This window comes from Equus asinus, chromosome 18, assembly GCF_041296235.1.
Source record: "Equus asinus isolate D_3611 breed Donkey chromosome 18, EquAss-T2T_v2, whole genome shotgun sequence".
Classification (NCBI taxonomy): domain Eukaryota; kingdom Metazoa; phylum Chordata; class Mammalia; order Perissodactyla; family Equidae; genus Equus; species Equus asinus.
This window is the reverse complement of record NC_091807.1, coordinates 37,488,881-37,609,385: the sequence shown is the minus strand read 5'-3', so window position 1 is coordinate 37,609,385 and position 120,505 is coordinate 37,488,881. Positions and strand designations below refer to the sequence as shown.

General features: G+C 48.9%; 2 protein-coding genes across 4 annotated transcripts; one reads left to right on the top strand and one right to left on the bottom strand.

The window, feature by feature from the left end:
• The first annotated feature begins 43,978 nt into the window (after window positions 1-43,978).
• Window positions 43,979-77,316, top strand: TMPRSS2 (transmembrane serine protease 2). The gene is made up of 14 exons (XM_070488923.1): window positions 43,979-44,187; window positions 51,578-51,648; window positions 53,952-54,174; window positions 57,006-57,092; window positions 57,890-58,009; window positions 63,549-63,675; window positions 64,742-64,852; window positions 67,375-67,418; window positions 68,399-68,564; window positions 69,888-70,063; window positions 71,213-71,308; window positions 73,534-73,676; window positions 74,179-74,331; window positions 75,749-77,316. The coding sequence occupies exons 2-14, from the start codon at window positions 51,634-51,636 to the stop codon at window positions 75,758-75,760; spliced, it is 1,473 nt and encodes a 490-aa protein (XP_070345024.1). The 5' UTR covers window positions 43,979-44,187; window positions 51,578-51,633; the 3' UTR covers window positions 75,761-77,316.
• A 4,858-nt stretch (window positions 77,317-82,174) lies between these two features.
• On the bottom strand, window positions 82,175-117,848 carry MX1 (MX dynamin like GTPase 1). Of its 3 annotated transcripts, none has more exons than XM_070488922.1 (15): window positions 116,355-117,848; window positions 111,002-111,080; window positions 110,133-110,258; window positions 104,595-104,787; window positions 103,580-103,717; window positions 100,976-101,130; window positions 100,174-100,312; window positions 98,301-98,499; window positions 95,979-96,057; window positions 94,167-94,289; window positions 93,596-93,737; window positions 89,820-89,978; window positions 87,635-87,711; window positions 86,003-86,245; window positions 82,175-82,910 (listed from the first exon to the last, which is right to left on the bottom strand). In XM_070488922.1, the coding sequence occupies exons 3-15, from the start codon at window positions 110,235-110,237 to the stop codon at window positions 82,680-82,682; spliced, it is 1,983 nt and encodes a 660-aa protein (XP_070345023.1). In that variant the 5' UTR covers window positions 110,238-110,258; window positions 111,002-111,080; window positions 116,355-117,848; the 3' UTR covers window positions 82,175-82,679. The 3 variants fall into 3 exon arrangements, with proteins under 3 accessions (XP_070345023.1, XP_044607092.2, XP_014694763.3); XM_044751157.2 differs by having other exon boundaries at window positions 116,916-116,940; XM_014839277.3 differs by lacking the exon at window positions 116,355-117,848 and adding an exon at window positions 113,753-114,028.
• Window positions 117,849-120,505: the final 2,657 nt, after the last annotated feature.

Here is a 120,505-nt window from a genome sequence, read left to right as displayed (position 1 = left end):
TTATCAAAAGCAATTCAGCTTTTTGTTCACGAGAGGGAAGCCACACCCCTGCTCTTTTTTCTGAGAGCAAGCTGGCTCTAAGCTCTGCCACACATGGGTGCCATCAGTGTCTTTTCTTATTCAGCAGTTGACCTCCTGGTGGCACTGCCTGTGTCTAAGCCTGGACATCAATAGGCTGGCAGCTTTTGTGCCTTCTATGAGTTTCCTCATTCTATTTCTGGTCCATAACATTGATTTTGCTTTAGAATGGCTATGTACATAAAATATTTTGTGTATGTATATTAGGCTGCTTTGGGGTACAAGAAGCAGAAAAGCCAATTCAGAGTGACTTTAATATAAGGAAAATTACTGTGTTATGCAACTACAAGTCCAGCACTTTGTCAATTGCTCTATGATGTGCTGGAAAGTTTCCATTCATCCTTCCAGTTGCCTCCCAGCCCTCTCTGTGCTACCCTAGTAGGCTGCCTGGATGGACTCCCAGTTGAATTTGGCCAGTAGGGAGCATGAACAGGAGATCCTAGCAGGAAAGCAGAGTGCGGTTGAGTGTTTATTCTCTCAGTTCTCTTTTCTTAGGGACCTTCAATTTGGCTGCAGCCTCCATGGTTAGGCCCAACTCTTCTCAGAAGGCCATTCCCACACAACTCTCTCCACCATCGGGTTCCAGAAGTCTCCTCCCCTCTTTCAGAACTCAAGTGGTGGAGGGCAGGATGGAGCTGCCACTGACCAAGTGGGCAATGCACTTATCTCTTCTGTACCTTTTAAAATAGTCACTTTATAAAACTCTCCCAAATCATCCCAATTTCAAAGTGCCATCTACTAGGACCTTGCCTGATTAAAAAAAAAGGTCACCAAAGATCACAGTATTTTTGTGCCTCCAATCTGTCACCCGCAGTGCTGAAAAACAAAATTTGAAGATCTGATTGGCTTTGTTAAGTGATTCATGAGTTGGGCAGCATCTGATCTGCCAACTGGAAGGTGGCTCCAAGGGCTTGTACAAATGGAAGGTTTTTGTAGGAAGGAAGGTGGGGCAAGGAAGTCACTAGCAAAAGAAAAGAAAGGGTTATTTTGGAACTGACACAGGTTTTATCACACAGATTACCTCACTGGTACAATTCAGGAAATTTCAGGTGTTTAAAGGTCACATTCCTGGGAGGGACTGAAACTGTGATTAAATCTTGGTTTGCTGTCTGGGGGCCATTTGGGGCCTGTTATTTCTTTTTTCTAACAACTTCCACTTTGGATCAAAACTCTCAGCCCAACGGAGAGATGTGATAAAAAAATTAAGGCACTAATGCCACTCTTAGCCACCTCTCCCGTTCTCATGGCTTCTTCTGATCCTGTGTGATATTCACCAGCCATGAGGTTTTTGCTTCATCCCGGTGATACTCAAAAGGTCACGGTTTCAGGTTCACGGTCTTTGAGTCGGTCATTGTCTTTGCTTCTTTTCTGATGTTCCAGTCTCAGGGAGATCATTTGCTTTGTGGTTAGTGGCTACAAACACGGATTTAAAGCTTTTGAGAGAACGCAATGCACCAGAGGGATTATTATGATTATAATAAGTGGGATATTTTCCAATGTTTGGAGTGCACTTCGCAGTCATGGTCCCCAAGACCCAAAGTGACCAAAATCAAATAAGTCAAAGAAAGACCCCATTGAAGGGGTCATCTTTTTAAGCCAAATGTCTTGCTCGGTGAACTTAAGTTATTGAGTTTCAACTTCCCCAGAAGTGTTATTCCAGGTGCAGCAGGTGGTGTTGGCCACAACACAGACACCTCCTTGCTCAGATAAAAGATAATCAAGGGCTCTGCTATTGCCGAGAACAACCTTGGCCAGAGAGTCTAAGGATGTTTGTTGGGGAGCCATTGCTTCAACAGCAGATTCTCAATATCCTCAGGGGCTAAGGAGAGTCTCTGATTATAGCCTCATTTGTACTTATTCCTGACCAGGGAAGTAGGGACCTGCAAGGAAGCGAACCCTCAATCATGATGAGCCTCCTGGGAGGTCTTTTCTAGAAGAGTTAAAGGCACACTTAGATAACCTAAGAGGTGTTGCCCAGCTTTGCCCCAGCCATGTAGGTATTCATAGGCCCAAGGAGAATGATAGCCATCACTGACCAAGATAAATCCTCTCTGGGCACAAACCACTTCCACTAAGGTAAGACTGTCAATGGATTCATTCATAGCGATGGTTACATTTGTCCCTTCAAGCTGGGGCATTTCTCCTAGTCCAAAATCATCGTAAATGCTTTGCAAAGGTGGGTGCTGCTGGCGATATCTCTTAGTGAGTGGGGGCAAATCTGGTCTGGATAATTATGGATAGATAGGAATCTTTGATGACAATTCCGGCAATCTGAAAGGTCATCCCCCATAGCAACGGCCTGGGAGATACAAATGAGGGCACTATGTTTCCAGGTCAAGGCCAGAGTAAGGAAAACAAAGAAGAAAAGGGTCTCATGTTCACTAAAGTAGGAAATTGTGATGTGGCGTCTTGGGCAGAAGCAGTCTGTATCGATGTCACCTACTTCTCTTCCTCGTCGGTTTGATTCATAAGTTTCCAGCGTTTGTACAGGACCAGGTGTCAGATGGAGCCCTCTTTAGCTGTGAGACGTTCTCCAAGGCTCAGTGCCTTCTAGTATTGCAGGATGTCAGTGGTCAGGAGCACTTGGTAAGGTCCCTTCCTATGGGGCTCAAGGGCTGTGTTCTTCTGATGATGCTTCCAGAATACCCAGTCACCAGGCTTTAGACTGGGATCAACAGGATCCTCTGAATTAAGATTCGAGAAAGCTTCTTTAACCTGTTGATGCCAGGCTCAAGCATAAGACATTAAAGACTTCCAGTAGCTGGTCATATCAGCGTGAGACAACAAGGGACCAGCAGGAGGTTGTGTACCCATAGCCATTGGTCTGCGGCCTTGAGGCAGGGGAAGACTTTCATCCATCCAGAAAACATACATTCAATAGCAAGATGATATTGATAACCCACATGAAGTGGCAGTTGAGTGAAGTCCAGCTGTGAGTGTTCAGAGTCCTGAGGGAGGAGATCTGAGGACTCTGGGGATAAAGATAGTTTTTCTTAAATGCTCTATGGTGGGAGAAGAAATGCAAAAACTAAGAAATGGGGTTCGCCAGGGAGCTGGGAAGACCCAAGCAACCGTCGTGGATTTGCAATAACCCTGACTATTCATTTAACTTACAGCCATTGTTTACCCATCTTAATTTCCCTGCTTCAGGAGAAGACTGTTGCCATGTTATAAGGACATCAGGATGGCAAAGTCTGGCAATGACAGGTCATTTTTTGCAGAAGCAGAATGGACTTCAGCCACAAGTGCCACAATCTTTATAGGTTCTTTGCTGCTGCTTTTGTATGAAAGTCAGCCAGGGCATTTTCCTGATATTCTGATTCAGTCCTTTTAGTGGGAACTTCACTTTCGATGACAGGGACCCACTTCAGTTTTATGAGCTTCCTTTCCATGAAGCATTTTTGCAAAAGCATCAGAGTAACTATAAATGACAATAGACTTAAAAAATGGTTCCTTATAATGCAGTCGACAAAGAAATTAGGTTATTTCTGTGACATACAACATTTTAAGATAATTAGAATTAATGATAATGTTATACCAGGACATATGAGAGTTTTAGGAATTTCACACAATTTCTAGAACATTTATATACCTATGCAAAAGAAACATAAAGAAGGCTTAGTATTACTCCTTATCTGACAATGCTTCCCATGTAATTTGACGTATCAAATAGCCTAACTAGTTTAATAAATCTTTTGGAAAGTTTCAGGGGCCCTCTTAAAAAATCCCAAAGTTTCTTTCAGATCAAAAAGATTTCATTTAGAATCTGATTTTGAAAAGTTTGTCAAAGATATCAAAAAAAGGTTTTAAACACTTGCCTGAATAAGAACATAGATCATTAGGCAACTTAATACTCAATTATCTATTAGTAAAACTTAGGTTCTTTTTTTTTCCTGAGGAAGATTTGCCTTGAGCTAACATCCACTGTCAATCTTCCTCTTTTTTTTGTAGGTGAGCCACCACCACAGCATGGCCACTGACAGGCAAGTGGTATAGATCTGCGCCCAGGAATCGAACCCAGGCTGCCGAAGCAGAGCGTGCCAAACTTAACCACTAAGCCACTGGGGCTGGCCCAAAACTTAGTTCTTTTAATATTAAGAAGACTCATTTTTTCCTGAGTAATCAAAGACCTGATACAGCACAGAAAATTATTGTGATAAAACAGAAACTCTTTGCTTTCCTTTCATAATCTCTTATCAGTAACAGACCTAATAGTGCAGGAAAACTTTGCCCTTTCTTCTTACAGAGGAAAATTAAGTTTTAGGGTTGATTGCAGGGAGAGAATAATCTAGATATTCAATAAGTTTCCATTATTTAACTTAATCTTAGCAAAACTTTAAGGTTTCAGGTTACTCAAAAGATTTGAAAAACTATCTGAAAAGTTCACCTAAAAAATTTTTGTGTCCTATTTCATTTATTTAATTTAGTTGCTCTTAAAAATTATGTTTAGATTACTTAGGAAAAAAAATTTTTTTTTGAGGAAGTTTAGCCCTGAGCTAACTACTGCCAGTCCTCCTCTTTTTGCTGAGGAAGACTGGCCCTGAGCTAACATCCATGCCCACCTTCCTCTACTTTATATGTGGGACGCCTACCACAGCATGGCTTTTGCCAAGCAGTGCCATGTCGGCACCCAGGATCTGAACCGGTGAACGCTGGGCCGCTGAGAAGTGGAACATCTACACACAACTGCTGCACCACCCGGCCAGCCCCTACTTAGGCAAATTTTATACCAAGTTATATTTCTTGCTGGCAAATTCTGCAACAGAGATAACATGAATTTAACAAGGAAACCCAGGTAAAATAAAAGTTGTTTATTTGCGGGGCTGGCCCAGTGGCTGAGTGGTTAAGTTTGTGCTCTCTGCTTCGGCGGACTGAGGTTTGTAGGTTCAGATCCCAGGTGCGGACCTAACCCCACTTGTCAAGCCACATTGCAGCAGCATCCCACATAAAATATAGGAAGATTGGCATGGATGTTAGCTCAGCGACAATTTTCCTCAAGCAAGACGAGGAAGATTGGCAACTGATGTTAGCTCAGGGCCAGTCTTCCTCACATACACACACGAAAGTTGTTTATTTGCATTGTATTCAATGTTGATAACTTTAAAGACACACCTAGTTTAATTCAGTCAAGGAAATTGAACTAGTTTTTATTTACCAAAGATTATCCAAGATCGTGTGAACTTGAAAAATGTTTGGGTTAATATCTATATTCAGAGGGGGCTGGCCCTGTGGCCGAGTGGTTAAGTTCGCGTGCTCTGCTGTGGTGGCCCAGGGTTTCGCTGGTTCAGATCCTGGGTGAGGACATGGCACCGCTCATCAGGCCATGCTGAGGCAGCATCCCACATGCCACAACTAGAAGGACCCACAACTAAAATATACAACTGTGTACTGGGGGGATTTGGGGAGAAAAAGCAGAAAGAAAAAAAAAAAGAAAAAAGAAGATTAGCAACAGTTGTTAGCTCAGGTGCCAATCTTTAAAAAAAAAAAAGGAAAAAATCTATATTCAGAGAATTTAGAATGCTCAATCCTTGCAAGCATTTGACCTTTCACCCAATTAAATAGAGCTCTTCTACAAACTAATTTTGGCAATATCACCTGAGGGGTAGACACTACACTTGTACAACATATGTATGAAGATACAGACAGACACAGAGACCTTATAGTTACTAATATTTGTGCAAAAGATTTGTAAGATTTCTCATTAGCCCAATTTCCAAATTCCTCCTTTCTCTCTCTTTTTTTAACCCTTCTGATGAGAAACATTTGCATTTCAAAGAACGGCTCTTAGGTCTAGAGAAGGTGGGGGAAGAAAATCTACATCACAAAGGCACAGAGAAGGTCTCCAAGATTTCTCCAAGATGGAGTTTGGGGCACATACTTGTAGGACAGCTCTGTTCCTACTGTCATGATTGTTTACAATGTTTACAAGCATTTTGAGATGAATGGTCCAGGCTTGGGGAATTGGCAAAAAGGGCGGGTGAACTTTAAACTGTGACCACACCTAGAGACACACCTTTGGCCCTGTAAAGACTGTATTTGTAAAAGAAAGACAGCTGTTTTTAATTTCTTAAAGAATGAGGGTGACATGCCCATCCTACTGCATCTTCTCCAATTTGCTTCTTTGCCTCTGGGTGCACAGTTTTATTTTAGCTTAGGGGAGAAATCCTGAAAAAAATTCCTATCAGGCTCTGAATAGCATCAGCTTCCACCTTGGCCAAATTTCTGATCATAAAGTTATTAAATACTTTCAAATACCTTGTCAGGTTTCAGCTGGGACAAACAATAAATATTTCTGGCAATTCAGACAAAGAATTACTAGAATGAGTACTCAAATAAAGGAGGATAGAGGAGACAGTAGGAGTTATGTCAGTGTTACATAGATCTTATAGTCTTATGTTTTAGGTACCTTTCATATCTTTAACTTTTCGTTAGCCTTTTGCACTGAATCTTTCAATGAAGCTATTTTGGAATTCCAAAATCTGTTAGAGGCTTCTGCATAGCCCTTGCTTTTAAGCATACTTTTTATTTATTTTTTTATTATTATTTTTTTTGTATGAGGAAGATTGGCCCTGAGTTAGCATCTGTTGCCAATTTTCCTCTTTTTTCCTCCCCAAAGCCCCAGAACATAGCTGTATATCCTAGTTGTAGGTCATTCTAGTTCTTCTGTGTGGGATGCCACCTCAGCATGGCCTGATGAGTGGTGTGTAGGTCTGTACGCAGGATCTGAACCAACAAACCCAGGCCACTGAAGCAGAGTGTGCGAACTTCACCACCATGCCACAAGGCCGGCCCCTAAGTGCACTTTTTAAACGATCTGACCTATTTGGAACATTCCTCTCAATGGCCATTCTAAGTCTAGGCTGTCTTTAGTCAAATTTGGCATTTTTGCAGATATCTACAACTCCCAGGACCACAGTTTTTAGATATAAAATAAACAGTTGTACCTAAAGGTGGCATGCTCAATTCTTTGAAACTTGAGGATCAATTTCTTTGACCTGAGGCCTTTGGGGTTTTCAGAGCCAAACTGACACCTAAGAGGGACTTGCTGTGAGGTGGGGAGGTGGCACGTGCTTTACAGGATTTAAATGTTCCACCTGTGCCCGCCAATTTGGCAGCTTATTTTTTTCTTCCAAGATTCCCATTACCAATTAGCCTTTATTTAATATTCACCTGAGACCTCCCAGTGGACTCAGTCCAGCTTAAATTGGAGCCAGTCCAATGCCAGACCCAGTCAGTGTCTTAAATCAAACCCAGTGTGATCCTGGGCTCAGTCCAGTTTTCCAGTTGAACCCAGTCCAACTCCAGCTGGTACCCACCAACAATTCCCATGGAACTTTGGGGTGGGGAAAGGGTTGAACCAGCAAACTCCAAGGAATGGGGACTTTGGATTGGTTCCAAGCAAAATGGACAACTGCAGCTGCCACCAACCGTTCTTGGTGTGGAATCTGGGGCTGATTCCAAAGAAATGGGGAATTGCAGACTAAATTGTCAGCAGTTCCCAATGTAGAATCCAGGGATAGAGCTAAGGGCTGGGTTTCCCACCTGGGAAATTGTGATCTGAAAGGCCAAGAAGGGCTTGGCTCTGGGCAGAGCCATCTGCCAGCTCAATTGGCTTTGGGCAGAATCCTCTGCCAGCCCAGTTAGGCTCCATGTAGAAAGAATCATCTACCAGCTCAGCTGGGCTCTGGGTGGGATCCTATCCACACTCAAGCTGGCCCGTCCTACAAAGGAACGCCAATTAGATCGGGAGCTCTGAGGCACAGTGGATGGAGCTCGAATGAGAGAAACTTACCAGTAGCCCTTGGAAATGGCAAGAGAGACAGTGAACTCAAAATGGGGTTCGTGGACGCCATGTCTGTGTTTCTTGTCCCTGAATGCCATCTGAAGTTTGCTTCAGTCCCACTACTGGCAGCAAATCTGTTAACAAAATTCAACCAAGTAAATTTGGAGATCTAATTGGCTTTGTCAAGTGATTCATGAATCGGGGAGCATCCCATCTAGGAGCCAGAAGGGCACTCTGAGGAGCTGTACGAAACAGAAGGTTCTTACAGGAAAGAGCATGGGGCAAGGAAGTCATTAGCAAAAGAAAAGAAAGGATTTGGGGTCAGGACATCTTCTTTTTTGGGGGGAAGGGAACTGGCGTGGGTTTTATCAGGCAGATGACCTCGCTAGTGCAATTCAGGAAATTTCAGATGGACTGTTTAAAGATCATATTCCTGGGAGGGGCTGAAATTATAATTAAGCGGGTTTTTTTGCTATCCTGGGGCCCAATTTGGGCCTTTTTTTTTTTTTTTTTTTAACAACAGTATGAGCTTCTTCCTAATGGTTGTTGCTTGTCAGATGGCTGCCAGCAGTAACTGTGGATACATGTGAACAGTCAGTGAGAGAGAAAGAGATCTTCCTTATAGAGATCAAGGAATCTTTTCCAGAAGCCACCAGCCAACCTCCCTTGATATTTCCTTGGCCATAATCAGTCCCGCGTCCATTCCTGAGCCAGTTCCTGTCCGCCAGGAAAATGCCATGTGTTGATTGGCTGAGACCTCGGCGTTCTGACCAATCACTATCAAGGAAGCTGGGATTCCTGTTATGGACATAGATTTTCCAGCTCTGAGATGCATCCTCCAATGGCAAGGCTGCTGGTACGTGATGGAGCACAGATGGAATAGGCGACAAGGAGATAGCCACCGTTTCTGCTAAGTTTGGAGAGGACAGAGGATGACGTGGTGAATCTGAGGGTGTATGTCCATGACAACTGTCTATACCACGCTGTCTGGCAGTCTACAGAACTTTGCAGTTCCGAAGATGCATGTTATTTGAAACCAATGGCTCCTAAAACCCCAAAATCCAAGATGCAAAAAGCCCCCAGTTTCCTCTGCTGAAACAGAATGAATATCACAGAGTGTTGCCTTGAAGACTGAATGAGATCTGGTGTCCCATGAGGACATTCACGCCAGGTGGGGAGGCAGGTGGCCAAATCGAGGCAGAGCTCTGGGACTGGCTCCTCTCATCCTGCCCGGTCTGTGACTCAGTCTGACCTTGGCAGTGTCCCGAGGACCATTGTCAGACGCCTGGGGGATTGCTCAGGGTGGATCGAATGGAAACTGTGTCGAGTGTCAGGTACCACACCCTCTCTCCCTTTCTGTGGAACTAGACCTTGAGACAGTTTTTAGTTTCAAGATGCATCATTCAGGTAATTTTCTTCATGAGAAGAGAAATGAGAATGAGGGGGAGGAGAATATGTGACCCCAAAAGGTGCCACTTTCACATGTGGATTATTTTGGGCTGAAGGCAACCAAGACCCAGCAGATTCAAGAAAAACTTTTACCTCTTCCGTAACTACCTAAAAAAATTTAGATAGGGGAGCCTGGATTAGAAAGAGCTACGACCAGAGATAAATTTTAATCTCAAAGACTTATCTGTATGACAGGACAAACATCTAATTGCCAAGTGTCTCTTCCTACCGTCCTGTGGAGCACCCTCTTCCCCTTTGAAGCCCCGGGCCCCTATCCCATTTCTTAGCTCAGGACAGCATGCAAACCCCAACTGCCCAAACTGCCTTTGGGTCTCATATTCTTATGGGGCTCCCGTACATGCATAATTAAATTTGTTTTTCTCCTGTTACTCTGTCTTATGTCAATTTAACTCTTAGGCCAGCCAAAGAACCTAGAAGAGTAGAGGAAAACTCTGTGGTCTCCCATAAGAAGTTACATAAACCATTTCAGCTCATTCCGCGTAACTATAAAAGGGTGATTACGTATGGAGCATATGAAACTTATAAGTTTCTCACCACTTTTCGTTGTCTCTTCCTTCCCTTCTCCTGTCATGAGGAAAATGTAAAGCTTACTCACTCTCCTGGGTGAATCTTGACCTAGAGAATAGAATTGTTGAAAAGAAAACCGAGGATGACAATGGTGTTTGTATGAAAGTATGTGGGTGAGTGCGTATACATGTGTTCATGTGTATGCGCTACATGTTTGAGCACATACACACGTGTGAGGTTATATACGTGCATATGTGTATACATGTGGTTGTGCAAGTGTGAGAGATGAGCGTGCACATGCATGTGGAAGAGCATATGTGCATGTGTGTGTGTGTATAACTATGCTCTCCACTGGCTTTTGTCTCCTGGGCTCCTAGAAGTCAAAAGGAGAATAGAATTTAGGGGTCACCTAACTCACAATCCTTTTAGACCCCAGTGAATTTAATTAGAGCAAAAGATTCAGAGTCTACCAATGTCTGCCCATTTTTCTTCTGCAGGAAAAAAAGAACTTGGTGATAACAACAAAAAAGGAGAGAAATAAACATTCAACTTGCCCTAGAAATGTCTATGAATCATTTATTTATGCCTCCATTGGAAAAGAATATCAACTTATATACATGACTTAGCATTAGAAACAGTGCTCTGTAAAGTTTCAAATACTCCAATCATTTTCATATACTGTCCGAGAGAATTTTGTGAATACTTTCGTCTGCGTGGATTCGTAGGCAGCACACAGTCATTGCCCCAGCAAGCACCCCTGGGTGTGAGGCCCCCACTCAGGCCTGTTCAGCAGGAAGTGTTTGGATAACACATATGAACTCCAACAGGACCGTGTGTAGTAATGAGAAAATTCTAGACCAAAACTCCTATTGATGCATTGCTGTTTAAATAACCTAAAGTAGAGGAGGAGGACAATGCCTTTCCCTTCTAGGTCCTTCTGGCTGGTCTCAGAATTAAATTGACACGAGACAGAATAACAGGAGAAAGTCAAACGAAGTTTAATAACATGTATACATGGGAGAAACCTGGGAAAGCTGAGTAACTCGCCAGAATGGTCAAATCCTGCCACCTTAAGTACAATTTTCAGCTAAAGACAAAGGAGGTTGTTGGGGGTGGTGGTCTGGGACTTGAAAGAGGAGGACGGCAATTCACGTGGAGATGGAAGCAAATGTTTGGTTGACAGAGCTTTGATAAGAATGGGCTTAGCAAGGACACTCCCAGTTAGCATCCCCAGAGTTATCTCTCCTGGGGACAGGCCTCCTATCTTAAATTCTTTTAGGCGCTTATGGGGAAGGTCAACATTTCTTTCAGAGTCTTTCTTTTGTCCTTAACCAAAGAGACATATTTTGAGGTGGCCAGTTCTGATCCCCCACACAAACAACCCAAAACAAACTAAACTGGTCATAAGAAAACTAACAAAACGGTCACTTACAAGCAGGAAGCATGCTCTTGGCAACTGAAAACCACGCCTGACTCAAAACTACACAAATGATGCCACGAGATCAAAATCTTCAGTAATCACAAACATTTTCCCTCCAAAAAACCATCCCCCAGAAAAGCTTAGGTTGCCTTCTGTTTAAGTTCTTACAAAGTTTCTCATATCATAAGGCACTGGTACTTGCTTTTTAAATTAGTGTTTTTATTGTGAAATATAACACTGGCTGCTTTTTAAAGGAAAAGCAAGCTTCTTTCTTCTGGAAGCACAATAACCTGAAATGACCTCGACCAGTGCTTGCTTGGGATGCTTAGAGGCACCCGGTTGAATCACCAACAGAAGATAAAGAAGAAAGGATATTTCACTTGGATAGAACTATTCCAAGAGATATGACCTCACCTTCAGAGGACTGGGGTGTTAAAAATAACTGTTTAAAAAACTGCTTAAAAGCAATAGGGTGTCTATCTTATGTAAATTCACCTACAAAAGGAATGAAAAAGAAACAATGTTGTTCTCTAATGTTAAGTAAATAGATACTTACAGTTTGGGATAAACTTTCTAGTGACAGCAACTTGCTGGAATCAGCTTGCAGTAGCTCAAAGAAATTAGACAAAACCGGAGACCACATAATGTACTCTGGAAAACTCTTAGCTCGAAGGTGGCAGCTGGTATGAGAAGAAAACTTGATGATAAATACACATGTAAAGAGTTTGAATAAAATGACTTCATGGAATGGGAGCGTGGAAAATCAGCAATATGGCAATTTGGAATTTATATGTATGACATCTGATTCTTTAATGTGTGTAATGAAATTGAGAAATTTTATATTTTAAGTAAATGTTTGGCTATTTAATCTGAGTCGTTAAATCTTTTATGCCTTTTCTTATCTGAAAATGGCCAGCGTCCCCTATCTTCAGGGCCGTGAGGCAGCCTCATCGATTTAGGCAAAGTAGAAGACACTGGGCTCCAGCATCCAGTGATGAGGATCAAGCCTGCCCCAGGGAGAGAAGCCCAAAGTGTCCTGGCCTACATACCGACCTATATCATCCTCCGGGAAGCATAGGGCGTCCTGACCTGATCCGACCTGATTCGTATCCAAAGTTATAGCACCACCCGATAACCAGCTCCCACCTGCACTGATACCATTTTAATGACTTTCTTTTTTTTGAGGAAGATTAGCCCTGAGCTAACATCTGCCACTAATCCTCCTCATTTTTGCTGAGGAAGACTGATCCTGAGCTAACATCCGTGCCCATCTTCCTCTACCAGCATGGCTTGATGAGCAGTGTGTGGGTCTGCACCTCGGATCCAAACCAGTGAACCCCAGGCTGCCGAAGCAGAACATGTGAACTTGACCGCTACACCACCTGGCTGGCCCCTCTAACAACTTTTTAACATAATCTTTCCTTTGTCTTTTAAAGAAATAACTCACACACCTGTGCCTTATAAATTTAGCCCTACCCTCAACCCATTGCAGCTCTTCACTGCCCGTGGGTCCCGTCCCCATGGTATTCTCTGAATAAAGGAGCACTACTGCCAGAACTTAAGAGTCCAGGAAATCTTTCTTTTGACTTCTCGGCTCCCCAAGCCCGCATCATCCGGGGCTGTTTTTGCAATTTTAGTAAATGAGCAACACACTAATTTTACCTAGTGAGTGCAAACCATTAGCAACATTTAATAACTAATTTCATAGGCTACAAGTAAATAGCCCGCTGTTTTACACACACACAAATGTCAACGTAGTTATGCTTCTTTTCCAGGTAAGAGCCAAAAAAAAAAAAACCCAGCTAAGTCTTTCTGCCCACCTCAGCTCCCGACAAGGGACAAACTTTGAGAATTTTTCCTAGAGATGGGCCAACACGTGGGGAGCAGAGAGGGGACAGAAGCGTCTGTGGGGACAGATGGAGCCAAAGCAGAGGAACGGGGTCTGAGAAGCTGACAGAGGAGACTTGCAGACTCGGGGCTGGAGTCCACTTAATAACAAAAACCCACATCCCCTTTTTCTCTGGCCGCCAATCTATATGGCGACCAAAAAGTAAACCCAAACCCTTTGCTCCTGAGGCAGCAGTTCCTTAAGCAGAGTCCCTCAACCCCAAGTTCCCTGGGAATCAGCTGGGAGCTTAAAATCCACCCGGAGCCTGGGTCCCTCCCCCAGGGATTCCAATGTGAGTACCCAGGTGGCCCAGATGTGGCCTGAGCATCCCGGTTTTCTGGAGCCTCTGTGGCCAGGGCTGAGCGTGCCCTGTTAGGGTTCGGGAGGCGCTTCAGTTCAGAGATGGGGAGGCCAGTGTGCGTGCTAAGTCGATTGGTCCAGAGGAGTCGCCCCAGCCTCCAGGCCAAGGGCTGCAGCCCAGAGCACCTGACCTCTTCCATCCTCCAAGCCCCTCTCCTTGATTGACAGGCTGCCCCCGCCCCTGATGGGACCCGCTCACTTAACTGGTGCAGTATGGAATCCAGCCTATTTTGAATATTGACACTTTATATAAAAATTTTATCTTCTTTAAAATGTATCCAGTTGAGTCCAAATAATCTAGCGATTTGACACCAGCCGCTGGCCATTTAAAAAGCACAAGAACCAACTCTTCTTTCGGTTGGGAATTTTACGTGGATTCTTTTCTCCCCGAACTTGCATTTCCATCCCACCGCCCCTACCATTTCATCCGAATGTAATATATTAAATATTGACAAGGTTGAATCTTGCCTGAAGGTTAAGAAACACCCTTAGCCTTTTGTGTTCCTATAAATAGTTTACTGCAAGGAACGGCCGTCCCATCAGACTTAGTAAGACTCACAGATGTCCCCTTGTTTACCTAGGAGACCCTGCAAAGTCCCCTTCTTTGCCTCATAAATGATTTGCTGAACTGCTGATCCCCACTGAGCCATCGGAACAAAATCCTTGTTAACCAGAGAATAAAGGTTCTCTCCTTCCACTGGGTCCCTGACCTTTGGCCTGAGCCAGCAGACAGCCCCTCATGGGAAGAAACTGGCCTCTCGGACCAACCTTGGATCCTGTCGTCTCTCCTCCATCTCCCTGCCCCACACCCGGCTCTTGCTAGTTTTGTTTACTCCTCTCTAGGAAAGAGAAGCCCTTTTGCCTGGCTCTTGAGATCCTTGAAACGTGTGGCCAGAGCCTCTTCCTATGGCGACAGGTCCCTTTCCCTCCCTTGCAACATCCTTTCGAATAAAGTCTCTGCTTACTAAGTCTGGATTTGTTTTTTGTTTGTTTGCTTTTTTAGTCTGGATTTGTTTTTGATTTGACAGTATGTATTTATGGTTTTGGGGGTTAACCAATCATACTCCCCTAGAAGAAAATGTGATTTCAAAATTCCCTGAGACATACGGCCCCAAGTGTGGAAAACAGCCCCTGAACTGGAGTCACCCTCACAAGCATTAGCGCACAGTGGATGGCACAGGGTAAGTACACAGAGTAAATTTTGATGCGATTGCAACGTCCGTATTTAACAACTCTTTATTGGAAATGCATCTGTTAATGAGATGGACTGAGACGAGAATGGAAACCACACACACACAATTCAAATTTACATCATATCCCAACCTGGCCTTCCCACTCCAAGACAGTCAGAAGCTCGGTGGAGCTGGGTGCTGCCCGACCGTGGTGAGCGTGGACTCAGATTGTCACGGGAATCCAGGCGAGCGGCTGCTCCAATTTCCCCACTTTGTGTAGGTTTCTACGGATGAGTGAGACAGTTGGGCATCAATTTGATTCCTCTTCTTTGATCTATAAATGTATAAGTGCTGAGACAACTCGCTTGCCTAAATAAGTAAGTGGGAATAAAGGGGCTTTGTCAAGCCGCGTCCCCCGTCTTTGAAGTCCTTCCAAGTGATTTGCCAGAATCTCATCATATGAGCCAGGCACCTGGGTCCACACTCCTGCGTCACAGTTCTCAGTTGTCTGACCTAGGGCAGCTATTAAACCCCTCTGTCTCAGTTTTCCCATCTGTCAAGCGGGCACAGTAGTATTCATCTCACAGGGTGGGGAGGATGCCTGAGTTAATGTCCCTAACTGTCTCCAGCAGGGTTTGGCACACACTGGGTCAACTGACAGCTCATTCGGGTCCTTCCTCAGTCCTGTTTGGAGCCAAGACCTAGGAAGTGCACACCTCAGGCAAATTTGGAAGATGAAGATCTAAATATTGGCTACCTTAACACTATCTTTGCTGCGTAGCCCTGGCCAGCCTCCACGGCCCCCGGGGGCTCACCAGAGGCAGCTCGAAGCCCCATTCAGGAGCCTATCTCCCCAAACCTTTCTCAGGAATTCTTCCAACCCTGCAGGGAGAGCCTGTTCGGAGCCGTCTTTCTTCTCTGAATGCAGAAATAGAGCATCTGCATTGAAACACAGTTCTTTCCCCTGAGCTTTCCCCTCCCTTACACAGCCCCAGACTTCTGAACTGGGATAGACGGTTGCCAGCTCGCTTCACTTCGTCTGTCTTGGCAAAGGTCTGGGAGGGTGTTTCTTGACCGGTGTTGTCCAAAGCTCAAGTGTTTGAATCAGGGAGACCTTCAGAGACCTCGGTTCAAATCCTGGCCCAGCCACTTATGAAAGTGCAAGGCAGCACAACTGACCCCGCATCTCAGAGCATCTTTTCTCTCCTCTGTAAAATAGAGATTCGGCCTACCACACAGGCTATAAGGATTCCTTAGCTAAGAGCAGACCCTAGGGTGGAACAGACACCCAAATGGGTCTCAGATTGGGGCCTGGACCACTGAATAAGTGTGCACAGGTGCCCTGATAAGTACACTGGCACTCTCAGGGCCTGGGCCTCTTCCTGCCCATCGCTCGCCGGGCCTTCTGGTACCCTAGATATGGACACAGGTGTCCGTGTCCCCCACCCCACTCCCTAAGAGCCTCGCCCCAGCCCCATGCCCCCTACAGACTCCTGGACAGCAGCCTCCCTGGGGCTTTTCTCATAGAGCCGTGTCTGGAGAACGGAAGTGGCCTTAAGTCTGGAGGGTGGGGGCCCGGCGCAGGTCCATCCAGTGGTCCCAACTCTCAAAGCTGCTGGCCTCCCAGGCCAGGTCCCAGGAATGAAGACTGAATAATCCCTCTTTCCCTCACTGTTGTCACAACACTTCCAGCCTGGATCAGTCTCCCACCCAGGTGTGGGGCTGGCTGTTCCTCTCTTTCTGATCGATTCCATCAGTCTCTCTGTGGTTCCCTGAGCTGTTCCATGTTAGCGTAATTACTGTTCTTTGAGCGATGGTCTTTCTTGAACATGCTCACTTTGCTACAGATTTCCTTTAAAACATAAAGAAAACCAACATTTCTATTCTCCTCCTCCAGGAGACATGGACACTCTTATACCACACCTCTAAGGATCGCTATCATCACCCACAGTTCTGGTTTCACTACTTTTAAACACACAAAAAAAGATGTGTGTGCTTCTTTCTTTTTTTTTTTTTCTGTTGCTACTGTAACAAATTACTGCAAACTTGGTGGGATAAATAATGCAAATATATTATCTTTCAGTTCTGGGGATCCGAAGCCTGACACGGATCTCACTGAGCTAAAACCAAGGTATCAGCAGGGCTGTGTTCCTCTCTGCAGATTTCAGGGACGAATCTGTTTTCTTGCCGTTTCCAGTTTCTAGAGGCTGCCCACATTCCTTGGCTTGCAGCCTCATCCTACATCTTCAAAGGCAGCCACGTTGCCTCTCTGGTCTTTGCTCAATAGTCACACTTGTCTCTTACCCTGACCCTGGAAAGGTTATTTCAAATTAAGTTGGGCCCACCTGGACAATCCAGGATCATCTCCCATCTTGAGGTCCTTACGTTAATCGCACCAGCAAAGCCCCTTTTGTCAAGTAAGGTCATATAGTCGTAGGTGCTGGGGATCAGGACATGGGCATCTTTGGAGGGGACGTTATTCTGCCTGCCACACTTTCTGTCAATAGAAAATTTAATTTCCTGTCATTTTGTCAATTTCTGTGCTCTCTGTTATTTCTTGAATCACCTGCCGTCCCTGCATTTCAATTTGCTGCATACTCAAGGTCGTCTGTTCACATTCTTTTCATGAGAGATGGTGAGTGGAAAGCTCCATCAATCTTTCCTTGTCTGAAATATCTTTATTTTCACTCTTATTCTCAATCATACTATTGTTGAGGATAAGACGCTAGTGTGATGGTTGTTTGTTTGATGCTTTGAAGAGCGTCCTCCATATGGAGTCTGTTATTGGTGATGAAATGTTCACTATCTGCTCATTTTTGTCTGTTTGCCAGTAATCTGCCTGTTCTCTCTGATAGTCTTTAGGATTTCCCACCACCCCTAAAGTTCTGAAGCGTCATCGTAGCACCTCGCTTCAGACTTTATTTTTATCCGCGTGCTCAGCACTCAGAGGCCACTTGGGTGTCACAGGCAGGGCAGGAGTCCCCACCGGTGGGCTCTGGTCAGTCAGTGACCTCCATTCTGGACAGGTCATCCCAGCTTGCCTAGAATATCAAATTTCTAGTTAGAAGGTAAGTGACTTTTTTGTCAGCTTTATTGAAATATAACTCACCATACAGATCGTCCATTTAAAGTGTACCATTCCACGGTGTTCGCTATATTCACAGATATGTGCAACCATCACCACAATCAATGTTGGAAGATTTTCGTCACCTCAGAAAGAAACCCTGTCCCGTTCAGCTGTCGCTCAGATATCCCGCCGGCTCCCCCCAGCCACACAACTCAAGGCAACCAGGAATCTGTGATTTGCCTATTGTGGACATTTGATACAAACAGAATCATGCAATATGCAGCCTTGTGACTGGCTTCTTTCACGTGGCATGACTTCTCAAGGTTCACCCACGTTGTAGCCGGCATCAGTGCTTCACTCCTTTTCACAGTGGAATAAGATCCCAGGCAAAACCCTAGGAGAGGCTTCGAGGAGAAACGGAGACCAGAGCTGAACTTACCAGGAAATGGAAAAGCTTCAGCTTCAGTCTTTCTGCCTGAGCCCCTTTTAAGGCCGTGGAGGTCATTTCGGATGCATACGTTTGTCTTTTTCTCAAGGAGGACCCCCACATTGTTTGAGCTTCAGGCCCCACAGAACGTGGATCTTCCCACATCCCCAATACGGAGAATGGAAAAGCCAGAGTATGGAGACACTGGTATCAGGTTGAGGGATAACCTGTGCAGGCTTGGTGGTTAAAATATTTATAATATTTAAGAGACTTTGGATTATTTGAGAATACAACAAATTGGACTTATGATTCCAATTTAATGTTTTTGAGAAATTGGTTTAGATCTTTGATATGAAGTTGAAAGACAGAATTTGACTACGGTTTTTAAAAGAGTATTAAAATATTTCAGCTGGCTTACAAATCACCGGATCGTTATGTTTAGGTTGTTAAAATTGGAGGTTCTCCGAGAAGTTTTGTTTGTGAGACAACTAAAGGACTTGAAACAGAAATATTTTTAAATAAGAAATGCATTTCAAAATGTTTAAGGACTTTTAATAAGCAGAGTTTTTGAAGCTCCCACCCCCAAATGATTATCAGAATTCCCCAGATTTATAAGTAGAATAAGATAAAATGAACATAAAAGTCTAAGGAAAAAGCAGGGTTTAACATGTAACTGTGATAAATCAAATATTAAATTAAAAAAAAATGGTAGCTGCAAATAGTCTTTTCCACACACAAAAGAAGTCCTCCAGGACCCCACGAGATCCAAAGAGAAAAATAGAAGTTATCGTGTTGAGTGGACTTACACACCTATTTTAAAGTCCATGTTAGGGGCTGGCCCAGTGGCGCAGCAGTTAAGTTCGCACATTCCGCTTTGGTGCCCCGGGGTTCGCCTGTTCGGATCCCTGGTGCGGACATGGCACTGCTTGGCCAGCCATGCTGTGGCAGGTGTCCCACATATAAAGTAGAGGAAGATGGGCACAGATGTTAGCTCAGGGCCAGTCTTCCTCAGCAAAAAGAGGAGGGTTGGCAGCAGATGTTAGCTCAGGGTTAAGCTTCCTCAAAAAAAAAAAGAAAAAGAAAAAAGAAAGTCCATGTCAGATTTTCTGTAAAATTAACTTGCCCAGAGAGAATGCACATTCTAAAGATCAATTTCCTTGTGTGTCTCCTAGCATTGAGTTTAAAAACGGAGTTTTGGTGCCCAGGCTCTCTGAGGTGAGCTCACCTGTCCTGGAGCTGTGGATTTCCGTGGCTGCCTCCTCCCTGACCCCTGCTCCCCATCCAGAGCCAGGTCTAACTTTGACATTCGAGGCCCCTGTCCTGCCCTCCTTGGGAAATCCTCAGCCCAGGTGCTTGGTTTCTCCGATTTCTGCGGAAGCTCCCTTGTGCCTTGACTCCAGGGACCAGTTTCCGGAGAGCATCCCAGGGGGCAGGTCTGTACAGACTTATTCCAGTCTGTGCTTCAGGCCCGGAGTCTGATTCCAGCTCCTCATCTCTCCAATGCCCCCGGGTCTCTGTGACCCCAGGAGCCCACCCCAGGCCCCCAGTGGCCTCAGGGCAGGAGTTCTTCTCATTCAGGCTGTGGCCACGATGGCCAGTCGCTGAGCACTTTGTCCACTGTCTGCCCCACTGAAGGTGTTGATCGTTTTTTCAGCCCGGGTCGTTTTGTTTTCTCTTTCCATATGCTGTGGGTTATCCCTGTGTGTTTTGAAACAATGAAAAACTTTCAAGGTACCAGACACTGTAGCAGCATCTGTTTTCTTCCTATATTTCTACAACATTTAAACTATTTGCAAACATGTAACTGCTCATTTATTATCAGAAAAAATATCCAAAACACAAACTGGGGAGGAGGGACACGGGCAGCTGTCATCTGACTTGACCCTTAGCAGCACTGGACACAATGACCATAACTGGTCACGCCCTCTGTGACGCAGTTTCTCCCCGGTTTTCACGGCCCCACCTGTGTAGTCTGCTCAGGCTGCTGTAACAAGGAATTGCAGCCCGGGCAGCTTGAACAACAGCGGTTCATTTGCTCACAGCTGTGGAGGCTGCAATCAGACCTTTCTCCTGCAGCCTCTCTCCTTGGCTTGCAGACGGCTGCCTTCTCCCCATGTCCATTCATGGTCGTCCCTCTGTGCACGTGCTCCCCTTGTGTCTCTCTGGATGTCAGCTTCTCCTTATAAAGAGGCCGTCAGATAGGATTAGGGCTCACCCTGACGGCCTCCTTTACCTGAGTCATCTCTTTAAAGGCCCTGGCTCCAAATGCAGTCACATTCTGTGCTACGGGGAGGGGGGGGGTGGGGGGGGTGGGGGGGGTTAGGACTTCAACAAATGGATTTGGGGGGACATGATCCAGCCCATGACACCACCCTGGTTTTCCTCCCGCCCATCCCAGCGTTCTCTGCTGTCCCCCAGGGCTCCATTGGGAGCTCCCTTCTCAGGCCTCACCCCTTGGTGATCCCATCCAACCACAGGCTTTAGATGCGTCCCTCTCCACTTCTATGTACGAGGAACTCCCCCATTTCCACCCCCTGTGCAGACTTCTCTCCCCAGCCCCACACTCAGGTACTCCCATCCCTCTCTGATGTCTTGCCCATTTGGGTGTCAAGTACGCATCGCAGATTTAACTTGTCTAAACCTGATCTGATCATCTCCCCATAGACTCGCCCCTTCTCCTCTAGGCTGATGACAACCCCATCCTTCCAACTGGTCAGGCCCAAACCCCTGGAGTTGTAAACACCTGACTCCTGTTCCTTCTCACTAATAATTAGAGAAAGACAATGAGAAATGAGTGCCTTTCTTCCTAGCGACCAGATGAGGCTGCCAATAAATCAAGGCACAGGGGCCTGTAATCGCAGGTGGCACACGTGGGTCTGAGCTTGGTCCTGTCTCTCCCATCACCTGCAGGAGCTGAGGCCAGAGGGCTTGCAGGGGTCCAGGGGGAGGCCTTCCTGGCTGGTCCGTGCTGGCTCGGTGTCTGTCCTCTGGCAACAAGTTCAGCACGTCCCAGCCCTGCAGGGAGGACAGGCATGGTCCCCGAGCTTCTCCGTGGAGCGCAGAGCAGGATCTAACTGGAAGCTAATGAAGTAGAAGCCTTGCAGCCCTGGGAGGGTGCTCACGAGGTCATCACATTTTGCAAATGTTGCATAATAAGGTATTTTAACTGCAGTCCTATGGACGGCTGTCTCTCTGCTCACACTTCTCCACTTCCATCCTGTTGGTGATGCTGCGGCCGCCATGGGCGTATTTGGGTGGGTGCCGTGGGGAAGCTGCCTTGGGGATGCATCTCCGTGGGGATGAGTAATTTCTGTGCTGTCTGCCATCATGTGGAGGTAATTTGTTGTTAACTGTGAGGTATGGGAAAGGCTGCCGGGAACGTTCCTACCACCCACAGTGCCTGCTGGGGTGCAAGGATGCAGGGCTGGGCATCTCCCCACAATACAAGCGTGTCCTATGGTGCCCGGCACCCTATGTTTTCAGGGAGTGAAATAGAGAGAAGGTTCTAGGTGTGTGGAGCCAAAAGGTACCAGTGTATGGAAAGGCTGAAGTGTCCTTGCATCCTCTCAATAGACATTCTATGTTTAAATTGTTGTCATAAGAAGTAAACAAAGAGTGTGCACCCTAAATGTAGTTAAAAAGATATAGAATTAATCCAACTTTTGTGTCATTTTTTCTGGATTCGTGATATTGTGGTACTGTTAGCTGTTTAATTTATAATTTATTATGGTTTCTTTTCTCATTTAAAAAACAATGTCTGCTTTGGATCTGCTCTTGTATTTAGAATTTTCTATCTTATTTCTTTTTTTTTTAATTAAGATTATGATAGATTACAACCTTGTGAGATTTCAGTTGTACATTATTGTTAGTCATGTTGTGGGTACACCACTTCCCCCTTTGTGCCCTCCTGCCACCCCCACCTTTTTCCCTGGTAACCACCGCTCAGTTCTCCTTGTTTATATGTTAACTTCCACCTATGATTGGAGTCATATAGAGTTCGCCTTTCTCTGTCTGGCTTATTTCACTTAACATAATACCCTCGAGGTCCATCCATGTTGATGTGAATGGAACAATTTTGTCCTTTTTTATGGCTGAGTAGTATTCCATTGTGTATATATACCATATCTTCTTTATCCAATCACCAGTTTCTGGGCATTTAGGTTGGTTCCACGTCTTGGCTATTGTAAATAACGCTGCGATGAACATAGGGGTGCAAGGGACTCTTGGGATTGCTGATTTCAGGTTCTTAGGATAGATACCCAGTAGTGGTCTATCTTATTTCTTAAAGAGGGCCCTCCAAATCATATGAGCTGCAGCATCCACAAAATATGGGTCTGTCCCTCGTGGGACCTCTTGCAGATCTGCGTCACCCTCTGCCAGCAGCACGCACTGGCCAGGTCTGGATTAAATAGCCGGTCGGTTTGGCCACTGTTGACGCAGGAGAAGAGCTTGAATGAGCCGATACCGAAGAAAACCTGGTCCCACCTCTTGCGGCCCGTTTGGGTTGTGGTTTTATGTTTGGTTCTGTGAATTCGTTTAGTGCTTCTTCTCTTTTCAAACCACCTTCAGATGCATCATTCCCTGGGACACTGATGCAGTGAGGTAGGACAGGCAGATCTCCATTACAAAGTCCCTGCCGTACAGAGGGGGCCACCTGCTGAGGCCGGGGGCTCAGGCGTTCTCGGGTGGCCACCCTGCTGGAAACTGGGGGCCTGGAACCCAAACCCAGATTTCCTGGTAGCTCCAGTCCCTTCCTGGATGCATACGTGTCTAGTGAGAGAGGTCGTCTGAAATTTCCAGTGAGTCAAGATGTGTGCAAGGAAATGTTCTCTCCTCTGGGCCCAGAAAAAAGATGCTCGTGAGCCCCAGGGGTTAATGCACCTCTGTAGGTGTTTCTGGTCCAACTGGAAAAACCAGGCAGGCCCAGCTCTGGGTGACTGAAGGCTGGCCAGTGGGAAGAGGAGAAATGTTTCCCCATGCAAGTAGTGAGGGAAAAAGGAAGAAAATAAGCTGACTCATTCAGCAGTAAACACAAACCTCCCAGATCCTGGCTGGTGAAAGGACAGGAATGGGTCCTGGGGGGCGGTGTGAGCCCCTCACACAGAGCACCCCAGCTGTGGCCGTGGCCGTGTGGGTCCCAGACAAAGGAGGGTCAGGACTCACGCCAGTCTCTGTCTTCTCTCCTTCTCACGGAGACTCCAACATCTGCCAGCTCCCCCAAGCTCATCATCGTGTCTCCCAGCTACCAACCCAACCCCCAAATAGGGCAGACGAAAGCGCTTCTTCTAACAGCAGGACCAGCCCTCCCCCCCGAGGCCTAGAAATAAACCTAGAGATGTGAGAACCTGACTGCCCCCCGCCCGTGCTGGGCTGTCTGGGTGCCACTGGACCGCCTCTAGGGCTCACGACCAGGCACAACTTTGCCGCCACCATCTCTGGGGAAGAGGGTGTTGGCCCAGACTGGCACCTCCCCCACGGCGACAGCAGTCCCCTGGGCACATGGCTGCCCAGCTCGACTACAAGATGACACTGAGGGACATACAGTGGACATGGATCCACTCCCGCCCCTCTTCCGAATCCTGGCCCAGCTCCTGATCACCGTGCAGCTCTGAACAACAAGCTCAAACTCTGTGCCTCGTCTATCAGGGAGGGCTAATAACACCTGGCTCCCGGGGTTATTCCCAGAACCTGAGGAGATCACATTCAGGAAGTGCTCTCAAAGCAGCGAGTGCAGGGCAGACCCTCTTTAAACTGAAAAAAAATTAAACCTATTGTCTTGGTCCCTTTAGGCTGCTGTAGCAAAAATGTCATAGACTGGATGGCTCAATCAACAAACATTTCTCCCAGTTCTGGAAGCTGGGAAGACCAAGCTCAAGTTGCCTTCATATTTGGTGTCTGGTGAGAACCTGCTTCCTGGTTCATAGTTGCTGTCTTCCTGCTGTATCCTCACTTGGAGGAGGGAGCTCTCTGGCGTCTCTTTTATAAGGGTACTAATGTTATTTATGAGGGCTCCACCCTCATGACCTAATCACCTCCCAAAGGTCCCACCTCAAACCATCACATTGGGATTAGGATTTCAACATACGAATTTAGCGGCAACACAGACATGCAGTCTCCAGCACCTGTGTTATAATTCCATTATAAATACAGTCATGCACCACGTAACGATGTTTCCGTCAACAATGCACTGAATATGGGATGATGGATAACACTAGTCCTTAGACCCTAGGTGTGTAGCAGGCTGTGCCATCCAGGTTTATGTAAGTACGCTCTGTGACGTTTGCACAAAAGGGAACTCGTGATGCATTTCTCAGAACCTCTCCCCGTAGGTAAGTGATGCATGACTGTAATGAAAGTTTTAATTTGAATATTTATGGCAATTTTAATAGGATCAGTATCACAGATTACATTTTCCAAAATTACTGACCCACAAACTCTCCTTTATAAAGTATTTTTCCTGTTGCTTTGGGTGCCATTTTTTTTGCTGCCACTGAACAAGAACCAACATGGCACCAGGAAATTCATTTATCCCCCTCAACTCCTCCCTGATAAAATGGTGCCTAGTTAACATCTTCCTATAGGAAATTACCCCAGCCGAGGATATGCAAAGAGCAATAACGCACGTGGTTTTCCTCTCGCCACCTCTTCATCACGTTTCAGGAGGAGGGAAGACATTTTGCACCTAGAAGTCGAGCTAGTGTGCAGGCGTCAAGCTGTATGTCTGCAACACCAACGTCCCGGTGAAATGATGAGTTTAACGTTTATAAAGGACCGGGCAAAAATGCCCAGGTTCTGACACTTGGACACAGACTTCTTTCCCAAGACCTGGCCTTTGGTGTTTTGACTCACTCCCTCTCTTTGGTTCTGTCAAGTTGTCTTCGCTGTTATTCTCTGAAGGCGGAAAGACCCTTTCCCCGTCTCTCCATCTTCTTGGGTGACCTGGGGCCTGGAGGGCACATGCAGAAGAATTTTGACAACTGTCCGGTGCTGTCCAAGTTGGATGACAGAGGGGGCTCATTCAGAATCTAGCAAGCACGGTGCTGTTGCTTTCATGTACCCGGTGTCCTTCAATCCTTCCGATAACCCTATGGGGTAGGTACTGGTTGCCCCATATCGTGAATGAGGTAACTAAGGCTGCGAGAGTTTAAGTAACTTTTTGAGATTACGCATCTCACAGATGATGGTGCCAGGGTATAAAACCAGCTGACTTGAAAAATCAGTATTTAACCAGCTGGAACTGAAGGCACGGTTCAACCAGCCCCTCTTTATGGAGCACCCACTTGTCTCAAGTACTAAGTTCATTACTGGGATCAGGAGGTGTCAAGGGGCCACGGTATCTGGCCTTATGGAGCTTCCAGCTCCAGCAAAACTGTCTCCAGGGTAAGGAACTGAGAAATCGTCCTGGTCATTCGCTTTTCCCCCTGCCTCTCTTCCAGCCTTCCACTTCTCTAGCCGACACCACCTCCTGCACTGGGAGGTGCCGTGATGCATTCTCCTCCCATCCCCTCCCCAAGCACCCTCCAAATGCTCTCTGCTGCCCGTCACCCCGCCATGCCCCCCCCTTAAACTTTCCACCACTCTCCCCCCACAAGCCATCCAGCCACGTGGCCCTGGCGAGACCTCTGGGATTCCCCGCTCCATGCTTCCTCATCTGTGGCATTTCAAAGGAGAATCCAGTTGGTTTTCACTATGACTTGTAAAATAGAAGCCCAGTTGTCAGCTGTGGATGTGGACCCTTTGACTGTTTGCCCAAGGGACTCAATCTAAATCCACTCCTCTTTTTGTCTCCATCCTAAGGGCATATCAGGGACAGCAGGCTGGGGATGAAGTGGGGAGCTTCGACAAGATACTGCTCCATGACTAGAAATTTAAACTTACCATCACAGTATTAGTGTAAAAGCCAGGCTGCAAAGGAGTTGACTTGAACACGTCATTTTCCCCCTAGTTATTTAAAAATTTAAATTAATAAAAGAAAACCAGCAGGACAAATGGGCTCTGGGGCGTGTATTGTCCAGATGGTCCCCCCAGAGGATGGAAGATGCCCCCTAGTGAAGTCACAATGCAGAGCTGGCCCTTACCTTTCCAGGTGAGACCCCACTAGAGGTAACCCCCCCTCAGGGGCAGCCTCACAATCCTCAAGCCCAGAGACTACCGCATGGGGGGTACAGAGCATGTTCTGGACCACCGGCATCAGCTTCACCCCTGAACCACTGACTCAGGCTCTCCGAGGCCAGGCTCACAAATCTGCGTTGATTAAGAAGCCTTTTTGGGTGATTCTTATATAGAATGAAGTTTGAGAGTTCCTGGAGATACCACACACTCATGCATACATATGACCTCTGAGATGGCATTTTCCTAATCTTCCATGACCAACCCCTCTGCTGCTAGCCCCTTTTTCTGGTTCGTTTATTTGTTTCAGCTGTTTTTATGCTATCAATCAAATTAAGATAAATTGACGCTGGTATCGAGCTATTTATTCTCTTAAATGTAGCATTCAATGCCTACACTCTGTTCCGTGGTGAATTGGCTTCTACAGCTTTATTTCACTATTTTCAAGTTCTTGGGTTGCCTCCTTGTCGTTCCATGGAAGACAACAAATGCTTTTATTTTTTCAGTCCTGTTTTCACTTAACCTCACTGTTAGACACAAGCTGGGGTGGTCACCTAGTCCCGCACAGCGGGGTTATTAATGGCTTCGTATGTGGCTGGGCAGTGGCAGATACAAATTCCTATCTTCTGCTTGCACTTTCCCCCCACCTCCCTTGTTCAGAAGGGAGCCGGCTCCGGACTTTCTTAGGAGATGGAAGTGGCCGGTGGAGGGAAGTGATCAGAAGTGAGTCTTTCTGGCTTTTTGAGTCCCAAAGCCTACAGCCTTGGGAGGATTTTTCAAGGAGTATGTTTTTTAGGGAGGCTGTAAAATGAAGAAAAGAGAGAAACGAAGCAGGGGGCCTTTGGGTCTGCAGTGCCCCTTTCTAACCGGGGATTAATTGTTTCAACTTTCTCTTCCTTTTACAGACTGCTGATCTCCTTCCCCCGGGGGAATTTAAATTTACCTGCAGATGCTCCTGCTTCTGCCCTTGACCAGCTGGGACCTCATCTCGGCCCTGCAAGGCCAAGGGAGGCCGCTAACATCATCTCCCACTTTTCTTTGCATTTGTGCCTCTGTCTAAGCTGCTGCCTGGTATCCATTTTTCAATTGACCTGAGTAGATTCATTTGTTTTGAAAATCTAAGAACTGAATGTAGTCGTCCTGATAACTAAACGTGGCTTGAAAAAAGAAATCCAGGGTTAGGACAATTCAAACTGACAATGGTATCCGTGCTGGAAGACCCGGGAGAAAGGAACAGGTGTTTTGTTTGCTGGGATGGATGTATACGCAGCCCGTCTCAAACGCTCGATGCAAGCTTACGAAAGAAAAATGAAAGACCTAAACAATAAGGTGACAAGAATGCAAACAAACAGGAGAGAAGGATAAAGAGGAAGCAAAATGCAGCACGCCGACGCTGGAGCTGAGCCCCGGCCTGTGACAGTGATAAATTTGTTTCTGAGCTTCCTGGGAACCAGGGGCGTGGAGCAGGGAAGCAAGCACTCCAGGTCATTGAGAGAGGGAAGCACAGACGTTCGCCGTGGGAAATGATGCTCCTTTCCAGAAGGACCAGATTCTGCACTGCAATCCCCCGCCCGGGCATGGCCAGGACTGCATGTGAGAAGGGCATGAGCATGTAGTGAAAGCCAACAGCAGAGGCAATTTTCCGGGCTGGATTTTCCTTCTATCAATAATATAGGGGGCATCCTCGTTCCTGACTGGCCTTAATATTGCGCCTTAAAAGAGCACGCAGTGTCACCTTCTTCTCTTTTACTCTCTTGACTCCCCAGCAACAAGGCTTTTGTCCCCAGTGTGCCTCTGGAATTGTCCTCACCTGGTCTCTGGATCAAGTCAGGGTCCAGTCTAATCCAACCTCGCATCACAGGCCGGCTGCTTCCTCCCTTGGTTCCCCCATCTCGGGCTGAGCCCACCCATTCTCCCTCCCCGGGTTCTTCTCCTTCCTCATCTCGGGGTCGCGCCCCTGGAGCTCTATCTGTGGTGTGCTCTCTTCCTGGCTATCAACAGCATCTCTCTGCTGGTGACCCCCAAGTTTGTGTCTCCATTCTCTCACCTCCCACTGCGAACTCACCTTCTCCACTTAAGAGGTTTAACTGGCATCTGTGTTAGTTTCCTAGGGCTGCCCTAACTCAAAACCACAGACAGGGGCTTAGATGGCAAATTCTTCTTCTCACAGTTCTGGAGGCCGGAAGTCCAAGACCAAGGTCTCGGCGGGGTTGGTTTCTCTTGAGGCCTCACTGCTTGGCTGGCAGTGGGCTGTCTTCTCCTGTATCCTCACCTGGTCTTTCCTCTGCGTGCGCACACCCGTGTCTCTCTGAGTGTCCAATGCTGCTGCTTATAAGGACATCAGTCATGTGGGATTAGGGCCCACCCTAATGGTCCCATTTTGCCTGAGTCACCTGTTTAAGGGACCTGTCTCCAAATACTGTCACAGTCTGACGTCCTGGGGTTAGGACTTTGACATGAATTTGGAGGAGATACAATTCAGCCCATAACAGCATCCTAAACCAAATTTGCCTAAGACCTAGTTCTTGACTTTACCCCCTAAAACTGCCTTCCTCACGTCAGTAAATGGCACCTCCAGTCCTCTAGTTGTTCAGACTAAAACCCTGGGGTCCACTCTGACTTCCCACTTTCTCTCCTCCCCATCCAATTTGCTGGTGCAAATCCTTGCAGCTCCGCCACCTGTCCCCAGCTGCCGTGACGCTCTTGGCACCTATAACGCGCCTTCTCCGGGGACCTCCCTGGTCTGCATGGCTCCCCAGCGATTCAGTTGTAACACAGCAGAGAGCAGAGCGCTCCTTCCCAAACGTAAACCAGTCCAGCTGATTTCTCTGCTCCCTTTCAACACAGAATAAAATCCAGAATTCTTTTCATTGCTCTGAGGCCTTCCATAACCCGCCCCGCTCCCCCTGCCTTCCTTTCTCCTCTCGTATCTTCTTGTTCCTTCTCCCACACAGGGCCCTAGGCTGCTCCTCGGGGCCCCGCCTGCTCCTGCAAGGGCCTCTGCCTGGAGAGCTCTCCCTCCACTGGGTGCACCTGTTGCCTCTCTTGCCTCACTTGGGGGCTTCCCGGACTCCTGTATGAGAAGGAGACCCCTCCTATCATCGCCCTGTCCCCTCATCCCAGTTTTCTTTTTCCTTTTAGCACTTAGCATCATCTGACGCTCCGTATTTCTGGTTTATTTGCTTCTCCCTTCTCTAGTGGGACAGAAGCTACAGGAGGACTCGCAGTCTGTGCTCCCCGAGACCCCGGCACACGGCCTAGCGGGCTACAGGTGTTCCGTCAACATGTGGGGCCTCCCCACAGAGCAGAGGCAGGGCTGTGGGAGTGGGGTCTCCTCTGTTGTTTGCCTCACCGCCTGTAACCCATGGAAATTAGGAGGGGGGGGAGCAGAGAGGAAGGAGCAGAGAGGCTGCATCTGCTTGGCCGAAGCTTCTGACCGCAGCCTTCCAGCTGAACACGCTGCTGGGATCCGGCATTGACCGGACCCTTCTGGAACAGCTCGTACAGTGGTATTCAGTCCCAAACATGCCAGGGCCGGCCCCTGGGATGCCTACAGGGCTGCTGAGGCCGTCCTTGCTCCATCTTGCGATGCCCAGTCAGCCAGATCTCCCAAGTTTTAAAGAGAAGCTGGAAAGCTGGATTTTATGTGAAGTCTACCGATTCTGAAATGTTGGTTCAAATGTTTTTCAAATTCTGTGTGTTTCTAGTAAGACATGTTGCCCCTGGTTTGGCCACTGCAACCAATTAAGAACTTCGTTCTAGATCAATCTAATGTGGCTTGACACATTTTTAAAAGTGATTGATGCTTTTGCCTCTGGCCTCTAGCCATATGTTTAAGTCAAAGAACAATTAAGACACAAAACTGTGATTCAATTTTACAACCAAGTATAGGAGAGCAGTGCCCCAGGGTTAGATCTCGTATCTTACAAGATAGAGCAGGAACAGGCAGCCTCTCCCAGAGCTTGTTCAGCACTTTCATATAAACTAGAATAAATCACCCTTTCCTCAAGACATTTTCTGGCATCTGCTGGAAAACTGTCATGTTAATTATTATACACATCCCTCACATCCGCAAATGTGAAAAGCTCCCCCTAGAGTTGTGCAGTACACAACCTGCACAGCCACACGTGACATCCCCAGGTATGGATGTCTCTGTCCAGCCCATGCCAGGCCAAGATTGGTTTGAGAGCTGTCTGAATTCTCCACTCCTTGGGAAAGATGATACCTTGCTATTTGCCCAGCGCTTTCTAGTTTTCAAAGTCTCTCCCCATTCATTGGCAAATTTAATCCTGCCTGATCCAGATATAGGTTATTATGCCTATTTTAGGGATAAAGAGATTAGTTCTCAGAAAAGTTGAGCCATTTGCCTATGAGACTGCAGAGGTAATTAGAGGTGGAGTGGAAGGAGAATCTGAGTACTCTGAGCTGAGGGGTCTCTGGAGGACCCCAGGCTCCGCCGTCAGAGCGCGGCTCTGAACATCTTCTCCCTTAGCCTTTGGGCAGGTTAGTGCTCCCACTTCCACCCCAGCACCCAGAGCCCGCCCTGGGGGTGACCTCCAGTCCATCCCAGAGCGCTGCCTGGGGCTCCTGGGAACCACTGTTGCCCGTGAGCAGTCCTGTTTGAAGGACATCGTCGGTAAGGGAGAAGGTCGATTTTTGTCCTCTTCCTTCTCTAGAGCAGAATAATTTCCTGTTTTACAGTAGCCATTTTGTGTCCAGGATTTACAACTGGGGACATGACCACTGCCTTATTTCCTTTGTTAGCTTTGCTGAGTAATTTATCACTGTCTTGTTGACATTAAAATTGATCCCTTGTTTTCAGGTGCAGGCTCCCCAGATAACCGATGACACACCACGACAAAGCCAGTTTATTAGTCATGGCGATAAGGCTGGGTTGGCAGTATCTGGGAGAGGGGGCCAGGTGGGATATGCTGGGGCCTGGAATTTGGGGTTAAGGAGGGGCTTTTAGGGGGCAGAGGGCTGGGCGTGGGGAGGGGTTGGTTAGGATCGGCTGTGGATCGTTCCACGACAGCCAGCCGGCATTTTGGAAGCAGCCAGGCAAGGAGTTTGAGGCAAAAGATTCAAAGAGTCTTAGGGTGTAAACTATTGACGCTTTCCCCTGAAGCAGGAGTGGGCTTTTTTTGAGGTTTCTGTAATAAATGGTGAGTCATTGCCTGGCCTCTGAAATAATAAAGTCATGCCAATGAAGATAGTGGAAAACAGTGAGCTGTTTTCGGTATCGGCGCATGGGTGGTTTCAGTTCTTATTTTTTGAAGGATAGTCACTAAAGCAGGTATGGTTCCTAAAAATCAGGGAAAAAAAGGAATTCTGGGTATTTGAATCTTAAAAATATATCTATAGACACTACATAGAGTATATCTGCACACACATAGATGTGCACGGGCACGTGTGTGTATATTTAAATTGTACTTAGCACGTCATACATCCCAAATGAATTGAACTAGAGACATTCAGGTCAAGATGAACTATGCTGCTTATTGATCTGTTACAGTCATTTCTTGAGTGGACACTGGCGGTGACAGTCAAGGACAGTCGCAATGGGGAGCATCCTCGTGCCTGAAGAAACGGAAGGAGGACCAGCGAGGTCACTGCGAGCTGCCCGCCACCCCCGAGTCATTCTTGTTAAGCTCTGCAGTGCGTCGCCCCCATCCCAGCAAAGCTGCCCCCTCGCTTACATTCTGCGCAGGCTCTCACCGGATGGACGTTGTGTTTCTCTGGGAAGAAAGAGACTCAAGGATTTTAGGAACCTTGCCATTAAAAAAACAGAAGACAGGTGCAGCTCCCTAAGTTGACTTCCTGACCCAGAGCCTCGGGGTTTGGGGGGCGGGAGGGGCTGGGGGTGTGGTGGTAAATTCAGCAGCACTACCAAGGTCTGGCTGTTGAGGCTTGGGGGCATCTGTAAGACCAGCGAGCTGGCTTAACCTTGTTTGAAAAAAAGTTGCTTGCGTGGAATTTTAGCCAGAAAAAACCAATCATGTATAAGCAAGAAAAAAAATACATTTTATGATGAGAAATAGTTGTGAAACAACTTTGAATTTCACATTTTTCAGAACTTATGATGAATGGAATAATATTTCTAATTGTTCTTTTTTCAAGGAAAAAAAGTTATCCAGATCATCGACACCACTGAAAAGACTTGTCTTGGTTGGGTGGGGGTGGCAGGAGGGCAAAGACCCAGGGCTCCCCTGAGGGGTTCAGGGGGGCGCATTGCCTCAGAGGAAGTTTCCAAGAAATACAACTGCATTTCTTAATACAGTATTTCATCTGCACTTGATAGAGCGTAGGTAACATTCATTCTGAAACAAATGATAAAAACTGTGCTACTCATTTAGAAATACATTTTAATAAAGTGCTAAAAATAGAAGTGGAAGATTATTTGCTACCCAAATGAAGCTTAAAATTAGTGCCCTGGGCGTCCGACCACAGCCACGCTGAGCACCTTGCCCTGTACGCCCGTCGCCCTACCTGCTGTGCAGGCAGAAGGAAGGAGGCAGAAACCCGAGGAGCAAATTCATCTCATCTCCCCTCTTAAACCCGCAAGGATGCGCCTGCACTGAGGCCTGACCAAACTCTTCGAATGGGTCTTGGAGGTCTCCAAGGTCTGACCCAGCCCACCTGCAAATGTTTTCAAGCAGCAACATATGCTCTACCAGTGAAATCTTGCATGCCCTCTGCAAAATGGCCCCAAGCAGAGGTGGACAAGGGAGAGCACTGAGACCTGCCTGTGCCTGCCCCACTTGGCCCCCACCCCAGGCATCTCCTCCATGCCCCATGGGACCTGCCCTACCCCGTGCTGCTCCTCCAGCTCCTCTGAGCCCGTGCAAAGTTAGGTTACAGGTCTCCCTGTGTGTGTGTGTTGGGGGGGGGGGGAGGGGGAGCCAGGAAAAGCGGCTCCTTTATGTTCTCTCTGTCCCACACCAGAGCCACGTGCTGCCTGCCTCCTCCCTCACCTTGCCGAGGCTGCCGGCTTGAGCTCAGACATACCCCTGGTCCAGGGAACTCCCAGCCCCTGGGAGCAGAGTCCTCATGGGACAGGAAGAGCTGCAGGGCTGCTGGGCCTTGCTCTCCTAGAAAGCATGAAGCTTGAATGGATTCGGGACAGCCATCCCACCTTGCAAAGTAGCCCCTTTGTGCCTCACCGGTCCTGACTTATGTAACCTTTCATTCAAAGGGGTGCTTTTCAGAAAGCCCAGGATGTGGGCTCGAAATATAACTCTGGAGGCTGACCTTTAGCACAGTTTGTTAACAAGAATTTGTTACTGTTAGAGCTGGCGCTGCATCTCTTACACAATTTAAAGGGTGTGGCAGGTGCCCATATATGCCTAGCACTGGCCCAATGACACTGCCTTTATTGTCTAAAAATGTTGGCATCCAGCAACGTCAAGAAAATTAGTCTTGACATGGTGAAAAAAAGTGTTCCATTCAATAAGGCAGAGGGAACACAACCCATTTGGTTCCTGGGGGAGGGCAGGTACTGGGGGATCTGGTGACAACCGTCATGGATGCTCTGAAATATGAACATGGTTTGACAAGAGACAGGGTTTGAAGTCACCAGGGCGAGGTTGATGATTCATCCATGGAGAGGGGAATTCTAGAATGGATTAAGTCGCATGTGCAGGAAGCGAACCATTTAATATAACTAATTTATATTAAATTAGCTTTAATTTATGGTTCCTGGAGCCTGGGTGCCCTCCTGAAGGTCTAGAATACGTCACCTGAAGGATGTGGGTCGGAGTCAGGCTGGGCGTTCTGCTGGAGCTGCGATGGGTCATGTTTTAGGAGGGGGGTTGTGCTGAGTACTAGTACCACCAGTAGGAATGGTAATAACTGGGTACTAGTAACCCTTTTCTAAACCTTTTATATGTAGTAACTCATTTAATCCCAACTCCATCTCTGTGAGCCTCTACAAAGGAGGAGGGCATGAGACGGGCAGTAACTTCCGTCCTGTGTCAGGGTCCCTGGGAGGCAGGAGGTCTCTGGAGTGTGAAGCGGGGTCAGTCCTTTGGGGAGTGAGGAGGCAGAGCTGGGCAGAGGAAGCTCTGAGCTGTGGTGCAGTCACCACAGAGGCCTCAGCCACCGCCTGGGGAGCTCCGGCTCCGGGGGGGCCCTTCTGAGTTGTCCCAAATTGGAAGAGGGGGAGCCAGGGGGGATGGAGGGGGGGCTCCCTCCAGGGCAACTAGGGAGTTTTGTAGGTCCGCATGGGGGGTAACCAGGGGCTGGGGTTAGGACTCAGGTGGTGGGTGCGGTGGTGCATTAGTGCCGAAGGCTGGTGTTCGTGTGGTGGGCAGCTAGCAGCTGACTGCGGTGTAATGGAAGAGCCCGCGTTCTTGGAGGCACAGGTTCCATCATGGTCCCTTCACCCCTGTTAGAGGGAAACAGCGTGGCTGACGAATGAGCCTTTTGGCTCAGGAATTCATCATCTCTAGAGGAGAAAGAACACTAAGCAAGAAAAAAGGCAGAAAATCGTAAAAGGCTAGCACATAGTGTGTCCCCCTGCCCTGGCTGGGACGGGGTGTGGGGGTCTCCAGGGAGGCGGGGGACCTCTTCTGAGTACCGTTCGCTCTCTGTGACAGGGCACTGGCTGGTAAGGGCCCACTGGCCCAGGCCTGAGTCGGGCGGCTGGGATCTTGTCTGACCAGAGCTCTGGGGACAGAAACCAGCTCCCGGGCAGCCTGCCATGGACCTGGAGACTGCACGGCCAGAGAAGCCCTGGCTGGCACAGACAAGGCTGTACTCCCTCCACCCCTGACCGGACCAAGTCGGCCGAGGGCAGAGCTGGGGCCACCAGGACCCCTCAGGACAGTGGGGCAGGGAGTCCCGGTGCTGCCTGCTGGACGGGGTGTGAGGGAAGGCCAGGTGACCACCGTGTGCTGCTTCCGCTCCTCCTCCTTTGCGAGCGGAAGTTTTCTGGCAGTTACCCTGCTCTCCCTCCATCATTATGAATCGAGTGGGTTGGGGACAAAGCTATAACTTGGCCTCCGGAGCCAGGCTTAAGGAGACGGCTGATCTTGGTGAGGGCACAACAGCCAGCACCTGTCCCAGGTCCCTCTCCATGGGGCATCTCCCGTGGAGGAGGACGAGGTCGGATGCATGGGACTCAGGGCGTTGGAGGAAGTCGCGAGAGGGGAGCAGGAGGCCAGAGTGGTCCTCCCTCACTGCCAGCTCCTGTTGGCCCTCCCCACACCCCCCGGCATGCCTGTCCCCCTGCAAATGCTGCCCTCTGTCTGGAGCCAAGGGGCCTATCAGACTGGTCCCTGGGGACAGACCAGGAGCAGAACAGCCTCCCTGCAGGGGACCTTTCCCAAGTCCTGGTGCCGAGAGCCCTGGTGCCCAGTTCCAGCCCAGCTGTCCATGAGACGGCCGAGCCCAGAGACCCAGCCCTGGTCTCGGCCCCACCTGTGTGACCCAGGCAGCCCGCCCGGAGCCCCAGTCCTCAGCCATAAAATGGGGAAATCAATGTACCCATCTCTCAATGAGGTTGTTTAAACTCAAGCGTGGTGACTGGCACAGTAAATGTTTAATAAAAGGTAATTGTTATTTTCACAGAGCCAGAGGCCCGGGACATGCTGAGCCTTGGAACCAAGCCTTATAACTTGCTTCAACCATGAAAAAAAATAAATATTGAAAACGTTTTCCTTGTTTAAACAGCCGGGATCTGAATCCACCCGGAGGGCTTGCTGAAGCGTGGCGATTGCATGAAGAGGCTCACGGAGGACCCTCGGTCCCAGCAGGGACATTTGGCTACGGGGCCCCGTCCATCTCGTAAGGGCACCCCCGAGGCCCTGAGCCCACTCAGAGATGGTTTCAAATGGCTTCTTAAAATGAAAGCGCGGAACACTCCTACGTCATCTTGGCTAGGAATAAATTCTCTGAATCCTGCCTTCAAGGGACTTGTTAATTCTCTTTTGCTCCTTCTGAGTGTGGGCACCTGTGGGACTCCTGGAGCTGGTTAACCCCAAAACTAAAGTATCGAATTACCTTCCGCATCTTAAGCAGTGTGGGGCCAAAGATTGTCTAATTACTGGCAGAATATGAATTACTCCCATCAAGGGACTAGTTTTCAGGTACACGCATTTTAAAACCAGTTAGTTTACTGGTTATACATACGTCATTTTTTAAGTGATGAAATATCCCATACATACAACAGAATATATAATGCAAAAAGAAGGTATAAAGAAAAAGTAAAGCGAACTCCTATGTAGTCACTGTCCAGGTTAAGAAATAGATTGTCATGGACACCATTACGTCCAGTCCCCCCCAGTTTGCATCCTCCTCCCATTGCACCCCCATCCATTCCCATCAGGGGAAACCACAATACTAAATTTTGTGCTTATCCATTTCTGTCTCTTTTTCACAGCTTTACTATATATGTGTAGACCTCTAGACAGCACAGCAATTGATGTCCAAAGTTTAGAATTCCGAATAAATGGAATCATCTGTACGTGTCCCTCTGCAACTTACGTTTTTGCTCAGCAGTTTGGAAGATTCATCCATGGTAATGGGGATAGCTGTGGACGACCCATTTTCATTGCTGTATTGTATTCCATCATATGAATATACCACAACATATTTATCTCTTTTCCTATTAGAAGGAACAAACAGGACTTTTCTGCCACGATTGTTTTTTTTCCCAGGTTTTTTGCAATAGAAATAGTGTTTCTGTGAACATTCTTGCGGAAGTTTCTGGGCACATCGCAAGAGTTTCTTTAGGGCACGTATTTAGGAGTGGAATTTCTGAGGGAAAGTTTTGCCCATCTTTAACATTACTGCACAATACCAAAAAGGTTTTCAGAGTGGTGGTACCAATTTGCACCGTCCAATTTTGGCCATATATGGTACTGAGTAACTAATTTTTCCAGTCTGGTGTATGTCTCATTTTTGGTTCCAGGTTTTTGGGTGGTAAAATATATATTATATAGAATTTACCATTTTAACCATTTTTTAACTGCACAGTTCAGTGGCATTAAGCACGATCGCATTGTTGTGCAACCATCCCCACCATCCATTTCCAGAACTCTCCATCCTCCCCAAGTGAAACTCTGTCTCCATTGAACACTGTCTCCATTCCTCCTCCCCCAGCCCCCGGGCGCCCCCCGTCTCCTCCTGTCTCTGTGAATTTGATGGCTCTAAGCATCTCACATGAGTGGAATCATAGAGGATTTGTCCTTTTGTGACTGGCTTATTTCACTCTGCATAATGTCCTCGAGGTGCATCCATGTTGGAGCACGCACTCACTTGTTCTGTGTTCTGCGTACTGTAATGGTGTGCGTCTGTGTATTTTTAAAGGGGTTGGTTAGGAGATTTGACCCCGTGCAGCTGAGGGAGCTACCTGACCAGCCTTTGTGAGGCTCTCGTCTTCACAGCTGATGCTGAAGTTTGAAGGCCACAGACCAGAGAAGGACGCTGTCTCGCGATGCTGTCACAAAGCATGACAGACTGGGGGCTTAACCAGCTAATGTATTTCAAAGATGCAGAAAATATCAAAGATTAGTACAATGAATGGATGTACAACCTTCTCCCAGACCCGACAGGTATGAACGTTTTCCCATATACGGTTTTATCTTGATGAGCCATTTGAAATTAAGTTGCAGACGTCAGGACACTTCACCCCTGGCTATTTCCACAGGCCTTTTCTACGAATGACATTCTCCTACAGAACTACACCACCAACAACACAGTAAACGATACATTTAAAAATTGCATTTCCCAATAAAACTGAAGAAAACCCCCCAAAATTGCATTTCCACTGGTCAGTTGGTGGTAGGAGCATGCAAATTATTTTTGTATACTGCCTCTGTATCTATCAAATATAGATAAACTTTCTTAATAATTCTAATGCTTTTCTCTTGATTCTTTGAGGTTTTGAAGGTACACAGTCATATCATCTTCAAATAATGACTGACTTATCTCTTGCTTTGTAATTCTCCTTAGCTTAATTTCTTTTTCTCATCTGCAACCCTGGCTGAAACATTCAGTACAGTGTTGAGTAGAAGTGATGCTACCAGTAATCCTGTCCATTTCACCATTAGGGATGATATTTTTCAAGATTTTTAGATATCTTTTATCTGGTAAGAAAGTTTCCTTTTACTTCATCTTTGCAAAGGACTTTTATCGTGGACTTGTGTTGAATTTTATTGAATGCTCTTTTTAAATATATTAAGATGGTTTCATGATTTTTTTGTTTTAATATGTTACTGTGTTGAACTATGCTGATAGCTTTTCTAATGTTAAAACAATATTAGTCTTGTGATAAACCCAAATTGGTCATAATATTTTAAAAATATTGTTGGATTCATTTCCTAATATTTGCTTAGGATTTCACATTTATATTCACGAATTAGATTGGCTTGTAATTTTTCCTTGAACTATCTTTGCTGGTTTAGGCATGGGTGAGTTGGAGAATTTTTGAAAGACCGGAATAATGTGTTGCTTAACCGTTTCTAAGAATTAACCTGGAAAGCCATCTGGCCAATCATTTGGTGGAGGCGTTTATATATGCCCATTAATAATGTTTGCTCATTGTGTTTTTCAAATCTTCTATATTTTTACTGATTTTGTTTGTTTGTTTGCTTGCTTGACCTCTCATGACTAAGAGAGATGATGGTAGATTTGTAGACATCTACTCGTAATTCTATAAATGTTTCCTTTATACATTTTGGAGACTATGCTGTTAGGAATATTCAAATTCACAGCTGTTATATTTTCCAAGTGATTTGTTTATTACATCATTATAAATGACTCTCCTTATTCTCAGTAAAGCCTTTTATTCTAAAGTTTATTTTGTCCATATTAATATAACCAAACCAGCTTACTTTTACATATGTCTATCACACATACAGCATATGGCTGCCTTAAAAAATTAGACAATTGGATGATCTATGCTTTTAAAAAGAATCCATTCATATTAACCAGACAGTTTGGAGCATTTACATGTATTATGATTACTGATGTATTTGTATATATTTCTACCTTGATATTTTGAGATTTTTATTTGTCTTATTTTTTTCTGGGTTCAGTTTTACTCCTGTTCCTCCCTTCATCCTTTTTTTCCTTATTTTGTTTGGTTTCATGGAGTTTTTCTCCTTTATCTGATTTTTTCTTCTTTGGTTTGGACACTATCAATTTATACTCTATTTTAATTCTTTTTTTTTTTTTATAGATCGGCACCTGAGCTAACAATTGTTGTCAATCTTCTTTTTTTGCTTTTTCTCCCCAAATCCCCCCAATACATAGTTGTATATCTTAGTTGTGGGTCCTTCTGATTGTGGCATGTGGGACGCTGCCTCAACGTGGCCTGACGAGTGATTCCATGTCTGCGCCCAGGATCCGAACCAGTGAAACCCTGGGCCGCCAAAGTGCAGCACTCCAACTCAGCTACACAGCCACGGGGCCAGCCCCTCATTCTTTCTTTAATTATCCTTTTAACAAGCATACTCAACAAAGTCTATAGTTGCTCAATGTGTTTATTCTCCTCCAGAAGAGCACTGTCATTATAGTCCTTTAATTCTGTTCTGCCCACTTATGTGCTATTATTTTCCAATATTTCAGTTCTACTTTTTGTTGATGTTGTGGGCTCTTTACCTTTACAAGCTAAACATTATTGGTGGCGTTATTTTATGCTGTCCATACTTGTTTATATTTACCCATATTTTTATCATTTCTTCGACTCACCACTTCCTCTCACATGTCAGACTTTCTTTCTGGGGTTATTTTTCTTCTTCTTGAAACGACAGCCTTTTCGAGTTTCTTTGTTGTGGTCAACACTGTCTTGATTTGCCTGGAAACGTTTTTCCCTCTGCTGTGAAGGATATTTTTACAGGATATAAAATTCTAGGTTGAAAGTCACTTTTTCTCAGCCATGAATATTTTATTTCACCATATTCTGCTTTTATTTGGGGGCTAAGTTTTTTGTTTCAGGATGTTTTTTAGATCTTTATTTTAGGAGTTCTACAATTTTGCTATATTATGTTTAACTATGGATTCCTCTTGTTTCTGCTTGGAATTTGTTGTGTTTTAATAATCTAAGGATTTGTGACTTTTATCACTTTTGGAAAATTTGCAATCATTATTGCTTCATACCTTGCTTCCACCTTGTTCTCTCTATTATCACATTTTGGAGGTCTAATTAGACATATTTTTAAATCTTTTTACTCTACTGTCCATATCACTTAGCTTCTTTTTCATGTTTAAAAAAAGGACTTTGTTCCTCTATGTGAATTGTGCATAATTTCTTCAGATCTATATTCCACATCACTGATTCCCTTTTCAGCTATTGAAAATTTACATTGTTTGTTTGTTTGTTTCTAGAAGTTCTTTTTAGTATTTCCCCCTAATTCTGCTAGGTAATTTTAAACAATCTTCCCTTCTTATTCATTTTTAGATTCTCGCTTTTATTTTTTTAACATAGCAAACATACTTATTCTGTCATCTGCATCTAATAATGCCAGTATCTATGGTCTGATTCTATAGTTTGTTGTTCCTGTTTACTTTTTAAATAATTTCTTATTTTAACTGTTTTTAATTAAGTTAAAGCTTACTTTTTTTTTTTGAGGAAGCTTAGCCATGAGCTAACTACTGCCAATCCTCCTCTTTTTGCTGAGGAAGAGTGGCCCTGAGCTAACATCCGTGACCATCTTCCTCTACTTTATATGTGAGATGCCTACCACAGCATGGCTCGCCAAGCGATGCCATGTCTGTACCCGGGATTGGAACTGGTGAACCCTGGGCTGCCAAGAAGTGGAATGTGTGGACTTAATCGCTGTGCCACCAGGCCGGTCCCCTAAAGCTCATTTTAATTGTGACTGTGTGGGAGTTTTTCCTGAACTGAAGGGAGTATTAGTCAGGATTCTCCAGAGGAAACAGAACCAGTAGGATATATATATATATATATATATATATATATATATATATATATATATATATAAATGTGTGTGTGTATTTGTTTATTATAGGAATTGGCTCACATGATTGTGGAGGCCAAGAAGCCCCACAACATGCCATCTGCAAGCTGGAGACCCAGGAAAGCCAGCGGTGTAATTTAGTGTGAGTTCAAAGGTCTGGGAATCAGGAGCATGGGTGTTGGGGGGCAGGAGAAGATGGATGTCCCAGGTCAGGCAGAGAGCAATTCACCTTCCTCTGTCTTTTTGTTCTACTCAGGCCCTCAAAGGATTGGATGATGCCCATCCACTCTGATGAGGGCAGGTCTTTCTTACCAGACTATTGACTTTAAACGCTAAGTCTTCCTGAGCCACCTTCACAAACACACCCAGAATTAATGTTTTACCAGCTATCGGGGCCCAGTCGAGTTGGCACGTACAATTAACCGTCATAAGCCACATTCCCCTAGAGAGGATTTGAGCTTGCTTCTGCCTTGGGCTTGGGGCGTTACCCATCTGGGACCACTTTTAGATTACATTCTTGGCTTGAAATTTTTCTCATCACAAAGGAAGTGGGAATTTGGGTTCAAAACCTAAATTCTCACATGAGGGATTGCTTGTAGCTATCAATTCTCAGGAGAGTGTTCCTTCTCCATTGAGAGCCAAGACTAAGATACAGACAAGCTTACTGGTCATCACCCTTCAGTGGGGTGGATATAAACTAAAAAAAAAAAAAAAATTCATTCTTTTCCTGAAAATAGAGCTTTTTGGATGCTGACTCAATGTGGCGGTAGCCTAGCCAATTGCCCCCTTCTGAAGCCCTCGGCTTGGTTCTCCATCCCTACTCCCTCCCACAAAACTCCGCACTACTAGAAGCAGCTGGACGACAGCAGCTGGTGCCTGTCAGTTTGACTCCTTCCTTACTTCCCTGGATAGATGCACCCACTTCACTTTTGTGTCTGAGAATTTCCCAAGTTTTCTTGCAAATTCAGCTGTAATTTGGAAAGATATCGACGATATATACTTTACAAGCCTTTTTGGCTGTTTTGCAGTGTGAACATTATTTCAGGATACTTAGCCAGTCATACTGCTATGAACAGAACTTTACCGCATATTTTTAATATATAATAATATTGTTTTGTTTTCTTTGGATCACAGCTACTCCCCTTGGTACACAATTCTGATTTTCCACTTGTATTTGTGAAAACAGTCATAACGGAGGCTTAACTTCAAAGATGGCTTGATTCAGGGGCTCAATGATGCCATCAGAAATTGGGCTTCTCGTCATCTCTATGCTGTGGTTTTGGATGGAGGGGCTATCTTTATCCTGGCACTAGCTCCCTGGTGATGGAAAACGGCTATCTGCAATTCCTGGTACGGCTTGCTTCTTCCTCCTCCAAGCACAAGGAAGAGGGTCTCTGGAAACTCCTTTAGAAGGGTAAGAAAATATCACCCACCATGGAGGTAGGAACCTCTCTTCCACTCACTGGGCAGAAGTGGGTTGGGTGTTCATCCCTGAAGCCAGAATTTGGGCAGAGAGTGGAATTAAGCCGCCGAGCCAGAGACTGACCACATGCCCCCCTCTAGCACTTGGATGGCGCTGGCTCCCCAAGCTGGTGGTCCGCTCCTGGGAGGTGTGTATACATCAACAAAAATTCCAGAAAGTTGCCAAGAGAAGGGGAAATGAATGTTGAGAATAGCCATCTACAAGAGGGCTGAATGTCAAGCCACACATCCTACCTGGTGGGGAGGTGAACATTAGGGGTTTGGTGGAACGATGATGTCATTCCTAGAGGGCTCCCAAGACGTTCTTCAAAACAGAAATAAGTGAGTCGCTAGCAGAAGACATCCCGACCCGACCCATTTGCTGGAGATGGTCCTCAAGGGTCTTCTACTAGAGACAACCTGGACAGCACTCACATTTGAGAGATGGGTAGGACCAACACATATTCCCGGGGGTTCCCCTGTCGTGGATCTAAGGGTGGGAGCCAGAAGAGAGGACGGAAGAACTTCCTAGGATGGTCCAGCTCCCAGGGAGACCCGCCCAGGAAGGAGCGCTGAGCCAAAGCAGCACAGGACTCAGAACGAATTAGACTTTCTTCTGCCTCCACCTGGGTGTAAAGACATCCACGTTAGCAATTTGTGTAGTGCAGATGGCATTGGAAAGAGCTTCTTAAGGACAGGGGGAAAGCCAGGCTTCTGGACTAAAGTTTCTCTCATCCCTTTTCCTCACCCCTGTCCCTTGCCTTTAGTGGGTAAGAAGTCCTCACGCCGCTCCTGGGGACGTTCCGAGGCAGGGGGGTAGGGACTGGACCCGAGGGCAGAGAAAGGGCGCACAGGAGGACTGGGGAGGGTCATCAGCGCGCGGCGGGGCGTCCTCTGGCTCTAGTGCCTGGGCCAGCGGTCCCGGGAGCCGACTCCTGGGTCCTCGCCTTGGGCATAGAAGTTATGGAGGTCCCGGGGGGCCAGAGCCGGGTTGGCCGCCGACAGGGGCTCGGAAAGCAGCACCTCATGGGGCTCACACGCGGACTCCATCAGCGCTTCTCAAAATCCCCCTCCTTAATCCAAACTCAGTCCTCTGACCGCGAAGTAACCTCGACGGGCGCGGAGCAGGAGATGTGGGGAGGGAGACGCCCTCCTCCCCAGCCCTAAACTGCCCACCAGGGGACGAGGCCCGGGGAATGCTCCGAGTTCCCTCCGGGTCCCACCGTGGGCGGGGGTCAGGTGCGCGTGACTGGGCTTTCCCTGGGGAAACTCCTCCTCCCGCGGCCCCTGCCTCCGCCTCGCCCCGCCCCTCCCCCTCCTCGAGGTGACCCGGGACTGACGCTTGGGGGTGTCGCCCTGAGCACTCGGACACCGCCTCCCGGGATTAAAGCGAGAGCAGGCGAGGGTCGGGAACTCCTGCGGGGGGGAAGAGGAAGGCGCGAGCTCGGTAAGAGGCCGAAGAGGAGAAAGAGAAGGAAGAGGAAGGGCGAGGAGCGGGGAGCGCCAGGCCCCGGAGTGCTGCGGGTAAGCGGCGCGCGGCCGGTTCTCTGTGCGGGGTCCGGGGTGAGGGTCCCGGGCGCGAGAGGGAGGACCTGGGCGCCGGGAACGACCTAAGCGCCCCTGGGAGGAGAAGCCAGGTGTGAGCAGCGCAAGCGCGGCAGGTGGGTCCTCCGGACGCGCGGGGCTGAGCCAGGCAAAGTGGCCTCCGTGGGGGCTGGGAGGGTGTCGCGCGCCAGGGGCCCGTTGGTGCGCCGTTCCGAGGCACTGGCCGCCCCGCTGGCCCCCTGGATGGGGAAGGTTGCCCTGCGAGTCCCTGGCCAATTGGTCGGAGAAGAGGGTGCCTTGGCGACCCTCGGGGTGGGTCTTCTCGGCCGGAGCCGGCTCCTGGTCCACCTGTCCTCTATGGCCCAGAGCTGGGGACTAAGGGTGCACCTTTTCCCTTTGGGGATGAGGAAGAAGGAGGGTTGTCGATCCCTTCTTTGTTTCGGGAAAATCTCTGCAGCCTCGGAGTGTTACCTGAACTCCTTCTGCTTCTTGGTTCCCTCCCTAAGTGGGGAGAAACTGGAAACTCGCTGAGATGCCGGGAGAGATAGGGCTGGCGCGGCGGGGACGGCGGGGACAGGCTCCTGGAGGGCCCCCGGGAGAGGCGCGAATGGCTCGGCGGCCCCGGGGAGGGACTGCCCGCAGCCCTAGCCCCGGCAGTGGCGATCAGCGCCGGGCCGCCTGGGCACCGGGCACCTGCAGGAACCGGCCAGGAGGAGCGGTCCTTGTCCTGGGCACGCGCTCCCTGTCGGCAGCAAGGTTGGGCTCCCGGGCACTTCCGTCCACCGCATGCCGTCTGGCTGGACTCGGGACGGTGGCTGGGCGCACCAGCCTGGCAGTGGGCGCCCTGCCCGCGGGCCCACAGGCCCTGAGGAAGACGTGCCTTACCGCCCGAAAGTTCAGGCGTCTATGCTCCGGAGGGCCTGGTTGCGGGTGGCCGCTGGCTCTGGCTCGTGCCCGGGCGTTTGCGCGCCCAGAGCCCGGAGCCCGTGCGGCTGAGGGCCCACCCCGCCCGAGAGCGCTGCGCGGTGATCCGAATCCCGTTTGGAACGCACAGGCAGCGGGCCTGGTCAAGAGGAATCCTAGTGGCTCGTTTGGGGGGGAAAGGATACCTCGGAGACCCAAGGTTTGCCTGGTGGGCCGGGGTCACCCAGGGCTCGGCCTCGAGGTTGAGCACCCCTCATTCAAACTCGTGCGGTAGACCTGGGCTAAGATAAGGGGCACACGGGCACGCGCTGATCCTCGCCGTCCTGGCGCGCTCACAGCCTTCGAGAGCCAACCAAATAATGGAAAATTACAAAGGCTGCGAAGTGGAGTTCCAAGGTGTTTAGAAAACCTAAAGTGAGGGGAGGATTGTTGACTTAGCCTGGGAGGTCGGAGAAGGTCCTCCAGATAGTGAGGATGGAGCCAACCTCCCCTGGACAAAACGTGGGGGCTGGCAGTGTGGCGCAGAGTTTCCCCCGAGGCGGAGGAACCCGGTGGTGCCCAAGCTCCTGCGCGCTGCAACTGTGAGTGAAGTGAAGGGAGGCTGGTGCGCCAGGTGATGGCGAGCCCCCAGGAAGGCATGGGGGTGCTGCCCACCAGTGTCCCAGCTTTACCAGTCGTGCGCCCTGCCTCTGCCGACCAGCAGAACTTACTGGACCGATGAGGGCAGCTGGAGCAAGCACACCCTAGACACAAGAGTTGGGGGCATCCCCATGGACAGGGCCCTCTGCTTACAGAAAGGTCATTCAACACCTCAGTCTGTTTTTTAGAAAATATCAACTGGTGAGCAGCATGGGCCTCTGTTCTTAGCTTGGACATCTGTTTGGTTCCCAGCAACTTCTGTCTTATTAATACCCCCAAGGTCAGCCGCCGCCTGTCAAGGTTATGTGGTGGCTGGAGCCACCTTAGAGCTCTGCCGCCTCCAACCCTTGGTGGCTCGGCCCTGGGCTCCCTCACCTTAACTGTAGCAGCACATTTGTCCACACTGGTATTATCATAACAGCAAATGTGGATGTGGCACTTTCTTCCAGCCAGGTGTTGTGTCAAGTTCTTAATAATGTATTTAACTCAATTGTAAGGAAACTGAGGCAGAGAAGCGTGGCAGCTTGCCCACGGTCCTGTAACCTGTGGGGAGAACTGGGGATGAAAGCAGACCGCTGGGCTCCGTGGGGCTTTGGGACGTGGTGTCTGCCCCCTCTCCTTCCTCCGTGGCTCCTCCGGGAGGTTTGAATGTCAGGGGCATAGACTGTTACCAGTGGGGAGAGGGAGAGAGGGAAGCTGAGAACAGCCGGGGATCCTCCTGGGAAGGGGGCTTGCTCCTGGGCCAGGCTAGTTCCTCCCTAACCTGACAGTGGAGCCCCTGCCAGCAGCCCCACCTGGGCTCTGTGCTGCCCCCACCCGGTGTGACCTGGACGAGAGTGCCAGGGAGGTCTCAGTGGGGCGGTGTGGAGGACTGACCTCCCTGAGAGATGGGGGCATTGAGGGACAAGACACTGGAGAAATGTCCTGTAGCCTGTGGACGATGAAGTGCATTATGCCAGTAATAATCGTCGTCATCATATGTGTGCTGGCCCCTACTCTGGGCCCAGCCTATGGTGTGGGTCTACCAGGAAGTGTGAGCCAGGACTCCAGGCTGGTGGCTCTCACTCTTTTCCTCCTAAACCTGTCGCAGGAGCCCCCAGGGACCCTTGTCTTGATAAGGGGTCGTTGCCCTGGTTCCAGTTGCTGCATCCGATTCTGGGGGTGGGGCTGGGGAAGTCTATTTTTGTAAGCCCTCCAGAAAACTCCGGATTTGGGAACCAGGGATCAAATCTAAGCCTTGGGCTTGCAAGCAGAAAGGAAAGATGACTGAGTCAATTTAGCCACCGAAGTTGACCCTGCTGCTGAGGAGGGTGGAGGAGGAGCCTGGAAGCACGGGAAAGAGTCCTAGCCAAGAGAAGGGGCATCAAGGCCCCATGCACCTTCCCACCCTCTGCTGCTCCCACTGCTCTGGATCCCCCTGGGTGGTCCCACTGCCCACAATTGCTGAGCCCTTGTCTCTCTTCCTGGCCCCTCCTTGCTTTCCAGGGCGCCTGCCAGGGACCCCCTAGGTGGCCTCTGGGGATGGGGTGCACGGGCATGCTATACCTGAGCGCTGAGATCTGAGTTGGTGAGTCCCTTCCTGGTTTGGTGTTGGGGAGCCCTGAAGGCCATCTGGGGGAGCCCTGGCTTGCAAGCCCCCAGGGGCATGGGCCTGGGTGTGGGGAAGGGGGCCGTCACTGCCCCCGTGCCGTTGACTATCCTGGCCCCAACCGCACGTGGAATCTCAGGGAGTAGCAGAGGGCTCCGCTGAGCACATCCCAGGTTCTGGGGGACAATCTGGAAGTGGAACTTGAGGTCAGGAAGGAAGAAGAGCTGACCCGGGACTTGGTTTGTCCTGGCCTCTGGACAGTGGTCAGAAGAAGAGGAACTGAGACAAGTGGAAGACATCCGAGTCAGCTGTAGAGGTGTCGAGGGAGAAAGGCAAGACACCCATCTTCTCGGGGCGGGGGACAGTCCCTTGGATTGTAAACAGTGTGGACTCTGGGAAGGAAGTGACTCAAAGATGTGCTTTTCACTCTTGTTAGAAGTGAGTCAGGGAGAAGGAGGAAGGCCTTGCTCTGGGTGAAGACTCCAGGTTTTTGTTTGTGGGTACAGAGGCATCCCTGGGGGGGCGGTGTGGGGGAGTGGGTGAGGGCGCAGAAATGTGAGAAGCAACCAGGGCACGTGTGACGGGCACCATGTGTCCGCGGCTGTGGCGCCTGAAGTCTGGAAGTCCGTGCGAGGGTGGAACAGACGGAAGAACTGGGAGCTGGAGGGCGGCAGGACCGAGAAGAGAGGCCGTGGTCGTCGAGCAGGGGATGAGAAAAATATTGACAAGTGAGAGCTGCCTGGGAAGATGAAACTAATCCAGGCTTTGTGGTTGCTTGTTTGCTTGTGGCAACAGACCTAGTGTCAGAGTCCCTCCAAGGTCGTTGCTTTCCAGGGACGCTTCCTGGCACCTGACCTCATCTGAGCCCCAAATCTGAACTCAGGGCGAGCCCGAGCCTGTGTTTTCTAGGGATGACCGGTTCAGAGTTCATTCTTCGAGGTTCTGACCGCGGAAAATAAAACACCATCATGTCTGGCCTAATGGCTAAAGCCCAGTTTTGTTCTGGAATGTGCTTGAGAAAACGATCTTCACGTATTGAATCAAACATTTTTCGGTTTGAGTAATTCTGTTCTTCCCAAGGCAACCCGGTCCGTGTTAAACTTTTTCTTTGCTGGAAACTTGGTTTCCTTGGGTTGAGTTAAAGCTGCCTTTCTGCTCTTTCTGTCCGTTTTGATCCTGGTTTCGTCCTTTGGATTTGCAGAGACGAAGCTGAGGCCCTTTTCCACGTAGCAGTCCCTTAGGCTCTGGCGGGTAAATCTTAGCTGCGATCACTGTGTTATTACTGAGTGCTCACGTGTTGGGCACACTGCAGGAAACTCACCCTTAATTCCTGCAACTACCCTATTCATTTATTACCCTTATTTCACAGATCGACTTGGCCGAGGTCTTTAAACTTTCACCAGTGGCCTTTGCTTGGTATCAAGGACTCCTCCCTTCTGGAGGGACCCAGGGGCCTCTCTGGCCCGCCTGCCAGGTTAGATGTGCTGTCAGTTTTGTGCATCTGGACCTGTGAGGTCACCCACATCCTCAACTTGGTGGCTGGTTTTGTCCAGGTGCAGACTTTCCAGCTCTCTCTCTCTCTCGCTCCCTCTTAAATTTCGTCTTACTCATTTGGCCTTTGGAATTCCAAAAATATTGGAACACTTTCTTTGTGAGATACAAAGCTAGATTTAAAAAAATAAAAAGAGACCAGACCCAATTCCTGCCCTACAAAGTTTGTGATCTCGTTGGGACAATGAGGCATTCATAGAAAAAGAGACTTGGATGCTGTGGGCAATTCCTCTCCTGAGGTGATCTCTCTCCCTCTCTCTCTTTCATTCATGTGTCAGTTACTGTGCATGCCACTTGTCTGACTGTCTTACGCTTGTTGATGGTGAACTGTTCCTTACATCCACCACGGCCTGTTAACCTTCCTCTGACGGTGCGTTCTATCCTCAGCAGGAGACGAGAGCAGTTTTTCATATAATGGGAGTTTATGCAGAGGGTGAGGCACCAGAGGTTCTCACTGATCATTTATTCACTGGGTACGAAGTGTCTATTGGTGTTGCTTGCTTTGGAGTTTGAAGAAGGGGTGCAGAATCTTTCGGTCAAGGAAGATGGGGCCTCGTCGGCCTGTCACACCTCTAGCATCTCGAAGGCACCCAGTGGGGCTCGCTGAAGGAGCACATGCATGAATGGGGGTGCATGGAGAAGTCTGTGGAGCCTTCATTCTAGGGAACACCCCTGACCCCCGAGATGGGAGTCAGTGTCTGTGAGACAGACCTCATTTGCACTGGTTTGGTGGTTTTCAAAATAAATCTCCAGCAATTGTGTTCTGAGATCTCCAGCGGAAAGACACTCCAAGAAGAGACTGTTTCTGTTTGGAAATAGTTCATTATGTCATGGGATGCAGATAGGACACCACGGGGTCATCCTGTTCTGCAGGTGACTCGAGGCATGACTCAGCTCTCTGAAAGGAAAGCCCAGAGTGGACCAAAACAGCCTCGTTCTGTGGGGTGACTCAAGGGGACGAGGTTGGACCGGGAGCTGGCCGAGAACAAATGGGGGTTTAGGAACTTCCTTGAATGTTTACTCTTTTGTCACTTAAAGGAAAAGTGCTTTATTATATCTGGCTTTCCAGAATGGAGAACAATCATCCGTGCCTTTAAATGACAGGAAAGGACATTCGAGAAACAGTGTTGTCTCTCGCCATCTAAGTTCTGTATTGCTCCTTTCAGAAACCAAAAAGATGGACTATCTTGTGTGGGCTTGGAAATGCCTGTCCCGAAGGTGGACCGGACCGAGCGTGGCATCTTCATCCTCCTGGAGAGCAGTGCGTCTCCTTTCAGATCCATTTCTAGAGTGGAACCTCTCCTCCTTCCTTCCTTTGCAGCCAGGGAGGATTATAGGCGGTCCACTCTTGTCTTTTATTCCATAGCCCATCGTAGCAGATCTTCACGCAGTTGGCGTTTCTGGTTCTCAGGTTTTGTGGGTCGTGGGATCGCTGGATGAGAACGGATTATGCTGTGATTACATCTGGGTCCTGTGGCTTTTATGGCCAATTCATGGCCGTGGCCACCTGCAGCCCTTCTTTTCCCAGCTTCCTTGTCTCTCACTGTTAGGGATCTTGAATGAACAGGAAGCATGGATTTCGAGCTCCGATCCGTCACTCCCTTCAGAGGGCTCTTAAGCTGGGAAAGCCGCCAGTAGGATCGAATTTTCATTTCCTGAAACTTCAACCAAACTTATAACTGGTGAGATAGCTCAGAGGCACAGGGAGTTGCTGCCATTGAGAGCAGAGAAACCAGAGAGGCGAGAATGTCTGCTGGGGAAGGACGCTTTTGAAAGTAATCTGAGGAAGGTGCTGAGTTTTCCCCCCGCTTAGACTGGAGGGCGGTGGAGGATGTTGATCTCAGGACCCTCCCTCTTTACAGAGCGGACGTAGAAAAGCTATATTAATGTGTGATAATCATATCACTTAAAGGTTGAAATGTTAAACATGTTCTATAGGGTGACCCCTCCCACCTGTATACTGGTCAGTTTTCTTTCCTCATACCCGGAAAGGTGTTGACTTTTTCTTTGTAACTTGAGAGATCTCAAAGCTATCAATAGGAGTGGTTCTTACATTTTATCTTTACACAAAGAGTAAATAAATGATCCTGTGCGGTTTTATTGTGACCTGTTCAATGAGGTTTCCCAAGATTAAAAAGCTGGACTCAACATTTTGATTTATAGCAATTTAATGTTTTGAGGTTTTTTTTTAAGTTCAATGGGTCAAATCATCATTATGCTTAGGAGATAGAAAGGCAGCGGGGTGCCGGAGCTGGCTCCGCTGCTGCTCCGCTGGTTTTTCAGAGCGGGTGGTAGCTCGGGAGCACTGCCCAGATGCAAATCTGCAAATCTGTAGACGCCACGCATCAGCCCCCTCGCTCCCGGGCGGGCTGTTCAACTTTCATCGGTTTTAGGATCACTTGTATTTAACAGAGATGGACGTAGCGCTTACCGATGCCAGGCACTGATTGCTTCCTCAGTGTCACCCTGTAGCGGGGCTCTCATCATCTTCTGTGAACAGCTGTGGGGAAACGTGGAGAAGGTGAAGGCCAAGGTCAACAGGCCAAGCAGTGCTTTGTTCTGGAGAGAGGCACCTCTCGCCTAGAATGCCTTCTAGTTCTTTCTCGATTTATCTTCTAATAACTAACTGGTATGGAAATTTTACAGCCTGGCCATTCTTTCTTCTAGGTCATCTCCAACCTTCCAAATACCTGCCATTACCTGATGCTGCTGATCCAGTCGGCATGGCCTTAAACTCAGTAAGTGGTTAATTATCACTGTCCTGGCCTTTTCTTCCCTTGTTCCTTCTATTGCCCGAGGTGCATGCGGGTCAGCATTTTCAGAGCTGCCTGCAGGGAATGTGTGCGCCCTGTGGATGTTGGTCAAGGCATCTCCAGGTTACAGGTGGGAAGAAGGGGGCAGAGTGCGGCCACCCAGCGTTTGCACAGCTGAGTCTCAGAGCCGTTGGTTGCAGGTGGGGAGAGGTGCATTCTCACCTCGGCCTGGTCTCCTCCTGCTCTGACAGTGGGGGTGGGCAGGGGATGAGGGCGAGGCGTGGGGACAGATAGAGGCAGGATGTTGTTAAGGGGAGTAAATCCTTGGGAAGAAAGAGTGTGCGGGTTACCATCGGCCAGCAGACCATTGTGCAGCCTAGCTTCCTAATGAACTGGGGTGGGTCGTGATTGAATGAGGCACTGGGCTGACCATCCCTCTGCCTGGAAACACCCCCACCGCACTTTGGGGAAAGGTGCAGTATCTTTGTTCCCATCGTATCTCACGGATTCAGCATTCTTTTTTCTTTTTCTCCCCAAATCCCCCCAGTACATAGTTGTATATTTTAGTCATGGGTCCTTCTAGTTGTGGCATACGGGATGCCACCTCAGCATGGCCTGATGAGCCGTGCCATGTCTGCACCCAGGATCCGAACTGGCGAAACCCTGGGCCGCCAAAGGGGAGCAGGCAAACTTAACCACTCGGCCACGTGGCCGGCCCCACAGATTCAGTTTATTCCTGGGAATAAGTGCCTTCAGTAAAGAGTTGTGGTTAATAACAAAAATGTTCTCTATCTGAAAAATACACCTTTTGCTTTCTCCACCCTTTATTTGTTACTGGTGCTTATTTTCACTGGATCCGTTTTCAATTTCAAATCTGCTGCGCAGGAGTTCACCGGGACAAGCAACTTGCTGCAGCCTTTCCTAGGTGGGGTGGCATGTTCTGAGGTGTCTCAGATAGAGGTCAGCCATGTGTGCTCCTTTTTTTGCCTCTGGTACCCCGTTTAGATTAAAGATTACGTTCGGTTTTCCTTTTCCGGCTATTGCTCTGGCTTAGAGTTAGAATCTTTGGACTTTTGGAGGAGGACACTGGTGATTTATTAAGCAGAGGTTAACTCTGGGAGCCCGCGTTTGCTCACTGCCTGCTAATCACCTTCCCTGGAGGCCCCATTTACAATTCTCAGCATTAAGTTGCCTCTGCTCAGAACGCTGCTCCCCTCTGAGGTTGCAATCAACAAGAAACAGGTGGCAGAAACTAAAGAGTGGGAAGAAGTTTTGCATGGGGACCTCAGACGCTGGCAAGAGGACAAATGCGGCTCCCCAGAGTGGCCCAGCCAGTGGCAATTGAGGAGAAGGTCACAGGCTGGTGGGGCCTACAGTGGCCTGGTGGGGGTGGGTCTTGCAGAAGTAGGCCTTGAGACGGCAATTTTTAAGTAGAAAGAGGATGAGGAGAAGGGCATTCTAAGAAGACAGAAACCAGCTGAAGTTTGGAGCTGGGAATAAAATGCTATGGCTGGAGCAGTACCCACCAATGGATCTAGAACTTCCTCTCACGGGGATGTAAATACAGAAATCTACACACTTTTCACAAAAATGCACGTGCCGTATAAGGATACTCATTGCCACAGAATGCTAGCAGCCCCCGAGGGTAGACCATTTAGTTGTCTGTTAATAAGAGACGGTGAGTAAATGATGATACATCTCCCTAAGGGAAGAGGAGATAGAAATGGAATTTTCAGAATAACGTGTATGGATGATCCTGTAGCTAAATTTCTTAGCCTCTATGCCTCACGTTCCTCTCTGCAAGACGGGCTTATAAGTCATCCCTCTACCGTCTTAGGGGGTTCCATCAGGTTTCAAAGAGGGCCTGAATGCAGACACCCGGCAGCACGTGAGTTCTCAAATGTTAGCTGTTGCTATTCTCGTTATAATTGTGATATCGCTGGTTCATAACTTTGCACCCCCATTCTCAAGGTAGACAGTAATGACTCATTCCCAGACTTGTACACATTTTTCCTTTAATTTTTTAATTAGATCTCCAAGTCACTCATTTCCTTTTTCTTTATTTTAAGCAGTGAATAGTAAACAAACAAAAACAAAATCTATTGACAACTAATTGAAAATTCTGGCTGGTTTTTATTCCAGGTTAAGTTCAGTGTTTGGCATGATTATAGGCGCCCTGAAGAAGCAGGAGCACCATTTCACTGTCTTGTCTGAGTGTGATGGGATGGATGTTGAACCTTTAGGGTAATTAGGATTTTACATTATTCATCTTCTTTTGAATTGTCTAGGGATCACCACCAGGTGTTGGACCTTACTACGAAAACCATGGATACCAACCAGAAAGCTTCTATTCCCGGCAGCCCCCTGTGGCCCCTGGTGCCTACGGAGCGTATGAGGCCGAGTACTACCCACCCACGGTACCCCAGTACTCCCCGAGGGTTCTGACGCAGGCTTCGACACCCGTCAACCACACCCAGCCCAAACTCTTATCGGAGACAGTGTGCACCTCGAGTAGGACCCTTTTTGCATTATTTCCTATAATGGAACTCGAGTTTGGGGTCTGCCTTCTCTAGTGGGCTCTCTGTTCACACCAACTCTGTCACTGGTTATCCTCATCTGCTGGGGCTGGTCTGTCTTAGCTTGTCTTTCTCTTCTCCTGCATCCGGGTCAAGGCTATTGGGTGCCGGGTCTCACCTCCTGTCCAGGGCCTCGCCAGGACCTCCGGGCTGCAGAGACCTTCCCTCTTCCGTTAACTCTCCAGTTACCAGCTTTGCCTGAACCGCCCACGGTGGTCTTTCAAGCCAGGCTTCTCTGTACTATTTCTTGCCTGTGTGGTGTATTGATGTAGCATCTTGAATAAACGGTAAGCTCCCGATGCAGGGTAAATGATCGAAGCTTTCTTTGCCATACAGTTGCCCAGATACAGCAAGCCATGTTGCAGACGCTCAGTGAGTGTTTTGTGGCTCGTGGATGAAGTGGCCGGTGTGCTTATCGCCCAGAAGCGTCTGCAGCATTTCTCTTGGCTCTAACAATCTTGTGGAGCTTGTGTGTCCTTCGATCCCGCATCTTTCTTACCCTCTCATTCATCTCTTCTTTGCATTTGGTCTCCTTCCTCTCCAGACCCCCTCTCGGCTTTTCATGCAGGCTAGTTTAAGTGTTAAGAGCTACCTGGGTACAATTGGGACACCAGTGGACTTGTACAACCAGTGCTGGAACCAGGACAGTGGCTGTACCGATGAACATTTTCATTGATAATGTTTTTATTTGATTTTGTGAGATATGCGTACATGTAAATACAACTTGTGCAGTTAAAGATTAATATTGAAGTGAATTTCCCTGTGCCCACCACCACATCATAAATAATCGAGATGAATGACACCGGCACTACGTCTGCCCCTCCCCAGACCTTGCCCGCTCTGAACGAGAGCTATGACTCTCATAATTCTGCCCCAATGCTTGTCTCTGCCTCCCTCACCCTTCAAAAGTGGCTCGTCCATCCTTCCTTCTCTCCATCAGCTGCCTCTGCTCATGTAATACATATGCATCTTAAAGTTTGGGTTTAAGAACTGAAGGTCAACAACCTGTGATGCAAATAGTTGACACTCGAAACTGCAGGGCCGAATCAACAACAGACTACGTTGATAATGAGGAAGGTAAATGAATAGCAAGTTATAATTAAACTCAACGACAGCAGCGATTGAAAACCAGGACCAAGGTCTGGACTGACCCGAGGCTGCTGACAAATGCCTGTCCACCGAAGGTCAAGTCGGGGCTTCCCACTGCCCACGTGCTAGTGGACAGTGAGAGCTGGGCAGACTGCCACACACTGAGCGAGGGGTTAAGATACCGAATTCAATATCCCTTAGCTCACCAGGAAAATTATTTTATCTTAGGTTTAATGACATACAGGGAAGTCGCTCAAAGGAAGAAACTGTCCTTAGCTAATGGGTCCAATTGGTTGTTCGAAATTTCCCCTGTGGGAGCTGCCTCTGCAACTCCACCTTGCCCATGGGAAGACATAATCATCTGAGGCCAAGTTCTGATAAGGTGGTTCGGGCGGCATGTGGCTCTGCTCAGACAAGTGGCCTTGGCCTCACCTGTGAGCCTGTGAGAATGGCAGATCCCTCCCTCTTGCCCAACAGAATCAGCATCTCAGGTGCTGGGGCCGGGAAACGGGTCATCAGGCGCCCCGGGTGATTCCCAAGCCTGTTACAGTTTGAGAACAGACTGTGGAACTTGTAGAATGCGATAACCAAATGAAGGCGTGGCTTTGAGCCCCGATGAGCTGGGGCAGCTCTGGTCTGTCTGACTCCAGAAGCTGAACTTCTTGCCCTGCTTGACTTCCAGAAGCCCAAGTGCACCTGTGTGTACAGGTGTCCCTCCCTACACACTCTACCTCTCCAGCCTGGGCGGCCTTCTGTCTAGGCTGAGGGGGTTGGAGGGTCTGTTTAAATGCCTTCTCCTCCCCTCTCCACCTTTCTTCCGAGGAAAGCTCCCAGGAGCGCCTGGGCCTCGGGCTGTGCTCTGCATAGGACTGCTGCAATGGTGGCATCTGGTGCTGTCCTCTGAAACTTGATACAACTTTTGGCTCACGCTCTGACCGACAGCCTATTGGTTTGTTTTGACTGGAGAACACTGGTGACCTTTTCCGAATGCCTTTATTCTCAGCTGAAATGTGAGCCCAGTGTTCCTGTCCTCAGACCAAAGGGCCAATGTCAATGTTGCCCAATAGAGCTTTCCGCAGTGATGACAGTGTTGTACATCTGCGCTGTCCAGTACAGTAGCCACTGGCCCCGTGCGACTGTTGAGCACTTGAATTTACATAACTTTGTCTAATTGCATTTAATGATAATTAATTGAAGTGCACATAGCCACCTGTGGCCAGTGGCTGTCACACAAGACAGTGTGGGCGTACAGCATCCGTCGCTAAACCGCCTTGAGTAAGACCATTGATTCTTCTATCTTGAGTACCACCGACATGGAGGTGATCTTTTTGAGGACCTTAAGTTTTGCTCACACTTGTAATTACTGAAACAGGGTACTTTTCCTTTTTTAGCCAATTTGTTACGTTAATCATTTATTTGACTATTTTTTTTAAGAGTTCACTTTAGTGTTTGTTGCTTCCTATCATTTTGTCCTTGATTTTGTTCTCCAAAAAGCATAAAGTTTACTGTTACAGAATAAGACAGACCTCCCAGGATACGTTCTCAAAAGTCCCATTTTTAAGTGTTTAAGGAATTATTTCCCCATGTGCCATACTTTAAAAGCAGTGGATAAAATTGGAGAGCGTAACTTCTAAAAGACTCTGCAGCTAAGCCGTATGCTCACCTCTTCTCCCGCAGAGACTAAGAAAGTGCTGTGCATCCTCCTCAACCTGGGGCTCCTGCTCGTGGCGCTCGTGGTGGCCGCCATCCTGCTCTGGAAGTTCGGTAAGTTCAGAGCAGCCGCCCGAAGCACAAGGGCGAAGTCGCAGCGTGCTGAGCATGCCGTGGTCCTGCTCCCTGGGCTGGGGGACCACCCACCGTCCTTCCTGAAGTCTCTCTTTCTGAACGAGCTGGCTTCTCCTGCCTTCCGTTGGGTCGTGGTGAAGCGTGGATAACCATTCTTGGAAGCAGTGGGTTAAATCTCGCCTGCGCGCTTCCTCAATCTGTGGGTTGTCAGAATCCGTGCCATTTGGGTAGTACCCACACACGGCGGGAGAAGCATTTGCAGTTTACCAAGTGCTTTGGGGCACTAGGTGCCACCTGGCACTCGTGAGCATGAGTTCCCCAACTTGGGGCCACACCTGGTCCCCTGTATCTGGGTTACCGCAGTGGCTGCTGCGGGCCAGGGTGTGCGTGCCGTCCCGTGCCACCTCCTGTGATCACAGCCCAGGCTTTTCCATCAGCCGGAGGCAGTGCTGGCTCACGATGTTTATGGATCACAGAAGTCGCTTGTGTGGTGAGGAGGAAATAGGAGTGCTGCCCCACGCCACGCTGGGAGTCCTTCCCACTGGCCCCCCGAAGTAATGTACCCCGGGGGTTCTCTGTCGCTGACTGCCAGCCCTGTTTCCTTTGATATATGTTGGTGGCAAGGACGCATCCCCTCCTTGTTAAAATGAAGGGGGAAAAGGGTTCTTTCTTCTTGTTCCATGGCGCTCGGAGGGTGGACCATGACCTCCTGCTGGGCACCGGGAGGTTTTCTTGGTCTCTCAGCCTGACTGGTATCTCCCTCCTGTCTCTGCAAGTGGAGAACAAGTGCTTGGGGTCCCGGATAGAGTGTGGCAACTCAGGAATCTGCATCAGCGCCTCCCAGTGGTGCGACGGGATCCTGCACTGCCCCAACGGGGAGGACGAGAACCGGTGTGGTGAGTGGCAGGACTGCGCACTCGGGGCTGTGCACCTGGCCTTGGAAGGTGCCCGCTCTACCCGTATGTGGGGCCTGACAGTGCCAGGCCTTTGTCTGGCAGGTCGATCCATTACGTCATTGAATCCCTACCTAGAGGGTGAGCCTCGGGTCTAACCCCAATTTTCAGATAATGAGGCTCAGAGGGGATGCGCTCCTGACCCGGAGTCACACAGCAGGTGGGAAGGAGACAACAGGGTCAGGGGTCAGTTGGACGTGTGTGCTTCCAACTGCCACAAGACATCACCGCACGGCAATTCACATGAGCAAACTGTTTAACATGTGGAGTTGGAAGGCGTTATGTTACTTTCAAAACAAACCGCCTTTAAAGTTAAATGTATCTATGGTCACAGAGCAAGCACCGGACTTGCTTTTTTTATGTTCTATTAAATTTTGAAGGTGATTTCAAGGGTAGTAAAGGGGCAGTAACAACAAAAATGATGCTTGACTATGAGAGCGGTGCTGGCATCTCTCACCCCCACACCCCTGTCATATCCTCTGTGAACTGATAACTTTGGATACAGTTGATGCTGGAGAAAGTCAGTGTGCTGCTTCCTGGTGACCCTTCTCTGCAGGTCATCTTGGGGAGGTTTCTTTGCCGGCTCGTCCTCATTTCCAGGTCGTGGCACCTGTGTCTGTTGTGGGTCCCGGCTCGTGGGATCCTGGGGGAGGAAGCCGGGGCCCCGGTCTCCACCTGCGCCTCTGTGGTCGATGCTTGCTGTCTGTCCCATGGGCTCCCAGGGCCCAGCCTCTCGTGTGTCCCTGGAGTGTTTGCACTTGGAAGTGACTCACTCACTCTTTAAACTTTCCACATCATGCCTTGCCTTTATTTTGGTCATGATATATTTGTCACTATTTTCTTAAATAAAGTAGGCAGTTTTTGAAGCTGAGCAGGTGTGCTTAAGATATCAGATGGAATGGCTTTTAATGCAAAGAATAAACTCCAGCAAGACAAACTCGTTATGGTACCTGGAGAGTCTCTCTCTCTCTCTTTCTTCTTAACATTTAAGTTGTGTTTATTCAAATACCTTAAGAGTTAATATACTCAAATAGAAGAACATTCAGGAAGTACTGAAGGGTATGCAGTGAAAAATCTCACCTCCTCCACTCCACTGACACACACACACACTCTCATGTACACTCACACACCACACACACCCACGTACTGTGAGATAGAAAATACATCTTGGTCTCCACCCCCGTTCCTGGCGCAGAGCTCCTGAAACCCATGGAATTTCCTGGGTGACAGGACCGTCTTTTGTTCTAATGAGGCGACTCTGGGTGGGCTCCTGGTTGGGGGCTTGTCACCAGAAAGAACAAGCCACGATTAGAAGCTTGGAATTTTTGGCCCCGCCCCCCATGATGTTGAAAAAGAAGGGCTGAAAATGGAGTTAATGATCCATCCTGCCCACATGATGGGGCCTCCATAAATCCCAGTAGGATAGGGTTCAGAGAGCTTCTGGGCTGGTGAACAGGTGGAGGTGCTGGGAGAGCAGCCGGAGAGGACGTGGAAGCTCCGCCCCCTGCCCACATGCCTCGCCCCACACACCTCTTCCCTCTGGGTGCTCACCTGTATCCTCTATCACCTCCTTTCATTAAAAACTGGTGAACAGTAAACGGTTTTACCGAGCTCTGCAAATCGCTCATGCGAATTCAGTGGACCTGGGGAGGAAGTTGTGGGAACTCTGATCTATAGCTGGTCGGTCAGAAGCACAGGTGACAACCTGGACGTGTGACTGGCGTCTGACGTGGGATGGGAGCAGCCCTGTGGGGCTGAGCCCTTAACCTGTGGGATCTGACGCTAGCTCCACGTAAAGAGCGTCAGAATTAAATTGTAGGACACCGAGCTGGTGTCGTGGAGAATTGCTTGGTGTGAGGAAAACCCACACACATTTGGTGACCAGAAGTGTCAGAAGTGAAGTGTTCTGTGTGAGAGTAACGGAGACACACAAGAAACAAAGACGGAGAGGAGGAAAGGACTGGGTTGTTTTTCTAACTCACACGCATGCACATGCACACACTCATATATACACTCACACACATGCACACTCATACACACCACACAGACTGTCATATACACACACGCCTCTTCACCAGCCAATCACGTTTTTTTTTTAGGGGCAAATAATATGAATTTCTTGCTTCTCCTTCCAGAGAGTTTTTGCATAAAAAACAAATATGTGTTTGCGTTCTTAATCCTCCATTACCCAATGGTCATCATCCAGGTGACTCTACAGGCTCGATGACATATCCTGGAAGTCATCTCCCGTGGGGACACCATCTTCTCCCCCTTTCCGTCTGCTTCACACTCAGTGCCCCTCTGTGTGGACGTGCCGTTGTTGAACCAGCCCCTTCTTGGGGCACATTCAGGCTCTGCCCACAGTTGGCTGTAACACACATGCTCCAAGCACGTGAGCAAATCAGTAGGAAACGTTCCAGAAGGAAAACCGCTGGGTCAGAGGCTTTGTGACGTTGTGGTTTGCTAGTCCGTCCGCAATTTGGTATCATCTAATTTCAACACTGGTGGTTCACACGAAACAAAGTAGATGAACATGACATTGTGTGTGTATTCTGTATCGGATCAGAGCACACGTGGGATGTGCTTTTAATTTGTCCACCTTGTCGAGTGGAAATTATTTTCAATTGAAATGCATAGCTTCTGACGCTAGTGATCATCGTCTGTCCTATGGAAAGCGTTCAAGAATGTGTGTAGAGCTTTCTTCCCAAGGGTACATGTATATTCTTAACCTTAGTTCACTTCCTACATCCATTGTTATGCTTTCTGTGGCCGCTTGAGGAGACGCAGTTAACGTACTGTCTTGTACACTTGAAATTTGCTAAGAGGGCAGAGCTTGAGTGTTCTCACCACACACAAAAAAAAGGAAAGAAAAGAAAATGCTAACTATGTGAGGTGATGGATATGTTAATCAGCTTGATTGTGGTGATCATTTCACAATGTAAACATACCTCAAAGCACCAAGTTGTACACCTTAAATATATACAATTTTTACTTGTCACTTATACCTCAATAAAGCTGAAAAAAATTCCTAACACACACACAAAAAAAGAACTACGTGAGACCGTTTCCAGCTCTCTGGGGCATCCACCCTCACCTTTTCCTCATTAGCACTTGACTGCACGTAGTTGGAAGGAAAAGAAATCCCTAAAATTATCCACAAATCAAGAAGGAAATGTTTCCCTCCCTCTCTACCATGTCACAGTGTCAGTTTTATCTTTGGGAGTACTTTGATTACAGTTACTTTAAAAAATGTAATAAGCTTTATTTTTTAGACGCACAGAAAATCGAGCAGACAGTACGGAGTTCCCATCCCCCCCCCCCCCCCCCCCCGCACACAGTGGTCCCTATTTTTATCATCTTAAATTAGGTGTGGCACATTCATTACAATTGATGAGCTGATATTGATACATTATTATTAACTAAAGTCCTTAAGTGACATTAGGGTTCACGCTTGGTGTTGTGGAAAAATGTATAAGATGTTTGCATGTGGACGGTAGGTTTGGACAAATGTATAATGTAGCCATCATTCTAAGATCGTGGAGAGGAATTTCATTGCCCTAAAAGTCCTCTGTCCTCTGCCTATTCAGCCCTCCAGCCCCAGCCCTGGCAAGCCCTGGGCTTTTACTGTCTCCAGAATCTTGCTTTTTCCAGAATGTCATAGAGATGGAATCATACAGTATGTAGCCTTTTCAGACTGACTTCTTTCACTTCGTCACATGCATTTAAGGTTCCTGCGTGCCTCTGCCTGGCTTGATAGCTCACTTCTTTCTAGCGCTAATAGCCCATTATTTGGATGGACCACAGTTTGTTTATCCCCGCACCGAACACATGGCCAGCTCACGTGGAGTCACTCATCGCAGAAGCATCAGGAAGTAACCAGACCAAGGCTGGTCATTTCATGGAGGAACGAGCCCCGAGATGTTTGGCAAACCGTCCAGTGACTCAGGGGCCACGGATGAGAGGTGACACTGAGGTCTGACATAACCAGGTCCTCATTTTAAAATTTAAGCCACGTGTATTCCCCCAAAAACCACAGAGCACGGTTTTGCATACTTTTAGACTTTACGGAAGTGATGTCACATGGAACACAACACTTAGCAATTTGCCCTCTTTTATGCAACGCTGTTTTCAAGATGGTTCATGTTAACACATGACCCTCTGGTTAATCCTCCAGTTGGATAGGATTCCGCTCTGTGAGTACGCCGCTCGATGCGTTCTCCCATAGGGTGAAGTTCTCAGAATTCTGGACTGTGGTTACCTCAAGGGAGAGAGAGAAACAGACAGGCTAGGCAGGGGGCTTAAACTATATTCATAAAGTTCTATCTCTTTAAACACAACGGCTGGGGTTGTTTGGGCAAAATGTTGATACTTTCAGTGGCAGAGTCTACCCCAGGGGACCTGCCCTGTCTCTGGGCGCTCTGCCAGGACCCAGGCTTTGGGCAAGAGAGGGTCACAAAGTAATTGATTTTTTGTTGTTTTTTTTGGTGAGGAAGATTGGCCCTGAGCTAACATCTGTTGCCAATCTTCCTCCTTTTGCTTGAGGAAGACTGTCGCTGAGCTAACATCTGTGCCCATCTTCCTCTATTTTATGTGGGACGCCGGCACAGTGTGGCTTGATGAGCAGTGCTAGGTCCATGCCTGGGATCTGAACCCGCGAACCCTGGGCTGCCGAAGCAGAGTGCACGAACTCAACCACTACGCCACTAGGCTGGCCCCACAAAGTGATTGGTTCAGGAGCATTTTTCCAAAAATCGTTTATCTTATTCATCTATTTTTTCTAAAATACTTGTATTGAGATATAATTCACATATGGTAAAATTCATCTTTTTAAAGTGTACACTTCGATGGTTTTTGTATGTTCACAGATACGTGCAGCCATCACCACAGTCACTTTCAGAATATTTGCATCGCATCATAAGGAAATCCTGAGCCATGGCCCCCTCACCCCTCCTTCCGCACCCCCTCACCCCAGGCCCTAAGTAACCACTGTTCTATTTTCTGTCTCTGTGGGATTCCTACTCCAGACGTTTCATGGAAATGGGACTATGCAGGATGTGGGCCTCGTGTCTGGCGTCTTTCACTCAGTGTGGCGTCTTCGAGGCTCACGTGTGTCATAGTGTGTCAGGACTTCATCCCCTCTTACGGCAGAATAACATCCCGTTGTGTGGATAGACCATACCTTGTTCATTTGTCTGTTGCTGGGCTTCTGGGTTGTTCCCACCTTTCGGCTATTGTGAGTAACGCTGCTAAGGAACGTCTGTGTACAGGTGTTTGTCTGAACACCTGTTTTCAATTCTTTGGGGTAAAGAGCACTTTTTATAGGAGAAAGAATAGATTCGCAGCATCCCTCGTGTGGGGTCGGTGCTCGTTGGGAAGAGGGAACCTGGGGCCGCCACCTCCCGAGCCCTGGTGTCCCGGGGCAGGGGGGTTCCAGAGCAAGTGGAACGACCCCGGAGACTCACGGAACCTCTCCCTCCTGCAGTTCGCCTGTATGGACTGAACTTCATCCTCCAGGTGTACTCGTCTCAGAGGAAGTCCTGGCATCCCGTGTGTGAAGACGACTGGAGCGAGAGCTACGGGAGGGCCGCGTGCCGTGACATGGGCTATGGGTGAGTTTGGAGCCCTGTGACCCCGGGGGTGGGGCTGCACGCGAACACCTCGGACAGCTCTCCTTCCCTATGGAGATGAGGAAACCAGCAGGTGCAGCTCGTGCCCACCATATTCCCCCCACCGGCTCGCTCCCGGGTGTCTAGTGTGTGTGGCCAGCCGCCGTCCAGCCCTGCCTCCTCCTGGGCCTCCATCCACTCCTGGTTACTCGGGACTGTCCAGTGCCTTGATCACCAGCATCCAGGGTGCTGGCTGAGGGCCTTGAGTGGCTCTTCTCCTGCGGGGCCTCCAGGCAGGGTTGAAGCCTTCACGCCACTGCCCTCCCTGGGTGGGGCTGGGGCTGGCAGGGAGTGGGGAGGACCGGGGAAGGTCAGAGGGATCAGATCCTGCACAGCCTCCTCTGCCCGCGTGCGGGAGGTGCTGAGGGCTTTTGAAGGAGACACTTTATCGTCAGATTTATATGTAAGGGAATTCATTCCTGCCTGCGGCCACAGCATCAGTGCGAGAGGCAGGTAGGACCGTCCCTTCAGTGAGTCCCACCCCGGGGCTCACCAGAGCACCTCTGGGGAGAGCTTGGCAGCCCTCTGGCCTCATGGGGAAAGGCCGTGTGACTTTACCGCCACCTTCTCTTCCTTGGAGTGCCCCCATGTGACTTCTGTGCACTTCTAGAATGCTCTCTCTATAGGCCAGTTTTCAAAATGAATTACCACTTGATAAGACAGTTGGCATCTTAGCTGTATTTTACAACTGGGGCATCTTAACATCTGTAAATTTTGTTAGATGCTACGTGCTGGCACATCCCTACCCTCATCGTTTCTTTATCCTAACCCAAACTAGATTAGAAACCCCACTGACAGAGGACTTTTACCTGACACTTTCGGGTTATCGGATTGAGAAATGATTATAACACAGCGTCGCTTGATTAGAATTTGGGATTTTGTTTTCCAAAATGCTAAGGTGTCCCTCTTAACCTGAACGTCATTGATGAGAAGCGTTATGAGATGGCAGACGATTTGTGATTGCTTATGGCTTAACCATTGTTTTAAATAAGATTTTCTGTCTTTTTAGGAATAGTTTTTATTCCAGCCAAGGAATAAAGGATGACAGCGGGGCCACAAGCTTTATGAAGCTGAACACAAGTGCCGACAATATCGATCTCTATAAAAAACTGTACCATAGGTATTTACTGATTTTCTTTTTTCCTTTGAAAAGTTTTATGATGAGAATGAGTAGGAGACAGAGTGGGGAATCACCATCCCAAGTGGGAGGAGCCTGGGTGCTGAGCAGGACCCATTGCTCTGAGCAGCTCGGGGTTCATTCTCGGAAAGCGGCTGAGGATTATCTGCCATTTCGGTTGTGCCCTCTGCCCGTGCCCTCGATGGCACTGGATGACGCTGCAACATTGAGATCCACTTTATGGGTTTTTCTTTACTCTTCAGACGTAGAGATGTACCTACTGTGTGTCAGAGTGTGTCTCTAGGAATCCAAGAGAGCTTTGTGGTCCCAACCGGGGTGACCAACCATCCTGGTTGCCCGGGACTTAGTTTCAGCACTGGAAATTCTGCTTCCCAGGAGCCCCCTCAGTCCCAGGCAGCCAGGATGCTTGGTCCCTCTGCCCCAGGACGTAGTATCAGATGATGCCGTGCGAGGGGTGGGCAGCGTTCCGGCGGCCTGGCAGCGACCAGCTAGTTCAGTTCAGCTGACATTTCTTGTACTTTGAAGCCAAGTTGCAGCCCTGGGCGGGTCACTGTGTGTCCAGTGTGTGGAAATGAACCAGAACAACAGGTCCCAGGGTTGAGGGCTTAACTGGTTCGGAGGCTGGGGAGAGCGGTGGGCTGACACTCCTCGTTTGCTTTGCATGCGTTTAAAATGTTTGCAGTCTCCCTTGGATCATTATTATCATCTGAATGTTCTTTAATGTGAAAGACACACAGTGTCCTTCTCGAAAAGGCTTCCTCAGCTCCCAGGTCCCTGTCACTCATCTGCAGGTGGCCGGCCCGGCCATCACCTCGCTGCCGTGGGCCAGGTGCCAGGTGCTGCTTTTTAGGGGAGGATGAGCTCACCATGCCGCCCCTCCTTTCCTGTGAGTGGGAGGCCGGAAGCAGGATTGCATTCCTGGTGGCCGCCAGCTGAGGTCTCTGGGGGGCTGACTTCTGCCCAGCCGCCACGGAGCCTGGCTGTCCCCAGGAATGTGATGGGGTGAGCCCAGGAGGAGGGGCGTGCACAGCCAGGTGTGCCCATCAAAACAGCCGGGCTGTGGTTGGCCCGCTGGGAAGCTAAACACAGCCGCCCAGGCTCTCGGTCAACGCTGAGTATTTCTCCGTCTTTCTGGGTTACACGGGGAGGGGAGGCTGCCGTCTCTGGCAAGGGCCTTAGGAACTCACAAGGTGGCTGCAGGGTTTGGAGGCCATTGCCTCGCACGTGGGGTCCTGTGTACATGGTGGGGGTAGAGGGGGCGGGAAGACTTCTTTCCTTTTTGCTTCCAGAAGTTGCCCTTTGATACCTAAATCTCTCGGCTCCTCTTGGGCTCCTCTGAGTGACCTCTGGGTGCCCGGGAGCTGGTGACTGCACACTGGCGCCTCCATGTAGAGAACTGACTTTCTAATTCTTAGAAAACATCTTTTCTTAGTGGGACATGTCTTCTCTTGGCATTGCCCATGCCCCTCAGCCAAAGACCACCAGGACACACCATGTCCTTGGAACCGTGGGGCATCTCAGTACGAGGGTGTTGGAAGGGACTTCTTATAGGACTTGGGCTCATGCAGCATCATTTGGGGGAAGATTCAGGGAAGCAGGGCGTTGCTCCAGACTGGATGCTGTCAGGAAGCGAGGGTGAGCCGTGACTGGGGTCTTAATGCTTTTTTTCTAGAAGGCGGGCTGGGTGAAGCCAGGCTACAGTGGTGACGAGCAAAGAAGCCGTGGTCCCTCATGTTGGCCAGCAGAGGGGGCTGTTGGGCACCGTGTGGTTCGGACAGACTCCTGCAGTGGGCTTCTTGGTGTCCTGCTCCATCATGTAACAGGGGTCTGGCCCAGTGTGGATGCTCTGTGACATTGTTTGTGCTCCACAGAGCGCATGGCCAGCTGTGAATGCCAGGATGTCAGGGGTTGCTTCCCTCCTCCTCAGTATATTAGGGGAAAATCTGCTCTACAACAGCTCGCATTGGTTATTTTCTTTTTCATCCATAATTTCGAATGTTTATGTCCCAAATGAGTAAATTTTCTTTTCTTCTGCTCTGCAGCAAATGAATTATTGTATCATTTTCTGTGCAATAAATGGAAAGCAGTCACAGGAAACCGAAAGTGTACAAAGGGCTTCCTTACAAAATTAGAGGATGATTTTAAATGCCAAGAATAAAAACAGTAGCTGACATTATTGTGTCCTTACTCTCACAACCACCCTATGAGGTAGTGCTTTTATTAGCCCATTCTACAGATGGGGAAACTGAAGCACAGAGAGGTTAAGTAACTTGCCGAAGGTCACCCAGCTGGGATTTGAACCCTGTACTCTGACTCAGTGTCTTCTCTTTACCACCGTCCCCATATAGATTTACTCTACTTATTCGAGTCTTCAGTCATGGACCCTTCAACATCTGGGGAGGCAGGGGAGTGAGAACACTAGAATGAAATACTCATTTCTAAGTATTTTGAGAGTTGAGCCTCCTTCATGTCTTGTGACCGGAATTTTCCCTCTTTTTTTATAGTGATGTCTGTTCTTCAAAAAAAGTGGTTTCTTTACGCTGTATAGGTAAGTGATTCTCGGTTCTCCTTTTTGTGTTTCTAAATAGGAAGCATTCTGTACCTTCAGCAGCGCATCCCCCTGTGTCTCTGGGGGATGTGGAGAGAGAAGGAGGTGGGATGGGTTGTGCCCAAAGGCCTCGTGCCCTCTCGGTACCCCAGCCCTGCCCAAGGAGCTCCTTTCCTCAATTTGATGTACTTGAGACACCTTCACCCTTGGGTCCAAGAAGCAGCCGTCCCATTGAGGACAGGCAGGCTCAAGAAACTGACGGGGCTCCACTCTTGGGCTCCCCCCCAGGTGGAGCTGGAGGCCCTGTGGGTGTCCCCATCCCTGTGTTTGGGTAGCTCAGTTTGCAAACCTTTTATCAATATGGAAAGCATCGTCCCTGTGCTCCCTTCTCTGGACGGACGGCCCCGTCTTGTTCCCGTAAAGATCTTGGTCCTGAAGCTCAGCTTTTCAGTTTGAAGAGGGGAAACTAGCAGACGCTCCCGGGTGGGGTCCCGCAGTAGCTTCCCAACCAGGCTCCATTCCAGCTTCTTTAGGCACCAAGACAGGGTGATGCCCGCCCCGCCTTCTGACCCACACCTCCCACCTCGTGGGGGGTGAGACCAGCACACAGGAGGAAAGCCCTCCTTTCCTTCGTTCAGGAATCTTAGGGCCCCTGAGCATTCAGTCCCTCCAGGACTCACGGACACCCCGGGGCCTTGTTATCCAGGACCCGCACCTGGGGATCTGGAATCACACCGTGCCAGCAGGAGTGGTGCTTCCTGGGGGCCTGAGGCAGGGTGGGGTGGGCAGGGCAGAGGAGCATCCTCTCCTCCCCTCAGCCGAAGAGAGACCAGACCCCAAACAGACAGGAACAACAGGTAGCTACAGTCGCCCACCAGCCTGGTGGGACCTCTGGGCAAAAGCCAGCCTGGGCAGATGCTGCGGGCAGGCGCGGGGCGGGCCGCTCTGCTTCTGCTCACGGTTGCGCCTGTCGCCTTCAGAGTGTGGGGTCTCCTCGAAACAACAGAGCCGGATTGTGGGCGGGGCGAACGCGGCCCTGGGGGAGTGGCCCTGGCAGGTCAGTCTGCACGTCCAGGATGTCCACGTCTGCGGAGGCTCCATCATCACCCCCGAGTGGATCGTGACCGCCGCCCACTGCGTGGAGCCGTAAGTCCACGGGGTGGGTGAGGGTGCTGGGGGGCGAGGGCTCCTGGGCTTGGAGGGGGCTGTGTGGCCAAGGTGACATGGAGCCAAGTCTTTGAGCTCTTCAAGCTCCGGTTGCCTTGGGTGTAAGTAGGGATTCTAATGGCACCCACTTCAGGTGAGCTAATACTGGTGAAGTGTAGCCAAGACCCTTCTCCAGCCGGCATGCATTTGGCATCCACTGCATGCAGGGTTCTGGGCACAGGGATGCAGTGTGGACTGGGGGGTTGCTGTGAGCAGAATTCCTTCTGGCTCGCTGTCTTCTCAGCTCAGTCCTACCCCTCTTGGAGCCCCTGCCATCTTGGGAGTTCTGGTCCCTCCTGGATGCTTGTCCTTGGAGATAGCACACACATACACGCTCAGGGACCTCACCCTGTCCTAGCAGAAGGTTCTCTGTGGCCCTAGCTAAGTGTCCTCGGCCACAGGGTTGCCCACACAGACGAGGAGGGAGGGATGGGGGAAGCCATTACTTACAGCCTTGGCTTTTGTGGAAGATACCGTCTCCCCTCCTTTTTTCTTAAACGTAGAGTGTTTGGGTCACATACCTGCTTTGGAGGAAACCTCACTGATCAGAGCTATTTTTTCTGGGTTAGAGTGCGGCCGGGCCTGGCTCGGCTCCTGGCCCCGCCCTTCCCCGGCTGTGTGGCTTCCGACAGTGCATTCAAGGTGTCTGACGGTGGTGTTTGCACCTGTCGGCCAGGTGTGCCTGCCCCTCCGAGAGGGCCTGTGAAGGCAGAAGGAAGTGGTGTTTGTTCCCCAAGGGGGCTCCCTTCCCTCCATCCACCCCCTCTGACAGCTTGAGGATTGGGGATCCTCTTAAAGGGAAACACCCAGATAAGGCGACGCCTTGATGGCTGTTAGACCTGGTCTGTTCATCACTGCACATTTATTAAGCACCTACTGTGTGCCAGGAAATGCTCCAGCATATAGTGGTAAGTAAGACAGACCCAGTCCTGCCAGAAAAGGGTTTGAAACCTCAGGGAGGCATTGAGGCCCAAGAAAACGTGTTCCTGGAACTGTGAGGGCTTGTGGGCTGGCGCAGAAGCATAGGAGGGGCGGGATTCAAAGCATGAGCTGGGCAGAGGGCTGGGGGGGATGAGGCCACGGTGAGAGAGGGAGAGAGAAGAGCCTGAGCCACGTCCTCGCCAGTCTTGCCGTGTGGCTCCTGGTGAGTTGTGTCACCTCCGGGACCTGTGGCTCCGTCTTAGTTCCTTTGAAGATGATCGGAATGAGTGTTTTGTGTTTGTGGCTCAGAGATGCTGAGTGGGGCTCACCTTTGTCTTCCAGGCCGCTTAACAGCCCCCAGTACTGGACAGCCTTCGCAGGCATTTTGAGCCAATCTTTAATGTTCTACGGAAATGGACACCGAGTGGGAAAAGTGATTGCTCATCCGAATTACGATTCCAAGACCAAGAACAATGACATCGCTCTGATGAAGCTTGAGGCCCCTCTGACTTTTAACGGTACCTATCTTTCTTCGTGTGGCTCTGGGTGTGTGAACGACTTTGACTAAATCTTAAGGAGGAGGGGTCAACTGGGATTAAAACTTGTGCCGTGATGAACGGAAGGAAGCAATTCACGTTGGGTTAGGGTGCGGGCAGGAGGGGTGGCTGATAGAACAGGGCTCGGCAGAGGACGTCACCCAAAAATGTGCCTGTGGCGTGTTGAGGGAAGCAGTGACCGCTGTGCTTTTCCTCCACTGTAGAGAGGGACGATTTGGTGAAAACTTGGGAAAGTCGAGAAAGGGTTTCTCACCCACAGCACTACTGACATTTGGGGTCAAGTCATTCTTTGTTGTGGGGGTTTTGTCCTATGTATTGTAGCATATTGAACAGCGTCCTTGGCTTCCACCCGCTAGATACCAGGAGCACCTCCCAACTGTGACAAGCAAGATGTCTCCAGACATTGCTAGACGTCCCCTGGGGGCAAAATCACCTCCACTTGAGAACTACTGATCTATGATTTGTAAAGATACTTTATTTTTTCACGTAAATTCTGAAAATGAGATACTTTAAAGTAATAACAATTTAAAATAAACGTGACTTCCCATAGCCTCTTATTTGAGCCTCGATCTGGTCCATCAGAGGGTCTGGAATGTTCCAGCCCCACAAGGGGACAGAAGAAGCAAAATCTCACCTCCCCCCTCAAGGTGTTTGCAGTGAAGTCAGGGAAACAATAAAGACATGGGAGAAACAATTCTTGGAGGTCGTCTCCAACACGGGTCTCCGAGGGGCGAGCCGGAAGCGCCCACATGTGTGTCTTTTCCGCCCTCTGCCACCTGGAGACCTTGTGTATTTTTAATTTCTATTTTTTGAAGATTTGAGTTTAAAAAAAAATGTTAATTATGTATTTTCAGAAGCAGAGTTAGCCAATAATTCCAGTGATAAGTAGCATAATTTCCAGAGGGGGATGTCTTGCTGTTAGGAGGAGGGGCCGGGCAGGGACAGACAGTGGGAGTGCCAGGGCACGTTGGCATCCGGAACTTTCCTTGGGCGGGGGTGGTGGTGGTATCAGGCCCGGCGATGCCACATGGGGAAGGTGCAGGGGAGACTGTCTTCAGAGGCCTTCCGTTAGACCAGACCAGCTCACGGTGTGTTCTCTTCTTGAAACAGACAGAGTGAAACCAGTGTGTCTGCCGAACCCGGGCATGAGGCTGGAGCCAAAACAGTCCTGCTGGATCTCCGGGTGGGGCGCCACCTACGAGAAAGGTGGGGCTCCTGGGCACTGGGGTCTGCAGGTCCCACGGGACAGAGCATTAGATTCAGAAGTGGGAGGTCGGGTTTCAGTCCTGGTTCTACCACTGAATTATTGGATGACTGTGGGCAAGTTGCCCAGTCTTTGTGCCTCTGTTTCCCCATCTGTTAAATGGGGAAAATTGTACCTACCGTACGTAACACACAAGGTTCGTATTAAGATCAAATAGAACAGGGCCGGCCCGGTGGCGCAGTGGTTAAGTGCACACATTACGCTTTGGTGGCCTGGGGTTAGCCAGTTCGGATCCCTGGTGCGGACATGGCGCCGCTTGGCAAGCCATGCTGTGGTAGGCGTCCCACATATAAAGTGGAGGAAGATGCACGTGGATGTTAGCTCAGGGCCAGTCTTCCTCAGTAAAAAGAGAAGGATTGGCAGTAGACCCTAGCTCAGGGCTAATCTTCCTCAAAAAAAAAAAAAAAATGAAATGGAACAACATGTGGCAACTGCTTTTTGAACCACACAGGCCTTATAGATGTGAGAGGTATGATATTGCTCTGCATCTTCTCATTGCTAATGGGCCACCCTAGAAGTCCACCTGCCCCTTGATGGCTGAGGGGTGATGGACTCAGGAAGATCGCTTTGTGTGCCCCCGGATGGCCATCTGCAGGCTGTCTGAGCTCTTACCCGTTGGCCCTGACGCCACAGCCATGGGCGAGGAATTAGATTCCCCGGGCGCAGGCCCCCTCAGCTTCCTTCACTTCTGATTTGCTTTTATCCTAGAGAATATTTTTCAAAGGAAGGGATGCTGGCTGTTCCACTTGTATGAAATGTGGAAGTGCTGAGTGGTACAAAGATGCATTTTATATACCGTTTACATCCTTCTCCCAAAAAGTGCTTGGGACACACACACAGATCCTGTAAAACAAGGTGAAAAGTCCAAGGACCGCATGATCTGGGCAGAGAGCGCTGGTGGTGCTGGGGATCCTGGCATCTGGTCGAAAGTAGGTTACTGCGGTTGAAACTTATGGTTGTGAGCAGGGCTTCCCGGCAGCCAAGGCAAAAGGGAAAATCAGCGAATATTTGTGGAGCATCTGCCACGAGCTGAGATTGCAGCCACGAACAGAATAGGACAGAGTTCTGCCCTCAGGAATTCTCCTTGCCCTGCCGATGGCTGGGGGCATGGAGGGGTCAGGCAAACAAGAAACGAATGACTGAACTAGGTGCTTTCAAACAGCGGGGCGTTATGAGAGCCAGTGTTGTCAGGGAAGGCTTCTTGGAGGAGGTGACGTTTGAGCTGAGATCTGAATGACAAGTCTGTTTAAGGAATAAAGGGCCAGTGTGACTGGAGGATGGTGAGCCAGCGGTCTCGTAGTCTGTAGTGAGGATACTGGCTTCTGTTTTGTGTGAGAAAAGGAGCTGTCAGAAGTTTTTAAACAGGAGGGTGACATGATCTGATGGCTGCGTGGGGGACACGGAGAGGGCAGGGGCGAGAGTATTCCGAACACGACAGAGAGGGCACATTGCCGTGGTCCTTCAAGACAAGGTGGCGACCCAGGGTGGCGGGCGTGCAGGTGGAGAGAGCAGGCACATTTTGGATGGAGCAGCCAGATCTGCCGATGGAGTGAATGCCAGCTGGGGGGAGAGTGAGAAATGAAGGAAGGAGGGCTTCTGGCTTTGTGATCTGAGCCAGGGAATACGGGGTGGGGAGGACCGGCATGGAGGAGGGCCCGATGACAGGCTCTGTGTTAGGAGGTTAAGCCTGTGGTGCCTAGAAGGTGTCCAGGTGGAGGATGCAGGATGGGAGGGAGGCAGTAGAGACAGCAGGTGCGGGTAATTTGTTAGAGGCGTTTTAATGCGCAGGGGAGCTGAGAAGTGAGACAGTATGTGGAGGATGGTGTGGTATCGAGAAAGGTCAGTCTGTATAAGGCAGGAGACACCGGAGCCCCTTGGATGCTTGGGGAACCATCCAGTAAAAAGGGAGCGAGAACGAGGAAAGTCGATCCTACGGAACCGATGGTCGGGTGATGAGAGCGGATGATTCTGGAGCAGACGGGGTTCCATGGCTCCAGAGGCAGGGAGTCTTTTCCTTGACACTGAGCTCTAGAGCTGCCTGGGAGGAGGGCGTGGGGCACGTGGCCCCCTGTCTAGTGCCTCTCGGTGGCACATCTCCGGGAGGGAGTCCCCTCTTCCCGTGAGAGCTGCCACGGCACTGACAGCTGGCCGGTGTCCTCTGTCTTAGGGAAAACCTCAGACCTGCTGAACGCCGCCATGGTCCCCCTGATCGAGCCCGAGCAATGCAACAACAAGTTCATCTACAACAATCTCATCACGCCCGCCATGATCTGTGCCGGGTATCTGGAGGGGAACGTCGATTCCTGCCAGGTAATGGCAAGTTTTTATTCAACCCTTGGGCCTTGACTAGTTTCTCTGAGTCCATGAGGAGAGCCCTCCCCCTCCCCCAACGAGGGACAGGGTTCCATGTCCCTGGGACGCCGGGCCAGCTCTGGGACAGCTGCGGGAAGTGATGGCTACTGACGGTGTGAAAGCATCTGGTGCTAACCAGCGCTGCCTGCACATCGCTGCTTCCTCTGGAAGGCTTCTATTTTATCAAAGTGTCGGTGGAACAGAAATAAGTATTTTGACATTTTAAAATACGGACAAAAACTTATTTGGTAACTCTCAGCTGATATAGACTAAAATGTGTCACCAGCGTAGTCTCTTTTGGGGATCATGTTTCTATTACCTCGTTGGAGGAGACTTGAAACCCACACACCGGCTCCTAACCTCCCCCCAAGCCCCCACCCCGACCCCCACCCTCTGGTCAGGGTCCATAGGGTGCACTGGTTGCTTGAACTTCTGCTCTGTAACTTGCTGTGTTCCCCAGGGTGACAGTGGAGGTCCTCTGGTCACTCTGAAGAGTAGCATCTGGTGGCTGATTGGGGACACGAGCTGGGGATCCGGATGTGCCAAGATTAACAGACCGGGAGTGTACGGGAATGTGACAGTATTCACAGACTGGATCTACCAAGAGATGAGGGTAACTCTCCCGTCCTCCTTCTGACTGAGTTCTTCAACTTGCGGCGTCAAAGCCCAGATGTCTGCGGGGTGTGGTCCTGAACTGACTGCTGACCCCCCCTCGGCGGGATGCAAACTCTGCCTCCCGTGGCCGTGGGTTTGCGTCAGCATCCTCTTCCCCGTCCCTCCAAGGCCCACCCATCTCTGCTGACCAGCATCACTTGCCCGCTGCCCCGTGGTGCTTGGATGAAAAGATCTGGGGTCCAGGGCTAACTGTGTGTGGGCTTCCTTGTGCCCTGCTGACCACACTTAATTCTGGCTCAGCTGGCTCTGTTCACCCACCTAGACCTCATCGATGAGTGTGGGCTGAGAGCAGAGCGACGCAGGTCAGCCAGTTGAGTCGTGACGGTGCCCCCTCCTTTTCTGGGCCATTGAGTGTGCCCTGGGGCGGAGGAGCAGCCGTGCTTCTCTGGTCCAAGGAAAGCCTGGGACGATGGGAACGGTCCAAGGGTGCCCTGTGGCCCTGCCTTCCCGGACTCCCAACCTGACCGGTACTGCTTAGCAGAGCCCTTTCCTTGGGCGCTGCCCGGACCGTGGTGAGGACCAGCTCTCTGCCCCTCAGGGGCATCAGGGCTGGCAGCTTTCACAGATTTCTGCCCCTTCTGGGACTGGGCTCCTGATGAAAGACAAAGTTCTCTTCTGTCTTCTTTCAAGTCTGCAGAGGCGCCCAGCCTGTAGAGGGAGGGTCAGAACCACAGGGCATCGCCCAACGAGGCTGGCCCGCGTCACCCCCAGATGGAACCACGGCAACTATTACCTTCAAGTGACCACAGGGGCAGGCCAGTCTGCACCTGGCCAAGGGCCGGGCGCTGGAAATAGACGACCCCAGCTGCGCTGTGGGGGCCTGCATGGTGGAGGAAAGCCTGTGGGGTTGGGCGTGCCCGGGAGGGGAAGATGCTCCAGACACCTCGAGGGAGGCGAGATAGGCCAAGGGGTGGACTGTCTCTTCAGGACATGAGAGAGCAGACGGGCACAGTGTGATGAGCCAGTGGCCCAGCATGGCCGGAGCGTGGAGCGAAAGGACCGGGTGCAGGAGAGATGGTGGAGTAGAAAGCAAGGACCAATTAAACACAATGTGTTTCGGCGGCTAACACAAGCTTGATTTTCCCGCACAAAGCTGTGCTAAATGGCTGGATCCCACATGCCCCGTTCTCCCTGTTCTCTCTAGGCCTTCGCCCACGCTATTCTGTTGCCCTGAGCCCCTGCCCCTCCATTGTCAGCCCCACTCCAGGCCCTTCATGCCGTAGGAAAACACATTCCTCTGTCCTGCTGGGCTTGCTGATTTGGGTGTAAGGGCCTCATGCCAATCTAGGAGAGAAAAATAATTGTCTGCCTTTGTCTTGAGAAAATAATGTCATTTTTTTTTCCTTTTTGAACAGGCGAACAGCTAACCCGTGTGGCCTTTGTCCTCGACACCATTCCACAAGAAAATGAAGGGGCTGGTTTTTAATTCCCTGTGCATAATGTATTTTTAGCAATGATTCAAAGATCCTCTCATTTTTATTAAATAATGAACTTCTCTGTCCTTGGCACTCTCCACAGTTCTGTGCAGGCCACAGGGGCTCCTCCCCGGGCCCACGCTCCCTGACTCCTTGTCCAGACGGAGTGATGGCCTGGCTGGTGTGGCCTCCAGGGCCGATGCTGAGCAGAGGGATGGAGTCTGCCCCAGGGGATCTTCCTTGTGAGCCCATTCCGGGGGCCACCTTTAGATGCTCATAGGGTGGTGACTTCTCGGCTGCTGGACGGCTTGAGATGGAATGGGAGAAGCCAGGTGGGACCTGCAGGGGTCCCCCGGCAGCCCCAGGGCCTGCCTCCCCTCCAGGGTTTTCACTGATCCCTTTTACTGCCTTCTTAGCAGCCCCGGATGGTGGCTGGAAATAAAGGGACCAGCCCTTTACGGGCCATGACTTGATAGTCAGTTGTCAGGACATCTCAAACCTCCTTTTCTTCCTGCGGGGTGAGAGTGTCCATGGAGCCCTGGGAGCATGGGAGCCGCTGCAGACACGCTCACCCCTGCACACGGCCGGGACAGGTGGCCACTACGTGTTGAGGGGGCTCGCCCAGGGAGACCAACCTTAATCTCCACCCTCCTCCCTGTCCCTCTTCCTGCCTCCTTTGAGATTGTGCACACCCCTGTGGTCCTCCCAGGGGGCCACCTAGGTGGGGTCCATGCTGACCCTCTGGGGGCCTCTGAATCACTTGGGAATTGAGATCGCCTGGGGAAATCAGGGATGCGGGATTGACGACGCGTCATTTCCTGTAATGTTTCTACAAGTTACTACCTCAGTGCTCCTGGGATCTCGGCTGCGATGCCCAAGGCGTTCCTGCATTTGCCTCTTTGACACTCTTGCTGTCCTTGCCAAGTGTGAGCGGTGGCCGACTAGCGCTGCCTTTACAAAGTGACTGGCTCCTAAGTGAAGGTACTGTAATGGAGGTGCTGAAGAACAGCGCCTGTGCTTGCGACAGAGGAGAGAAGGCCTGTTTTGGACTCCCTGTGGCCCCTTCCAGCCCCTTAGGTTTCCCCAGGAGGGAAGGGCCACGCTCAAACTGCCAAGAGTGAAGCGTAAATGCTTCTGCTGCATGATCTGCTTTCCCCGAGGGCCCCCTCCTCTCCAGCACACGGGTTTGCAAGAATGGAATGAATGATTCTCCTGCTGGGACCTCACCTTGAAATGGAAGGCGGTCCAGCCCCTTCATAGGATGCTCCCACTCCACCTGCCTCAGTGGCAGCGGTGTCCCCAGGGGCATTCCGTTCCGCATGGCACTGCCAGGTGGCTGCTCCCCAAGCCGGATTTTAAAAAGCATTATCACAGCGAGAATGTGTTCCTTCTTTCGTGCTTCTTTTTATTTATGTGACCACTGTTCGTCTTCTGTTTTGTATCTTTTATAAACTGTAAAATTCAATTGTGAAATATTGTACAAATAAATTATGCATTTTTTTCCCAAATATTTATTGAGCCTTTGGAGAGCTGCGTGGGGAGCAGAGCCAGTCTGCATTTCCTTGCAGGGTGGTGATGCTGGGCCAGCTGCCGTGGGGCTGAGGCGGGGCTAAGGGCGCTGGTCAGAGGCCGCAGGTGAGGCATGGGGGCTGGGAGGATGCCACCATCTGGTCGGTCCCATCCGCTGCCACAGCCTCTCCTGTCAAAGATGACCTGTGGATGGCACCTGAATGGGCATCACCTGCGGCTTCTCCCGGATCCAGACCCTGTGACCCAACTCTCTTCCAGACCTCTCTGCCCAGTGACCTCAGATCCTGCCTGTCCAAAAATGAGTCCAGCATTTCGTCCCCTGAAGCTGTCTTCCTGGAGTCCGTGTGGCTCCTGGTGGCAGAGCATCTCCCTCAACTGGCATGTACCCCAGTGCCCTGCGGTTGTGACCGGCGGTGGGAGGAAAGATCGGGTGGGTTTTTTCCCCTGAGAACGGAAATCCATTCTCATTCTTTACACTCCCCCAATGCGAGAGGTTCTACGTACGTGTCAGGTGGCTGGAGAAGATGACTGTGGTTGTCTTCATTGTGTCAAGACATGTGAAAGTTATGGAAAAAGTTGAAATAAAAAAAAGTAAAGGAAGTACACATTTTTGTTAGACAATATCCATAAGTACAGTTGATTCTTGTTATTTGTGGTAATTACGTTCTATAAAGTCGTGGACACTGAATAAATGAATAGTTAATCATTCCTGGGGACAAACAGGATCAGGTCCCCCTGAGCCCTGGTCTGTGTCAGCTGATTAATAGGTCACCTGGTTTTGGGTGCGTTTCGGTTTAAAGACACCTTAGGGATGTATATTCTAAGTATGTATGTATATTCTCTGTAAGGCACTTCCCAGCCTTCTTGTGCTTGGGACACTGGGCCGAACTTCCCCACTGTACTCGTGACCATTTTAAACATCGGGATCACCAGCAAAAAGTACAAAAATACCGAAAACAGGGCACTAAATAGACCCTGAAAAGGACCCCCTGTTTGCAGCCTGCGAGATGAAACAGGCGGGCCGGGCGTCGCCTTGCTCCCCTCAGCTGGGAACGTTAAGTGTAGGGAGACACAAATCTTTTGCTGCTCTGTAGATATCCCCAGAAGTGTTGCTAGTATTGATTTGGGGGTTACAAATAAATTTTAGGGGGCGAATTCACAAATGAGGGATCCGCGAATAATGACGATTGACTGTCTGCCTAACACGTCCACGTGGGCAGGGTGGTTGACAATCTTTTCAGTCATATTTTTCATTTTGGAGTCACCTGGTGAATGCTTTTACTTTTGGATGAGGTTGATTTCACTTAAAAGATGTAGCCAGAATGCGGAGACTAGGGAAATATTGCTATTTTTGTATTTAAACCTTTATAAAAGACTTCGTGTGAATACGTATGTATAAACAAAACGATAATTGCAGTAAAGCGAAAACACGAGCCTTACTAAAAGCTCGTCATCTGTGCTGATCCTTTCATTGCCTCCTACAGCTGGGTCAGCGGGAGAGTTCCCGGCATTGACACACGTGGCCACCTTGAAAGCCTCTTGCTGAGTGGTTAGCGGACAATCCTGCCTTCAACTCAGGTCCCGGGGGCTGTTCCTGCCTCTTTCTCTGTTCTGCTGTGGCTTTCCTCATCCTGCTCCCGTTTCAGAGCCTTTGTCCATTCCAACCAAGGCTTCACCCGGAACCTGACTTATAAAGACCCCCCACACCCCTGGTTGGAATCGAATCGCCTGGCCACAGCCCTGTGCTGCTTTGGACACCAAGGGAGGGTGACATAGGGAGACGATATGGTGCACGCCAGAGCACATTCTCCCAGGGCACCCAATGTTTTAAGAAAAGTGCTGGAATTTATGTGACTTTTTTTTTTTTGGATATCAGTGTTCAGAAGGTGTTGGAAGAGTATATGTGTGCACACGCACGCTTTTTTTTTTTTTTTTTTTTTTTTGCTGAGGGAGATTGGCCCTGAGCTAACATCTGTTGTCAATCTTCCACTTTTTTTTTTAAAGATTGGCGCCTGAGCTGACAACTGTTGCCAACCTTCTTTTTTTTTTTGTTTTTCCTTTCTGCTTTTTCTCCCCAAATCCCCTCGGTACATAGTTGTGTATTTTCAGTTGTGGGTCCTTCTAGTTGTGGCATGTGGGATGCCACCTCAGCATGGCCTGATGAGCGATGCCATATCCGCGCCCAGGATCTGAACTGGTGAAACCCAGGGGTGCCAAAGCAGAGCTCGCGAACTTAACCACTCAGCCATGGGGCCGGCCCCTAATCTTCCTTTGTTTTTTCTCCCCAAAGCCCCAGTGCATCTTAGTTGTAAGTCATTCTAGTTCTTCTATGTAGGATGCCACCACAGCATGGCTTGATAAGTGGTGTGTAGGTCCACGCCTGGATCTGAACTGGAAAACCCTGGGCCGCCGAAGCAGAGCACACGAACTTAACCACTCGGCCACGGGGCTGGCAGCTGTGCCACCTCGAAAGTAACACTTAAAAAAATTCACTAATGTAATGGCTGCCTCATTTTAAATGAATTAGCCCCCAGAGCATCAGTGTTTGAGCCCTCCCTTTGCTGTGACTAATCTTATATCTGACTGAAAACCTACCCCACTACTTGAATCGCTCTTCCTTTGGAGGAAAATAAAAGAGGGACCTGAGAAATCGAACGCTTGTCTCTTTTGCTGCTTTTCGTGCCCCCTGGTGGAGGATCTGCATGGGATCCCTGCCTTCCCAAACAAAAGCTGGCGTTTGGGGGACTTTTCTGGCTGGCTGGTCGCACTAGTCTTGGCTTTTGTTTGAGAAGGACAGTAACAGGTGCAGGTGCTTCACGGGATCTTAGAGGATAGTCACACATCCAGAAAGTCATTCGAACAGGTGCCCGGTGTCTCCCACAGCATTTATTAAGCACCTGCTGCATGCCAGACTCTGTGTTCTAGAAAACCAAGTCTTTCTATTTTAATCAGTTCATTCTATGCGGCCCCTCTCCTCACTCTGTTCCAAACGGAGCCCCATCCCATGGGGTCAGCCGAGCCCCAGACTTGCCTGGAAGGAGAGTCCCTAAGTGGACATCATTGCTATTCTAGCTCGTTCTGCACAGATAGATGGACCTTCGAGCTGTGCTGTAGATCAGGCAGCAGAATCTATAGATGCAGGTTCTGATCCTGGTGCTGCCCCTCATGGGTGGGGAGCGGGGCTAAGGTGGTGGTGGGGAGACAGGGCAGGGGGGGTGGTCAACCTTTTGCCTGAGCCTGGCCACCCTCTGAGTGAAGGAATCACAAAAACTGGTCTCCAGGGCTGTCTTTCCTGGAGTCCTGGACACCTGGGACGAGGGAGGCCCCTGGACAGGCCTGGGATGTCCCTAGACACCTGCTCTTGCTGGCCAAAAGGTAAGTGATCGCACCTCGTAGGTCCCCAGCAGATTTACTCCCAGGGTAAATCGCCATTCCCGGGAGCACATCCTATCAGCTTTCTTCCTCCACCCTCTCTAGGAATCTCCAGGAAAACTGTGACAACAGCAAAGAACACTTGGCAACTCTGACACCTCTGACTGTCTCTGGTCCCTGCAGAATCTTCCGGTTCATGGCAGGGACGCTGGTACTGGAGAAGTTCCTCAGGCCAGCCACGAGAGGGCGCCGGCTCCGGGACGGGGGCCTGCCTCCGATGGCTCCCAGGCACAGAAGCAGGAGCTGGCTACAATTAAAGGGACGCATGCCTTGTGCTGGATTAGGGACGCGTGCGCTGCTTGCTTGTACCAGCTCTTACAGACGCCCGTGCGTTTCCTGTAAGCATGGGCCAACTGGCTCCTGAGAGAGCGAGGCGACCGGCAGGTGTGCAGTTGGCACCTGGCAGAGGCCTCGAGGCGCTGCCCCACAGCTGGCGTTGATCGGAACTTGTTGAACGCCCATTGTTCCCCTGACACTCCCTCTTATGAATAAATTCTCATATTGGCCCAAAACACTGAGGATCAAAGAGTCCTGTGTGTCAGGAGGGATCTGGGGGGAGGGGCTTGATGGGAGGGGACCATGTGACTAGTCCACCTCCGCCCTGATGAGCGGCTGTCCAGCTTGGCCCGAAGCCCCCTGCTTCCCGGGGGCGCACAGCTCTCGAGGCAGCCCCTCCACTTCTGGATATCTCTGTGGAAAGTGCTCCTGCGCCCATGTTGGCTGTGTAGAGTGTGTCTTGCTGGGGAATGTTCACTTACGGAGCCTCCCGTTTGGCGCGGCCAGCCACACACCGCATCTCTCTTCTTGTCCCCTGGCCTCCTCTCCTCTGGGCTCGGGCATCGTGATGCTTCAACTCCCACTTTAAAGGACCTGGTGGCAGGTCCCTTCACACCCCGCCCGGCCACAGCCTGTGGTTCGGTTTCCTGCCCCTAAGCTGGCCGTGGAGGGGGTGTCTGAGAAGGTCCTCACCCCAAGGAGAACAGTCGGGACCCGGCCGTGCTGCTCTGGGGCGGTTCCTGGTTAATACGCCACCTTCTCTGCTTCTCAGACCCCCGCCCTCGCCAGAGCATCTCCTCAAAATCCCGCTGGGCGGCCTCTCTTGATTCGGACTTCTATCTTCTTCACTCCACGCCAGCCACCCAGCGACGTGACAAGTCGGACACTTGATCAGTGCGTGTTAGAGAGACGTCATGCCGTTCGCTTCCCATTCTGTTTCACTTTTGTAACTTTATTCCCCATTTCCCTACCCTTCCCTTGTAAATAACCAGACCATGTTCTTCGGCTCAGCTCATTTGTTCCTGCCCGTCCCAGCCACCGAGGGCAGCGTCAGGGCCTGATCGTCTGCTCCACCTGCTTCCTACGTGCTGTCATTTCCAGGCTTCTCCCCAAAGAAGAAGCGTCAGAGAAATGTCTAGTAGAAAAAAGTTTATTACAAATAGATGAAACATGGCATCTACAAGCATTCACACAAGCAGCACTCACACCCCTAAAGCACTGGGTATGCGAAAGGACAACACAAAAAACCCGAAAATAACCGTTCCATGATGCTGCACGCACATCGGTCTCTGATAAAGAGAGGGAGAGAGTCTGGAGACGAGGACCAATCCTGGGGGTAGAAAACCATTTCTCCTAACCAGAAAATGGCACTGCTCATTCAGTCTAAAGCATATGCTACATTAAGGCGGGGCTCTAGTCTCAATGCTTGAAACCAAATCGCTCATCACAGCTTCTTAGCACATCCTTATCCACTAAAGGACAAGCACAGACAGTGACCACCAAGCCTGACCCCTAACCGCTCGGGTATCTGTGAATGGGTAACTAATGATGGTGTGGCTGTTGGGGAGAGAAGCTGGGCCTCCGCTCCCTGGAGATGTGCATGGAGACACGAGGCTGAGACAGAGAGCCCGATTTAACCCGGGAACTTGGCTAACCGGCGCCGAGCCTGGGCCAGCCGAGCAAGCCGCTCCTTCAGGAACTTCCTCTTGTCGCAGGTGTCGTTGCGCTCCTTCAGGAGCCAGTCGTAGGTGTCCTTGTCCTGCAGGAGCTGCAGCATCGACTTCTGCAGCTGCTGGCCGAATGTCTGGAGGACGAAGAACTGGATGATCAAGGGGATGTGGGTCGAGAGGCAGTTGCCGGCCTCCTGGAAGAAGGAACAGTGCACAGAGGGTTGAGCGGACATTGCAAAGAGACTCTGCCCTCACCATGTGAGCACCAAGAGGGACCTGGACCCGGGGAGAGCAAGGTCCCCGCCTGCGTCTCAAACCCATCAGCATCCTCTGTGCTAGAGGCAGCGAGGAACCATGCTGGGTGCAGAGAGCGCCCCGGCTAGGAGTCAGGGCCAACCCCGACTCTGCCTTCCCACTAGCTTTCCCCAATGATGGAATGGTTACTTCTGACGGAAGAGGGTAAAATGTGCTCTAAACAGACAAATGGACAGACTGAATAAAAAAAACTACGTCTTCAAATTATTTACAACTCTGCTGAAGAGATTTTATGACTTTTTTTTTTATCAACAAGAAAATTATTTAGCAGAAAAGAGGCTAGGCTATCAAAAGCCAGAGAACGGAGCCCTCGGAGTTCTGTGCATGTGGACAGTTAGTTTCAACCCTTCCTTCTCCCTCCCCACTCCCATCGATTAGAGAAAAGTTTCTCGTTCCAAAGACAGGTTGATCTCGCAGGAAGCCGACACACACTGGGACCTTAGCAAGTTCCGAGACCCCTCTGTGCTTCAGTGTCTTTCTCTATAAAACATTAGCACCTGGCCTCATGTAATGGTTAAGAAGATTCAAAGAACTAAAAGATAAAAGTTTGGAAAGATGCCGGGCCTGGAGCAAGCACCCAGTGGATGTTAACTGAGAGCGTCTGTGAGATGGAGATGGCCCATATGCTATGTGTTCCAGGACGAGCATGAGTAAGGGACACGGTCTGTCACCAAACGCAAATGGAGGAAAGGAGAGAAGGAGCAAGCAGATGGAAAGCATTCAAGAGGGATGTCGGGGGTCACAGGCATTGAGGTTCGATGCTGGAGAACGGACACAAGCTGAAAGGAATGGCTAAGATCTAGAGGGACGCCAGGTACCCAAAATATCTCTTGAGACTTCCGGTATGAACATGGCGGCAAGTCATTTTCTCATTCTCCTGGAGATCATCCAAAACTTCGAGGGTTTTGGCGGAAGTGGGAGACAGGTAATGCACAGCCTCTGACCCACGTGTAACAAAAGCAGTGGTGGTCAGGCCAAGCCACGTGGAGGAGGGGGCAGAGGAAACGTGGGGAGGAGCAGCGAGTGTCAGATGCAGAGGGAAATCCTTTCCTGAGGGGGATCCTCATGGTAAGCAAGTGTTGGGTTTGGGGAGATGAGGAGGTGGGTCCCAAAAGGACTCACACAGATGAGCCAAGTTTGCAGGAAATCATCTCTTTGGTCACTGAGAAGAAATTTCTGAGTGGTGAAAATCAGCTCCTCTGGGCCCTTTCCCCAGTGCCCATGGGGACATTGTGCAAATCACTGACGCTGGGAAATGCATCTCATCTAATGATGAGGGTGCTCGGGAGAGCAATAGCTCCAAAGATGTGCACGTCCTCCTCAGGGAATCTGCAAATGTGTCGCCTTACACGGCAAAGGGGAACTGAGGCTGCAGGTGGAATTCAGCGTGCTAACCAGCTGACGTTAAGACAGGGAGATTATCCTGGGTTATGGGTGGGCCCGATGCAAAGGAGGGAGGCAGAGGAAGATAGATTGTGCAAGAAGGTGGGAGAGAGGGAACATGTGAAGACAGAGGGAGGGGCCCCGAGCCAGTGAATGTGGGAGGCTTCTAGAAGCTGCATGAGGCAGAGAGACGGATTCACCCTAGAGCCTGGAGGAGGAGCTCAGTCCTGCTGACACCCTGATGTTAGCCAACGAGGATCAGGCTTAATGGGGACCAGCGGCATTCTCACTGGAGTCAAGGACAAGACCAGGCTGCCTATTAGGGCCACTACTGCTTCTAGGTGCACTAAACAGACCAGACGAGGCAAGAAAAGGAAGTTTGAGGCCTAAAATTGGAGAGAGAAGGGGAGCGTAGAGCAATCGCTATTTGCAAAGGGATGATGTTCATTGGGAGAACACACGAGACTCAGCTGTAAAACCACTACAAACAATAAGAGAATCCGCATGGGGAAGGGGTATAGCATAATACACAGAAATCATATCTACTAACAACAGACAGAAGATATAATGGAAGAAAAGACTCATCTATCATAGGGACAAAAATGAGAAAATACACGGGAATAAACTCCAGAAATATGCACCATCTACCTAAAGAGAACTTTAAAATGCTTCTGAGACTCCCCCAAAAGGGGATCCTAAAAATGGAAAGACCCATGATGCTCTGGGACAGGAAGACTCGACGTGATAAAGATGGCAACTCTCCCTATGAGGACCTATTAACTGAACATGATCCCAATAAGGAGACCGACAGTTCTCTTTTTTCATAAGGAACTGGATAAGCTAATTCTAAAATTCATACTGAAACTGGAACAAATGAGGAGAGGCAGAAAATTTCTGCATAAACAGAAGTGGGAGCGTAGAGTTGCTCGGCCATGCTCACAGCAGTATTCTTCAGATGAATGGGTGGATGGAGAAATAGAGACACAAAACGTGGTTCTGGGAGGTCTGCGTGCATGGCTGAGTTTGAGAAGCACTGCCTTAAGCATCCAAATAGTGAAGTGATGGAGGTTTCTGCTAAACCAAGAGACTACCATTTGCTCTCACTGTCTAGACGCTTACACATCCCAAAGTCCTGACTGAGCTGTGCATCCTTCCCCAGGATAAATTAGATCGCCCTTCACATTATTTGAAATGTACTGTACAATCAAAGCATGCGTCTTTATGAGTAGCTTCTAAGTGGCAAGCTGCCACTGCATTCCAATGCAAGGGACTCACCCACTCTCGTCTCACTGAAAATTCACACGAACCCTATGAGGAGATGCCATTTTATAGAGAAGACAACTGACGCTAAGAGGTTAAGTAACTTGTCTAGAGCAATAGAGCCAGTCAAAACCAGAGGTAAGTGGCTCCAAGCCACAACATCTTCTCATCTATCTGAGGTCAAGTTGCTTCTACAGAGGCTCACACAAGGTGGAACGATGGAGCTGGCTGACGGTCACTTACAGAGACAATAAGACTACAGAGGGAGGCATGTGGAAGAAAAGGAAGAGAAAGGAAAGCCGCCTTTCTGAGACACTGGTGGACTCACGTGCTGGTAGGCGTTGAGATGCTCCAAGATTTCTGCCATTGAGGACTCTGTGGAAGTGTTTTGACCGCAGACGTTGATTGTTTTTTTCTTCTTCTCCTCCTCCATTTCATTCTCTCTGACCTTCTGTAACGTGCCCCGGTAAACGTGGTCTTGGCAGTAGACGATCTTCTCCATTTGGAAGTGGAGTCGGATCGACTTCTCAGCTTCATTTTCTTGTTCTAATTTAATGTCTTCAAGTTTGGACTAGAGCAGAAGAGAAATGCCACAAAATTTCCCTCAAGCAATGAATCACTGGGTCGGAGGAAAACAGGTCTTCTGCAAAGTCCGCAAAGAGCAAGGCGGCAGAGGGGCAGAAGCTCCCGGGGGGACCTGAGCCACACAGGTGAGCAGACCCCTCAACCCCAGAGCCCAGGGACCTGGCGGGCTCTGTTCTCAGGCCCGAGGCTCAGCTGCTGTCTTTCCTCTTATGGGCTTTTCCCTCTGACGAGGAGGAGTAAATTCCCCATCGGAGCTCACAGGGGTAAGACGAGGGCCAAACTGAAATCAATCAAATTCTCAGTGTTTCATGTTCCTGGGGTTTAGAGAAACCGGCTGCCAGAAAACCAGGGAGGAGATCTCTCACGCAGAAAACAACTGGACCCCCAAGACCTCATCGAATGCAATGCACAGTGCTAGGGACATCCTAAGCATTTGCTTCCCTGTTCGTTACAAACTTGCGAGGAAGGTTCTCTTAGTCGCCTTTTGTGGGTGAGTTGGTAGAGGCCCAGGCGGGTTAAGGAGCATACCCCCAGACCCCCGGCCAGTGAATGGCAGAGCCGGTCTTCCCGTCTAGGCTGGGGGCTAGGGACTGAGGGTTTGTGTGCCCCCCCCAAATTCACAGGTTGAAAAGTGAATTCCCAATGTGATAGCATCTGGGGGGGGCGCCTTTGGGAGGTGAGTAGGTCATTAGGGTGGAGCCCTCATGAATGGGATTAGTGCCTTATAAAAGAGACTCCGGAGAACTCTCTCTCCAGCCACCCCTCTCTCTGCCACGTGAGGATACGATGAGAAGGCAGCCACCCACAAGCCAGGTGGTGGGCTCTCATCAGACACCACATCTGCCAGCACCTTCATCAGGGGCTTCCCAGCCCCCAGAACTGGGAGACATAAACACCTGCTGTGTGAGCGCCCCAGCCGTGGCACCTGCTGCAGCAGCCTGGGCTGACAAAGGCCCCTGTTTCTGAGTGGGCTGAGTCTGGTCTCTGGGCTACTGGAGGTGGGGGCATCTCCTGTCCTCTTTGCTCTCTCTCTCCACTCTTGAAAGATACTATTTTTGTATTTGGCTTCCTGAATGAGTTTCTGGATTTAGGGCCATTTTCTCCACATGGGACAACGTGCTACCCTAACCATGGCTCTCGTTTGTTCCTGTGACTTTAAATATTTTATTTCTGACTTCTCTCACTCTGCTCTCCCTCTTCTAGTCTTTTAACTAGACATCACTGGTAATATCATTAGAAAGATTCACCAATGAGCCTGATTATTAGCTTCTCCAAATATACAATGAAGTCGCAATGGTCTTAATTCAAGAAATCTATTGGCCAGTGTCAGGCTTACATTTTTTTTTTTTTTAAAATAACATATGGTTGGTTTTACCTTGGTGGTTCTGTGGAGGTTGAAAAATTCACTGAAATTTTTTTCTGAAACTTTTGTGAAGGTATCCCGGACCAGATCTGGTGAAAGAAAAAAAAAATGGTCCAGTATTGGTAGAATCATTCATAATCTTTATAGACCACAAAAAATAAGAGGATAAAATGGCAAGAAACAAATTCTCTCTCTCCTTCTGTGCCTTCATTCTTCTCCTCTTTTCACTAAAGGAGGAAGGTGTGATTTTTTGCTCCAGAACTCTCCGGAAGAATTTTAAAACCTAAATGTCCCCTGACATATTTATGTGACATCTAAAATTTTCATCCTAAGTATAAATAGTTGCAGAGAATGTAATTTCTGCTAAGTTATCAAGGTATCACTATTTTACAGGCAAACACTCATTTTTAAATATACCAACGGAGTCTAAATGTCCACATCATCCATTTGAAAAGAAATACATGGACAAGCTCCTATTTAAATAAAAAAATTTACAGTATTTCTTTTTAATTTTGAAAGCTATTTCATTTATTTTTGAAATCCATTTGACTTCCTCACAGAATTTTATCCTAATATGACATACTGTATCTTTATGCTTGAAAATCTTTTATTTGCTCCATATCCTATCTTTCTGAAACAGAAGTCAGTATACATAGTTTGGTTTTTAAATTTTTTCTATACATCTCTAAGTACTACAGATTTTCTTCAGGACAGAATTAAGAGTGCACAATTGATCAACACAACACAATTACAGAGTTTGGTATATAATTAAGCCTATTGGTATATATTACATATACAGATAATATAATATAATATAATATAAATATATATATATAAGCTTATATATACATATATAAGCCCATTTGGTATATTTTAAGCCTAAAGGTAAATTTTACTAGAAACACATCTCTTAATGAGCTGTTATGACACTGTCCCCTCACCTCTACTAGGTTCATGGGTCCGTGAATGATTATTACATGTTGCTAACATGAGACACTTGAAGCCTGATGAGAATGGTGTGAGCCAAGGAGCAGATGAGGAGACGAGATTCAACAGCATCTCGGAGACCAAGGAGCAAAACACTTCAGGGAGAAGGGAGTGGTTCCATCCTACAAAATGCTGCATTTCTCCTCGACGGGCTGCTGATAGCATTTCCTATCCACACAGTCATTCCAGCACCCCAGAGTCACACAACACTCGAGAACGCTCGAGACACTCCCACGGCACACAGTTATCTAGTCGTTGACCTTAGTCCTCAGAGATTTCAAATCAACAGAGGATTGTGAGACTGGGAAGGAGTCCCAGCAGTGGGGCAGAGTGGAGGTGTGGTACAACAAGAAATACATCCTTGGCCTGTGTCCCCGGTTCCTGACACGGGGCTCCTGAATCCCTCAGAATGTCTGGGGGATGGGCGCGTCTCCTGTTCTAACGAGCTAACTCTTGGTGGCCCTAGACAGCTTCAGAATGGGGGCCAGTCGCCAGGAAGACCAAGCCATGATGAGAAGCCCGAGCTCTCAGCACCACCTTCCCCGCCTCCCCGAGGTCTGGTGGTGGGGGGAGGGAAAAGGGACTGGAGATTAGGTTCCTAAGTGATCAGGCCTACGTGATAATTGATTACACCTCCATAAAAACCCCTGAACGACAGGGTTTGGAGAACTTCCAGGTTGGTGAACACATCCACGTGCCAAGAGGGTGGTGCCCCCAAATGCACAGGGACAGCAGCTCCTGCCCTTGGGACCTCCTGCCCGCGGACCTTGGCCCGTGTGTCTCTTTCATTTGCTTCCTTTGTATTATCCTTTATAATAAAGTGGTGAAGGTAAGTACAGTGTGTTTCTGAGTTCCATGTGCTGTTTTAGCAACTTATTGAACCCGAGGGGGGAATTGTGGGAACCCTGATGTACGGCTGGTCGGTCAGAAGTACAGGGGACATGAACCCGTGACCGCCATCTGAAGTGGGGGCAGTCTCGTGGGACGGAGCCCTTAAGCTGTGGGGTCTGTGCTCGCTCGGGGCAGTTAGTGTCTGAACTGGACTGAACTGTTGAACACCCACTTGGCGTCTGGAGAATCAGGGAATTGGCTGGGTCGTTGGTGATGGAAAACACCCCTGGAGGAGAGCTCTGAAGTCTGGCTCTGGCTTCAGTTCAACATCTTCCCTGCCCTAGAAACAAAATGCTTAAAAGCAAACCCAAGAACTCACCACTTATCCTGTGCAGCATATCAATGGCTGGCTCTTCCAGCAACTGGATTTGCTGTTTGATGATCGTCTCAAATGTCCTGTAATTCACAAATCCTGGTAGCTCTCTGCCACGATACTGATTTTCAAATGTCCGGATCTGTCTACGGATAGCTTCGCCACCTAGGGTAGGAAAGAAGGACTCTGAATTATTTTATAAAAATAACCTTTGGGGCCGGCCCAGTGGCCTAGTAGTTAAGTTTGGTGAACTCCGATTCTGGGTTCAGATCCTGGGCATGGACCTACACCACTCATCAGCCATTCTGTGGCGGCATTGCACATACAAAATAGAGGAAGACTGGCCACAGACGTTAGCTCAGGGCTAATCTTCCTCAAGCAAAAAAAAAAAAAAAAAAGGAGGATTGGCAACAGATATTAGTTCAGGGACGAATCTTCCTCAGCAAAAAAAAAAATAATAATAACCTTGCAAGTTTTTCCAAACACAATACCATTCTGGATTTTCTGAAAGTACAGAGTGGCAAGCAAATTGAAAAACATTCAGGGATTGCAACAAAGAAACAGATCTCAAGATAATTTTCCTTACTCATCTCAAGACGGCAAGCAACAAACCACGGTGTGATGCCAGAAAGCAGTGGACGCAGCAACTCAGAGTAAGAGGTGTTCTTGAAAAGGTACTTGAGCATGAGATTATGTAAATCAAATTTGATTTTTACCAAAAAAATTGCATCATAGGATATCATGACCTGCAGGCCCTTTAAAAACTAGACATGATCAGGGACACATCCAGAATCAGCTAACATCACATATTCACGTGCTGTCACATGAGTAGAAAGTATTTATAAATCAAAGGGGATGATGGAGTAGCTGGGCACATAGATCTTATTAGTGTGACATGCAACACTGTTTACCCCACTTTCTTTTTTCTTTTTACTTTTGGAATTCTTTTTACTCTTAACAAACTAGACTATGGAGAAACACCGCCATTGGGGGTGGAAACTCAGAAGGCCTCTGGTTCTTCTTTTTTGAAAAAACAACCAGGCGTGGTAGTCTGGTCAGGGGATATTTTCTCATAGGAATTTTTAAAATTAAGATATAATTCACATACAATAAAATTAACCTTATGAAAGTCTACAATTCAGCTATTTTTAGTATATTCACAAAGATGTGCAACCCTCACTTCTATCTTATCCTCAAACATTTCCATCACCCCAAGGAACCGCATGGCCATCAGCCATCACCCCCCATTTCCCTCTCTCTCCAGCCCCTGGAAACCACTAATCTACTCTCTAGTTGAATGGTCTTGCCTCTTCTGGACACTTCGCATGAGTGGAATCAGACAACATGTGGCCTTTGGTGTCTGTTTCTTCCACTGGGCATAATGTCTTCAAGGTTCCTCCATGTTGTCGCATGTATCAGTCCTTCACGCCTTTCCATGGCTGAATAATATCCCATTGCCTGGTGTTACAGGCTGAACTGTGTCTCCTCAAAATTCCTATGCTGCAATCCTAGCCCCCAACGCCTCAGAACGGGACTGCTTGGAGAAAGGGCCTTTAGAGAGGTGAGTGAGTTGAAATGAGGGTGGGTCCTGCTCCAATCTGACCGTGTCCTTATGAGAAGAGGCGACTAGGTCACAGACACGCCCCGAGGGACAGCCATCTGAGGACACAGGGAGAAGACAGCTGTCTACAAGCCAAGGAGAGAGGCTCGGGAGGAACCAACCCTGCTGACACCTTGATGTTGGACTTCCAGCCTCCAGAATTGTAAGAAAATAAATCTCTCTTGTTTAATAAGACAGTAGGTGACGCTTTCTGGCAGCCCTAACAAACTAATACCCATGGATACACTGCATTTTGTTTATCCGTTCATCAGTGGATGCAGCTTCAAGTTATTTCCACTTTTTGGCTATTATGAACAATGCTGCTAAGAACACTCACATACAAGTTTCTACATGAATGTTTGCTTCCATTCACTCGGGTATACACCTACGAATGGAACTGCTGGGTCATAGGGTAACTGTATGTTTAGGTTTCTCAGGAACTGCCAGAATGTTCCCAAAGCAGCTACGCCATGTTACATTCTGTCCGGCAGGATATGGGGCTCTGACGTCTCCATACTCTTATCAATATTCCTTATTATCTGTCTTTTTGATGACAGCCATCTTAGTCAGTGTGAGATGCGATCTCATTGTGGATTTTGTTTGCATTTCTCTGATGGCTAACCATGCTGGGCTTCTTTTCATGTGCTTATAGGCCATTTGTATATCTTCTTTTTGGAGAAATGTCTCTTCCAATTCCTTCTCCATGTTTGAATTATTTGTCTTTTTGTTGTTGAGTTGTAAGAGCTCTTTATATATTCTGGATACTAGATCCTTTCAGACATGTAATTTGCAAATATTTTCTCCCATTCTGTGGGGTGTCTTTTCACTCTCTTGATAGTGCCCTTTGACACACAAACGTTTTTGATTTTGATGAAGTCCAATTTGTCTATTTCTTTCTTTGTTGCTTGTGCTTTAGGTGTCCTACCCGAAAAACCATGGCCTAATCCAAGGTCACGAAGATTTGAACTTGTGTTTTCTTCTAAGAGTTTCATAGTTTAGTTCTTACATTTTGGTTTTTGATCAATTTTGAGTTAATTTTTGTATAGGGGGTGTATAGACGACTTAGGGGTCCAGATCCATTCTTTTGCATCTGGGTATCCAGTGATTTGCAACTGATAATTTGTTGGGAGGAATTTAGCATTTAAAAAAAATGAGTTATTTTCTCACGGGCTGCGTGCCATAAAATGCAGCCTGAGCAACACAGGAACTGCTGGAAGTTGAGGGCTGCTGCCTCCCTGGGAAGGGGGAGAGCAGCCCTTTCCGATGCAAGAACACACCACACCGCCGGCCTTCACCCCTCTGCTCTGGAATGTAGCAGTGGTAAGCAGCAATGGGCACTGCGGAGACGTGGCAAGTTACTGCCCCAGCATGAGCTTCAAGAATATTTTTCCATCCAGGAGAGCTGTTCTTTACCCAATCCTGCCCTAAACGCCCTCTGCTGAGGAACGAGCACACTCAAAGTTGTGGCCTTTGAATTATGTAAAAAGTTGTAAGATTTATTTTCCCGCATTCATACTCAAAGCCAAGGAGAAGTGCCCACCTGAAGCTATACTCAGCTGGAATAAATTATGCATGCCTGCCACGTTGCTGGGATAAAAGCAAAGTCGTTTGAAATTTCTCTCAGCTGCTATAGCTGTATCATTGGTCAGTATACGATTTCCTTTAGGCTACTTGACATATTAAAAAATAGATTTCAGATCACATTTTCTACCTTTTTCAGACTCTTGATGATTTGACAACGCCAGCGTGGCACCTTGTACACTGTTTTATTTTCTGGTTCATTATTGAGACTGTCAAACCCATTAAGATACACATCTGGCTTCAAGGCCAAGCTTTGAGACCAAGACCAAGACCGACTCTAGGTGACTTCAGTGGTGGCACCATTTGTAACACAAAGGGGATGATACACATGCCACGTCCACCTGCTCATGATGATGGGAGGGCTGATTCTTTGAGAGGCCATGATTGATGTGGGCCAATTAATGTGCATTTTCTCTCCGGGTGTCCTCTGAAATCAGTAACAGATGCCTGCTGGCCCAAGTACAGTGACGTGGAACAGAGCAAATGTCGCCTTTGCATCACCACCTCCTTACTCCGGCCATCCTCACCAGCCACATCCCCCGCCTCCCTGGCCTCCCGCTCAGCCCAGCATGCCAGGTTTACGACGGTGCCCTGGACTCACCTTTTTGGAAATTGATTTCAATCACCACACTCCATTTCTGGAACTCCTGTCGGATTTTGTTAAACAGCCGAGTGTCATTGGGTCCTACAAGTTCCTCCCCTTGTACGAAAGAGGTGATGTTCTGATTAAATGTAGTAATTTTCTGTCAAGAAGAAAAACGAAAGTACAAGTGGAGATATTTCAAACACAGACATTGAGGTGGTCTGGAGGTCGTGCGTGTGCTGAGGGTGGGCCAGTCATTCTTTGCTGCCTTACGGGCCACTGTGGGATGAAGGGAAAGGAGAGCCTTTGGCACCAGACCATCCAACTCTCCCCTTATTGCCTTCTAGCTCTTGGGCGAGTGCACCTGATGAAGGGTCAATGAAGTGGATGTGACCATCCATCACGCTGACTGTGCACACCCCTCATTCCATGCGCTCTGTCCCTCAACTCTGGCCCCTTTCTGATACTAAGTGGGCAGAATGAGTCGGGATCAGCTTCAGGAGAGTGAAGAAACAAGTGCACGAGGCACACGGTCCCTCCCCGGACCACGATGTTGGATTCTCCAGTCGAGGCAGCTGGCAATACTCACCTCTATCAGGAAGAACGTTTTTTCAGTTTCATCTTCTGGGATGTCGGTGCCATATTTTTGTAACTCGTCTGATAGATTCTGGTAACTTTCCTTTATTTGATTTTCTAACAGGGGCAGAGATTTCTGAGGAAAAGAGAGAAAATAATGAAAATCCACAAAAATGGACAGGGAATGAGAAGGCAATCCCAGGCCTCCTTCTGCAAGGCACAGGGCAGCTGCACAGTCCTTCCGACCTCCTGACTTCCCTTGGGAGGAAGACCCTCCAGAGGGAGGGAGGGCGCATTAACAGGCACCGTTGTCCATCCAGGCCTTCCCGCCTTCCCGCTCCTGTGGAAGCAGCCTCAAAGCCATGCTGAGGCTCCCACTTCGCCTGCTTCCTGGGCCCCGTCAGAGCAACGCAAAGAACATTTCCTTCTGTGATCAGGTTATCTAAGCTCTCTGCAGGGAGCTTAGAAAGAGCCGCTTGTCTAGTGGGTTCTGGAAAAGTGGCAGTGGGAACAATCTGAGATTCAACAACTTTCACGTTGTTGTTAACGGTCAAAGTTATCGGGGACTTCTGTCTCTGATAATAATATGGTGGACAGCACATGCTGGCTCACCTTTCCACTGCAGACACCTAGAAATGCTGGCTATCATGTCAAAAGCATCCCTTTAAATGTGTCAGTGAGCTGGCAGGTACATAATAGACACTTAGAAGCCAAAGCCAGGTGCCAGTGGGCACCCAGGGGTGTGCGATGAAACCAGCAGCAAAGCCATTTTGGCCTCAAGGGGATTTGTAGGAAAGAAAACTTGAACTTACATTTCAGAGCCTGACTTGGCACCGGGGCAAAGGATAAATCCCTGTGGGGTTTGCTCAAAGCGGGCATCTAATGAGCGAGCGCCCTCTTTCTGCATAAAGCTCGGACCCGGAAAAGCTATGCTCTCCTTGTAATGCTAAGCCAGGAACACCCCCGCCCTCCACCCCGATCCCTGGGGACTGAGAGAAACGCCTGAACTCTGGTGCCGAGTGGAGGGGAAAATAAAACCTGCTAAGAATCAGTAATCAAAAGCCAGCCCTCAAACAGGTTTGCTGTTGCTGCCCAAATTCATGCTCCCTGAAGGGTCCCCAAAATCTCAAGCTGAGAAGCTAAAGTGGTTCAGGCTGGAGGCCCTTCCAGGGGTCTGGCAGCAGCAAACGCTGCGTCTCCCTGGAGAAGCCCATCTTGAACCCGGGTTTCCCTAAATACCTACAGATCAAGTTCCGAGAAAGACAGGCTCAGAGTCAAAACTCCAACCCAAGTCACTCTGGGTGACGGCCAGCAGAACCCAACGCACCAAGGCCTCTGACAGTAGAATCATCGAGCACAAAATGTAACAGGAATATGCGCAAAGAAATCTTTTAAAAGGATTGAAAAGGTGAAAAAGCAAGATACTCTGTCTGGGCAGATTTGAAAAAGAACCACAGAGAAATTTAAGAAATGAAATATATGATCATTACAATGACCAAGGTATTATGACAGTGGTTGACAAGAAGAAAGAAAGTTAGGACAGTGTTCATAAGATTTTAATTTTTAATTAGGCCAAGGGGATACAGTCTATCAGCATCCCACTCAATGTGTGGTTGGTCCTCTGACGAGCAACATCCACACCACCTGGGAGCTTGCTGGAAATGGGAAATTCCAGCCCGCCCTCCAGACCCACTGAATCTGAGCCTGCATCTTAACAAGATCCCCAGGACATCTGTGTGCACCCTGATGTTTAAGCAGCTGACACGGTTTAGCTTTGTGTTTGCAGGATTCTATCCAGAGAATGGACAGCTCTACCCGCGCTTACACTGATGTGCGTGATGAGTTCAGTGGTCAGCCTCTCCGCCAGGCAGGGGACCGAGGCTCTTCCTTCCTCCAGAAGGCCCCTGCAAGAGAAGACAACGTACACGTCCATCTTCATGAAGCCGGAAAAGACAAGTCGGCCTTCTGCGGCTGGGGAAAGTCAAGGCAAATCCAGTTATTCCCAACTGGATGGAATGTCCTGCAACTGGTACCCAAGAAACGTTCAGAATTGGACTGCATAGAATTGTGACTGAATTTTAGTAATTTTGGGTATTTCAAAAATGGTATAGAATGATCCCTTCCAGCTGATATATTAAATGGGTCTCAGGACATCTGACTAGAGAATGGGTCTTTGTAAAAACACACATAGTCATCTATAGATATGCTTTCATAACACACACACACCCCCTTCTGTGTGTAATATACATATAAGTACGCATAATGCATACTGGTACGTGGGCTTCATAAAAATACATTGACTCGTATTGACGAGGGGTGTGTCTGAACACTGAGCTGGGGGACACCCCCCAAGACAAGAATTTGACCCATGGGCTGCCTGGAGGAAAGCCAAGCTCCTTCTCACTTTTTCTAAATTTGTGTTCTCAAAATGAGTCACTACAGGGTTTTCTACATTTGAAAGGAGTCTTTAGGGAAAAGGGAGCAGAGATGCCTATGTGCGAGGGCACGCTCACACCTACGTTTCAGTTTCCACACTTGTCAATTTTTAAAAATTGTGGTAAAATAGACGTAATATACAGCGTACCATTTTAACCATCTTTAAGCGTACAATTTAGTGGTATTAAGTACATTCACATTGTTGTGCAACCATCACCACCATCCATCTCCAGAACTTTCCCATCTTCCCAAACTGGAACTCTGTCCCCATTAAACACTAACTTCCCACCCTCCACCCTCCCAGCCCCTGGCACCTCCCCTTGTACTTTCTGTCTCTATGAATGTGACTCCTCTAGGGACCTCAAATAAGTGGAATCACACAGTGCTTATCTTTTTGTGACTGGTTTATTTCACTCAGCATAATGTCCTCAAGGTTCATCCATGTTGTAGCGTATGTCAGAATGTCCTTCCTTTTTAAGGCTGAATAATATTGCACCATATGGATACACCACATTTTGTTTATCCATTCATCTGTCAATGGGCACTTAGGGTGCTTCCATGTTTCAGCTATTGTGAATAATGCCGCTATGACCATGGGTGTCCAAGTATCGGTTCTGAATTATACACATCTGCAGGCTTCTGGGAGAACTGAGTGGAACAATGCGTACAGAGCACAGGCATCTCCACCTGCATACACACGTGTGCACTCAAGTTCTCAGTGAACGTGTCGCCTTCCTCTTAACATCTCCTATTCATGTTGTTATCGGCATCTTCCTGGCACAGCACTCTAAAGTTTGTTCACACCGTGATCACTTCCTTGGGTTTGTTTACATAAATCCCCTGGTTTTCAATGCTGGATTGTTCCAAATTTTCACGATTATAAACAAAATCTGTGCTGTACCTCCTTTAGCAGACATCACTGCACACATCTCTGATTACTCTCCTGAGTGGAATTGCCAGAAGTGGAACCTGAACCATGGGGATTTGCACGTTGCTAAAGCACCAAGCAGAGGCGGTGCTGGCACATGCCCCCAGCCGCAGGGGCTGAAGGCCCACGCTCCTCCTTTCCCACAAACTCGCCATCTTCTCATTAGTTTAAGTCTAACCAACTTAGCAGTATTTTCCTTCTCAAAAAATTTCACTTTGGCATTAAGGTTAAAAAAAGGTCATTATCCTGGGATTATAAACTCTCTGTCTATATTTTCTTCTGGGATGCTTATGGCTTCTTTCATGTATTTAATTTTAAACTTCAACTGATATTTATTTTGGTAATAACATGTTAACTAAGGGCACAATTTAATTTTTTCCCAAATATTAAACAATTATCTCAATGCCACCAATTGATAATCAAACTGACGGAGCCCATGGATTTGAAATGCCACAGGTATCAGAGATCAAAGATCTGTATCTGGGTCTGTTTCTGGGCTTTCTACTTTTTTCTATTGTTTTATTTTTGTTTTTATGCTGGTTCCAGCACCATACTATTTAAATCATCGTAGCAAATCCCCTCCTCATTTTGATTTTTTTTAATTGAGTTTTTGCAATACTTTGTGAATTCCTCTTTTGTTCTTCCAGGCAAATCCCACGGTCACTGTCAAGGAGCAAACACATTCACGCCTTTAGCGGGAATACCTGCTCCTGGACACCTTCCTCAGTGAGGACGGAGGTCCCTGGTTTTGGTTTACCCTCAGGACCACACAGCCGGGCGTACCTGAAATATGGGTTTTCCTCAAAGAAGGCCTTCTCTTTCCGCAGAGCCTCAGCCAGGCTCAGTCGGTCCTGGATGTCCTGCTGGCCCCGGCACTTGACGATCATATAACCCTTCTTCAGGTGGCAGATGAGGTTTCGCACCACGTCTACCACCTGCTCCTCGGTGCCTTTGTCCACCAGGTCAGGCTTTGTCAAGATTCCTGAAGCCAGAGGCTTGGGGTTAGAGACGGCCCACGGCTTCGCGGGAGTGTCAAGCAAAGGTCAGTTTGCCCACCTTGGGGGAGGAGAGTTCCCCGGCCCGCGGCTTCCTCCCACCCTTGCTTGAGGGCAGACAATAGTCCCTGCAGAACCAAGGTGCAAGGGGCAGCCCCTCTCGCTTCTGTCCAGTGCAGGAGACAGTGTGCCCTTCACCCTCCAGCAGCAGGGGGGCACTTCCTGGGCTCACTTCACCCCGGTCTCAGCCCTCATGCCAAGGAGACAGCAGCATGGACTCATCTTTCTATTTTCCTTCTGCCCGATGGAAAAGTTCATTCTTTATTACAGGGGCTCCCAAACTTCCCTGTGCAGCAGAACCACCCCAAATGAGTCTTAAAATACAGTCTTAGGCCCCGCCCCAGAGATTCTCATTCAGGTTTGGGGGGGCTCACGGGACTTTCCTTCCTAAAAATTCTCTGGTTAGTTCTGGTGCAGCAGGGGCCTGGCCCACACTTTGAGAAACCAAGGTCCCGCCAGGACTAGCGACACCCTTTGCGGGGCCCACTGCAAAATGAAGATGCAGACCCGCTCGTTCAAATATTGAGGACAGCAGACGGCAGCAGCAGAGCATTAAACCAAGGACAGGCCCTTCTGTGGGCGGGACCCTGGGTGACTGACCAGCTTGCACACCATGCAGCCAGCCCAGGCCTAACCCTAAGGTTTACAGTGTCCGTTAGTGCCTGCTGCCCTGGCCAAGAGACTCCCACCCTGGGCGTGGCAGGCAGCAGGACAAGGAAAGGATGAAAGCCGACTGCTGAGGATGGTGGAGCAGGAAGGTGGGAGCGGAGCACGTCCTGCAGCATCACTGAATACTGCTACAAAGGTGGGCTGCTTCTGCTCAAACCTCTTGTTATGTGGGAAAATAAACAGCCATTTATTTCAGCCACTGTACCCAGGTTCTCCGCTACTTACAGCCAAATATATTCCTTTTTAACATAAAATTTACCATTTTCACCATTTATAGGGGTATAGTTCAGTGGCAGTAAGCACATTCACACTGTTGTGCAGCCATCACCACCATCCAGCTCTAGAACATTCCATTTTCCCAAACTGAGACTCTGCCCCCATTAAACACTAGCCCCTCATTCCCCACTCCTCCCAGCTCCTGGCACCCAACCTTCTACTTCCTGTCTCTGAATCCAACTCCTCTAGGGACCTCATATACGTGGAATCATACAGCACCTGGCCCTCTGCACTGGCTTACTTCACTCAGCTTAATGTCCTCAAGGTTCCTCCATGTTGTAGCATGCATTGGAATGTCCTTCCTCTTTGAGGCTGAGTAATATTCCATTGTATGGATACACCATATCTTGTTTATCCATTCATCTGTTGTGGACGCTGGGGTCGCCTCCACCTCAAATGCGTTATCTTAACTGGTAGAACTGCTTTCTGATTTTGCCCTGCCCCCTGAACCCAGCATGCCTATTATAAGCAGGTAGACAAGGTTTACGAGACAACTTGTAGCCAACCAAGAGTTGAATGTGGCCCATTTCATCTGGCCTCAAGCTTGGTGCAGAGCCCCCACCCTGCGTGTGTGCTAAGAAACACTCACTTGGATTCAAAGAATGCTTTCCTACTATCGGACCACCGACCATTTTCAGGTTCCTCCCTCTGCTTACCTATGGTCCTGTCTCCCTCGGGGTCCACCTCCTGAGCCATGCTCAGCGCCTCCGTGGTGGCAATGTCCACGTTACTGGGGACCACCACCAGGTTGATCGTCTCTTGCCTCTGGATGTACTTCCTGATGAGTGTCTTGATCTGTAAGAAAATGAATGCGCTGCCTTGTAAATATTCCAAATGAGAGTTGAGACAGGTCCTGACCCTGTATTTGCTTCAGGCCCTCAGAGTCCTGGGAGTGTTTCCTCAAAAGAAGTAACTGCAGAGAAATGAGCCAACAGCACTAGCCTGGCAGCACTCCCTAAGCCAGAGTTATGAGAAACTAAACCACGAGGTTTTAGCTCATTAACTATCCCCTAAGACCTCAAGTCTGACGGTCACCATGAAAAAACAGGATGCCAAAAGAATGACTTGACTATTCCTTAAAACTTTAATCCATAGGGTAAGATTCATTGACATGGAAATATCATTGTGCTTGCTTCTAATCCTCTCTTCCCGCATAAAACTCCCTCCTGATACATGGCAGTGGAGATATGCCACAAAACGTAACTATAACCAAAAACGAGTCACAGGCTAAAACACTAACCACAGGCAAAGTGCATTTCCAACTTTGCCTGTTTGTCTCACTCTCCCCAGAGAAGCTTCCATCCAATGTGGAGGAGACTGAGACCATTGTGCTCTTCAGATTCCCCACTCGACACCTCCTAACTGTCGCTCTTCAAACTCATCCCTGAACTTACTGCTGCTCTAACACAGCCCCCTTGACTCCCAAGGCTAAGATGAGGACGGAGCCTGAAGTTTTACCTGACGTCCGATGTCGGCTGGCTGATTGCCCACGGCCACCCTGGTGATGCCAGGAAGGTCGATCAGGGTCAGATCCGGGACATGAGGAGAGCTGACTTCCAGAGTGACTAGCTCCTGACTGATTCCCACTCCTTCCCCAGCAAGGACATTCTGGGCTAGAGAAGAGGGAAAAAGGAAAAACTGAAGAGAGCTTAGGATAGAAGTCTCTCATGACAGCAAATCCTCTGAAAGCACTTTCTGGCTGCTGTGATCCACGGATAAAGGCATATTTGGAGCAGATCCACTTTTCTGGAGCTTCAAAGGATGACTCAGTGTTCTCCCTGCTGGTGGCCAGAACTGTCTGCAGAGACCTAGTGCAAACATCTCTAAAGATGACACTGACCTGTACCGGTCCAAAGCTCAGCAGAGCCCAGAAGTCGCTCCTGGTGTCACATCTAAATCTCTTCCTTTGATGTATTAGGAAATTAACAAGGAAGTAAAATTAAAACAAATAAAACTACATGAGGATTCCTAAAACATGACCTGGAAAATTACAGGGGGGAACATGCTTATTTCAGGCAAGATGAGCATCGGCAAGGGATTTCATTTTGCTCCTTCCTCCTAAATAATGAAAATTTCAAGATAAGAATTTATTTCATCAAATTGTTGGCTAATCCCACTTTACTTCTTTCTACATCCAGAATGCATTTTTGATATGTTCTATACCGGTCAAGAACCTAGAATGGAAACAATAGTAACAATGGTACGTGTGGCATAATCTACTGATTGTTCCTCCAATATCGATTGATCAGAGACACTGTCATGAGATTCAGGCCGGCCCATGGGATATATGTGAAAATGTTACCTACAACTTCCAGAAAATGTGCTTAAGAGGCAAGGATATGCCCTTTGCCAATGTTCAGCTGGCTGCAACGTGGACTTGCTGACTAATTCATGACAGGGCCTTGGAGTGGAGGCCACACAGTTTGGAGAAACAAGAGAGGAGTCTTGGTTCCTGACACTGGAACCCCCAACCCAGCTCTGGTCTGCCCACCTCCAGACTTTCACAGGACAGAGAAGTAAACTGACACGTTGTTTAAAGCACTGTGTTAGCAACTTGCTTGCACAAATGGCCTTGACATTCCCTTCCATCTCTGCATGCATGCTGCCTTACATGGTGACTTTGCCACTTCTCCCATGGAGTGAGAGTCTGCCCCTTGAAGCTGGGCTTGACCATATGACTTTATTTGGCTAACAAGACATCACAAATTGTATTCCAGTAGAAATCAAAAGCACTTATGCTTGGGGGCTTGCCCTCTCTTGATGCTGGGGACCCTTCCACCACCATGTCAGAAAGCCCAGCCTAGCTTCCTGGAAGATGACAGACCACATGGAGAGAAGGCTTGGTCCTTTCAGCCGAGGGTTTGGATACATGACTAAGGCCACCCCAGACTGTTGGCCCCAGCCCAGCCAGCCCGGAGGAAAAGTAGCACCCAGCTGATACACTGAATCATGAGAAATGAACAGTTCCAATCCATTAGGTTTTGAGATTAGTTTGTTACACAGCAAGGGCTGACTGATACACACAGTGATTTTGAGTTTTCTGACCCAGGCAGCCAACCTAATCCCAACAAACACACAATAACATTTTGACTATAACATTAACTTTTGTAAAATGGTCAATAAATGTTCATTAGTGCATCCACCTTTATAGAAGTCAAACCCATCCTTTCCTACTGCTGAGTATCACTTCAGGCCACTTTTGTACCATTCCCAGATGGCTGAAACTTAACTGCATGACACGCTAGAAAGAAATTAAAGTCAATAAGGAAAGAGTTACTTATTTACCTCATTAACGCTTAGCGGCAACTAACTGTGTCACTACTTTGTCCTGGTCTACTTCAAGTGCTATTTCTCCTTCTGGATGTTTCAAATTGATAAGATGATCTCCGTGGTCTGCATCTATTGAGACCTGCCATAAATTAGCCTAAATTAGGATTATGCAAACACATGGATTCTGTTCTTGGAGGAAAAGGCCCACTTGTTCTGAATAGGCTTCAGTGGTGATCCAGTCAGCATTTGGAAGGACTTTTAACTAGAACAAGGGAGGGGGTTCCCTAGCCCCCCACCCCAATTCCTCTTCCATCAGATCCGGGGAGTGGGGAAGCCCTTGAATAAGGGACAGATACGCCATATTTGGAGGCAAGCTTTAAAATTTAAAATTCACATTATTCTCAGATACTTACTTACAGACCAAGCAATAAACTACTGGTGTCATATTCTGTCTAAAGCACTGGTCTTAATGAGGGTAAAAGAAGAGAAAATACAAGGGAGCTGAGGGCCTGATGCAGAGGAGGCAGGGAAGGAGGGAAAAGGGGAAGGAGGGAGGGAGGGAGAGAAGGAGAGAGGGAGGGAGAGAAGGATGGAGGGAGGGAGGGAAAGATGGAGGGAGGGAAGGAGAGAGAAAGAGGGAGGGAGGGAGGGCAGGAGGAAGGGAGAGTTCCCAAGGCAACAGGACAGGCCTAGAAATGGAAGAGTGGAAAAAATGAGAGGCAGAACCCGCCCACTTCACACGGTTTGACCAGACACTCAAATAGGTGCTGACGTAGGAACATGGGTACTTACCTTTTCTGACTTGCTCTTCCACATCCAAAGCATTTGAAATCTCAACCTCGATATCCCGGTAGCTGACTTTGCCTTTCCACTCATCTTCTTTCACCAGTCTTTTCAGTTTCAGCACCAGAGGACATCTTGTCACAATACCTATGAGGCCACGTCCACATCAACTCTATACTCTGCTCTTAGAAGTCCTATATGGTGGCCTTAGACTAGCAGTTCTCAGACTTTTACATAATCACCTGGGGAGACTGCTAAAACTGAAAACTTGCTGGTCTCACCCTCTGATACTGATGCATTACGTCTGGGGTGGCATCAGGAAGATGCATTTTGCATATGCATCCCAGGTGATTTTCTGCTCTCCAGTGCTCGAAAGAGGCCACTTCTTGCTTCATCCCACTGTTCTGCCTTCAGCTCAGGTGGCAAATCGCACTGGGAAACCCCCAAACTGAGGCAAACATCCTCCACCACTTCCCAGTACACACACTCCACCCTGGACAGGAAGGTGTGCTGCTCCCACCAGGCCACCTTACCACAAACCCCTCCTGGAAACTCCTTCTAAAACCCACCCACCTTCCACGTCTGACCTGTATTCCAAGACCCGTCCCAGGTCTGCCGTCTCCCCTTGAGCCTTCACTGACCCTTGACCTTGTAGCTCAAACAGCACCACTAACCAGAGCACTAATCTTCACCTCCCAGATGGAGGGTCACCTCAGGGGAAGGGGCTCAGGAAAGACATCCACGTGCACATAGTTCTGGGCTGGGGGCCCAAATGTATTTACTTAGTCCTTCCACAAAGTGCCGGTTACATATGCTCCACATTTGTCATTGTGTGAACATCATTGAGTATTCGTACACAAATCTAGATGGTGTAGCCTACCACATGCCTAAGCTCTATGGCACTAATCTTATGGGACCACCACGGTATACGCAGTCCATCATTGACTGAAACGTCATTATGCGGTGCGTGGCTATACTCCGTTAAGGCAGTCCAAGCTGACTAATTCACACGGCGAGTACTTACCACTGCCTCTGGGAAGGGCGACCCCTGAAAGAGCTTCCAGCACGGAGCTCTTGCCCGAGCTCTGGTCCCCGATGACGGCGATGGCAGGCAGGGCCAGGTCCTGCTCCACACCCAGAGCCCGCAGGGAGTCGATGAGATCAATGCATGGGCGTACCTTCTCCTCGTACTGGCTACACAGGTTTTTCTCAATGCTCTGGAGAAAGCAGAAGGGGAGAATTCTGTCACGGCCTGCAGGTCACGTTCCATCAAAGATGGACAACTTCAAACAGCCTAATATGCAGGTTACTGGAGCTCTCAAAAGGTGGTGGGAGAGGGACAGAAAAAAAATATTTGAAGAAATAATGGATAAAATTTTCCCAAACTAGAAAACTATTAACTCAAAGATCCTAGAAGCTCAATGAATCCCAAGCATGAGAAACATAAAGTAAATGACATCAAGGTACATTATACTCAAATAGCTCAAAGCCAGTGATAAAGAGAAAATGTTTAAAGCAGCCAGAGAACATGTTACACACAGAGGAACAAAGACGAGCTTTATAGCAGATTTCTCATCAGAAACAACACAGGCGAGAAGACGGTGGAACAATCTTTTTAAAGTACTGAAAAAACCATCCACCTAGAATTCTATACCCAGCAAAAACATCTTTTAAAAGAATGAGGAGAATAAAGACCTTCTCAGACATATAAAAGTCAACGAATTCATCACCAGCAGACCTGCACTACAGGAAAGGTTAAAGAAGTGTTTCTGGCGAAAGGAAAAGGATGCTGAATGGAAATCTTAATGTACACAAAGGAATCTACACCAGAAATGGTAACTACTACACTCTTAAAATTACTTACATGCCTTTAAAAGATATTTGACTTTTTGAACAAAGATAATAACAATGTATTGTCGGGTTTATGATATAGGCAAAATTAAAATTCATGACAAAAACGGCACGAAGGCTGAGGGGGAGAAACGAAAGCTTACTATGGTAAAGTTCTTGTATCAAACATGAGGTAGTATAATGTCACTTGAAGGTAGACTTCATATGCTAAAGACGCATAAAATAAACTCTAAAATAGTTATATTTAATAAGCCAGCAAAGGCGATAAATCGGAATCATGAAAAAAACTTGATTAATTCAGAGGAAGGCAGAAAAGGGGAAAGGGGAAATGAAAACAGATAGGACAAATAACAAACGAATAGCAGAATGATCCTCGCAGACCTGATTATATTAACCATCACAGCACAGGTGTGCGTCACGGAACAGCGAGGATGCATTCTGAGAAACACACCGTTAGGCAACTTTGCTGTGTGAACATCAAGGAGTGAACTTACAGAAAGCTAGACGGTGTAACCTACTCCACACCCAGGCTCTATGGGACCACCGCCACATATGCTGTCTGTCATTGACCAAAACATCATTATGCAGTGCATGACTGTAAATAGAAATGGTCTAAATACTCCTAGAATAGTCAAAACGACTTTGAAAAAGAATAAAGTTGAAGGGTTAACATCACCTGACTTCGACAATTACTATAAATCGGCAGTAACCAAAACAACATGGTGTTCATATAAAAATGGAGACAGACCGATGGAACAGAACACATGCATATTCCAGAAATGAACCAACATATACATCAACAACTGATTCAACAGTGGTACTGGGACAATTGAATATCTATACGCAAAAAAAAAAAGAATTTGTATCTAGATTTCACACTATATACAAAAAATAACCCAAAGTGGACCACAGAATTCAATGAAAAACCTCAAACTATGAAAATTCTAGAAGAAAACATAGGAGAAAATATTTGTGACTGTGGGTTAGGCAGTGATTTCTTAGATACAACCCCAAAAGCACATTCCGTAAAATAATCAATTGATAAACTGAACTTTATAAAAATTGAAAACACCTGATCTTTAAAAGAGACTGTCAAGAGAATGAGAAGACAAGCCACAATCTGGGACAACAAGTTTGCAAAACATATATCTGGGGCCGGCCTGCTGGTGTAGGAGTTAAGTTTGCACTCTGCTTCAGCGGCCTGGGGTTTGGGGGGTTGGATCCCGGGCATGGACCTATATAGCGCTCATCAAGCCAAGCTGTGGTGGCATCCCATATACAAAAAACAGAGGAAGCCTGGCACAGATGTTAGCTCAGGGACAATCTTCCTCACCAAAAAAACAAAAAAATATATATCTGACAAAGGACTTGTACCTAGAGTACATAGAGAATTCCCAAAACTCAACAACAAGACAACAAACAATCTGATTAAGAAGAAAATACAAGAAAACCATTTTGTTTATCTTTTATCTTTTTCTTTCTAACTGCTATTTTGGGAATGCTTTACAATATACATAAATTTTACTAGAAGAGTTCCTTTATATTGTGGTGAGAAGCTCTTTATATTTGGGGGCAGGTGCGTCTTTGCTTTGAGGGGCTGTCCTGCACATTGCAGGAGGTTTAGTAGAATCCTGGCCTTGTTCACTATTCATGACTCAACCTGAGTTGTGACAACCAAATGTCTCCAGACACTGCCATATGTTCCAAGGGGCAAAAGTGCCTCCAGTTGAGAACCACTGCCTTACAGAATGCACGAGCACAAAATTTCACATACGGGGAATGTGGACGAATTTCAGCAGAGAAGGGGGTACTCACTGAAGGATACCCTTGACCAAACTGAGTGGGGCTCCTTGAACCCTCTTCTCTACCAGGCCTCTCCTCCGCCTGCTGAGCCCAGACTTAGCAGAGAACCCTGCTAAGCCAGTTCATCCAGCATCCCTTCGCATTTGATAGCTCCTCAAGTTCCTTGCCCCATCCCCCATCCTAACCGCATCCTCTTAGCAATTCTCCCTCCCCCGCCCACTGGCTGTAGACCACCCCCCCCCCCCCCCCCCCGCCTGTCCTTGTATTCCACGTTGAGCTTAAGCTCCCTCCCCTGTTGCAACAGCCCTGAATAAAAGCCTCCTCGCCAGTTTTTAACAAGTGCCCAGAGTAGTTTTTCCATATCACAACATTTAAGAAAAGTCTGGAGCACACACCTCCACAGGGAAAGCCCCATGGTGACCGTGCCCGAAGCCTGGCTGTGCCTTTGTACCCATCGGCAGCCCCAGTCTCAACCCTCCTTATGGCTTCTTCTTGTTTTCATTTCTTTATGTCATCCATTCACAAGAGTTTATGAAACATGAATAATAATCAGCAGATATACCTGTACCAACCACCTGGGCTAAGAAAACACATATTCCCAGTACTGAAGACACTCCAAATACCCCTCCCCAGTCCCCTTCTTCCTACTACCCCTTGCCCCCCCCCAGGGTCCCTCTGTCCTGCGGCTTGTGATAACCATGTTCTTGTTCTCTACAGTTTTGCCACCTATTCATCTTTCCCGTGATAACACATTGCTCATTGTTGCCTGTTTTGGAACTTTACATAAATGGGATCACACTGTATATTTCTTCTGTGACTTGATTCTTTGGTTCATCCTTGTTTTTTAGACTTGCAGAAATTAAGAAAAGAAACCTTAACTAAATTGGAGTGGGGAAGGCCTGGAGGAGGAGGTCTCATGTCCCATGTATCACAGATGTCAACTACACCAAACAGAGCAAGAGGAACGTTTGCATCTTGGACAGGAAGTACAACTACTTTACTTCTGAAGGAAGATTTCTCTTCCCACCCTGCAACAGCCCAGCCAAGGAGAAATGCCACAGCTCAGCCAAGGAGAAGCCGCAGCAGCTCAGCCAAGGAGAAACGCCACAGCTCAGCCAAGGAGAAACGCCACAGCTCAGCCAAGGAGAAACGCCACAGCTCAGCCAAGGAGAAATGCCACAGCTCAGCCAATGAGAAATGCCACTGCTCAGCCAATGAGAAATGCCACAGCTCAGCCAATGAGAAACACCACAGCTCAGCCAAGGAGAAATGTCACAGCTCAGCCAAGGAGAAATGCCACAGCTCAGCCAATGAGAAATGCCACAGCTCAGCCAATGAGAAGCTTCTGCCACCCTGAAATGTTACTTTCTCCCAATGGACTTTCCTTTAGAACAGGCCCGCCCTCTCCCCCTTTTTCTCTATAAAAGCAGCTCCCCTCCTTTCTTTTCTGGATTTGCCTATGGTTTGCTGTAGCAAATTGCAATTTTTTTGGCTATTCCCAAATAAACTCATTCTGAGATAACATAACAGGTAAATTAGCTTTTTAAGTTGACAGGCTCAACCATCTTGATGCCTGGAACTCCGGTCCATTCATTTTCACCACTGTAAAGAATTCTGCTGCATGAGCATGCCACAATCTGTGTAGGCATCCCACCACCCATCCACCCATGGGCACTTGTGCTGATTCCAGGTTTTGCTACTATAAACAATGCTGTTATGAACATACTCTCCAGTGGATACATGCAAGAGTTTGCATAGTGCTTCTTAAACTTTTGCATGAAGTAGAATCACCTGGAGGGCCTGTTAAAACACTGAGGGTGGGCCCTGCCCCTGGAGTTTCTAGTTCACTAGGTCTGGGGAGGTCTGTGTGTTGGGGGAGGTTATCATTTGCATTTCAAACATCATTTATATTTCAGCATCCTAGGCGATACTGATGCTGGGGGTCTGGGGACCACACTTTGACAAGAAAGGTCTACGCCTAGAAGTGCAGTTGGCAGATCACAAGACACACCCTCTTCAACTTGACTGGAAAAGGCCAAGCCACTTCCAAGCAGGTGGGTGTGAGGGGTGTGAGTTCTTAGTGCCCCAGGCTCTGCTGGTTCCAGCAGGCAAGAGACGGACATGGGAGAGAAACGCGGGGAAAGGGAAAGTTACACAGGGTGCTGGAAAGACGGGTGGACCTTCTTACTTTTCCATGTCCTTCAACATTGTTTTTAATATTGTTTAAAATATTGTTGAACATTGCTCATGAAAATGGAGTCAGCTTGAAGACGCTGACGATCCATGGTTTTCAAACATGTAATAGCAATAAATTGGGCAATAAGTACCCAGACTCTACCTGCATGTATTCCTCTCAACAGCCACACTGAGTAAACGCTATTATTCCCATTTTGGAGATGGAAAGCCAGGCTTACACACCAGAGAGGAATAACCACCCAGGATCATACAGCTGGAAGTGTCAGCCTTGGGATCAAAGTCAGGTTGGACTGATTCCAGAAGCCCAGTTTGGTTCCCACCAAAACTATGTCTGGATTCTGGGAAAAAAAGACACCACATGGCTTCCTTGTGATGGAATGTCACAACGACATCTCAGAGGTTTGCAGCTGGAGACTGAACCATGACATAGGCACATGATAACACAGCGCTCCTTGGACCCGGGGCCTGGCCAATGCCCACCTGAGCCAACCAGCATCTCGCCTGGTTCCCCAGACCAAAATTGCACCCCAACCAGCATCAGCTAAGGCAAAACATCTGCATACAGCCGCAAGGAGGGTCGAAGCAGAATGAGTAGAGGATGCGCACGCTGGCACGGGAGAGATGGGGAAGCAGACACTGCTGTGCAAAAGGGCAGCCTGAGATGGACACAGCTCATGGCCGCACGGATAGAGATTGTCGGGCAGCAACTTACTCTTTTCTGATTTGTCTCCTGTATGTCAGCATTTCCATTTAGTAATTGTTGCTTGGATACGGAAGCTGAATCAGGTCTCGTCATTTTCGCTTCAGAATGAACCATCTTCTTCCTTTATCAGTTCAGCTTAAAATCAAGCAGATCAGGATTAACACGATTCAGAAGCCGGGTACATGCAGTCCCGGGAACCAAACCCACAACTAGACACACCAGGACACACTGTGAGCTCACTAACTCTTTATTGACTGAAAAAGAAATGACAGGAGGACTCCAACGAACCATACATTAGATGAAGACAAATGCTGTGTCCCAGATCAGTGATCTTCAAGAATACGCTTCCATACCCCCAACGATTTTCTTTAAGTATTTCCTGTTACAATTTTAGGTTGAACATCAAAAAATGTTTTTACTATAAATTTAAAGAGTTGCAAACGATGCAATTCTGATGCAATTTTTAAATTTACATTTAAAAATAAAATTGTTATAGAACTCTTTCCAATGTAGCTGAGGGAATCTAAATATTATGGCAATTTGAAACCCAAACCTATAGTTAAAAAAAAAGTATGAACTCCAAGCCTTGTACTCTGTCCTTTTGATCGTCAACTTCTTATTTTCATTCCATTTCCCCCATGTAAGTATATCTTAATGTCACTCATTTTATTCTTGAAAGCATTTAATTGACCACTTTATCATACTTGTCTGCATTCAAAAGCTACATATGCATAAATTTGAACTTCATTTAAAAATTTTTCCAGGACCACAAGTCTCTAAATATTAAGTTTTATACACTAATAATCTTGGATGAAAGTAAATGAAAATATTTCTCCTATGACTTGAAATAAATGTTATAAAAAAAATAAAGCACTTACTTATCTCCAATATAGCTTCCTTTACTTGACGATGGACCGCTGACTGCTTGGACAGAAACGCAGAGCTGTTCTCCACCTCCTTGAAATCATGCAAAACATACAAATTAGGCCCAAACCCGACCGAGTAAATGAGCGTATTCATCCGGATATGTTCCCACAGCTGAGAATGGTGCAAATGCAGAGGGCACGCGCTTTGAGGCAGAAATGTAGTTCCCAGAATCCTTTTTGTAAATCTTGACTATTTTAATTCTAAGACAGATGGATGAGGCACAGAGCCTTGCTGTAAATTTCCTACCTGAATCAACATTTTTTTATGATGCTGTCTATGCTTCTTTTCACAGGACCCTCCCCCAAGAGTTGTGCAATCTTTGTCAATATTGGTGCAATTGAACGGGCAAGGTGGCTAAAAACAAACAAACCAAACCAAAACAAAACACGAAAGGGAGAGAAGGATACATTTGGTCCTTCATAAAGTGGGAGAAAGGTGATTTTGAAAGGCGATCAGTCTTAAAGAGCACTTATGCAATTTGGCAATCTGGAAATTTATGCCCAAACCCCCCTCACGCCTTCCTGAAGACTCAGTGCCCAGGGGGTCCCAGGCTGGGGCCCCAAGTTGAAGACCACCGCTGCCTCAGTTGGCCTTACTGCGCCCAGCCAGGTGGCATCCTTGGTCTGCAGGGCTAGCATCCCCCATGACCAGAGGTCCAAATTGAGTCAAAATAGGACTTTGTGAATGTATTCCCTGCCTCTGTTTGTTTCACAAAACGACAATCCTTGAAAGCAAAATCTTGTGGATTTTGTCTGTACATCTCAAATGTCTGTACCTTTCTTGGATCATCTTTGAAAACCAGTTTGGATTTCAGGAGCAGGGCAATCTAGTCATTAAAGCCAGTTTCTTGCTCATTCATTACACTCAGCATCCAGCTGCAGTTGTCAGACTGAACTGAATGCATTCGCCAATGGTGGCCGTGGTAGAGTCAGGCAGTGGCCACCCTGAGCCTTCTGGCAGGCACACCACCTCCAACCTCTCTCCTTTCCAGCCCTCATCCTCCTCCCTACTGCACACCCCCAGGGCTCAGGGGTGGGGTTACTATACCAGGCTCTCCTCTCACGCCTCAGGTTTGGGTAGGGAGGGGAGCAACTGCCCAGGTGCAGCACACTCCTTCCATTCCTGCCCAGGCCAAGTGTGTGTCCCCTCAAGTTCCCATTGTCCATGGAGGTGGCTGGCTGGCTGCCCCTCCACTCCAGATTTTAGGGAGTGCTGGCTGCCTACAGCTTCCAGAAGTGGATGCCACCTACCACGGTGTCACTGGAGAATACCTGCCCTGGGGAGTGTGAGTGGCATCTAAAGGTTGTCCAGTGGATTTCTATCCTTGTGGGAAAGCTTCCTCAGCCCAAACCAAATAGAGGGTTGGGAGGGAGCATTCAGCACCCCTCAACTCCTACAAGCACAATCTCTACCCCTGGGACCACCTGCAAGCGCATCCTAGAGAATGCCTGGTTCATAGAGTCTGTAACTTGCCCAACATAATTCAGTCTAGTTTTAAAAATAATCTTTGAAGGACTTAGATTTGCTTTTTCTCCTGAAAGTGTTTTGCCTTCTAAAAGCTCACCGACATATGAATTTTTTATGATTAAAAGGGAAAACATCTTGTACTTTAGACCTAATGCTCTCCATCGAACCACACTGACTGTCAGGAGGCAGGGAGAAGGGAAGCCGGGAAGGAAATGGGACGCACGTCCACGGAAAAGGGTGGGGAACTCCCTGCCAGCAGGTCTGTTCTAAAATAGAAAGAGGAGGACGCGGTTAGACATTGTAGGAGTCGTTTGGGACTGATAACTGGAGGTTAGCATCACCTGACCTTGCTTCCAGCAACTTGATTTAAAATTTGCCCAAATAATTGCGAGAATCCCACATGCACAGCTCAGCGGTCACCCGCGGTGGAGAGTGCAGGTCTCAGCATCGCCCGGCTTCCTTCTGCCAGCCCCCACGACTGTTTTACGTCTCTCCATCCCCCCAAACTACGTGCGTCCACCCCACTCAGTCGCACCCAGCTGCACAAGCTACAGGAAAGACCCTAGTCATCTCCCCATCCCCTGGGAGAGAGAGCGTACACCGCACAGGGCACTTCTGCGCATGCCTCGTCTCTCCCACCAGCCCTTCCTTCCCACCGAGCGGCTCTGGTACCCAAAACGTCCTCGCCAGCCGTTCGGACTTGCCTGTATTCAGCAGGATCGGTGAAGACCCCTTGTCTCTGCGCTTCCAAGACCCCCCCCCCCCTTCCCCCGACTGTTGACTTGTTCAGTTTGCCTCGCTAGCAGGAAATATAAAATGATATCAAGCAATGATCGGCGTCTGGGGTGGGCTCCTAGGCCACGCAGCAGTGGATGTGAAACTTTCTCAGTGCGTCCCTCCCCCCAGTAACCGGCTTCCTCAGAGACCCCTGGGCCTCCATCCCCTCCACCTTCCCACCTCCGCAAGCAAAAACCTGCAGATTAGGGAGGCTGTTTTTGATGTCACCCAGGCGCCCTGGAAGTAGAATCAAGCGCGCTCTGAGCCCCGGCCAACAACGCCATTATTATTATTATTTATTATTATTATTATTAATTATTATTATTACTACTAATACTAGCCCCTGCAATGCCCACATCCCGGAGCACTGGTCTTCGCAGCCAGCGGCCCAAATGCTCCTCTCCGAGCCCCCCTGGCCGGCTGGAGGGTGCGCGGAGCCAGGAGCAAGGCACACTCACCCGTCGTCACGCAGCGACGAATGCCGGGCGCCGGCTGCTCCTCCGCTCTATACCCCGCCCGCCCCCGGTCGCGGAGAAACGAAACTCCGGGGACGCGGGGGCCCCAGCGGAAGGGCCGCTGGCTAGGAAACGAAACCAAACCGCTGCTCGGCCCCCGGAGCGGCAGCCTCCCAGAGGCGCTGCGTGTGCGCGCCCGGCGTCAGCAGCAGCCGCATCCCTGGGAGCTGGAGGGAAATGCAGATTCTCGCCACCGTCCGCCCCCGCCCCCGCTGAATCAGAAACTGGGCCGCAGGGCCCAGTAACCTGAGTTTGATCAGGTCCTTGTGACGATTCTGCGGCAGTTTGAGACCTGCTGCTCTAATAGCCTCGAGTCATGCAAAGCGGAACGCAGCCTTGACCCTAGCCAGTCCCTTAACCCCTGGCCTTCTGAACAGATGCATTGATAATTGCGGGTCTTAAATTCCTGCCCAGGGTTCACTGGGGTCATTCGGGTACCCTTAGGGATTCTCAAGCATTCTGTTAACGGCGGTCCCTCCCTCCCCCTCCACATGCAGACCCGCATCCTCCTCCTCCCCAATTCTCCTGGTCCACTTCAAGCCTTCCCTGGAGGTGGGCTCATCTGATCTCTCCAGGATGGAAATGGGTGGAAGGTGGGGGGCTGAGGTCAAGCAGACCCAATGGGAGTGGCCCTCCCTGTGGGGCCTCTGTGCGTGAGGAGTAACACTTGCCTTTGGAAGGGCCTGGCACCCCACCTCCTTCTCCTGAGCTCCACTCAGAGTCCCTGACAACACTTCCCCCCAAATACTCCTCTGACTGTGAAGGTTTGCCCCCAGTCAAAGGCCTGGAACCTGCCCGAGCTCTAAGTTCTGGGGTCAGGGAAAGCCTGCAGGGAACCGAATTCAATATGGCTGCCCCCAAGAGAAGGGGAAGAGGCCCCACAGCCAACTCGCCGGGCTGAAGTTGCCTGGCTCTGCACGGTTCCTTGCTGGGGTCTGGGCAACCCCATCCAGGGGGCCTGGTAGGGGAACACACACTCTCCCTGTAATTAGAGAGGAAGTTTTGCGGCCACTCATCCCTCTCGGCCTCAGCTACTGCACAGTTAGGAAGAAGAGCCACCCCATTTCCCAGTGGGCTGTGAGCAGCCTGGGGTGGAGCTTTCCCAAGGAGCAGAAGTGCCCCTGAAATGGAGGGGAAAGGTATGCATGGACATAAGACTCAACTCTGCGCAACGATCCCAGCCCCTTCAGACCGCAGGAGGCTCTCCCCAGCGACTGCTGTTCAGGAATGAATTCAGAAAGAGCCATAGGCAAAAGTGAAAGCCAGGCGGGGCCGCAGCCTGCTCCAGCGCCAGGACGAGGGCAAGGTGAGGGAGGTGGCTGTGGTGCCAGATTTGAGGAGCCACGCATCTCAGGAGGTGCAAGTGCCCCCTTAAATTTGGCACCCAGACACTTCACAAGCCTCCCCGTGGCGCCTCCCGGCCTGAGATTCTGGTAGCTCATCGTTTCTACTTTGCACATTTCCTGGCAGTTCCCTGAAGAGCCCAGGGGCTTGGCTGGGGTGTAATTCAGTAATAACACAGTAACAGCACATAGGTTCTGAGTAATAGTATGTGTGGTCTCCTTCACATCCACCCTGTGAGGAGAGTGAGATCATCACTTGCACTTTACATATGAGGAGTCAGCTCACTGCTGGGTCCCTAACGAGCCAGTGGGAGAGCGAAGATGGCATCTAGGTTTTGATTCCCAGCTTTGCGCTCTGTAGCATCTTCTCGCCGTGCTAAAATCGACGAGATGCAGCTCCTGTCCTCAGGAAGCTCCCAGCCTTCCACCTGAATTGCTGACAGGTTCCTTCTCTACTCAGGAAACATTGACTACTCTTTAGTCTATGAAATAAGTTTGGGACTCTTAGCTCTTGGGAATTGTCCTCCAGGCTCAGCACCCAGCTCACCATCCCTGAGCACGACGCACGCTTCTGCTGGCCTGTCCTTCCCCCCGGTTCCCGGACACATTCTCCTCCTCTGCCAGGTCCCAACTGTGATGTTCCCTGTCTACACAGCTGCCCCTGGGAGCCCCTTCCAGACCTGGGTGTCGCCTCTTCTGGCCCCCCACCACCTTAGCTCAAGCTTAGATGCTCTTCATCTCAGATGGATGTTCTGGATGGTCGGGGATGTGGCCACCTGCTCCATGAAGCTGTCAGCTCCACAAAGGCAGGCCAGGGCCTTATGAAGCTTGTATCCCCCCAGTGCCTACCACCTACCAACAGCAGGTGCTTAGTAAGCGTGGGCTGAATTTAAGTGGCCTGATGTGCACAGCCACTTCAGCCCCTGGGGCTCCTGCCAGGGCACTTACTAGTGTTTCCTACCTCCATTACAACCTATCTGACAAAAACACAGCATCCCCATGGCAGCATATTAGTGGCCAAACAATCACACTGACCCAACCCCAGCTGCCTGCGCAGTCATGGATGCCCAGGGCTCTCCAGGTCTCTTCAGTCTTTCTCCAGCCCCCTCCCACCTGCCTGGCCTGACCCAGACTTGCCAGGAGAGCTGAGCTGGTATTAATGGAAAGCCATACTTGGCAAGCTTCCAGACGTTGGTGCCTACCTTCAAACAGTGCATTTGCTTAAACATCTGGGAAGCAGAAAGCACCCCTGTTCAATGCTGCAGGGCACCCCACTGCAGGGGTGGGAGGGGGTGGAGTGTTCCAAACTGCTCAGCTTGGTGTGCAGGACCTGCCTGTGCCCAGCCTCACCTGGCCCCGCTCGGTTGTAAGGCTTGGATGGAAGGCTCCTCACAGAACCTCGCCCAGCTCAAGGGCACTCCTCCTCCTACACCTGCGCCTGGACTTCTTCCCAGAACGCGGCCTCCCTCCGTGCTTCTCCAGGGCTAGCGGACTTGCTTCCTGGGAGACCCATGCTTCCCGCCCCACCCATGGAGCAGGGCCTCATCACGCTGTCTTGGCCTCTGTGAACGCCCTTTCTGCCACCAGCTGTCAACCGGGCGGGATCAGGTCTGTGGTGTTTGCTATTGTACTTAGGATCCAGCACAAGTCCTGGCATAGTGTTTCAATATTTCTAGAATAAATGAATGAATGAATGAATGATGAGTCGGAGGACTGTCTCTGGTCCTGCAGACGTGGTCTTCAGGTGACCTCTGGAGAGTTACCTTGAGCCACTGGGTTTCCTTTTTGTCTCCTCCCCGCCTCTCCTCCGGATGTCGCGTTTCCCAGTCAAAGCAGGTTTGGTTTTGGTTTCTTTTCTCCTTTTCGGTTCGCAGAAACGAAAGTCAGGCGGCGCAACCTGCGATTCTTGAATCCGGGGGGCCGGGCGGGGGGCGACGGGGCGGTGCCGGGTGGAGGAGGGGGCGGTGCCGAGAGGAGGAGGGGGCTCCCAGAAGAGGAGGGGGCGGTGCCCGGAGGAGCCTATATACCCGGGAGGAGGCTCTGGGCCCGCGCTGCCGCTGCGACATGGGGTGGCTCCCTGGACACGGTTATGCCATTTTTGGGGCGGGGGGCGGGCAGGGACGGACGGCAGCCCCGGAACCCTCCGGGTACCGTGTGCACGTCTGACGGCGTCAGGGCCAAGGGGCTGAGCGGCGCCGCGTCTGTCCCTCCCGCAGCGCAAGTCCAGGGTCCGGAATCATTTGCCCCGTTTCGTTTTCTCCTCTGTGCTTGTGACACAGACCCAGGCTTCTCAGAGGGTAGTCCTGGGAGCAGCATTGGCTTCAGCTGGAAGCTTGTTAGAAATGCAGGGTCTGGGGCCGTCCCAAGAAGCTGAATCAATCTGCATCTTAAGGGCATTCGCCAGGTGGTTCGTTTGCGATTCAGGCGTCAGACGCCTGGCGCCTGCAGGTTGCTATTTATCTGGTCCTCTTGGCAAGGCCCTGGCCCAGCTGAGAGCCCTGCCCCAGGGGACAGATGCTGAAAGTCTGGTGGAGCCAAGCTGTTGGCCATGGGCCCTGGTTTGGTGTACACGTGGCCCAACCCGCAGTCCCTGGGGAAGGTCCGTGGCCATTACAAAATCATTTTTCCGGCATAGGGCCAGCTGTCCTTCTGGCATTCGCTTGATGATCAGCACTTTGTGAAAGTTTGTTTTTCTCATAGGAAAGACGGTAGCACGTGTCACTTGCCTTCCGGGACCTCTCCCAGGCGGTCATGGGAATTGTCCCAGACTGTTCTTTTCCGGCAGTTCTTCAAATTCCAACCCGGGTTGCTTCGTTTTTTCTGTGCCTGCAACTGGGCTCAGTGTTTTATAGTATAGGAAGTGGCAGGCTTGCTTTGGCAGCCCATGTGTAGGAGAGGAAGTGGAGAGACTCCAACACAGTGTCTCTCTGTTAAAAATGCTGTCTTTGGTTATGGAGCATCCATGGAATATTGACCCTGTCAGGCACTGGGTCAATTTGTTTACACACATGATCTCCAATATTGCAAAAATCAATCAAATGAGAAATGGAAACTTAGGGTTGTTGACTCAAATAAATCATAATCAATCTATAAATCAAAATTGGGGCAAGTTTATTATAAACCAACCCAAAGGACCATACAGCCCCCGAGAGTGCTCCAAAGAAGTGGGGTGCACAGAGTGGTTAATACCATCTTGGAACAAAGAGCATACATCACCTATGATAGGAATGTCCCTTTTTTTTTTGAGGAAGATCAGCCCTGAGCTAACATCTGCTGCCAACCCTCCTCTTTTTGCTGAGGAAGACTGGCCCTGAGCTAACATCCTTGCCCATCTTCCTCTACTTTTTATATGTGGGATGCCTGCCACAGCATGGCTTGATGAGCAGTGCCATGTCCGCACCCGGGATTGGAACTGGTGGACCCCGGGCCGCTGAAGCAGAATGTGCAAACTTAACCACTGCGTCACGGGGCCGGCCCCAGGAATGTCCCTTTTACAATAGTCAGGAGACTGCTTTGCTGGCTCAGCAGATCAGTGGTCGCAGGGTGAGCACAGCAGGTCAGTAATTAATCCTTAGTTCCCAGGAAGAGATGCTGATCCTTAGGAAGTGCTGATACAGGGGGAAGTTTCATCCCTCTCTTTAAGGACATCATTCTTGTCTTTGGGATATAGTAAATGTTTAAAGCATGTGTATGATGCATCTTCAACAGGCCATGTCAGGCCTTTTGGAAAAACAAGGTCAGGTCGAATTAGTTTTAAACCACGTGGCTTCCTCATATGCTCCAATGTATCCTATTGCTTGTCATTTATTCATCAGGGTGGACTCTTCTGCCCCCTTCACACAGCTAGTGAGAAATGGAAACTGAGTCCTTTGCACACTTTCAGGAGCCATCCTGTTCTCTCTGTTGCCATTGCGATTACCTGCCAGCCATCACTCATTGCTCCAAAAAATGTTACTGAGCAATGGCTCGCCACTCGATGTGCACAAAAGGCAATACCATAGCACACGGGGTTTTGAAAGAAGCAGCAGTTTATTTCACAATCAACGGTAAGGAGACGGAAGGACAGGCTCTCAACTCTGTCTCCCCATCCAGGGTATGGGGTAAGGCTTAAGGGGTCAGGGAGGCAGGTGGTATGCAGAAGCGCTGGCAGGATGTTTTGATTGGCAGATCAAAATTTTCTCTTCTGCACATGTTCCTGGCTGGCTTGCTGCTCCTGAAATATGGCTTTTAAAACCGTGTTGTTAAGATGAGCTCAGTTATGGGAGGTGACCAGGAAAAGCACAGTAAACAGGGGCAAAGTTGTTATGGAGAGTCAAGCCATTGCCTTCTCCATTGATTAGAGTTTCCAAAGACTTTCAGTCCTCCTTCCCTTCCTGGCACAGAGAGGGAGGCGCCCTTACAAACGGGGAGTTCTCTTATAAATGCAAATTTCCCTTACAAATGGGTAACTTCTACTAAGTTTTCAGAGCTTCTCCTATGTCTGCTGTGTTTTAAATAGTCATCGGCTCAAAATAGCCCTTCTGCCAAAGAGGCGTATTTTGGGATGGCAAATTCTGTTCCTGGTCTCGTGGTTACAGAAATATTTCTAAAGTGTCTCCTGTGTGCCGGGCACATGATAGGAGCAGACTTCTTTTACGTCGAAGAGTCGCTCCCACACCTGTCCGTCATCACAATCACTGGGGCAGCTTTAAGAAAAATTAATTTCATTTATGAAATGTCATCCTGATAAGTCTATAGACCTTTCATTTGGACTGCCATGTTGTGGCAAAGTCCCAACGTGGGATGTGGCAGAGAGCTGATGTCTTTGGCCAACAGCCACCGAGGGCCTGAGGCCTGCCCACGGCGGGTGAGTGAGCTTGGAGGCTGTGTCAGTGTCCTGGGGCTGCTGTAACAAGGTACCACAACCTCAGTGGCTTAAACAACAGGAGTCTTTTCTCTTACAGCTCTGGAGGCTGGAAGTCCAAGGTCAGCTTCACGGGGCTCAAGTCTCAGTGTTGACAGGGCAGCGCTCCCCCTCTGGAGACTCTGGGCAGAATCCTTGCCTTGCCTTTTCCAGCTTCTAGACCTGCCTTTCATGCTTTCTTTGGCTCATGACCTCTTCCTCAAGGCCAGCCGGGTAATGTCTTCAGATCTCACTCTCTGCTCCGTCTTTACACTGACTTCTCCTCTGCAGTCAGATCTCCCTCTGTCTCCCTCTTCTGAGGACACTTGTCATTCCCTTTAGGGCCCACCTGGACAACCCAGCATAATCTGCCCGTCTCGGGATCTTTAACTTAATCAGATCTGCAAAGACCCTTTCTCCACATAAAGTCACATTCGCTGGTTCCAGGGAGTAAGACCTGGCTATTCTGGG

Excerpts from the sequence above, each read along its gene's own strand:
- TMPRSS2 (XM_070488923.1), top strand. Across the intron at positions 54,175-57,005 it reads GGAGACAGTGTGCACCTCGA|AGACTAAGAAAGTGCTGTGC; the intron begins GTAGGACCCTTT and ends CTTCTCCCGCAG. Across the intron at positions 70,064-71,212 it reads GGCCCCTCTGACTTTTAACG|ACAGAGTGAAACCAGTGTGT; the intron begins GTACCTATCTTT and ends TTCTTGAAACAG.
- MX1 (XM_070488922.1), bottom strand. The coding sequence starts at position 110,237 with ATGGTTCATTCTGAAGCGAAAATGACGAGACCTGATTCAGCTTCCGTA. Across the intron at positions 96,058-98,300 it reads GAGGAAAACCCATATTTCAG|GGGCCTTCTGGAGGAAGGAA; the intron begins GTACGCCCGGCT and ends CTTCTCTTGCAG. Across the intron at positions 86,246-87,634 it reads ACCTCCACAGAACCACCAAG|TCCAAACTTGAAGACATTAA; the intron begins GTAAAACCAACC and ends CTTCTGCTCTAG.